This window comes from Pavona decussata, unplaced genomic scaffold (assembly GCF_977016875.1).
Source record: "Pavona decussata unplaced genomic scaffold, jaPavDecu1.1 SCAFFOLD_381, whole genome shotgun sequence".
NCBI classification, from domain to species: domain Eukaryota; kingdom Metazoa; phylum Cnidaria; class Anthozoa; order Scleractinia; family Agariciidae; genus Pavona; species Pavona decussata.
Window position 1 is genome coordinate 2,092,594 of NW_028145755.1, and position 127,295 is coordinate 2,219,888.

A 127,295-nucleotide genomic window follows, 5' to 3' on the forward strand; every position below is an offset into this window, starting at 1 on the left:
CCAGTGTTTTTTATGTCGTTCCACGAATAGTGCTCAAGGTTCCATCGGCCACCTTTTCAAAGATTCGGCTATAATATCACCCACTTTGCCACGTTTTGGTGCCGTGTTATTTAGGTCGATTTCGTACCTTTGCTGACCGCTAGTTGTTTACCGCCTTGATTTTACTGTTGCTATTTGTTTCGATCATCAGCGTAGGCTATTTCCACGACCATTTTGTAAGTAGGATTATTTGCCGATTAATCCTGATGTAGCTTAAAAAGGTTGTTAAAACGTTTTTCCAAGCAGTATAAAACAACTCGCACTACTTTTTTTTTGAAGATTGATCCTAAAGTAATCCTGGTCAGACAGGTACAACCCAAACGCAGATGGAAGCGCAAGCGATTTCCGCACGTAACGCAACAGAGGTCCTGTCTTTTACGCATGACTGACGGCTAGAATGGAAACGCGGCAACAAAGCTCATCCGAGCGTAGGAAGCGTTTTCCAGTATGGGGAAGAAGTTATAATTCGTTGTTTCTCGCTTACGTTCGCAAGTTCACATGCAATGCAAATGCAAAAGTCTTCTTTTTCTTATGGTGTTTTCATGTATTTGCGCATTTACGTTGCAAGTGTAAGCCTTTTGTAAGGTTTCATTTGAGAGCCGCGTGACCAAAAATGAAAATCAGTTACTTCACTTACCAGTCATAACAGACATAAAAAAAAACCACAATGAACCAATCAGAATTCAGAACAAACACACGTTAACGTACTTAAAGTGCGGTAAAATTCGTGCGAGTACTTCACGATTGGTTTTGCTTCTCACCGACTGAGGAAGTGGCGCGAGTTTTGTTAACCAATCACAGAGCTTGAAACTTTACCAAAAACTTGAAGCTTTTCGGAAGAGAAGCTAGGCCTTTGTTTACCACTGCACTAGAGCGTTTTTCATTCGAGTGCCGAAAAACCAAAACCAACGTAAAACACTCTGGCCAATCACAACAGACGAAAAGAGCGCAATAAACCAATCAGAACTCGAAGGAAATACACGCAACCAACGCGAAGCGTGGGAAAACGCGTGCGAGCAAGTCACGATTGGATTTAGTTTTGGCTTCTCATTAGTTGAGAAAGTGAGTTTAATTAACCAACCACAGAGTGATTTTCGACATTCAAGCGCGGGACAAGCTGGAAATAGAAGCTGGTAAGTTGTATACTCACAAGTCGAAAACAAATCTCTTTACTTCACATTTATCGTTACTACTCAAGTAATTTAAAATTTTATATATGACATAAGTGAATTTAAAAAGCAGTCTATCAGCAGTTAATGTTCAAAATAACTGCACATGAGATATGATACAAAGACCGACAATTACTTTACACTAGAGCAAAGCTCAACCAGTCGTTACCCTAGAAGACAGAACGCATTTGCGTGCTTCGCTTTTACTCAGCTATACCCTTGACATTACTGGTTAACCAAAGGTACAGGTCGTACAAGAATTTGAATGGATGTGAAATTCGCTGGGATAAATAATTTCCAACCAAAACTGCAGTTACACGCATCGTATATATTGAAAACTTTAACCTGTTGTCTTCTCTTTCTAACGCCGGGTGGTGTGAAGATTCTTAAAGTCGTTTTGGACGATAGTCATCTTACCAATAGACGTGAGAAAATGTGGAAAAAAGTCCTCAGCAAGGACACGTTCTTTGGTACTATTCGGGAAGAGAAATACACAGAATAGACGGTATTCATGTTCTTTTAGGACTAATTCTGTTTTCGAAATAAATAGAAGAGTATTCGTTTCAGTCTGCCCTTGATTGCACAATGTACAGAACACCGTTAACTCAGAAAAAGAGGAATTACGTTCTTACGAGAAGGTTTTCGATTTAATGGGAACAGGTGGAATTGTGTTCATTGATATTCTGTGTATTCTGTTGGTCCTAAATCGGAATAAGGATACACGTAGCTGGAAATGTCCCAAATAAATGCGCACCAAGTTAAGTGAGCTGGAAGGAAATGTCTGAGTGTTAAGGTGGTACACAATAGGTCAATTTCGAGTTGCTGTGAACCTCATTATGAAAACCAGGCTACAATCTTGGACAGAATGAAAAAAGGAATTAACCCCCCCTCCCCCCAAAACGCACCATTTTTCCATCAATGAATTGGGGGGTGGGTGGGGTGGTCTTCTTAATTTTTCATTTGATTTGTCCAAGATTGTAGGTGCAAAGCTTTCATTAATTAGTTTTGTTTGCATATGAATTAAAACCAATTTTCATGATAAAAACTTTGCACTCAACCTCGCTTTCATAATGAGGTTGAAAGCAAGGAAAATCGTCCTAATGGCTTACAAAAGTTACAGGGAAGTGACAGAAAGGCCGTAAAACTTCATTCAGATTACTACAGATTTAGTGGAGATTATTTGAGATCAAATCCTCTCTACAACATCATATAGCATGCGCTCTTCACCAGAACTGCCAACTAAGCAAGAGCACACAGTCCGGTGTTTTGTCAAATAAAAAAGTCATATAAATACTTGATGCATGCACTAAAAAGTTTGTTTGTCAGCTTGAAAACTGACACTTTCAAATTTGAACAGTGGGTTGCGTCTTGGATAACCTTGGTAACTTACTACAAGTTTGACAAACGTAAAATAAACTTTTGAACAACTAACTGTCCAAATAACACTGTTTCCTAAAGTTATTAAGCAGAAAAGCTAACGCGGAAAGATTTCGACGTTTCGATGACATCCTGTCATCATTATCAAGAAAATGAAGAAAATTTACATAAGTAAGTAGACAAAACTAAACTGAAAACAATAGTCTACTTACTTATGTAAATTGTCTTCGTTTTCTTGATAATGATGACAGGATGTCATCGAAACGTCGAAATCTCTCCGCGTTAGTTTTTCTGCTTAATTTAATAACAAAGGTCAATCTTATACGTATCCTAAAGTTATGGATTGAAAATTTGTCGAATCCTAACATTGAAGAGCACAGATTAAAAAGTGGTTTGGAGGCTGTACATGAAATCCTTCAATAAAAAATATCAGTGTTGACAAAGGCATTCTAATAGCAGTGTCTATTGCACAGGGTGGTTCTAATGTTTGCCTGTGGAGGAAATCCTTATGTATGACTTCTGATTTTACTGAATAAATTTTTTTTTTTAGAAAATCTGTGTAATTCTATTATGGGTTAAAGATCTTCAGTGGTAACCATAGAAACATGGACAATAACCTTTATAGTTTCATCCATTTGTTGGGGAACAAATAACTTTTCTGGTCAAAATGGTATCTACATGTAAGAAGTTGGCTGAAAACAGGTTTTACAGGTTATGTCTCCCATGTGTGTGTTAGGTCTGGGCCTGTTTAGTCTGGATTATGAATTCTCAAACTCATAAATAATTAATGATGAGAAAATAAAGGAAATCACTACTGTGAAGGAGGTTTGGAAAAGTGATCTAATTATCATAAAACCTGGTGAATTTTTGCTTTGATTGTCTCCAAGAATTATTAATGCTTTGAGAGGCTGTATCAAACACTCAGAAGGGTGTTCCATCCAATTTTGAAACATATCGAAGTAGTCTCGGTGTTTGGATATTGGATGAAACACTGTTCCTCATGTTTGATGTATTATATACAGAGTATTTAAATTATTAGAATGCTTGAAAAAAACAAAACAAAAAACAACAACTAGTAAAAACGTGTATCAAAAATAAAATAAACAGTGTTTGTAAATTTAGAGAGAGAGAGAGCATTCACTTGTTCATTAAATTTCCTACGCAATCATTGGAAAGGTGACTGACTGGAAAGGCCCTAACACCTAACAGAAAAACAATCAAGGCTATTGCCTAAGAAAAATTTCAAGGAGCCCACCTAAAGGCCAAAAGCTGAGAGGTTAGGAGCCCAACATGTGAAGTGTTAGGTGCTGCTGTAAAAAATTTAGGCACCCAGAACATTTTGTTGGGCGCCCCAGGTTATCGGGCTCCTTTTAGGCAGCAGTCTTGACAGTGCATAAACACATGGACAATCCATGATCCAGAATGATTTCCCAAAAGGCACACATCCTAGGTGACATTGTGCTTGCCTGCCGAGACAAACTGTAAGAGTACTTCCCATAAGGGTGAGTTGTAATGAAGTGGTGTTGTACTCTTAGATTCCAATGAAAATCTCTGACTTCTTAGGAAAAAAGTCAACATGCCAGGGGGAGATTAAAAACATCAAAGGTTCCGGACATCTACAACGCACAGCTGTGGAAGACATGAAAACAAAGGTCAAACATTATTGAAGTTTGTATTGAAATTTTTTAAAAATAAAATATGTTCATTTGTTAATTTGGAATTTTTGTGGCCTAAAACACTACTCTGTAAAAAAAATATGATGCAGGTAGCAGTACCTCTTACAGTGGAACCCCTGATTTTACAATCGTCAATCTAACAATATTCTAGCCTGCGTGCAGACGCCTCATATGATCAACATTCTGTGTCCCAGCAAAAGTTATTTATAAATCGGGAGTTCGTTTACAACAATATCCTGATTTAATGATATGATTTTGCTGTCCCCTTGCCATATCGTAAAATTGAGGTTCCACTGTAATTCCAATTTGATCCAGAATCCTAGGGATTTTGTTTTGAATAACTTTAAGTTGTAATAAACACTCATCGTAGAAATATGACTGGGACCCGTTGCCTACTAGAGGGATCCTTGGGTCAGATCCATGAAGCACTCCTAAGTGAAGATGAATTTTAAGTATTGTTTCTTAAGGACGGTGCCTACCAATACCAAAGTATTTTTGTCCGGTTTATGACTATGCGTGAAAAGCAGATCTTAGCAAGGGCTATTGGAATCCAAAAAGAAAATTGGGGGTAACCATGCATTTTTCAGAATGAGATAACTAAGCAATCATATCTCTAAAAAGCGCCAAAATATAAAGCAATGTATGGGATTTTTTCCTAAATTGATGCTTAATTATCTCTGAAAAATGCATGGTTACACCCATTTGCTAAGTTCTGCTTTCTCCGTATAGTTTATGACACCTTCTGAATGAACACCGGACAGTTACTTTTAGTCTTAATTTAATTTATTCTATTTCATACCTTTACTTTATGTATAAATTATCTTTTCTGTTGCATTCTTTACTTGATAATGGTGCCAGGATGACACCAAAACGCAGGGCTGCAAATAACGGCCGGTCAACGGACAATGTCCGGTCAAAATTGGGTATTGACCGGACAAATCCTTGGATTGCCGGACATCTTGTCCGGTCCTTTATCGACTCATTCAGAGAAATTTTAATTTTTAACAATTTGATAATCATGAGGGACAACATTCATGTTTCCGAAAGAAAGCAAAAAAGAATATAAAACTAGACAAAATGAGTGGTCGAGAAATTCCCGGTAGTCGCAAACTTCCACGATGTTATCAAGTCCTGTCGCGACCGAAAATCATTGTGTCTTCCGTTATTTTATTTACTTTTTAAAAGTGTTCCCAATTAGTAGAGGGTTTTACCATTGGCTAGATACCATGATTGACTCTTACATAAAGCGATTGATTGTTTGATTGATTGAATGATTGGAAAGCACCCTCACGAAGAATATAAATCTCGCTGCACCGAGAATACTTCACGTAGCATTTGTTGAAAAGTGCGAAAAGCGAACAACCCATATGTCACTTCCGGCACACCCTGCAAAACATGCTTGGTTACTAAGCTTTCTAGTGATTTCATCACTCGATGCAACTCAAAAAAAGTGGAAGAATAAGGTTATCTTTAAGGGATTCTAAACGGAAGAAAGTCAGCGAGCGCAACAATTGTACTGGGAAAAAGACGCTATGCATTTAATACAATTACATACAGTGCTGCCGAATTTCGAAACCCTAAGATAATACGAATTAAAGTTGAGTGTTTCTTGTTTATGTTTACATTTCAGTCAGCAGCTTCTTTTTTCAAATTTATTAAGAGATCGATTGAACCCTTCAGCTTTCATGTATTCTGCACATTTTACTTAAAGTTTAGCTGTAGAAATTATGTGGCGATTGCCAAAGTGTAATATTAATTATAAGTGATTTTGCCAGATGTAAAGTAAAACGGACAATTGTGGTTGTATCTTGCGTAACCGTTCCACGTATTGAATGAGAGGCTGCTACTGCAATAACGGAGAGTAGTAAAACTATTAACTTGTAATTATTATTGCCAAACCGACTTGGATTCAGTTATTTTTTAGTTATAAAAGGATTACTGTGCAATCTGGGTTCACTATCGCAAGAGTTAAGACTGTTAAAATTTGACCGGCCAAAAACGGGTAGTGTCTGAGCAAAAACATGTTTGACCGGACAACGTGACCGGCGCCTGCCCGTTAGTTATTTGCAGCCCTGAAACGTTGTTCCGTTTTTTCGCTCATTTTTATAGTTAACAGTTTTAAACCGCGCAAAAATATTCACCACCCATAGGAAACCCGAGTATCTCAAGATGCGCACCATAGGTACACAATCGCTGGCTGTCAGAACCATTTGAGATAGCTGCAGATGGTGTTTTAAAGCAATTAAACTGTACTTGCACAGCAAGGTAAACAGGGATACATCACTTACTGAATTGTCTGAAAAACAAGCAGCTACTTTATCGCCTCTAGGACTCCACTGTACTTCAAATATTCCACCATTGCCATGAAAACTATGAACTAAGCCACCAGTCTACAAGAGAAGACATGGTTGATTGAAACCCAGATAAACATTTTAAAATTATTTTCAAAGCTCATCTACAACTTTTACTATATGCATACTACACTGTCAAATAAAGAAACAAGAGAATATCTGACTTTGAGAAATGAATAAACAAACAAAAAGATGACACTAGAAAGATTCTAGCACTAAGCTAGTCAAACAAGGATGTATGTCATAATTATTCACTCAACTGACACACAGTTTATACGACAAAGCTCACCAATAGTTTTAAGCCCAATAAGCACATCATCTAACTGGTGTGCTTGAGGACAAGGATTCCCCCTAATGCACAGGACTTACCTGGTGTTACAAGTTATTAGAACAAACAGGATTAATTATCTGACTTACCTGTGTTGACCAGATGTTCAATGCTCTATCAAAGGAACCAGAGGCTAGATATCGCCCATCAGGACTGAATGCTATTGAATAAACTGGCTCTTGGTGCTTGGAAAGCGACATAACACAGTTACCTCGCTCAGTCTCCCACAGTTTCACTGTGGTATCATATGAAGCACTGACAACAAAAGAACATAATCATGTGTAAGGACTACTGTCTACACTCTTGCAGTAGAATGGGGTCAAGTTGGTACAAGGGGATAGTGGACTAGCCTCTGATGCAGAGGTTCTTTGGGTTTGTCATGCATTCCTTCCCCACATGAGCGAGGAATGCGTGACAACTTTACAACATACCTAGCTAACAGAAGAGGAGCATTGGGACAAGCTGTCGCAGGTCCTGTAGGACTCCAAGCTATTGTATAAATTTCTTTCTTGTGACCTTGAAGATCAAACACCCATGTGTCTTGTTTTGTACTCCAAATCTGGGAGAAAAGCAAAGAACCAAAGAATTTTAGTAAACTATTAAATGTCCTCTTATCAGTCTTCCTTTACCATCTCTTCTGATTTAAATTAAGGCAGCTCAAACAAGCAAGCAACCACAGTAGATTCCTTCATGCTCTTGAGCTGCTAGATTAGTACTTAACTGGAGGCAAAATTCTCCTACCTGGATCTCTATCAGTAAGAGAAGGTTAAAAAGTAACTTGAGGGAAGATGAACCTACTGAGACAGATACATGGAATTTGATTTTTTTTAAAGAATTGTCTTTAACTATAAAAAACTGCGATAAAATATTTCTTAAAATCATTTTAACATTAAAAAATTGCAGAAAAACGACGACGTCTCGACGTTAGCTAAACGTCAAGTATTTGTAGACTGCAACTTACAACATATTTTGAATTGATAATGACGTTTAGCTAATGTCGAAATGTTGTCGTTTTTCAGCAATATTTTAATCTTAAAATGATTTTAAGAAATATTTTATCGCATTTTTTTGTAGTTAAATGCTTTTCTAAATCACTTCTTGTTCGTAAAGAATTGTCTGTTATCCTCTCCTTGGAGCCAAAAGAGTCACATCTCTTCATTTTAGGTGATTTATTTCCTTTCCAAGTATGCCACTGGTGGGGCTGGAAAAATGCAGGGTCCGAAATTGCGCTTTCCTGGTCGCCAATGCAACTAAAAATTTTGCACTGGCGACCAGAATTTCACAACTTGTCGCCAGCGGGCGATTAACTATTTCATGCCACGATCATTATACAAACAATAACTTTGATTTTCAGCCAAATCGATAAAAATAAAATTCAAAGCCGCCCGCCATTTTCTCACTTACTTTTTACCTTTCCACTGCTTTTGAAGGATAAAACCGATTTTCCTTTTATTATAAATCTATCACAACGCTTCACAGCTCGAGCAGTGCGAAGCTTTGCCGCCATGTTTTTTGAACAAGAAATGCTGCACGGTTGTGGCCTGGTGCGAACAACATGGCGATCCGTCAATCGTCTTGACAGAACGCGAAAGGAAAGATCGTTTACGGTTTTGAACATAGAACAAAGAACCAACTGGCAGTTTTTCAATCGGGTACATTTCTTGTCCAAAAGGTAGAGACAAGAGAAGGTATGAAGTTGACTTAAAACATTTAGCAGTCTTATGAAACTGCGTATAATAGCCGGCATTCGATTCGTTCGTGGTGGTTTTTCAGTGGTAGGTGTATAAATCGCCATTGCGACCCTAAACGCGTTCTCTTCGTTCTGATTCTTAAAAGAAAAATTGGCGACCAGAATTTTCCATCTGGCAACCAAAAATTTTGGTTTGTGTTTCGGTGCGAAGGAAAAATTTTATTGACACTTTTTTTCTGCTTTTTGGCGACCACATTTTTCCAAATGGCAACTGAAAAAAACGTTTCAGTCGCCACTTGGCGCCTGCCTAAAAAAGTTAATTTCGGACCCTGAAATGTCCCACATCTGCTTGGGGTTCCTCCTGCAGGTTCAACTGAGGTTAGGTGCATAATGTTTTAAAACCCCTTGACAAGGCATATGGCTCACAAGCTTGTAAGTTGCCTGTCCTAGCCAGGGTTCCAGTCATTTTCAACAGCTGACAATGGCGTGGCTACAGGAGCATTCATGCACACTTCACTCACACTAATTACCTTAGCTGATAGGTCATCTGAACAAGATGCTAATAATGAACCTGATGGATCCCATTTGATTGCGTTTACTTCACTCTGTTGACAGAAAAATAAATATTGATTTATACAATAAACCCTAAATGTCATTAAAATCCTAGTGCATTTATAGATTGAAGTTTCTTGCAGTGATTTTACCAACTAGAGCAGCTAAAGAAGGATTGAATAATATTGCAGATATTATTCAAGGAGATATGGGCCCCCGAGTTATTTCAATCTCAAAGAAGACCTTCTTCTAAAGATTCAACCAAAGACAGGCCTGTTGAGGACCCAAATTTCAATTTCTGGCTAAAAATGCTTCACAAAACAATGTTTAATTTTCAAAGGAACTATATTCTTCACAATCTGAGTAACAAAATAAAAATAAAAACAGGAAAACCAAATCCTGAGATTCAAAGGATATAAACACAAAGTGAACAGTAACATTACAATAACTAATAAACTTACAGTGTGTCCATGAAAAGATTTGATAGGCTTGTCAACTCCTATTCTGCAGATGTGTATTATTTTATCTGTTGAACACGATGCAAAGCTACTGTTGTTTTGCCAGTCCACATCCAGCGTCGGAGCTACAAAAAATGATAAATAAGAGTTTTTGCCATGTTAATAACTTATCATTTACAAAGATGGAAGTAAATAAGATTCTTTATAAGAATCACTAAGGCACCATCTGTACATAATAATATCTCTTTTTGATTGTCTGTACTTGAAAACAGAGAGTTTTTGTATGGTTAATCTTCCTTTCCATGTATGTATATGAATGAAAATGATTGAAAATAGTTTGAAAATGCATATTTTCAAAAATGCTGTCCCAAGTGAAAACAGAGATCAAATGTTTACATGTGGACACTGAGACAAACTAACAGAGGTTTTCACGAGGAGAGGACACTAGAAATATTTTCAATATTATTGTTTTTAGTTGCTTCTACCATGATATCAAAACATGTATCTGTGGATGCATTTAAAAATGTTTGGTTTCAAATAAAAAATAACAAACAATGGATCTGTGTGGACAGGTCTATAAATATAAAACAGATTTTTGTTACCTTGGTGGAAAGCAAACTGTTGTTTAACTTCCCAGTTATTTGAATCCCAAACAATAGTACTCTGCAAAGAAATAACGGCATATTATAGTGGAGATGCTTCTTATCCATCTGGCAAAACTGTGATAAAAAGCTACCTAGAATGTATGACTTCCTCAATTTGAGTAAAGCAAAAAATAAGTAATTAGCATTTTTGCTCTTCAGGATTAGGTGGTCTATACTGCTGGAGATTAACCCATGTTCCGCAGCATGAAGTCATTAGGACTTTTACACAGTTCGTGTATGGGATGGTAGTCCATCAAAGGATACCCAGCATGAAGTGACTAGGAATATTACTACTCCCCCCTGGATGGATACCAGTCGATCGCAGGGTTACCCCCAGCAGTATGTCGCTTGGACCCATTTATACACCTGGGTGGAGAGAGGCAATGTGGAACAAAGTTTCTAGCAACATAACAGGAAAGAATAATTTAAAAACTGTAACCACGAGAGATGGACACAGCTGAATACAAAAGGAGCAACTCATCCCCCTAACTTGATGGTATGGGTGGATTCAAATTCCTGGGTGAGAGTGCAACTATTACAGTAGACGAGTGTCACACAATAGTACATACCTTGTCTACACCAGCGCTAAGTAAATAATTTCCTTTTTTGTTCCATTTGATGGAGAATATGGGTCCTTTATGATCACTTAGTGTTTTAACCAGCTCTCCTACAATGGACACAACAGAGTGTCATGACTAATCAGCTACTGACAATCGAGAACAAAATTCATGATAATTATAGCAACATACTGTACATACATTGAATATACAGTCATGTAGCTTTGAACTTGCATCAACTGTTACTCCATGATCACTTGCAAGTCACTTTAAATTTTTATACTGAAGCTTAAAATCACACTGTGAATGTTCATTCTTAACATTAGAATCTTAAACAATAATTGTATGAACAACTCTTCTCTCAAATTTTTAATCACTTGTTGTCACATGACTAAATACACATAAGTCACAAAACAACACAGAAGACAGTATTTGCTGAACAAGACTGTGAGAAACAGTCAAAAACTTCAATGCTTCAACATTAGTAGACCTTGAGAGAAGAGTTATTCACACAAGCTTAAAATCAGTTTTACCTTCTGGACTCCATATCCTTGCTTGTCCATCATAAGATCCAGTTGCTAGAAGTGTTCCCTCATTCTAGAAAGGAAGGATAATTAAAAAAAAATTGTAAGTTTTCTAATAATTATTACCATAACCTCCAAGCTTGGGGAGAATGGTAGCTGACTTGAAAGGCCAACAAGTATCTGTCAGTTCGGAACAGTCAAGTGAGGGAGGGCGGCACTTACATTCCACTCTAGTGATGTGATGTCCTTGGGTGCACTTTTATGGTTTTCTAAATCTTTGAACTGATGCCGTAACACAAGAGGTGTCCCAACCCCTGATTCATTCACTGGCCACAATCTTGCGGTACCATCCCCAGACCTTGAATTACAAAAAGTTTATTAGAAACATGAAAATATCTCTCAGGGTGGTCATAGAAAAAAAGTCTTAAGATTTACACAACTTACCCAGATGCTAACACATCTTGTGACGGATTCCATGAACAAACAAATACCTGATTAAAAAAAATTGAGATGACAGCATTCACATTTAAAGTGAGAACTTAGTTTTTGTTTAAAAGTTTTCAAAAAGTTAACTTTTATTTTTTTTGCCTGAGATTGATTATCATAATTGAGAACGAAGACAACTAAAAACCAAACTAGTTTCAAAAATTAACAACCAAAAACAAACTTAAACCACAATGTTTATACCTCCGATTCATGGCCTGTTAACATAGTAACCCTGTGGTTTCCAACATCATTAACTGAGCCATCAATATCCATGATTTCGCCGTGTCCCTTATAGTTATCATGGCCGTAATGGCTATCGTCCAGATGTGATTCATGCTTCAGCCCAATATCTGGCTTAAGGCTCCTGTTACTTTGTAACAGCGTATGTCTTGTTGCTACAATGTCTGGAAGAACAGCATCTATGAGAGCAAGCTCACTATTGTCATCAAGTATAGTTCCATCCTGCAAAGATAAAAAACAATATGAAAAATCAACGACACTGAGTCATAGCTCAAGGCAAGATCACTGATTGCTTACTTCATCCACGTTAAAATCTCTACCATGAAACTAAGCCTCGTTAGCGTCACGTCCAGTGTAAACCAAAACCTGCTGTGATTTTTATGATTGTATGTTCATGTTCAGACCCTACCTCCCCCCAAAAGGCTTTTTTTGTCCCCCTATTGGCAGCAAAACAGCATTTTGTAGAAGCTATTTTAGTAGAAGATGAGTCTTACTTCATTCAGTGTCACCTCAGCCTCAACATACTGAACGCCTTTCTGAATGATTGATACCAATGCTCCAGGCGGCACCACAGATCCATTGATATTGGATTGATCTATGTGACTTTCCACTCCAAAAGTAAATGCAGAATGTTGAAATCCTAAATGGTAAAATATTACATAGTAAAACAATGATGAGAAATATTAACAATAAATTTTTCATTTATGTTCCCCATTTTGTTACAATGTACCTCATCGTTGTCAATTTCTGAGTTTCATTGATGAAAAAATTAATGAAAATCTAAGTATGCAATTTTTTGCAAAATTAGAAGTTACTTAATCTGAAATGATGAAAAGAGAACAGTCTCATTAATTTAGCAATTAATCAGTAAGAGTGAACCCCACAGAGGGTACTCTCCTACATAAGCTACATACAAATGTAGGTATCTGAAGAAACAAATGGTATAGTTTTTTAACCGTTTTGGTCTGAAATAGGGAATGGATTTTAATGATTTTGGTTTGAAAGTCTGAAAATGGAGATGGATTTTACAGAAACAGGTATGGATTCTAAACACCAGTTCTGAAAATGGGCATGAATTTGAGAAGCCAGGTCTGAAAAAGAGAACAAAAAATTACATAATTTCATCTGAAAAAGGATCAGGGTTTGGGGAACCGAATGGCACACTCCCACCAAAAATTCCAAGCAGTAACCCCCTCCCCCTGGGAGTGAAGCATAACTGGCAACTTATTTCCATGCCACTGAATTAGATTTTTCGTTTTTGTATGATTTGGTCTATGAAAGGTTCAAATAAATGTCAATGAAGCGTCCAGGTATGATAAATAAAATAACTCTAACCTTGATTATAATTTATGCGCATGACAAAACATAACTCATTAATATATTATTACAAGACTAACCCTTCGATATTTATATCTTAATATTTCTTGAAGGCAAGCAGATTTAAAAAAAAAATCTTAATAAATGAAGATCCATATATCAGAGCCTATAATTCATAATTATTGTAACATGGCAACAAAACAACTGGACAAAAAAGGAAAAACAAAACAAAACAAAAATGTGTCTTTGCCAGTCTTAACACATTGATTGGTAATAAGCTTAAGCTTAATTAACTTCAGCAGGTTTTTAAAGACTCGAAATATTGTGTAGAATTTATAAGAGAGTTTAGACCATGTAATAAAATTATATATTAAAAAGTATTTTAAAATTTGCGATATAATCCTGCATAATCAGAATAAATTAAATTAAGATTTTCGGCATAAATTTCGGTCACTATGAAGAAACATTCAGAGGTCAAACGACAAAAAGCAGTAATGTACCTCAAATAATTTTTTTACTAAATGTTATGATCCGGTTCAGTGATTGATTTATATTACGATCTGTAAACTTACCTGATTCCTGTAGGTATCTGTACACTAGAAAGTTGACCTCATCGCTGCTCATAGACATGATAAATAACACATAATCTAAACAGAGGTCGTTATGTTTTACGTAGTCAATTCAGACATTGATGCCCAAAAGACACGCGGGAGATTCAATAAAACTGCGGTCAGACAATCCACAAATGCAAAAAGTGAACAATCACTTGATCCTTGAACCATCCAAAGTTATAATGAGACTTCAAAAATCAATATTTAAGTCGTTGCAGCTGTTCTACGCTTTAAAATTGACTGAATATACAGTTTGTTTGTAGCCCCCACTACTATCTAGTCCGCCATGTTTGTTGAGCGCGAAATGTCACGTGACCAATGGCAGCCATTATTTGAATATTGCGTGACGTCACGACGTAAAAAGTTATCTCTCACATTTCTATCATTTTTTTTCGCTTATTTTGATTCATAAACGATTTAGAGTTTAAAAAATGAAAGATTGCACATCTAAACGTAATTTTCTCATCCGAAAAGTACTCAAAACAAATTTTTTTGCGGAGGTTATCCTTTGGTCAAAAGTTCGAGAGAGGTATGGGAACGAATTGTGGCCCACAGCCTCGCTTCGATGACTATTTTCGTCCTCTTTGCCATCCGTGGCCATATTGGTAGGAAGAAGTTATTATCGATGTAGCGATCCACTTTAGAATGGCCTTGGTGAAAGCCATCAGTTAATTGTTCCACTCTATAGTAAAAAAGCAATACCTCCCCTATCCTTTCCTCGAGTTATTTCTTAACTATTGGAAGTTTCTTAGAACACAATGTCGATTTACTTCACCGTCCTAGACACTGCAGTAGTGCAAAACAGTAGTCATTTTTCTAGAGTTTTAAACTTGAATTTTAACTGTTTCAACAGAACGATTATCGTATCATGAGTGAATCCTTAGAAATTTACGTGGAATAAAGGTTTGAGCAATTTTCGCCAAAGCTTATATATTGAAATATGTCATTTTGTTGTACATGATTCAGACAAATTGAGGAAACGTGATTATTCTTGCTACAAAAACTTTTATAAGCTTGGGCAAGTTATATTATGTGGCTGATGTCTTTCATTTGTTATTGAATGATCTAGACTTACTAGTAAGTTCAGTTTAATGGTTAGTTTTGCCAGAAAAAAATCAATTGCAGTAAAAGATGCAAGGTTTTTTTTTGTTAGGGAAGTTTCTGTGTCAAGAGGAAATTGACTGTGGTATTTGGTTACTACAGTGAATCTGTAAATGAAGAAAGCTTTATTTCTTTTCAGTAAATATGGGTCGTGTTATCAGAGGCCAGCGTAAAGGCGCTGGGAGCATCTTCAAGTCACATACTAAGCACAGGAAAGGAGCAGCAAAGCTTCGACCACTGGACTATTCAGAACGTAATGGTTACTTGAAGGGTGTAGTCAAGGAGATCATTCATGATCCTGGACGTGGTGCTCCCTTGGCTATCGTTAGTTTCAGAGATCCTTACCGATACAAGCTCAGGAAGGAGATATTTATTGCCACGGAAGGCATGTACACAGGACAGTTTGTTTACTGTGGAAAGAAAGGTGAGTTCTTATTGGTTTGTTTTTTCAGACAGGACTGAGCAATATACATGCATGGTAAAATATTTGGCTGATGTGCGGAGAAAAGAAAAGTCAGATATTTTTCTGTTTGGTGTGGCTTCACTTGGGAATTAGTTTTTTGTTTGACGGAAAGTTTGGTCTTAGTATGGAAAAAATTCTGGTCTCCTGGCAGGTTCAGTATTCTCAATAAATGTTTGAGGCAGGGAGACAATTTTACACAGATCTTGGACTCAAATCCTCGCAGGATCAGAGATCTCCCCCTTGTCTTGTTCTTAATTGTTACTTATTTTTATTTCAGCTACTCTTCAAATTGGCAACTGCTTGCCCATTGGTGCTATGCCAGAAGGTACCATTGTCTGCAATGTTGAAGAGAAATCAGGCGATAGGGGCAAGCTTGCTCGTACGTCGGGTAATTACGCCACAGTTGTATCACATAACACTGAAACGAAGAGAACACGCGTAAAGCTTCCCTCTGGGATCAAGAAAGTATATCCATCTGCTAACCGTGCTATGGTCGGCATTGTTGCTGGTGGCGGTCGTATTGACAAGCCCATGCTCAAGGCTGGACGTGCCTACCATAAGTACAAGGCCAAGAGGAACTGCTGGCCACGTGTCCGTGGTGTGGCTATGAATGTGAGTAGTTTGTTTGAAAAATTTTCATTGTTTAGGGTTATACTAGCTGCATTGTAACTTTAGGCTAGCTGCCACTGTTTTTAAGACTTACAGATTTTTCCAGATGACATCAAAGCATCAGATTTTCTTGCCTTTTTTACAAGCGAAAACATTATTTTGTTTTGAACAGTTCTTTCATCTCAGATATTGTGCCAGTTACAGTTAGGGGAAAATAAATTATATTCTAGAACAGGCTTCAGTGTTACATATATCTTTCAAAGTCAGGGAGTCTGTGAAGAAGGGGTCAGTATGTGTAGGTCTCTCCAAATTTCCTTAAGTTTACTGTTCAGTTTGTTGAATAAAAGAGCCAAAATTCTCAGATTTTTTATCTGAGACCTCTCCTTTATGTGGAACTCAAGGCTCTTTGCCAGAAATTGAAAATTGTGCATTCAAGAGGCATGCCTTCTATAAAATTTTTAAAGGAAGAGATGAAATACCACAAATCTAACTGGGTATCCTGGGGTCATGGCTAAAACCTTGTCAAAGATGTGGGATTAGAAAATAAGTGTTTTGTTCCAGACATAACACCTAAAAGAGTTTTTAATTTATGGATGAAAATATAAATGCAATAGCCTACATCCACTGTCACATCAATTGAAACATTTTTGTTTTGCTTCTAGCCCGTTGAACATCCCCACGGTGGTGGTAACCATCAACATATTGGTACTCCTTCAACTGTTCGCCGAGACACGTCTGCTGGACGAAAGGTTGGTCTGATTGCTGCTCGTCGTACTGGCCGAATCAGAGGAGGAAAGAAAAACATCAAGGGAGACAAAGAAACCGATTAAATTGTACTGCTCTCAGTTGCCTAATAAAATTAGCTTTAAATCTGATTGTGTTGTATTTTTGAAAGTTCTTTGCTATTTGTCTGTTGTGAGAGGTGCGGTGGCTGCTAATGGTTAGCATGTTGGACTCCAGAGAGAGATGTCAGGGTTCACACTCTTGCTGGGGTCATTGTGTTGAAACTTCACTCTCACATTCGCTCTCTCCACGCAGAAGTATAAATATTGGTAGTGGCAATTTTGTCAGGGAAACCTGACAAAATTTTTAGGAGAAACCTGTGATGGACTAGCATCCCATCCAGGGAGGAGTAGCAATACTCAACCTAATCATTGCATGCTTTTAAGTATAGAATGCCAAAAGTTTCTAAGAACGTCTTAAAGTTTTCCTTTTTTCCTAGATCAATAACTGAGTGGAACTCACTGCCCACTGACTTAGTAAATTGCAAGTCATTATATGATTTTAAGTTAAATTTAGGAAAGTAAGTGAAGTAAATCATTGCATGCTGCGTATCCTGTGATGGACTAACATAGCCATCCAGGGCCAGATTCACAAAGTCCTATTAAGTTAAAATGCATCCTAAGTTTTGTCCCTTCAAAATAGTTTATTGTCATTGCAACAATAGACTTGTAAATTTCAGAAACAATAGTTAGCTAGAATACATCTTAACTTAGGACGGCTTTGTGAATCTGGCCCGGGTGTGGGGGGGGGGGGGGGGAGTTGCTTTACTCCTCAATGCCTCATAAGGATTGCAAATGTGTTACCTTTTTTATGAAGTGCAGAAGTTACTCGTGTGTGGACTGTGCTTTTGTTGCCATGGCCTTTCCTGGTGTTGGCACTTTTTTTGCCGGAATACAAGCACAGCAGATAACAGCATACCATTTTATGGGTGAATTCTGGTTGGCTGGGGTAATGCTATTACAGCCACAATTAATGTTTTACCTGCGTGTATGCCTGAATTTTGAAGTGCATGTATAACTTAAGAAGAAGGGGAGGGCTTGTTTAAAAATCTGACCTCCAGATGAAGGTTTATCAGCAAACATGCTAATCAGGCTAAAGATGGGATGCAAATTTTTTGCAAACAACTTGTATCCTACACAAACATCCCTTGGAAGTCATTGGAGCCTCGTTTGCGCGTAAAACTTCTTAGGAGCCAAAACGAGGTTTCTCAGGTAGGAAGGCCCAGGTCCCAGTTAAAACCTCTCGGTCAACATGGCGGTCCAGACAACTTTGTGGCACCTTCAAGTTCTTTATTAAAATTTCGCGTGGAAAATCCAAGTACTCAAGTTACAGAAGGAATAAGAGAGGAGATCTACGAGTGGAATGTCCGGTGGTAAAAGGTTGCCCTGTCAGAAAGAAGCTTGTGCTATTCAAAAGTGTCTTCAAGGTAGGTTCATGGGCTGTTTTCAAGACCTCGAAATGTACCATAAGACTAATATTAGTTCACTGTTCACAAATTAAAAGTGGATTCTCCTTTTTTGCTAGAATATAACTACCAAGAAGACAGATGCCGACAAGTGATTGAGTCCATGAAGAAATGCTGCAGCAGGGATTCAGCAATAAACACTGAACTATGCTTAGGTTTTAAACAAGAACTTGAGGATCAGAAAAAGTTGAACAGCAAAAGTTAATAATTTCTCAGGTGCTGTGACAAAAACACTGTGTTTTACAGATCTTCAATAATAAGGTGATGCGGCACGGTAGCACTGCAGGGGATGACCCTGTAAGGGTGTCTGTTGAATATTTGCAAATGTTGACCCCATACAAAAATTATTTGTGTACAGATACAACATAAAATATAATGTAGTAGAAGCAAACTTTGCCTCAAAGAAACAAACCTGTTCTGAATGTTTTTAAAAAAAGTACCCATTTCAAGTGAGAAAGAGACTAAGGCCCTGTGCAGATAAGGCACGTGTGCCAGGGCCCTGTGCCCAGACACTGAAAAGGATGTTGTTCTGCTCCTTGGTGCCCAACTAAGGAGAAATCATTCTCATTTGTCAATTTAGACACTGAAGACATTTTTGTTTAAAAAAGCATATGACATCTGATTATTCCCTACTTTGTTTATTTTATTTCTTACTTTATTGCTTGATTGATTATTTGTAAATTTTATATTTTATTGATTTTGACTAAATTTTTCGTTTTTATATTGTAAGCGCTTTTGAATATCATATAAAAAGCACTATATAAATTGATAATTATAATTATTATTTAGTGCCCGCCATTTTCTTTACTGTATCTTAGGGAGGCATCAGTAAAAGTGTGGAACTGACAAAATCCTGTTCAGACCAGTGTCCATGCCCAGGAACAGTACCCGTGCCTGGGTGTGGTGCCCAGATTTTTGTTTGGGCTATTGACAAAAAGCTATGTTCAGAGAAGTGCCTGTGCCCAAGAACCAGGCATGGACATGAAGTCTGAACAGAGCTTTAAGCTTGGTTTTGTCTCTGGTATTTTCAGTTTTCTTAGACTGCAATCCATATCTTGATTGATTGATAGTCAAGCAAAGCTCAGAAAAACAAGCTTCAAATGTCTTTGCTCCTTTGCTTGCTGGTGTAAATGCCTAGCTGTTAGGCATTTACACCAGCGCATGGTCGAGCATAAATACCAATCTTCTTCCATTGGCAAGCATCTTCTTAACAAACACCGTAATGTCCCTAAAGACCATGACAGATGTTTTTCTGTCCTTAAGAAGTGCATGAATAAGTTCGATTGCTTAGTTTATGAAATGTTGCTAATTAGAGAGTTAACACCATCTCTCAATGTCCATTCAGACTTAATTCAAGCTAAACTATTTGCGTGACATTATATATTCAGACATTATGTTAATTGTTTGGTGAACTATTTCTGACATTGCCTTTATTTATTTCTATCACTTCGAACTTGATAATGGCGTCATAACGACTCCGAAACGTTGTTTGGTTTTATCGTTTCTTTTCACTTGTTTATGTATAGCTAAACCTTTACTTCTAGCAACAAAGTTGACAATTCCATCTGACAATGGCTATACCAAAAATGGACTATTTGAAAGTCTACAGGGCTGGCATATATGTTTTATCTTGGGGTTGCTTTGGACTCAACCAGTGTGAAACAGGCAAATAAAGGGAAGGAAATTGAATTTGCTAAAGGTGAGAGGACAAAATTAATATTTGCACACTTGTATGCCAAAAGGCAAGCTTTATTTTTTCATTGACAACTTAAAACAATTAAATTTACCAAAAAAAAAAAAAATGTCTTCAGACCAGATAATGCATTGTTGGGAAGCTTTAGTCAAACTAATATGAAAACGAAATACTTGTAGCTATTTCACATTGTAGTTCTTACTGAAAAACTGCACGGCATAACACAATCCTTGCATTATCTAGTTGCAGCTTTTTAAGACTCCACAAATTAAGAGAGCTTTACATTTAATCTCCCATATGAAAAAGATGGCGGTTCTACCTTGCGAACTTGACACAGCCAATAGGCACATAGAAAGGCATATTTTTGAAAAATTCATCCCTGTACTAACTATATTGTGCATGCTTGGTTACAAGTTTTTAGAACTTTTGGAGCATGCATTTTTATGAGCGCTTTTGGGGTTATCACACACTAAGAATAATTGTGGGTAAATGTACCGGACACCATCTTTTTTGGTTTCCACAGATCCTAAAAGTTAGAACCACCTTGTACACTTTAGAATTTCATTGACTACAATTAGTTTAAAAAAAAGCTATTGTTGTACAACTTGGTCTAGATATGTTATTGTATACTTGGGGACAAGTGTCTCATGGACCAAGTTGTACAACAATAGCTTTTTTTTAAACTAATTGTAGTCAATGAAATTCTAAAGTGTACAAGGTGGTTCTAACTTTTAGGATCTGTGGAAACCTTAAAGTGCGTCCATTCAAATGAATTTACTGAGCAGTACTTTTGTGTGGTGCTGTTTTATGCAGCAGAAGGTGGTGAATAAAATCCTAAAGTGTAACCAGTGCCATTCACATGAGCGCAATTGTGCAGTACATTTATTCAGTTAGACTGTTAGTTTGCAGATTTCATTTTCAATTGGAAATTCTACAACAGAAATCAGATTATCTGTTGGTGCTCTAAGCAGAAGGCTCAGTTTATTTTATTTCTCTCATAATGCCAGGCCAAGCAGAAATCCACCAGCAAATCCAGAGGCAGCAGCCACATTACGTCGGGCATACTTATAACCCTGACAAGAAAGAAAAGAAGATTGGAGAATTATGATTAGTACAACAGAAAAGCATGGTCTATGATGGCCTCAAAAAAAAAAAAAAAAAAAAAAAAAAAAAAAAATCCACACCACTGCTGCCTAATACCATGGTTACTGACCAGACTTGGTAAACATAATTTCCCCCATATAATTTTCCCTTGGTAAAATAGCTTGGGTTTTAATTTAATTTGTTAAATAAGGTAACATATAACTGGGGCTCTCTCCTCCGCAGAGAATCCTGCATTAAAAAAGGAGTGAAGAGGAAATAGGAAGAAAACTGGAAATGGTGTCCCCCACGCTCCTCGTTGTTTCACTTTCTCCAGTCTTTTATTTGTCTCCACTTGAACGAGCGCAGAAGAGGCTTCTGCGGAGGAGATAGTACCCAGGGTATTCTAGGGGGTACATTTTCTGGCTGAGTTCTTTCCACAGGAGAAACTATAGACAATCAGGTGATGTTTGTGATTACTGCTGGTAAAATACTTGTTAAATGTTGTACTCCTTACCCTGTTTGCCAGTGCGATAGCTCCTTTTTCAACATCATCATTTTTCTTGATCTTCTTCACTTGCTTTTCAACTTTTTTTGTGATCTTATCCATGTCTTTTTCCATTCTCTTCCAGTTGATATTTATGTAGCCTGCTCGATGAGCTATCTGAGTGAGACAAAGAAATTCAAACTATTAATTGCCTGCAAATTTACTAAAAAAATGTTTTCTTGCTCAACTACAAAGTATCATTTTCCACGATATTATTGTGTTATGAGGTGAGGTCTTAAGTCAACATTTGGAAATTTCATTTAATAGTAAATAAAACAAATTATGAACCTGCAGGACAAGTATTCCTCCTCCAATGGCTGAGAGTGTGAGCTTGCCAACTCTTTTAAATAAATACCCAGCAAACCTGAAAATGGGAGAGAGGATAATGCTGATATTAATTTGTAGACATGCAATTTAACAGTTTTACTTTGATTTTTATAAAAGAGGATGGTAGTAGCTATTTCCCATTTGCTGACTCAATACTGCCCTGGCATTCATATAACCAATCCCTGCTCTTTTAAAGCTCTCCATGGCAGCTTTCTAGTCTTGAGCGCTAATCACATCAGGTCTGATCCACCTAGAGCTGTGTCAAAAAAGACAAGTACCTTATGGCAGTTTTATTTTGATATACACTAAACAGTGTCCTATTAATCTCAACTGAGAGTAAACTGTAAAATTTGCAGGGTGACCTAAGGCAGATCTAGAGAATGGAATATTATTTTCTGGTTTATGTATGAATCATTCAGAAAAAGAAACCCTTTGTTAGCTAGAGTGGAATAGGAACAATGATATCTAGATCTCCCTCACCACTTCTCCTTGCCCTCCCCCACCCACCCACCAACCCACCCAAAGGATAACCCTGTGATCTGATTAGAGATGGCCTAGTTTCCTGGAGATGCTGTTTCCAGGAGATGTGAAGGAGTGGGTGTCTCTGGTGGTATACTGAGAGCCTAAGGAACAGGCTATTCCAGGAGCAAAAACAATTTTAATTTCAGTGGGTTCAAAGGTCAGATTGGAAAGTTATGATTGTCTGCAGGTTACCATCACGATTTATAAAAAAGCATTAACATGTAATCATTGTTTGGAATTTGAACTTTTCATTTGATTGCTTATTTCATAACGTAAATCATGGGAAAATACCATCCTGCCTGTACACCCCTGTATTCACATACCAGCCTGACATTCCTCCAATAGTGATCTGTTGCACAGCTGGCCTCTCAGCTAAGTCCATGGTGATGAGCTGCTCAACTAGATGTCTTGAGCCTGGGGTCTCGATTATTTCATAACCATCAGTCTCGTCTTCTTCACCGCCTGAAGAAAGGTAAGTATATACTCAGATCAAATATATTGAGGCCATACACGACATGTACAGGCAAGGCGATAAAGTATAAGCTTAGCACCTAACGTAGGCGATATTTTCAAAAATGTTATGAGATACTGAATGGTTAACATTATTGACAATTTCATGTCAAAGAGAAATACAGTTTTAAATTTCCTAGAATCATGATTTTCTAAGGAAGATTTTAATGCTTACCCGTCAAAAATAATCAAACAGGAATTAAGAAATCTTACAAAGCACCGGTCACGCAATATAGCAATGCTGCAAGGTAAATCTTTAAACAACAATAATCTGGCAATAAACAGTAATAAAAATTCTTACGAACCACTAACTTTTAATATGAACGAGTTTAAACTTAAGAGATAATACTTACTATGTGACATTGTGACGATAAATCCGATGAAACATTCGCCCACGGCTCTCTAATGTAGGAATTTTTGGCTCATTAGTTCATGAAGTTCCACTGCACAGCGGAATATGTGACCCAATGATACAGGTGCACTCGTATGATGACCAAAAGAGAGCCTATTGTTGCTTCGAATCTTTAGCCGTTCTGCTTTTCTAACCTTAAATTTCTTCAAAGAAGACGCAAAAGAAAAAAACCCTAAAATATATACTCGAAATATAAACATTTGTGACTTGATTTTAAAGACATTTTTGGAATGCTCCTTCAGCCCTACATACGGTGCTCCCATTTAGGTCCATAATTTCAAATCTCCTTACATGAAGTCCTTACGGCCATATTGTGTGGAAGGTCTCCATGGTTTTGAACATTTTTTGGTGTTTATTTATCATTCTTCGAAGGAAATTGATAAAATCTATTCTAATTCTCATTTAATTCGACGCTTTCTGGAATAATGGTGTATTAACTTGTTGTTGAAGGCTAAATTGACCTTCAGCGTTCATTTTTGGTGTTGAAAAAAGCAAGAAAACTTGAAGCACATTTGTTCGTTTGATCGCCCTTCTTCTTGGCCGACATGAGCGAACAGTTGAAGTATATCGTCGATGAACTGAATAAGGAGCCTTTCAAGAGGAATTATAATCTGATAAGGTATGCATTATGCTTTTTGTTATGTTGAAGGTTATTGTATACTATAGCTATATAGCTAGAAAATGGCACCTTGCAACTAGCTTTAAGCTTACAGTACATGTAAGCTTAAGCCTTACATATCCACTAATGCTAATTGATCCAGGAATCCCAATGGTAATTGCTTTGAGCATGCCTCCTTTTATCACCCTGTAGTCAGTGCATTGATATAAGCTTAATTTTTTTTTTCAGTTTTGATTCCCTTCAACCTTTACAACTTCTGCAAGTGCTCAATGATGTTTTTGCAGAGATCAACCCTCAGGTAACGTCAAACATATACTTTTGTTTACTTTTTTCTGCAAAAACATTTACAAGATGAGTATGGAACACTTTTATGATTCTCAATGTAAATGCCACATTATGATAATTATCATTAAATTATTTATCAACAGCACAAAATTGACCTTCGAGATGAGGACCCTGAACAGATGGCAAAAAGAATGTTCACGTTCTTGAGAATCCTCAAATTCAAGCCCAAAACTAACGCAGGAAGTCTGTAAGTTGTATATATGCTATTTATATCAATCCAAAGAAAACACCTTTGATTTCAAGTGAGGAATGGGTGACACTTGGCAAAATTTAGTACTTTGTGACCCTTAACCCTTCAACCCCTATCATCAAAGAAATTCTCCTATCTTGTTCCCATACTTTTCTTGTAAAAGTACTGGGGAGAAGTTATTAAAATAATGAATAAAATTAATTTACCTCGGGTGATCATATCCTTATATCCCATTACTTCAGGGATTAAACAAGCATTGAGGAGAAATTTGATGCTGGTCGCCGTTAGGGCTCAAAGGGTTAATTTCACAATTTTGTAGAATTTTTGAAAATCAGCAAAGGCTTTTAAGACAGTGTTAGACGTAGGTGGGGCAGTTAGATTTTGGAAAATTGTTAAAAAACAAAACAAAAACAAAACAAAACAGAGAAGCCATCTGGAGCTGCCAATTTGCCACTAGATTTGACTTTAATTATTATTTTAATCTATTTCTTTTGTCAACCCAATTAGGAACTCTTTTCGTAATGGGCTAATTCAAGGCGACAAGTTGGTTGTTTATCCTATTCTGCAATGGCTGTTTGAAAACCTGTCAGAACTAAAGAAGAGAGCTTACCTGGCAAGATATCTGGTGAAGCTTGAGGTCCCTCCAGATCAGCTGGTTGACCAGGAACTGTATGAACTTAATGAGAATGTAAGTTTCTAATCACTTCCACAAACAGACTCAGTAGATAGGGTTAATCCATAAATTCCATTTAATTTACTTTAATTTATTTGTTGCAGAGCCTTATCTAAATCTGTGTTATTATGTAAAGTTAAGTTTTTCCATTTTCCAGCATCTTTGTAATTTATTGTAATTTTTTCCATTATGTTCTCGTGCTCGTCTTGTCCCACCTCGACTAGCTTTGTGGCTATTAAAGGGACAAGCCCCTTATATCATCTGAATTTGTAAATAAATTGTTGTTGTTGTTGTTCTCTGAATGAGAATGATCTGATGATAATGATGATGATGATAATGTCGATTATAATGATGATGACGATGTTAGTGTTGGTAAATGTAACAGTGATTGTGCAGTGGTGGTGGTAGTGATGATGATGATGATGATGATGATGTGTTTTTTGCCTCAGTATTTAGAAATGATGGAGCAGTTTAAAGAGTTGCACAAAACAGTGGAACAGCTCAGGACTTCTGGATTATCAACAGGAGAAATGAAAAAGGTCAGTCTTGAAAACATTACAACCTTTAAAAATACTTTTAAGCTTTAAGGCAGTGATCAACTTAGTAAATGAGTTAGCACTCCTAAGACTGTGTAAAGATGATACATAGTGTATTTTCACAAAGCTCTGCAATGTCAATGAATTAACCTGAACAAATTATGTTGAATTTTGTTTTTAGGACATAGTGAACATGGAAGATGAAAAGGAACAGCTTCACAAAAGACTTGATAGAATGCAAAAGAAGGTATGATCATTACTCAGTAAAATGAGCCTTCCTTAATCTTCACTTGTTAATTAACAGGGTGATAAATTCAATTTCAGGTTGAGAATGTCAGGAACTATGAGAAGATGTTACAAGCGGCTCGGAACTTACGAGTGGAAAGAGAAAAGGAACACACTCTTGCTCAGCAGAAACTGGAACAGAAGAACCAGGTGATTAATCTTGCTGAAGACTGTAAACTCCTGAATATAAACCCCTCTGAAAATACCCTCTCCGGCCCCTGAAATGTGGTCTCCTAACTTCTGCCATAAGCATCCTTTGATAATAAGCTCCTCCTTCATGTAATGTATCAGTCAATTCCAAGCGCGATCATCCCCCCCCCGGGCAACCCCCGGGCATTTGACCCCTGTTCGGCTCCACATAGTGGGGCATTTGACGCGAATAGAAACCCGACCCATCGGGCATTTGACCCGTCGAAAAAATGCTGGTCAGCGGTCGCATAAATTGTCGGAATGCTTACTATTTACTCGTATATTTTGCGTCAAACAGTTTTAATGTAGTAAGCCATTTAATACTACCATAGAGAAGCGTTCCAACAAATATATCTGAGATTGTTTTTGGCATGGCGGGGTTACATATTGCTCTTCGCTTCTCATTTTCAGTGGTATGTCCAAGTTCCCTCAAGCTTCGTTCTCCCTTTGCTCGGCGTTCGAAGCTCGACTTGTTGGCATGTCTAGGTTTCATAACATATTGTTTTTTATCATTGTTCTTGTTATCACACGTATTAGCAAACTTCATGTACATTAAATAAAAAAGAAAAGCGAGTATCGGTACATATATCGTTGAACTCTCTGTTAGTTGAGTTTCATATGTGATGTTATGCATTATCTTTAATAATAAATTGTTTTAAATTTATTAATGTATGAATTTCGTTGATTTTCATATAAACAGAGCTAGCGAATACAAAAAAAAAAAAAAAAAAAAAACCAACACGATGACTTTTCAGCCCCAACCAGTGGGGCATTTGACCTAGAAATCGGCCCATATAGAGGGGAATTTGATCAGGCATTTTTAAAAAAGTCAAATGCCCGGGGGTTTGCCCGGGGGGGAGATGATCGCTTTTGGAATTGACCCAGACATAAGCCCAAGTAGGCCTACGTTTGGGTTAGCCTTGAAAGACCTTGTTTTTGATGCCATTTTTCCCATTTTGAAACAAAAACTTCCCTCCAAATAATAAATCTCTCGTGGATTTTAACCTTGACAGGAAAAGTCATTTCATATAATGTGAGTGCAGGGGCTATATTTGGAATTTTACAGTATCTTTCATTTGAATCATCACAGTATACGTATGACTTTAAACCTCATTGATTGGCTTAACCATCTTTGTTTGATGGCAGTTTGTGCACTCAGACCAGCGTTATCAACGCATGCAGCAACAGTTAAAGGATATGAGGACCCAAGGTGTTGGCACAACTGGTGCAGGTAAACAGTAAAAGTTATCACACTTTTCTATTAAGAATTCCATTTTATTATCTGGTGGGTAACCTTGTTTTGTTCTTATTCTTACCTACAGACCTTATAAAGAGGCTAGAGGAAGAAAATAAAGTCAATATGTATCTCTGCCAGGAAAAGCTTCCAAAGGTAACTTCCAGGTTCAGGTTAACACATTTGTTACACTTAATTGTAACGTATATTAATTTTTGCTGTTTGAATTTAAAGGAGTTGGAAGGGAAGAAGAAGTATGCACATGATCTACAGAAGGTTGCTGATGAGCCAGCAATGGGGCAGACAGATATTGACGAGCTCAACAGACGAGTAAGATGCAGATAGATTTTCTTTTAGTGAAATGACTCCTTAACCCTGCTAGACCTAAGGTCAATCATTTTTACCCTCTTTTTTGTAAGAATGTCAAATTTTGTGGCCGAGGCTGAACTGAAACTGGATGTTCTTATTTTTGTCATGCTTTGAGCCTGAAATGTTCCCAGCATGTTCTTAAGTTACATGGTATAGAATTTCCAAAAACTGATATGAACGTGACCAGGAAACCTTAAAAAGACCATTGTGCGCTGTATCATACGTCTCAAATTCGGTTGACATACTTACATGTTGTTACTACATATTCTTAGCTCAAAAAAAAAAAAAAAAACGGGTGCAGAACAGAATAAAAATACTTTTAATTATGTCTTAGTCTCAATGCGAGTACATTCGTGGCATGTTCTTCAAATCTTGGTCAATTGCAATCTCAACATTCTTATAAAAAGGAGTGTATTTATCTGAGCATATTAGAGAGAGATGAAAACAGGACACACTTTTACCAGAGCTGCAAATTATGCTCAGTAGTACAGTATTGTCTATCGCTCACTGTCTCATTTCTTTTGCACAATCAAACATTTAAGCCATGAAAACAAAGTCCAACGTCATCATTTTAATAAATTTTCAGATCAAGCAGCTCTCGGCGGAGATCAACTCATTGATTGAGAAGAGAATGGTCAGAAATGACCCAATTGATGACAAGCTTTCACTCTTCAGACAGCAAGTATGTTTGTTCTTCTTCATTACGCTAAAGCTAACCTAGGTTATTTGTATGATTTTTCAAGTTATGTTTTGAGTGAAACAATATACCTTAGCTGTCATATTGACACTCCCTATAGCCAATCATTTGCTCTCATTACTTTTCTGCTACCAAGCTTTCATCACATATCCCACTTATAAATTTTGGAAGTAATAATTACTTCCAATTATCGATTGCTTCTTTTGGTGGAAATTTTGTTACATGCCTGGTTAACAAATTAATTTTCCCTTAATCCAGAAGTTGTCTAGATAATGAAACAGTAATATTTATAATTCCAGTCCACCTCACCAAACATGACTTCTTAGTTTGGTCTCACTGAACATGGTGCCATATACCTCATTACCCATTAATTCACATGAGACTTTATTTTATGGAATGATTGTAAATGTACCTCAGTTTGACCCTATAAAAGATACAAAGTTTCAATTTTATCTCACTTACATTTTCTTTCTCAAGGCCTCCATCATTGGACGTAAGAAAGAAGCCGCTGCAGAGAAACTTCAGGAGGCCATGGATGAGGTAGGGTGATGATGATGATGATGGTGATAACAAATACTTTATTTATACAGTACTACCAAGATAGATCAGCTGAATTAAAAGAAGAATGGCTGGTATGAACCTATATGCAGATAGATCATTAAACATAAAAGGCTTGTCTTACTTTATTGTGTTTAACTTTCAGGTTGCCAATGCAGAGAGTGATCTGCAGAAAAAGAAGGAGTTGTTAAAGGAAAGTGAAGGATCAGAAGTGTTGAAAGGAGATGAGGTATAACTGCAGTTGTTTTATTGTGTTCGATGAGAAAGAACACACTCCTCATACAGATTGGAGTAGACATTGTGTGGGACAACTTTTGAATGAATGAATCTTGGGACACAAATCTAGCATCCCCTCGCAGATTTTGCAGGGGCAGTTGACATCATCACCAACTTGGCAAAGAAGAGAGAGCCTGGTGACATTGAACGCCACCCTGATCTTTGATTATTACTCCTATATAGTGTATGTAGAGTCTTCGACTAGATAAATGCTTGCTATTTTAGAAGGCCCTAATTCACTCTCTCAACTTGATCTTAATATTATTCTTATTCCTTAATCACATGTTTTCAATGTATTTTGTTCTGTTCACCTATTGCAATTATTGTCTGCGTTAAGGTAATGAATCAATTGTCTTGTCTTGTTTTCAGTTCAAGAGATACGTGAACAAGCTGAGGGGCAAAAGCACTGTGTACAAAAAGAAACGACAAGAGGTATGAAGACTAACAGCTTTGAACAATTATATCATTAGACAAACAGTTACTTTTTCTTATCGTCAAATTTGTGCCTTTTTTTATTTCCAGTTGGCAGAGCTTCGTGCAGAGTATGGTGTACTTGCCAGAACAGAAGAAATCTTGAAGGGAAAGGATGAGTCATTTCAGGAACAACTGGTCAGTGATTAAACACCTAGGTTAACCTAAATTATTTTAAAATTTAAAAACTTTTTCGTTTATTGACTGTTGTGGATCTGATTATTGTCTTATACTTTGTTTGTTCTCTGCAGTCTAACTTGGAGGCCAAAAAGGGCGTGTCAGGTTACCATGAGACACAAGAAGAACTAGAGAAAGTGTCTGCAAAGAAGAGTGAACTAGATGAACAGAAGGGAAAAACACTGGAGGACATATCTGAACTGGTAGGGAGGGGAGGGACATAGCCATATGAGCAATACTAAATATTTGAGGGGAGGGGAGCTGGGAAAATGGGGCAAAAAGGGGTCAAGAACTGGAAGAAAATAAGAGAGTAGTAGATGTGACGTGCTACACATCAGAGGTTGGAAGGTTGGGATACCAGGGGCCAGACTGTTTAGAGTACCATGAGACACAAGAGAACGTGAAAAGGGGTGACAAAGGATCGAGAAATGGTGGGAAAAATCTTAATGACATCTCTGAACTAGTGGAGATGGTAGACAGCATGTACAATGGGACACCTTATTAGATGGCAAGAGAGTGGGGGAGATGTGAGAGGAACTGGAGAAATTTTGATAATTGAGAACTGGAAAAGAATGAACTCTGAATATCAAGGAAAAATCCCTGAGCTGGTGTCAGGAATGCATCTAGAGTGGAGGCAGGGTGGACAATTCCGTGGAGTAGACAACCTAATTTAAGTCACTCTGTAAGGGATTGGTTGGATATTGCCATCCAGGGGCCCGTTTCTCGAAAGTCCCGGTAACTTATCGGGCCCGTTAAGTATATTTTTAAATGTTTTTTCGCCGATTACACAACGATTACAGACATGGTACTTCGCCAATGTTTTCATAGAATAATAAGATTTTAAAATTTAGTATTCAAAGCTAACAAAAACTGACTTCTGTTAAGAAACATTTGTCACCAAAATTACTTATCGTGCCCGGTAAGTTACCGGGACTTTCGAGAAACGGGCCCCAGGGCCCAGTTGCTCGAAACTTGGTTAGCTCTAACCCGGGTTAAACACCTTGACAACCTATAGCTTTTAATACCTCTTAACAAGAGACTATGAGGTAAGAGAGCGAATCCCCCATACATGCCCCTCTTCCTATGAAAATTTTTTTCAATCTATTTTTGTTTGTGTTGCTATTTTAATGTCAACATCTTATTGGTCAGTTACGGTGACGTCATTTAATTTTAAACTCAATGGCGGATTATAATTTCCCAAAATAGCATGGCGCAAACTAAAAAAAGATTGAAAATAATTATCATGGGGCACAGGGATTCGCTCTCTTACCTCATAGTCTCTTGCTCTTAACCAATGGTTAGCGCTAACCATGCTCCGAGCAACTCAGCCCAGTTTATGCATGTCATTATGGTTTGCACGTTTTATGAGTTGGACAAGTGAAAATACAACATATAATGCGAGATTGATTAACTGACTGAAATCGAGCATTGCATAATTTTGCGAGTTTCTTAAACATTACACTTTACAAAGTGGGGTTAATCTTATTATTATTTTCCTCAGGTTCGGCAACTGAATGGCACAATTGCAGATAAAAAGAGCGCACTGGCACCAGTCATCAAAGAACTCAGACCCATGAGACAAAGATGCCAGGTAAAGGGACGACCCTCAAATTCCTTTTGAATATTTTAAAATATATAATTAACCAATGGGAATAACAGGATACTGTGGTGTTGAACCACCAATTTGACGTGATTAACGCATTGTTAAATTTGTAGTGAAATAGCATCCAATCCAAAAGGAGCAATAATCCTTCTTTACGCTGTGGAAGCCATACTTGATGCATAAAGCTTCGCGTCACTTGCTGTCCTTTTATTTGTTATGAAGGACTTACAAAACACGTACTTAATAATCTAATCTATCCACAGGAAATGACAGGAGAATACGAAGAAAAGAAAGCAGCTTACGAGAATTTAGCGGCAGGACTGGAAAGCAACATGTCTAAACTCGAACAGGTATGAGCGTTGATGAGCTCAAATTGATTTGCTCGTCGTCATCATCATAATCTTCTCACTGTATTGAGCGCGGAGCACTAATTGGGGATACTCGCCAGATACAATTGGAATTTGGAAATGTTGGTTTTTGAGGAGAGGGGGAAAACGGAGTACCCGGAAAAAAACCTCTCGGAGCAAAGGACGAGAACCAACAACAAACTCAACCAACATATGACGCCTAGTCTGGGATCGAACCTTGGCCACATTGGTGGGATGCGAGTGCTTTTACCACTGTGCCATCCCTGTTGCCCTAAATCACCATTTTGTAATGCGTCTTTATGAAGAGACTCTTTGTGTTTGTAGGAAGTCCGCGGACTTCGTGAGGAGCTGACACACGAGGAAGGGCGTTACCACTACTTGCACTGCATGCTGAAGGTAAACAAGCTAGAGATTGTCTGGCTGTGTTTTTTGGTTACCGGTATATCCCTCTCTTGTCTTCAGTGGTATACCGATTCGAGACCATGTCGCATCAATAGAACGGAGAAATCTATTGTGTAATTTATACATAGTGGTAAGGTTGATAGCCGGATCAGAAGTGCTTACTGATTCTCAGAATTATCGCTCATGAAAGTCGTTGTAGATCGTCAGAATCCTTCAAGTAACCTAAGAGTTCGACCAGTCAATGTGTGCACTGTACGCAAACTGACACGCCTCACCATGTCCTCATTTACCCGAAGTGACTGAAAGTGGCGTGGTGTTGGCACTTCACAAAAGGTTTTCTTCGTGAACTCAGATAATTCCTTTTTTACCTTGTGTTTTGGTTAAATGCATTTTTATAAGAAATTTTAATTAATGTATTGCTCTGTAAAATGTAGGTACTTGAGGTGCAACAGAAGAGAATCGATGATGAACTGAAGGCGTACCGCTCCGCGGATACCGCTGATCGTAAAAAGTCCTTCAGGTATGCCGTTATTTTGCCCCTGGTGACGAAACTCTTTTGACAGAAGAAACTTTTTTTCCCGAGCCTTGCGAAGACTTGCATGCATGCAAATCACATACTCTTTGTTCGTTTTTGTTTCCAGGGAACAGTTTACTAAAAAGATTCAAGAACAGGAAAACTTGGGAAAGGTAAAGCCGTTTAACACCAATTTGCTCCTGCGCGCGCAGACGTCTCGTGTTTCCTTTGAGCGAAACAGGAAAAAGGAAATGTGTACACGCAGGCTCCATAAACTAGAATTGATCTTCGGGTATTGGTACTTGTCGATCGGGATATCTCGGAAATGTCGAGAAGTCTTCGGGTGTTCTTCGCCAAAATCCGTTTCTTTATTACACTAATCATGGTTTTGTTCTCTTCTCTTTCAGAGTTTGCGCGATAAACAGAAGTCTGTGCGAGAAAGCCAGGCACCGAACATGAAGCAGATGAAGATGTGGAGCGTAAGTATAGTTTTCTTGTTGAGCACTTGCCAAAGGAGGGGTGAAAGCCTTAACTCCAGGTATGAAGCGTATGTCGAGTGCTCGAAATGACGAGGTAAACAGAGACGGCTGGGAGGAAGATATGTCTGGCCACTGGGAGATATGCATGTGGTGCGGATACCGCGGAACTTCGTATAACGTGGGACTTGGAGGAAAGAAACGGGGGATGCGCGGTTTCAGAATTTTAAAACTTTTTGTCTCAAGGGCTTATTTTCTTTGACGCAAAAGAAGGTGGATTTGGAGAGTACGGGAACACTGCCAAGATCAATATCCCATATCTACAGGGGTTGAAGACGAGTCGGGAACTTAGGAGACGAATTGTATTGTTATTTAGTCAGCAAAAGTGATAGAAGGGAACGAATCTCAATATTGAATCGCAACCATTTGCAGATAACTCCCTCTCCCGTCCGGAAGCCAGAGTTTCTCTTATAGCGGAGCCGGGTTGTGGAATAACCTATCCAACGATCTTCGATCAGGAAAAAAAAAATCCCTACTGATGATTTTAAACTTCACCTGCGTCAGCACAGTTTTGAATGAGTTTAATGTATTTTACACGGCATCCTTGGAAAGCCGAGCAGCTTTTAGTATTTTAGTTAGTTGTATTTTAAGTCCGTTTACTTAGTTTAGTTTGCTGTAGTTAGTTTACGTTTTTATTATTTTAAGGACATTAATGTATGCTGAAGGATTTACCGTGCCTAAATAAAGTTATCTATATAGACCTTAAAATCGTTGCGATGCAAAGCTCCCCCCCCCCCCCCCCAACCAGAATATACACCTGCGAGGCCTTAAACCGGGGGATCTCAGATCTGTCTTCTCGGACTATGTATTAATGCAAAATACTTCTAAGTTGGCAATGGGTGACTCGACAGCGAGAATTTTGTGAAACTATAGGATTTTTTTCGATCGTAGGGTTATGTCAAATCTTCCTTAAAACACGTTTTGTTCATTGCAGGATCTTGCAAAATTGTTGGAGTGCAAGCGAAACTGTATGTCGAAGCAACAGGAAACACAAAATGGAGCGGTACACCAGGGGCAAGATGGAGAAAACTTCTTAGTCCTATGAGAAACAAACAAGCTGACTTCTGAGTGCTTACTAACAAAATTGAACTTATTCAGTTGTTTATTGCTCGCATCGATAATCAAATTGTAAATGTTTTGATGTTTATTTATCTTGTCATGTATGTGGGCCACGATGCTGAATAAAACACAGGTATTTGAAGTGTAATTCGTAGTAGACCTACACTTTTCAAAAACTCTTTTATCGCTGGACCCTTATAACCTGTAGCTGTATTGTTTTTTAGGGCTGGAAACATTGTTCTGTTGTTCGTTCTTGACGTTACAAACGATGCAGGTCGCCCCGTAATTTGTCAATTTTCTTAAATCGTAATTCTCACTTGTCTGTTGTTTACCTCCTCACAGAAATATGGCTGTTGTAGGAGACAAAATATAAATGGTCTTCAATAGCCTGTGTAGCTGGCGGTATTGTAGGCGCGCGTGAAATAAAGTTTTGGCGGCGAAACCGCGATGAGAATGGGGAGGGGGACTCTCGCTGCTTCGCCGCTCGCTTCTAGCGGCTCCGCCGCCAAAACTTTATTTCGCGCGCGCCTGCAATACCGCTGGCTACGCAGGCTAGGTCTTCAATTCCTCTTGCTATATACATAAAGCACGCAGCTGGAGAAAACAGGACACTGCAAAATCTCTACTGTGTGGGTTATAAGACAAAAGTATCAAACAATTTAATGACAAAATATTTTATTCTCTTTGTTAATTTTCTCTCATTTACGTATTTCGGGAAAAAAAACTCTTAGTAATCAAGTTGCTTTAGACGTCTAGATCACGACGTTACGATATCTTATGACGACTTATGACGATTGACCAGCACTCGGAAATTCCTTGGAAGCGTTCCTCTAAGTAACATGTCCCTCTTCGTAACATCTTCGGCAGGGTCCGTAGACCTTCGGCAGCTTCTCTCGGCGGATCGTGAACTCGCAAAGTGAGTGGTCAGTTTTCGGTTAACCACAGTTAGCTCACATCCCGTTATCTCTCTTGAACAAACACAGTTTCTTGAGGGAAAAGTCCCGCAGACTTAAGGGTCGTGCCGAAATCCAACGAGGTCAGTTTTCTTCGGGGAAAGTTGGTTAGGAGTTCAAAGCGTTCATTCGGATAACCTTCCTTCTGTACCATCATAACAAGATCCTGAAAAACGAAAATATAAAGCGAGAATTAGAAGAGTGCTTCGGTAGAGCGATGACCGTGACGGAGGTGCAATTATAGTTAGAGGTAACGACGAAAATGTACTGGCCGAATCTAGCGGTATTGTAAATACGTCTGTAATCAAAGACAGTTTGATGCAGAGCCGTGAAAACGAGCAGACAAGCCTCGATGGAAAGAGGAGAAAAAATAATTGAGTTTGTGAGGTTACACAGCTCAAACTTCACCTTCAGGCCAACAATGCCGCCGGCAAAGAAAAGCCTCACTCGCAGACGCTCTCAGCTCGTCACGCAATCTTTCCTCCCCAACGTGACGAGCCAAAAGATAGCAACGAAAGGTAAAGAAAGAGATTCAACTGAAAAGGCGCATGCTCCAACGCCGTGAAAGTACTTGAGATTTTCATTTTACCATCATCAGAGGCCGAAGGGCAATAGAGTTAAACGTAAAACAAGAGCAAGTGTTTGAACTTCAACTCTCGGAGAATCGCCTTCTTCGACTTACGCCTTCCTTTAGGCCCAGCCGTTGACCATATATCCCTAAAGAGTGTTTATTGTGAGCGGCTCACCTTTAACGTCGCTTCAGCACTCAGAGACATATGAGTTCGAGATCCATTGGGAAAACGCACCATGATTTTACACATCGGTCCTGAAAGGGAATGTAGTGCACATGCTTCAGCATCGAAACAATAGTACTCTGCCTGCACACCAAAGCGTATTTCCGTAGGTTTTTATTTTTTGCGTTTTCGCTTTTGCCGTGCATTTTTCTCACTCATTCCAATTTTTCGGTGAAAAAAGCGCACACCTGCGGCCGCACGGTCCAAGGTCTGAATTATCGTGTTGATTCCTTAGACAACAAGCTTCTTTCTCTGCACTTAGTTGACTAAAATATGGGTCTAAAATTATGGGGGAGGGGGTATAAACCTAGTGATAGACTTGCATCTTTTCCAGGGGGGGAGGGGGAGTAATAACACTCCTACTCATGCTATCGTTGCTGAGAAGGCCACAATGAAACTCATGCGTTGCACTGATCCTATTCATCCATGCAAAAAGATTGATTTCTCGTACTACCCTGTAACAGGGATTCAAACCGTGAAGGGCGTAAGAAATGCAAAGCATTAAAATAAAGACAAATAATTAATCGTAATCGGAAGGTCTTAGGTTCGACTCCTAATAGGAGCACTCGGATTTTTTTCCGAGTATGCCTAGCTCATTTACTGATTAATACATCATTCTCACTAAAGATAAATTGTTGCCAGCACTCGGCTTTCTCTCTCTCAAGGAACCGATAGCCCTCTATCCCTTTTCCCCTAACAATATATATATTTTTGCCCGTCATCTCAATCTTGTCCCCCGAGTTATCACTCACCCGCTTGCTCGTGCGTTCTATCGTTTGATGAATCGACTTTATTCTCCGCTTCGGAATAATCGCTTTCACTGACCTCTACCTTGCTTTTTTCCGTTTTACTTGTCTTTGTCACAGATCCTTTACCGCTTTTTTTCGTCGTAGAACCATTACTGTTCAAATGTTCACTTTGTGGTGCCTTGCTTTCTTTTTTACAAATTTCTTGAGTCCTATCCGCAGATTGATCACAGTCTATTTCTGGTTTTCCTTGAGCCGTAACACTTTGTTCGCTTGCACTCTTTTCCGGTGATGAACGCTCCACATCAGAATCCGATTCGCTAAATTCCAGGTCCGCAAAATCTTCGTCTTCATCATCGCTGCTTGACTCAGTTTGTTTTGTAGAAGTTGTGCAAGCTAATGAAGCTGCGATTGCCGCACGAAGCTGAGAATCTTCTGATGCATCCACAATAGATTCCTGATAAAACAGAACGTAAAGTTTGGTTCTGGAATAAGTAGGACGTCTAAACAACCAACAACACAACAGCCAACAATTTTTTTTGCACACAATTGCAATTACCAGCATTTCAATTAGCCCCCCTCGCAGACGCTCTTTTGGCTTGTCACGCAATCTTTCCTCCCAACGAGACGTAGAGAAAAGATTGCGTGATGAGTTAAAAGAACGTCTGCGAGAGAGGTTACATTTCAGTGTGTTATGAAGTTGCTTATGGGTGACCTGTTACTCAATTCAATTGGAATAAGGAATTAGAAACATGCAAATTTTTTCCATTCTACAGAAAAAATTTGCTGTTTCTAAAGTTGAGGCAGCGCGAGTTGTCAGAACCTTGAGACGAACAAAATGGAAAAATTGCTGTGTTTGGTGAGTATGGAGAAATGAAAAACACAGCTTTAAACCAATCAGAACACTCGAGCAATCTGAACATTATCCTTTAAAGCGCCTTTGAACATGTGCATGGAATTTACGCTATACAGCTATTTCAATTAACGTTGTCGGATCAAAGCTAAAAGCTTAAAGACAAGACTGAAAGTTTACGTGGGATTTTTATGAATAAATTTATCAAAATTAGTCATGTCTGGAGAAAACAATAGGTTGTAATTAGCAGTACAATGACCTGCACGTGCAGGGATGATTTTGATGAAATTATTCATAAAAAATAATCCCACAAAACATTGCGGTCTTGTCTTTTAGCTTTATTTTTATCCGACAACGTTAATTGAAATAGCTGTATACTGGTGAGTTGCTGTAAGGAATAACCTTCACCTACTGAACAAAAACTATGGCGTCCACCACAGAGAAAATTCATAACGCTAATACCGGAAGTTATTTTCAGCGCATTAAAGTTTTGGAAATGGACTTCAAATCCTGCGATCCACAAAGTTTTAGTGTCTACAACCTCCTGAAATATTTTAAATAACCAAGAGTCTCTTGATCATGCACAAAAGTGAATGAATCAATATGAAACGGTGCACTGAGGAAAGAACTGAGAATGTGCCACTTACTGGACCGTTTTGAAAGAAATCTGAAGTGTTTGACCTAGCGGCTTCTTCACAAACTTAAACATTTCTGTCTGTCCAAGTGTAACAATCTTGCACATTTTGCTAACGCACTTAATTTGGACAGTCATAACATTAACTTGGGGTGCTTACCATTTACATGGAAAACCCGGAAATTCCAGTTGGAAAATGAAATGGTACGCATCATTCCATTTGAAGTACTACTGAAATTATGGGCTTCTGGTCAAAGTGATGCATTTTTATTACTCCTTTGGTGCTTTGGGGATTTACAGCTCATGTTCATACATTTTGCATGTTATCCATCTTCTGTTAAGACAAGCTAAATCATTTCGCATTTATGCCGAAAATTTCCATCCAGGTGGTTTGCGTGAATGGTAAACACCCTTGGTGACATCCTTTAAAGGTATCACATGTTATGGGTTTAAGTCACAATGTTGAAGTATCAAGTTAGAAAATAATAAATTATTAGCCACCAATGTTGGAAAAATTCTCGTGTAACTCACACTCCGCCTTTTCTTGGCTGGTGGTGTTTCTCCTTCCAGTGACGGATGTTCCAAAACAAATGCTGTGGCTGTTGGAAAGAGAAAAAAGCAATAAAAGTTGCAAATTAATTGCAGAAAATTTCTTGACATAAAAAGCATACTAACAGTGTAATATTTACAAAAAATAAAAAAAAGACATACCATTTTCACAGAATGATTGAGCATCCATAAAACCCCATTCAACCATTTTCTCTCCTGAAAACACAAGCAAGTCGTATTAAGCAATATTGATAAGAACAAGTTGTCAAAACGTTAGTGAGTCACCACTTTCCTGATGATCGTAGAAGAGACTGTTACAAGTAGTTAATGTAAATGATCTAATAAAATAAAAGCGCATTCTCTAATAAATATCCTTTATCTAATGTATGCCTTCCCCCTCCATAGTAGGTACAGTACTTTGTGATAAATGCACCCCTCTAATAAATGCCACTTTCAAAAATAAGAGAAAAAAAGTTAACTCTAGTAACCTTGTGGACAATGAGGCCATTTGGATCCCTCACGAATTATGTATTGACAAGGCCAATAAAATGAAATTAGTCACTTTTACATAATTTAGACATTTTGATAGAAAAAATGAAGCTCTTAAGATATTGTGCAGTTCCAGAAGAAATCCATACCACCCCATTGAAGGTCATTGGAAATTCCTAGGGAAGGGGGGGGGGGGGGGGTCTTAAAAGTCAAAATTTTAGAAACAAAGTATGAAGCTGAACTGGAATTTCCTAGGGGGAAGGGGGAGGCAAACAAAAAACCTTCTGTAGGGGGAGTATAGATATTTTCTGGAACTGTACATTCTATAGCTGTAACAAATAGTCAAATTGAAAATTTCTCTGTGCTTCTCTGAAAACTCCAGGGATAAACATTTTCCTCAAATAAATACCCCCTTAGAAATGAAAAATTTAATGCATCATTGGATGTTTTCTAGATTATTTGCCATACCTGTTCTGGGATCAAGTATAGCCAAATATGGATAAGATGCCACATGATAAAACTGGATAAATCTTTCTCCTTCGTTGCTGTCTCTGTATACCTGCCACAAACCAAACATCATCATCATCATCATCATCGTCAACATTGCCATCGTCATCATCATCATCATTATCATCATTACTATCAACAACATCAACATCATCATCATCATCATCTACTTCTATCCAACTGGGGAACGAGGTTTTACAAATCACGTAGTGTTCCATCCTAATTTTTCTACTAATTAAAATTACAGCCAAGAGAAGAGAGCCAAAAAGCACTGTCTGGTAAATCAATGGTTTTAGGAACAGATTACAATTCACTCCTTGGCAGCCTCCCAGCTTCTGACCAGGAACTCCCCTCACCCCTGAAGAATGCCTTGCTAAATACAAAGTAAGATACTCTCCTCACCTGCCAAAGAACAAAGTGTTCCTTGATAATATTACGTACAGCTTCGTTACTCCACACATCCCTGTTTAACTGTTGGCATGGAAACTCTCTCACATCTTGAACATTTACTAAAAGCCATTTGCTGTGTTCCTGTCCATCAATCTTAGCCTAGTACACGAAAAGTCAAACACAGTTTCTAACACAATGGAAGTAGACAAAATACATAATTATGCTTTAACCATTCAAATTCCATGAGTGATCCAAAGCTTAAAACAGTCAGCTAGTGAATAACATTTGTGTTGATTTACCAACAAATTCTCAGAACATAATACAAAAATGTTTGGAAATCATACGTCTAGTATTAAGAATTGCCATTTCGATATTGGGACTGTAAGGGTTGACAGACAAGGGAAATTATTTTTCACATTCTTTCTTTTTTGGTTACACATTCTACTACCTCTAACTAACTAAAAGATTATTTCCAAAGGGAAAAGGTTGATTACTAACGGTGTCAAATGTTCCTTTATGCAGCAGATCAATCGGAGGTCGGAATAAGTCATGTAAAGTCTTTTTCTTTCCTCTTGGAAGAGACTGATTGTCCCCAGTTTCTTGCTGTCCTGAATAATAAAACAAAGGTTTCACAGAGACAATCAACAAAGGAATGGTCATATATATATCTCCTTGTGGCATTACTTAAAATAGATAACAATTTTGAAAAGAATTTGACCCAGTTTAGTCAGACTAAACTCCAGCTTTTATACATTGAGCTGACAGTAAATTAGCCAAATCACCAGATACTTTTCTTGACATTTTACATACTAGCTTCTTTGTGTTTAGTTTGGAATTTCTGTATTTATTTATTTTATGACTAGTCTTAGTAAAAGAGTAAAGATTAAAGATGTATCTGAGCAGGCAGGCAGGCAGGCAGTCAGCCAGCCAACCAGTCAGTCAGTCAGTCAGTCAGTCAGTCAGTCAGTCAGTCAGTCAGTCAGTCAGTCAGTCAGCCAAACAGTCAGCCAGCCAGTTAACCAGTCAGCCAGCCAGCCAACCAGTCAGTCAGTCAGCCAAACAGTCAGCCAGCCAGCCAGCCAACCAGTCAGTCAGTCAGTCCGTCAGTCAGCCAGCCAGCCAGCCAGTCAGTCAGTCAGACTGTCTGTCTGTCCATCCATCTGTCAGTGAGTGAGTGAGTGAGTGAGTGAGTCAGTCAGTCAGTCACTTCTCAATCAGCCAATATATCAACCATTCTTTCATTTGGGACTCCAGCTGGTAGCTTACATATTTAAATCTGCCAGGGCTTCATTCTATTGGGTGCTAAAAGTGATAAAAATGGCATATTAACCTAAGGAAACTGGGTCACATGTCCCAGGGCGTTGAGGTCCTGGGACCCAATCTACTTACTTGCTTCCGCTTGGAAATCTCTGAAGGCATCAAAAACTGATTTTGCTTGCCGTCGTCTTGTTGGATATGCTAAAAAATTAATATTTGTCAACACATTAACTAATATTTTAACTTGACAAAAAGTACAAGGTACAACATAATTTTTTGAATATTTTTCAAAATTTGTTAAGTTAAAAGCAACTATGCTAGACCTGAAAATAGCTATGTATTTCTTACAACTCATTACCATATTTCTGTAATTCGGAGATTTATGATAACTTACCTTGGTAAGGTTCCACTAAAATTCCCCGTGTCTGAGGAATAGGTGCTCTCACATCATCATCAGTACTTTATAAGAAAAAAAAATAAGGAAATTACCAAAAATAAAATTTCTTATTTTTTTAAAATTAAAAGTACAGATATATGCAGTTTTGGCTGGATTTTATTGGGATTAAAATCAGAACGTCTGGAGAGCTCTTTTAAATATTTCATACACGATGCTTGATACTCATTTGGTACTAAAAAATAGAGCAATCGAAATAAAATTTTAATTTCAGTTTCTTTAATTTATAAGAATTAATGAACTGAAAGAAGAAGATTCAATGAACTGAAAGAGACATGGCCGTGTTATGAAGTGAGCTTATACAAGGTCAATCGATTTCACTTTCTCTCAAGTTATAGTCAACTCTTCTTGACTGTGAGCATTTCTAGTTAGATATAAACACATAAGAAACTTAAACAAGCCTAGTAAGATGATACAAATATTTATTTCAAAATACAACTTACCCACTAGCACAGCCAGGTGCACTCGATCCGTGTGCAGAGATGTTAGAACTCGTTGCGTGTGTTTGTGGATCTTCGCAAGAATCTAAGTGCATTTCCACTGCCATTTCCAAGTTTCCATTACAAGCTTCGAGCAACGACTTTGCGATCGCTTTTGTAGCGCCTGTGACACTCACAAATTGATCGACAAGACTTGGAGATACTTTCGTCCTCGTCGCCATTTTGAAAACCTTCAGACAGATGAGCGCGGGAAATATCTTCAGCTAGGGTGGGGACAAGTAAAAAATCGTCTCAATGCCTCTTGTTTAGTAATCTTTTTCGAAAGTAGCCAAAAAGATTCCACAACAGTAATTTGGAAGTTTTAGATACTCTCTTAGCTGTCATAAATCCTTCTAATATAATTTTAGAATTTTTACGTCACAAAATAATTGATTTAAGTCGATTTTACCCCCACCCTGACAGGAGTCTTGGGGCTCGCAAACCGAGGGGATCTGGAGAGAGGGGGTTCGCGTCTTTACTCGTTGGTGTTTTCGGATTCTTCGCAAATTGCACATTCTTTCTGGAAGAAAACATCACCTCTGGAGACCCTATATTTCTACAAATCTGTGTCCATTGCTTTGGCTGGACTGCTTGTAAAAGGGAGATGTGAACGGTTTGACCTTGTTTTTACCTTGACAGAAATATTTGTTGTCATAATATAATTTTCATGCTTAGGCTCGCGGGGAATTTGAAAATGTCAATTTCTCTGCTCTTGTTTGTCGATTTCACGTTGTTTTGGATAAACGATCGCTTATTTTATTGCTCACTGCGTTAATGAACCTCAGCCTGGAGAGGAATATTTGAAATTGCCGTGAAACATGAGCGAAGGTAAGTTCATTTCGCCAAATATTGTACACGTATAAAGTTATGAACACTTCAGTGACGATGTAATGTATCAGTCAATTCCAAGCGCGATCATCCCCCCCCCGGGCAACCCCCGGGCATTTGACCCCTGTTCGGCTCCACATAGTGGGGCATTTGACGCGAATAGAAACCCGACCCATCGGGCATTTGACCCGTCGAAAAAATGCTGGTCAGCGGTCGCATAAATTGTCGGAATGCTTACTATTTACTCGTATATTTTGCGTCAAACAGTTTTAATGTAGTAAGCCATTTAATACTACCATAGAGAAGCGTTCCAACAAATATATCTGAGATTGTTTTTGGCATGGCGGGGTTACATATTGCTCTTCGCTTCTCATTTTCAGTGGTATGTCCAAGTTCCCTCAAGCTTCGTTCTCCCTTTGCTCGGCGTTCGAAGCTCGACTTGTTGGCATGTCTAGGTTTCATAACATATTGTTTTTTATCATTGTTCTTGTTATCACACGTATTAGCAAACTTCATGTACATTAAATAAAAAAGAAAAGCGAGTATCGGTACATATATCGTTGAACTCTCTGTTAGTTGAGTTTCATATGTGATGTTATGCATTATCTTTAATAATAAATTGTTTTAAATTTATTAATGTATGAATTTCGTTGATTTTCATATAAACAGAGCTAGCGAATACAAAAAAAAAAAAAAAAAAAAAACCAACACGATGACTTTTCAGCCCCAACCAGTGGGGCATTTGACCTAGAAATCGGCCCATATAGAGGGGAATTTGATCAGGCATTTTTAAAAAAGTCAAATGCCCGGGGGTTTGCCCGGGGGGGAGATGATCGCTTTTGGAATTGACCCAGACATAAACTTTCTCTAGATCTAACGTAAACGTTTAACTTAGCGAATCTCTTAAATAGCTTGAAAAGGATTTATTAAGTTTATTATCAAATTGAGCTTTTTAGATGATAGCTGGTATAAATATTAATTTAACTGTATCGTGTCAAAGTCGCTGGACCTCAGTGTTTATATTATTAATTCCTGTGATTTAACAGTACTGTGGCTTTAATATTCCTTCATGCATGAATGCGTGCCACAATCGCACAAGTATTAAAGCGTTTATCACTGCTTCATCAACTTTTCAATAAGCGTATAGTAGGTGTTTGTCTTTCTGTACTTATCGAAGCTCAAAACTAGCAGATGTAATGGGAAAGAAATCAGTTGTCACTGCAACAGTATTGCAGTTCAAAATGCTTATGTTCAGCTTTCGTCTGGTATTGATAACCTGTTAACTGAGTAAGATAAGCTGAAGGTTAATATATGAACGTCAACAAATAGAAACTGGAGAGACGTAAGCACTGGGCAGGGAATAGAGCAATCAGTGGACGTCCCCTAAGGTCTCGGGGTTATAGCTAATTTATATGTTAATGAGCTCGTTAACATGCATGGATTAGACAAACTGGTGATAATTAATTTTAATTATCTCCTGTGCATTAACACTTTTTATTGTTAGGCATGAACTTCTCCTTTGGAAGACGCCAAGAGAAGGTGGACTGGCGTATGCTTGGTGAGAAGTGAATTATATAAATACCAAGCTTTACTGTAGGCATCTGATAAGTTTCTAACAGTCATCATTGTCTAGCTGAATATTAACCTGGCTGATACAGCTGTACATGCAACTCTTCATGGCATTGAAGGTTTTTCAATTTCATAACAGAATAATTAATTTTATGCACCATGGTCGAGAAAGGTAAATAATTGTTGTCTTCAGATTATATCTAGCACAAAATAATTTTTTTATAGTAAATAAAAAAGAAAATATGACCTCAATTCCATCATACTTACTGGTGATTTTAAAGTACACGTACTTTAAGTGATTGTTGTTTTGGTAATATCGGGACTTTTTCAGCAGAAGTGCTTGTCTTACACTGTAGAGATCACCAAGTGATTTAATACTAGCAATCTATTTGTTTTTCAACAATGTGATTTTCAAAATTCACTTTGAGCGAGATTGTTATTTGTAGAGTTATATGCAATACTTTTTATTCTGTAAATTACATAATTAGCAATATCATGTATTTTTTTTTATAGCAAAGTAACAGGTATTTTTTTCATTTTAATTGGACAGTAGTTCCAGTCTGATGTTTGTGATTTTTTCCAGCTTCTGTGGATGTTGATAAAATCCTTCGAGAAATGGATGTGAAGACATTACAAGATAACATCATGCATATCACATTCTGTAACATTGAGGCTGAGCTGGTGGGTGCATTCATAGCAGAATAATAAAACTTAATGTGTTATTATTATCCAGATACAGGGCTGCTGCTAACTTTTGAAGTTGGTGGGGAAAATATAAAAATATCAGGGGTGCCAGTGGTTTGTTTTTCTGCCAAAATAGCAATGGTGCCCACTCATAACAGCTGGGGAAAATCCCCAGCCCCAGGCCCTTATTGATAGCTGAGATAGGTAATAAAATACCCACAACACAAATGGGTAGCAGAAATGGTGCAGTGGTGAGAGCACTCGTCTCCCACCAGCGTGGCTCATGTTCAATTCCCACTGTTGACACCATATGTGGGTTGGGTTTGTTGTTGGTTTTGGGCCTTGCAGCCATGTCTTTGCTCCAGGTGCGGTTTTCTCCCCCTACAAAAACCAACATCCCTAAATTCCAATTTGACCTGGAAACTAGTGGGTGAAAGAGCCACTCCACTGAAGCCATTTATTCAGTGAAAGAGGTTTTGTCTACAGTATTGTATTGACAATATTTCAAGGACTCTGACAAATGAGCCTTTGCGCAGACTTCTTCTATTTCTTTTGAGCCACTTCGGATTTGAGCATCTCTTCTTTCTGCTCAAATGAAATGGAGAATTCTGTGCACAAGCTTTGACAAATGGGTGCATTTAAAAGAGGGTGGTTGTTTTATGGGTCCGGAGTCCTCTTAATAGAGCTTTTAACCAGTAGGGTTTAACATGGGTTTGAGTAAGACTGTGTGTTGCAGAAACACCAAAGAACATTCATGTAGAATGATGTATTATTTAATAATTGACACAGGCATACTCATAGTATGCATGTGTCATTTACTGAATAATACATCATTCTCATTTATTCACCAGGTTTAAAATATTCCATCACATTTATTCCATTGCGCATATGCCACACATGACATTCCAATCCTAGCAGTATGCAGGATGTTTGTCCCATGAACCTAGTTTAATGGCCTTAGCTCCCACGAGTCTCCTGTAGCTCAGTGGTAGAGCATCCGAACTAGTAATTGGAAGGTTTCAGGTTCGACTCCTGATAGGAGCACTCAGATTTTTTTTCCGAGTATGCCTCTGTCGTGTACTGAATAATAAATCATTCTTATTAAAATATTCCATCGCATTTATTCCATTGCAATGTTCATGTAGTTCTCTTTTTTTTTTATTTATTGACAGGGAATGCAGGGTGTTGGATATGACCCAAATTATATCAAGATGTTTAAACTGGCACAGCTTATTATTGAATACCTTCTGGTAAGTCAATACTGAATGTACAAAAAAACATTGATTGTAGCTCATGGAATTTGGCAATATAGACCTTTATCACAGTTATTTAAAATTTTTTTGTAGGCCAGGATATGAAAAACCATTTGCACTGTTAGAAAGAGCACCTTAGAATGAATAAAAAGGCAAAATTTGAGAGTCTTGTCTTTTAAAATAACAAGATCGTCAACGACTGCAGTGGATGACCACCTAAGGAATGCAAGGCACGTGCTCGATCTTTCTTCCTCTTCAATTGTTGTAAGGGAGAATGACACCTTCAAAAGAAGAATTAGAGACTGAGGCTATTGAAATTCACTGCCAGGCTCCGGCATTGAATCGCGACACTGGATATGAGCTCCTGGCGATCTACTGGGACGTTTTTTCACGTGATATTTTTAATTATCAACTTAATCATGTGACAAAACATCCCATGCCACTTGACAAAGATTCTGAGAGAGAATCAAAAGCTTGTATTTCAGCATAAGTTTTCGACCTGAAAACAAAACATTTTTGTTTGATTTAATATGACAGGATCAAGGAACAATTTTTTCTCTAACAACAAAGAAGTAGTTCTGTAAATTCAGGATTACTTTTACAGACGTTTGGATGAATGTGGAGAATTGATTCGAGAGTTTTGCTAAGCTGCAAAAATTCCTCAAAGTGAACTGTTCATTGTACTTGTTTGCTAAGTCATGAATAAGGTTTCCAAATTTTGAAGTTTTGATGATAATATTATGATGATGAATCATATGTGTACAAAAGGATCCATCATTTCAACAAAAATTGTACAGAACGTATTTATTTATTTACCTAACATTGCTATTGTTACCCTGTCTAGCATTCTCAACAATTCCTGTCGGCAAGCCTTGATGCAGAAAACAAGACACTGCAGGAGTCACTGGAGGTAAAAATAGAAATTAAAATGTTGTCATGTTACCTTTCATCAATCTTATCACTGTTTTGATGTTTTACAATGCAGGCTGCTCAAACAGCACGGAAAGAACTTGAGGAGAGAAAGGAAGCTTACAAAAAACTAAAGAAACAATGCCAAAAACAAAAGCAATGGATTGCCGAGTACCAGCTGCTGATGAGGGCTGGAGCCAGTGGACAACACAAGGTACTTCAGCCCAACCCAAAATTCACTCTCTCACTCCCTTTTTTACCTCTCTTCCTCCTAGGACCTTTCTCTCTCCCTTCCTTCTTTCCTTCCTGCCTCCCCCCTCCCTCCCTTCTTTACCATCTCCCTCCCTGCCACCATACGTTCCCACCTTCCTCAGCAGCTTACTTTAATATCTTCCATCCTACTTCCTTCCTACTTTCTTCATTCCTTGGGGCTATCTTTCTTCCTTCCTTCCTGCCTACCTGCCTTCCTTGCTTCCATCCTCCCACCCTCTTGCTTTCCATTTGTTCTTTTCGTGTTTCGTCTATTCCTCTTTGCCTTTCTTTTATCCTCCCTCCCTCCCTCCCTCCCTCCCTCCCTCCCTCCCTCCCTCCCTTCCTTCCTTCCTTCCTTCCTTCCTTCCTTCCTTCCTTCCTTCCTTCCTTCCTTCCTTCCTTCCTTCCTTCCTTCCTTCCTTCCTTCCTTCCTTCCTTCCTTCCTTCCTTCCTTCGTTCTTTCGTTCATTCCTTCCTTCCTCCTGTTCTTCTCTCCTCTCATTCTTGTTTTGATGTTCATGTTGTAGTGTCCTTGCTGTGCCAAATCATTTGTCAGCCATGAGTATGTCATATCACATGTGACAAGGAAGCACCATGAATATGCAAGTCAGATGAATGGAATGCTAACCTCTGCACTGCCTATCAAATCAGTGGGTGCTGTAACCATGGAAACAAAACCTGGCATGACCGAGAAAGAGAAGAGTGATCTAGAGCAAGAGTTAGAAAAGATAAAGGAAAGACTGCAAAAAACAGAGAGACAACTTCATGAGGAAAAGAAGTTGACAGAATCACAGGTATAAATTGAACATCAGTGACTTATTCCTAGTAGCTTTCCCTTGTCACATAATTTCTTGATCAGACTTCCTAGGGTCCAGCTTTGTGGTCCCTTTCTATACTTTTCTGTGACAAAGTTTTTGGTTAATCATGACTGATCATTGTTATAAGATCAAGTGATGTTTTCTTATAACAGAGAAATCGGTTGACAGCAGAACATCAAAGTATCGATGAACTAAGAGCAATGTTTGAACAATGGAAAGAAGAGGAAAAGGCGGAACAACAGGTCAGTGACTACAAATCATTAACTAAAAAGTTTTCATTGGAATGGTTTATTTATTTCCTAAGGCTGGTGGTCAAGTAGTTTTATTGAGATTTTTTTATCTGTTTTTTAATTTGCCATTGATTGCTCTTTTTCATCCAAACCAAAAATATGGCATGATTAGAGGATAGGAACACAATAATTATTAATGGCCACTCAAACTACAAAGAGCTGTCTTCTTTGTGACGGCCTGTTATCCTAGTGTGATGCTGAGCCCATGGATGGGAAATTGACTGGAAATATGGACCAATGAACATTTGAACACCTCTTTTGTCCCTTCAGTGGGGTGTAGTCCAACCACTCATTGTCCCAACACCGTGAGGCTTTTGCCAGTAAAAAATTCTTATTCTTAAAGAGATTGGCCTAAGGGTATTGGACAATAAAATTAAAACAAAAATTATTTGCTTTTTTAATAAAATTTTTGCAGCAAGAAATGGCTGAATTCAAGAGAAGCTACCAGCAGGACATTAGGAGAATGCAGGCGGAGAGGGATGAATATTCTCAGGTGAGCTCCTTTCCTTTGGAGGAATACCACATAAAAGTGACTGGGAGTCTTAACATTTTATGAATTATCATTTTTGTAAACTTTTTACAACAGCACCATGCTTCATATGCTATATGTAGCTTACATGTTAATAAGCAATCTAATAATAATAATAATAATAATAATAATACAGGCGGACCTCTATTAAGCAGCCACCCTGGGGACTTTGAAAACTGGCCACTTAATAGAGGTTGGCCATTGAATAGAGGTATCGAATACAGCACTTTACTGTCAAAATAATAATTCAGGACTTTGGAAAGTGGCCACTTAATGGAGGGTGACCGCTTAATAGGTGGCCGCTTAATAGAGGTCCGACTGTAATAATAATAAGAGATGTCAGGAAGGCACTTAAAGAGCTAGTGGGAGATAAAAGTGACACAATAGCTCTGCAGATACAGAAATCAGTTATCACAAGCCCATTCAACATTGCCAGGCGCTTTAAGCTTTTGAAATAATGGACATTAGGCGTTTTCTTATACTTTTATTTTTAATAATTATTTTTTAAGTGTTTTCATCGCGATGAACAGAACTTTTAGTATTTAGATTGAGGATTTTATGGATGGTAAATAGTTTTAGAATTTGATTACTAGGATTTTTATGATTAGAAGTTCGGAGTTTAATTGTATGGACTTTGGTCGTTACATTGATTGGCTACGGCTGGCCGCCCAATCATTGTTTAGGTAATCTGGGCATCCAGAAGTTTTTACTGCCATTTTATAATAATAAAGTAATCCCCCTGATGCATAAACATGACCAAAACTTTAACAAAATATCTTCATGAACTGGTTTAGCATCTGAAGAGGTTTTTTTGCATAAATATTTAGGAAACAGTAACCTTCACCTCAATATTATTAACAACTGCTTACTTCATTTATAAAGCAGTTTCAGTGATCTGCTTAGGCTGTCACGAATTAGTGGAAGAGAACAACCTCATAGATATAAAAGTGTTCAAAATTTACATCTGAAACAATGCAGGTGTGATATTTCACATATACAAGTCAATGACACTAAAATTCTCAATTTTTGTTTTTGCAGAAAGTCAGTGCCTTGCAGGATCAACTGAGTAAGTCGAGTGATAATTTATGGTTCTTTTGTCAAGACGACATGGAAATAAGTTAAGGGGAAAATAATCATTAGATAATGCTTTTATTTGTCTTTCCAGGACAAAGGATATCAATGGTGGGATCAATAAGGGTAAGTTTCATCATCATCATCATCATCATGATTATTTAATTATACATGTAATGGCTAAGAGCTACGTGGGATAGCTTGTTCAGAATGCATACTTATTTAAATAATATTAATTACATAATTAATACTGTCAAAAAAATAGACATTTCGTTTAATAAAATTGTTTCTCTTGGTGCCAGAAGCTTCAATTGAGTACTTGCAGGCCTTGTAACAGGATGAGGTTCTTTCTTGTAAGCAACCTACACCAATTAAAAGTGTCACTTTATGCAGAGATACCTCTCACCTCCCCCTTCAGTACTCCTCAGTTCATTCAACTTACACAGTTTATTCTAAGAAGTTGATGTCATTTTGTTGTCAATAAAAAAGGGATCTGTTTTTCTGTGAGATCCCAAAAACGTAAGATTATGATCACTGCCACTAGTGGTGAACTGGCTTTTGACACCAACAACCACAAGAACCCTTGTATAGCGTTGTGAAACGCAATCCTCATATATAGTAAGATGCTAACTCTGGAATCCAGAACCAAGAAAATCCTCCTTCTTTGGGCCTGTCACGCATTCCCTCTCTTCCGATCCCCCCCCCCACCATTTGTGGAGGAGGAATGTGTGACGAGCCCAAAGAGGGTCTGCAAAGGAGGTTACAGACTGTTGTGATGCCAGCGTGCTCACCAATGTGCCATCACCCTTTTGATGTAAAAGTAGCAGCAATTTAGATCAGCGCTGCATCTTCGATTCTCTTAGCTTAGAGTTACAGGAGATGTTCAACGCCATCGACATATATATGTGAACATTATCTTGATTTGCTTTCACCATTACAACTAATGGCGTCATATGCTTTTCTTCAGGATGAGGATGAAACTGATTCTCCCGCCAACAGAAACCAGATGTCAGAACAGTTAATCACACAGTTTGAGAACAGAGTGAGTACTTTGAAAATTCCCCTGGCTTTGCACCCAGACCAAAGAAAGGGAAAGGGCCGCAGGGAGATGATATAACCTCCCCCCACTCCTGTCTCAAGGTCTTTCTAAATCAGCTCAGCAATCTCTTTTAATCATCGTTCATGTATTTCTTCATTTACCATGGCAACCTACCCCTCATGATCAGCACCATATTTCTTCTCTTCGTAAATTCTCTTCCAGGCCTATGAAGTGTAAATTTTTGAAAACTTTTTGTTACTATCCAGGTTATTCAGATGCAAACAGAAACTCAACAGAACCTGCAGAAGGAGATGCAAAAGATGCAACAAAAATTCAAAGCTCGGGAAGATAAGGCAAAGAAAGATCACAGAGAGGAGATGGGAAGGGTATGTATTAGACATAACACGCGAGTCGCGCGTGCTTTGAAGAAGGGCTAACGCTTGAAATGTCACCTCTCTAATCTCTTTACGGTGGACAATTTACCTTTAGCTTTCAACTCTGTTTACAAACCAAACATTCGTTTCCACTCCCCACCGACTCAGCACCACAGTTTGTTTACAAACTAACCCCCTTACTCAGGATAGGCTGCCACATTGCTTAGTACAGCGGGAGAGGTTCGTCATGTATTCTAATGTGTCCAGAATGTCAGTTTTAACTAGAAAATTGCCAGTACAGATTAATACATATTAACATAACCTTATTATCGTGTCAAAGATCATAGCCGTGAGCTTGACCCTTTACTAACTGGGAACACTTAGTTAAGGAAAACATAGACTCATGATAGAGAGGACTCTGTTTAAATCATTTCTGAGACCGAAGCACAGTCCATCGTCTGACAAGAAGAAAGCCGAACAGCAGCTGGTAATCGAGCTTAGAAGCAAGCATGCTTATTACTAATTAATAAACTACTAATAATTAAATACATTTATGAAGCGCTAAAATTATAGATATTCTAAAGCGCTATAAATATTTAATAGTTATATAAATTGAAATAAAATGAATCGATAAGAATGATAAAAGCGATGATGAATTAGCTAGTACCTAACTAAGAAAAAAAATGAAAAAACCCTTACAATCAGGTCCTTTTTTAAGAAATTGGATAAGGGTAATTATTAAAAACTGCATCATTGTATAATGCAATTCGAGGGATTTGATTGGCTTAGCGGCCATGGTATATGAGCAATTATACCATGGCCGAGAAATGGCGACCATTAAATTGCCTTCTGGTCGTTCTTGCACAGCGAAATCAGTAAGATCTAGCAATATTTCTCGGTTGTTTTTAATAAAACAATTATTCCACTTGCGCTTGTTGGATATGAGATGATTATAGCCAACTCGGCGCTACGCGCCTCGTTGGCTATCTATCATCTCATATCCAACGCGCGCTCGTGGAATAATTGTTAATTATTTCTAAAGAAACTGTGGTACCACTTCAGTGAGGAAATGAGAGCAAAAGTTTGGTTTTATCAGTTGAATTGATTTGGTAAATTGGCCACCTGACAAAGGGCCAGCGCTAAAAACGACAGCTTTTGGATCTCTTTACATTGTCCAATATAATACGAACTCAGTTGATTAAAAAACAAACATTCATTTCTTTGAGGGACATATTGGTCATGTATTGGTAGTTACATCCCTGAGGGTGGAGATGCACAAAAAGATCACGTGGTCTTAACCCACTAACCCCACCTACCCCTTCCACCCCCTAAGACTTGCTACTGATAAGTCCATGTCTCTTTTGTAGTTTCAGGAAATGTTAAATCAGTATGAAGACAACCTACAAAATGAAAGAACAGAGAAGGCACGTCTATCTGAAGACTACGAAAATAGAGTACACATGCTAACCTCGGTAAGAGAGCTAATAAAGGTGACATACCTGTGTGTTACTTACGTTGGAATATTACTCTCAATTTTCGACATTTCTCGCCATTTCATTCGTGTTTTTCACAGCAAGTTCAAGACCTCAGTAAAGCGCTGGAATCACAAAAAGTGCAGCAAGCTCAAGACCTCAACAAATTGTTGGAATCACAAAAGGTGATAATGTCTCTTTTTGTTTTATGGCTTTTCAAAGTGACACCAAAAATAAATGACGCTGCCTCTCAAAGTTCCCTTGTCCTGTTTTCGACAAATAGTTTATACTTTTTATTTCATCAGGTGGAAACAGAACGGGTGCAATATTCTATCAAGACTCAACCACCTCCAGTCCTAGGTACGTTATAGAGCGTTTTCATTCACATGACTACCGGCCATATTGGTTTACTGAAACAAAAGAAAGTATTTGCATAAAAATAGAGTTCAATTCCCAGAGGTTTAGTTTGGGACACCAACATGGCCGCCATTTCTTTGTTTTGGGACACCAACATGGCCGCCGTGACGTCATGTGAAAACACTCTATAGGGACTTTAGGCAAAACACCACGACGACGGCGACGAGAGCGTCAAACAAGAGTTTTAATGAGGAAAACGATCGCTCTGTACGTGCTTTATTAATTTAAGTACATTTCTTTGATGTCCTTAGCAAAACGAAGTGACATGAATATATTCCAAGTTTAAGGTCCTGTTCACACGTATACGTTTTGGTTTGAAAATGCAAAAGTTTTTTTTTTTTTTACGCTTTTGCCTGCTGTCCACACGTGTTCGAAAGGGAGCTTTATCAATGACGACGGTGACAGTAACAAGAACGTCAAAAAAGCAATAGGCTTAATAACCAAACAGCTCTGCATGTGCATTACACTTTTTGTTACATTTCTTTGCCATCACTGCACGACTAGGACGTTAAATTTCCTGATGGGGCATTTTATGGAGGACGTAAACACACAAGGACTTAACTTGGTTGCAGTCTCCAAGAATTCAACTCCAGGAAACTTCACCTACATTTGACATTTAAAGCGAGTTAAAATAATCGTGGCGACGTTAGAAAAAACGGAAATTTATTTTAATAGTGACGTTTTCGCTGCCTTCGCCGCCGTCGTTGCTAAAGTTCCCTCATGTGTTAATTCTTAGGTTGTCTTTGTCATCTTTATTTGCCATAAAACACATTAATCAAAGAATTTGGGACAGAAAGGAGGATTTATTTTCTCTTACTTAACCATCTATTATATTAATCATTGCCAGGCAAAATATTTAGATTGCAGAAGCAAACTTATTCACCAGTCGTTGAGGCTATTTATCTCTGAAGTTTATTATATTTATCAAATAGAATTTAAGATCAACAAACTCACCAAACATGAATCCAGTTTTAACCTCAAATGGAACAAGTATATCACCAGTTTAAGTACTTCATAGCAGCGCCCATGTCTTTATTTTTCCCATTTATTTACTTTTGTTATAAATTCTGTTGTTATTATTTTATTTCGCTGCCATCATGTAACCTTTTTATAATGTAAGTAGGTGTAGCGTGTTTTAGGGTGTATGATATTTCTGTTAACTACATTTTGGATGTGCCACAATTAAAAAAAATTAAACCAAAGACAACAGTAGCAGTAAGGATATGGCGAGGAGACCTCAGGAAACCATCGGGCTTGTCACAAACTGTTATCATGGTTTAAGGAAAGTGGCCAATTTTACCACTCCTAACAAACAGACAAATACTGCGCTAAACATGGCTTCCTCTCAGGTGTGGCCAGGATAGGAGTGTTTGCGGAATTAACATTTTTGTTCTGTTAATGTCTCCGCAGCATCCGTGCCTCCTGTTCCAGCTCCCAGGCAAACCAGCCCCGCCCAAGGTTGGTATACAACTGATACTTGATGTTGGTTAATTTGAAAGTAAGAAAGCTTTCATGTTATCTTCGGCAAATGTTGGTTCATTTTTGGAAGTTTGCAAGATCTTAGGGTATCTTTAGATGTGTTTGGAGAGGGTTCAGAAATCTCTAGAGTTGTCCTGAAGATCTTTTACCTGCCTTTGGTAACATTCAGAGGATTTCTTAACTCTTCAAAGATGTTAGGATTTGACTGGCCGGTTTATAGCTGCTTTTGGAAAGATTCAGAAGATCTTGGAAATTAAGGTCTCAAAACTGCTTACATGGTATTTCACAAAAGCAAATATTTTTGAGCGTAAGGCAGGCTCTCTGCACTAAAATGAGAAGTACAGACGCAATGTAACAATTTTCTTTACCACATTTTTATTATTCTTTTCCAGCAGAACCAGTTGAAAGAGAAAGAGCGAAATCCCCGGAAAAGAGCGTGACAACAGGTACATAGTCGTTGACTTATGTTGCGTTATATATGTTATATACACCTGTAAACTGAGGCGTTTTGTGAGCAATTCCAACACAAGAATGAACAAAAGCCGGACTTGTCGTGGAAAGAGTGCGCATGCGTGAACCAGTGTCATTTTGGCGGGAAACGAGATAGCCGTCGTCATTTTACTATGAGTTTTTGTGAGAACGACGTAGTGGCGAAAACAAGTCCTCAAAACGTAGGTGATGTCGTCCTTTTAGAATAGTACTTCGCTAAAAACTTGAAGTCAAATCTTGTATTTGTAGTCGTACTCGTACAAGTATCTAAAGGGCTCTAGTATCAAAACTTGTACGTGAAAAAAATAACAAGACGTCATGTTTGCTAATGCCCCTTCCTCTAGAGTAATAAATTAGCTGAAAGCTGTTGGTATTCAGAAAATATTATCTCCTCGGTAATCGTGGGCAAACTTTGGGAACTCTAGGAAATTGTTGGAAAATCTGTTGGATATGTTTGTGTTACCTCAGACTGCTTCAGGTAATCTTCGGAAAATCAAGGAATGTCAATCATTTCTCTGCTGAGCCATGCATTATTCTCTTTTTATTTTCTTCCTTGCAGGAGACGCCATTACCTTATACGTATCTTCTAACCAAGCAAAGTCGGGACAATACCGACTCTGGCGCCAGTCATCAGACGGCTCAAACGAATGGTCCAACTTATTCTCTTTTTCCGCCTTCATAAAACCCTCAGGGAACTTCACCTACCCGCTATACGTATTTGCCGCAGGGGGATCCCCGTATTGGCGGCAGTACATCTCCGCAAGTCCCTCCCCTCCCAGTGTGGAGTATCGCCTGGATTACATGTTCTACTGCTCGCAGACATCTTTGCCAGGGACCCTGCAATACCACGTGCTTGAAGCAGGCAGTGTTCCTGTTATAAGATCGTACGTCTCCAAATCTAAGAATGTCCCGGGATGGAAATACAAAGAAGTGTCTTTCTTTGCCCGTAAGCCAGCCACTGGCGGTGATAAAACGCGTTAGTATGCTTCTTTTTTTGGATCCGTTGAGATGAAAATGATCACAGTTTTTCATGGCGCTTTGCGTGAGTGAAACGCTTAATAAGGCTTTTACCGAACAGTAAAATACGCTTAATGGAACGTGACGCATTAGGGGTGGTAGGTCAGGCAATGTTGTGTCGACCCCATGCTCTCTATTCAGTATGGTTAGGGTAAAAGCCTTCCATGGCTAGGAAATTGTACCAATATGTTGCACAATTGTCTAGAAATGAATCTTACCTTTGCTGGGATTGGTTCTTGTTCTGTAAAGCCCTATTCATGGCTAGTAGTTCGCCACGTTGTGTCTATTTAGTTTATAGTACAATTTTACCTATTGGTCGAACTTTGCTATAAAAGCGTCAGAACACTATCCCACGTAGTGTGAGATAATCAAAACAGCGCAATTCAATAAAAAAAATCGTCCCTTTGTAGGGACCTTTCAAGGTATAGTTATTCGAGCATGATGTACTTGTTGAAGTTGTAGTCCAACCTCTATCCCAATTATGTTTCTTTTGTTTACAGTGACAAGTGTTTCCGCATCATTTGAATCGACTCTGACGGAGGACAAATCTCAAGGTTTGTTTGTTTTCCTTAGTTTTCTTTTCACAGTTCCGCTTCTAAGTCAAAGAACCTTCAAGTGTGGCTCGAATTCTCCAGTGTTTCAAAGGAATACTAATATGTTTTACAATTCGTTTTTTTTAGACTTTGAGGAAAGTGAGTCTGAGTCTGAAGAAGAAGCACCACCTCCTACAATACCAAAAGTGTAAGCAATTGTACTCTTTGTAGATTAATAATCTAAGATACAATTCAAACCGCCATGCTCTAAGTGATGATTAGAACAAGAAGAAAATACTAGTGAGCAACAGCTTTCGTTTGATTAGAAACACTTCAGGAGTTTTTCCACAAACTCAAAAGTTAGAACCACTTTGTACAGCATAATAAACAGCACCACAGGAAAGAATTGCTCAGTAGCTTTCATTTGAATGGTCACACTTTAGGATTTCATCCACAGACTCAAAAGTTAGAACCACTTTGTACAGCATAATAAACAGTACCACAGGAAAGTACTGCTCGGTAGCTTTCATTTGAATGGTTACACTTTAGGATTTCATCCACAGACTCGAACGTTAGAACCACTTTGTACAGCATAATAAACAACACCACAGGAAAGTACTGCTCTGTAGCTTTCATTTGAATGGTCATACTTTAGGATTTCATCCACAGACTCAAAAGTAGAACTACCTTGTACAGCATAATAAACAACACCACAGGAAAGTACTGCTCGGTAGCTTTCATTTGAATGGTCACACTTTAGGATTTCATCAACAGACTCAAAAGTCAGAACCACTTTGTACAGTGTCATAAACAGTACCACAAGAATGTTTGCTCAGTAGCTTTCATTTGACTGGCCAGACTTCAGGATTTCATCCACAGACTCAAAAGTTTGAACCACTTTGTACAGCATAATAAACAACACCACAGGAATGTTCTGCACAGTGGCTTTCATTTGAGTGGCCAGACTTCAGGTGTCATTAAAACATCTTTTATTTCAGTGAGGTACAGGACGTTGATGCTAAGGAAAGTACGGGGGAAGTTGATGGTAACGAAAGCACAGCAAGCCGTGAAATGGACATCAAGGAGCTAACTTCGTGAGTTACTTCTCGGTTTCTTTTTTTTCTTATGTTGTAAAGTTCATTCCCAAGAGAATGTAAGAAAAACAACAACAACAACGCTTGCTGTGCGTTAGCAAAGTTTTTTCAAAATGCATATCCAATTACAAAACAGTGTTTTTTTCTCAGCCAATCAGATGCAAAACTTCAATCGCACGTGATTTGGCATTTACTCGTGTTTTAGAGATCATAGCCCACGGCATCCATTTTAAACTTTCTCCATTTAATTCTAATTGGCTAGCGGTTGCTTTGGTAAATTTGCAATTATTTTGAATGAAAAACCTATTCCTAATAGTTTTTTTTATTCTTTTCATAGGGGTCTTTCCAGTTCAGAATGGGTGAGTTGCAATAATTTTCTTTCTTTGGATTTTCTTTGTTCATCTGGAATGAGTCTGTTTTTCACCACTGATTTAGGTTCTATCTCAACCTTTAGCGGTTTAAACCTTAACCCTACCTAGACCGGGAAGTGAGGGGGGTGGGGGGGGGGGGGGGAAAGGGAGAGCAGCGACTTCGAACCTGAATAACTTTTTTCAATATTCGAGCAAACGGCATGAAACTTGAGGACTTTTTCGGAAATTCATCTGGGAAAGATTTGATGTGGTTGGTTAGTGTTAATTGATTTTTAAGTTACAATGGCAACCAATTTTTGACCAGCAGTGTTTTCAGAAAATGGAAAATCCCCTTTGAAAATGAAGAAAAGTTACTTTTCTTTCTGTAAGTTTTGTGTTTAGCTCATAGTAGTGTTTCATTATTGGTTTTGATTACTTTTCGTTCAATTTCGGCGCTTTCCTAAAGGTTTTGGGAAAATGCAGAAATTCACGACGGCGTGTCCAAGATGGCTGCTGTTTGGCAATCGTGACGCAATTTCCACGTCATATGGGGTGGAATCCCCCCGTCCCTGGCCCCAAAAGCCAAAAAAAAAAGCTCAGTCATAGGGTTAAGTGATTAGAATCTTATTTCTTCCTGTAACTTCAACACAATCAAACATGAACAACAGGAGAATTAAAAATGTCGCTTAAAATTATCTTGATGATTATAAACTGCTAATCTCCTAACCACGACTATAAGCAATGTACAGAGACTGATGAAGAGAATTTATACGGTGATAATTTTTTTTTCTTGCAGGGTACAACTACTCTTCAAGTTGGCGAGTTTCATCCATTTCCCCACAATGAGTTGATTACTTGTAAGTGTACTTTCATCTCGTTTACCTCTTTAAGATTGTACACTACAAAGCAGTCTTTGTTTTACCCATAAGCAGTGTAACTGGGAAGCGCACAAAACGCTGATAATCGTTTATTAGTGCCCATCTGGGTATGCATCCTCGCTGCAGTTGTCTTGTTGTGTGGCCGCTTTCAGATGCCAAATTGACTGTCAAACCGATAAGGAATTGTTTTTGTTTTCTGGGAAAATTGGCCTATGACGAGAGCATCCTGACTAAATATGATTATGATTATTCTTCTGCACGCGAAATAAGCAACTGAGGAAGAGAGAAACCGCGAAACGATCATCTATTGATGTCATAGCTCAACCTCGTTCCCAGGGTCTCTCCTGAGAACGAGGTTGGACATATCCTTACTATCTCCAGTCTTCTGCCTTGCGTGGTATTATACTCCAACAGGAAGTAAAATTTCATGTAATTGTTTATACGTCTCAAACGAGAGAAAGAAAAATAAAGAGGGACGTTTGTTGCCATTTTCATACAAGAACGTCATCAAGATTTGATCAATTTAAATAAAAATTCTGTCATATACATATTTAAATGAAGTCATTCTAATGCTGAAAAACATTACGGATTTACAACGCGACTAGAATTCAAATATAACACATTCGTTGTAAACGTTATCGAATATATATGTTGTGGATTATTATTGTTATTTTTTTTGTTTAAAATTTTTCAAATCAGTTTAATTTTTATTTTCCTTTGTGCAGTATTCATTTCCATAATCCGAGACAAAGGGAAATGAAAACCAAACTGGTTTGAAAAATTTTAAACCAAAAGATATTTTGAACCACGACATATACAACCATGCGCCACGCATACTGTTGTCACACAGTTGTTTTGTTTGTTGTTGGTATTTAAATACTTTGTTGTTTCCAAGAAATAAAATTCTTATCCTAACATGTTGGCTGTTTGTAGCTCGTTTTAACCACAGATTTGATGAAGTACAGGCATGCCGACAGGAAATTGTTCAAATTCTGGATCAGAAACTCGCTAAACAAGGGCTGTCAGCTGTAAGTTAAGATACAAATCATTAGAGAATTCATTGATATTCATTGCTATCATGTTTTTATTTTCCGATAAAGCTGTTTGCCTGATAGTTTGATCTGTTCGTCTTTAATAGGAAAATACACGACTGTCTTCACAGAAGATGGAAGCAAAAATGGCTGCGCTTAAAACGGAAAGGCAAGCACGGAGCAAGGTGAGAAGAACATGAAAGTTGGTGGTAATTTGTGTCCTTTAATGTTATGTGGCCGAATCGTCAGTTATTAGTTTCTTGTTATGAAAAGAAAGATTTATCAGTGGCCAAATGAACTTTTCTCCTTCCAGAAAATCAAGAACTACACTGAAGTCAGGCAACAGTAAGTGAACCGTTTGTATTTTTTACGCTTTCGGTCACATTTCTGACGTCAATTCATCTGCCTGAGTGGACAGGGATCTTTTTCATGATTTCAACTTATTTTTGCCAAAAACTTCAAACAGCTAAGTCGTCATGAACACCTCTGAAAACTACAGTAACCATCTTCAGAATAGTCCCTGCCGGCTTGCATAAGCCGATTTAGCAACAGAACGGGAACGTCATTTAAGGACGCGAGAGTGCGTGAAATAGTCTGGACGTGAGTCTTTTTCAACTTATGGGTATTTTCGATGTGCGCGCCGTTGTCAATTGACGTTCCCATTCTGTTGCTTATTCAGCCTATTGCGTAAGCTTTGACAGGTTTGTAATGATCTTGTTTTTCTTTTCCTTTAGATGCGTTGAAGAGTTACAAGAAATCGTGAACAGGACTTACCGCAGTGGCGCTTCAACTGGAAAACCCGGTTTATCAGGTGTGGGTCAATTCCCGTTTAGCAGGTTTAGGTGTATCGTACCAAAAAAGTACATTTACCCATAATTCTTAGCGTACGAAAACGCTCATAAAAACGCACAGAAAAGTTCGAAAAATTTCAAACGTAGCATACACAATGCTGTTGCAAAAAATATTGTCGTAAAATGTACAGCCACCATCTTTTTCCGTAAGGTGGATTCTGCTTAAGCGGAGATCCTTGCTTTCAGCTTTATTCATTCTCCTTGTTTAAAGTAAGTTTGGTTTCCTTTTGAGATTTTGTAAAGGCCTCAAAATTATTGCTTCTAGAAACTGAGGGAACAGATGTATTTATTAGTTTTAGAAAAATTACGTTGCATTTCTTTCAGTGCCCAGTGGTTCTCGTCCCACAAGCGCCAGCTCTCCCGCGGGCTCTCGTCCCGCGGGCGCTAGTTCTCCCGTCAATAAACCTCCTACCTTCAAGACCGCAGCAACCGCTGTTCGTACTTCCGGTGCACTGCAGCAAGGCTGGAAGTCACCTGCTCCAAGGGGGAACCTAGGCTCTACTGGGTACGTTTCGATTTTAGAATCTCGATTTTTTTTATGACCAATAGACCTATTTGGCTAACCCAATGTTGTACCCAATTCAGATCCCCCGGGAAGATTCTTTGTTTATTGCATTTGCATGATATTGTAGCATTCACATTTAAATGATATGGAAATACTTAGAACAAAACATTTTATGCCCAAAGGATTTGAATTGGGTACAACATTGCGTTAGCCGAATAGGTCTATTTAGAAACTATGTACGCTTCAGTCAGCCAGCGAGTCTACACTCTGTCATATTCAGTTACAATTCTACTGTTTTATCTGTGTTAGTTCAACCACTGGTGAGATGACTGTCAGCGTGACAACTGTCACGGACCGTTCCTTCAGTGGTACATCCGTGACAGAAAGGACCCTGAGCGAGTCTGAGGAAGAAAGCGTGACTGAAGAAGGGTCACAGGAGGAAGACGAAGAAGGATCCAACTGGGATTCAGAAGGGTGAGGCGTACATGAAGGATATATATGCTACTATAGTCCTGCTGTGCGGGCGGAACGCTTTCGTAAGAGTAAGGCGAAATAAGGCGAGTCCAAACGAATATTAAGGGCGGAATACACGTAAATTTGAATGAAATTTGAAGAGGTTTTAAGAAGGGATAGAGGAAAGAAAATGATTTTTGGAACACTAACAGACAGTTGATATCCACGCAAGAGCACCCCAGGTTGCTTGTGGACTAACTTGGTATCCGTCTATTAATTATTAACTACAAATTCCAATTTTAAAACTTCACTAAATTTTCAATATTTCTCTTAATTTTACCAATCTTTCTAGAAAAACTACTCCTCCCAAATATCCCAAAATTTACAAAATACCCCACGATACAGATTCACAATATGATGATAGGGTTTTTGGATTGCTTGAAACGCGAACGAGATTTTTCCTTTAAGTTCTGTCAAGTGGCAGAAAAATGGCGTTCAGGTGTAACTCCCCCTTAAAAAGGCGAGGATGAGCTTAAAATGTGAACATGGGGATTATGGGTAGAACGTCTAGTTGACGTCACGCCAGCTCTCTGTTGGGTGAGCGAAAGTCGGAAACTCTACCGGAGAATTTGCCAAAGCTTACGTTTTTCTAATGGAAAGATTTTATTGATTTTTGTTTGGTGAATTATTTACAGGGAAGATCCCAAACCTGCCCCTCAACCGACTCATAAAGTGGCAGTTCATATTCCGTCGCAGCAAAATTTTGACTGCGACTCAGAGATTGAAGAGGTGAGACAGGTTAACACGGTTGACGTTTCAGGTTTGGCAAAACCAAAACAAAGTAATTACTCTGGCCAATCATAACAGGTGTAAACAATACAATGAACCAATCAGAATTCCACGCAAATACATGCAACCGGCGTCAAGCGCGGGAAAACGCGTGCGAGCAAGGCACTATTGGTTTTGGATTTGCTTGTTATTGGTTAAGAAAGCGGCTCGAGCTTTGCTAGCCAATTACAGAGCAAAGTAAAGCAAGAGCAAACCAAACGTGGAATAATTTTCAACACTCAATTAAAAACCGCTCGATCAGAGTAAACCACAACCAATTGCAACATGTTTTACGTGTGTTTTTCCCGCGCTTGGCATCGGTTGCGTGTTTTCAGGCGTTTGGCACTGTTAACAGTCTTTTAAGTTCTGATTGGCTCCTACATTTCTGGTTTTATCAGTTCGTTATGATTTTCCATATTTAAACCTACTGGAAAACTACTGATCTCTGATATACCTGTTTAGACATTTACTTGCGCAGATTTGTATTAGATAACTTTGTGCTACTCATGTATGTTATTTTGCCTTACAGCTTGCCGCAGTTAAAACTATTCCCAAAGCCGCTCCACGAGGCGAAAAGGTGAGTCAAAATATGAATCTCCTTTCTACTAATGCGTTACTTCCTTTTATTATATGGCTGGCTCCGCGAGCGGGCAAGATGAGTCAAATCCTGCGCTGTGATTGGCTACCCGAGCGGGCAAGATGGGGCTATCTTGCCCGCTCGGGATCACCCGTTGCCCGTCCGCTTGGCATCGAAAGTTTAATCCCAACAGCAATGCAATCTTTTCTTCGATTTTCTCGTTGTTTTGGGGGAAAACGCTCACTTAAAAGTTCGGTAAACTCTCAACATTTACCTAAAGGGAAGGAAAGAGAATGGAATCGTCCTGGTGTAGTGAAAATTTTGTTTCAGCAACAATGAATGTGAGTTGTATCGGTGAGTTGCTCTGCGTGTAGTATTTTAGATAGAGTTGATTTTGTAAAACTTATTGTCTCAAGTCGAGTGCAAAATTAATAAGTTCTCTGGGTTTGCAATGACTGTATTTACATCATAGCGTAGCCAGTGGAAGTTGCGTTAAGTGTTTAGAGCAGTTCAGAAAAGTATTTTTTTCAAGTTAGCCGAAGAAGCTCACGTTTTTAATTTAGCCGTGTCTTGTTTGTTGTAAACAATAAAATCTTACCAAAGTTTCGCCCAGTTCTCTGATTTACCCACTCTTTTTTTCGGGTTATGGTTGCATATAATCTCAAAATCTATTGTTTCATTCAAGAATTAATGATTGGAAGCCGAAAACTGTGTAAAAATGTATATTATTTACACCACCGCGCGATCGGCTGAAAATGGCGAGTGCCGGATTCTATTCAAATCTTCCCTCTCTTGCGAAAATCTAACTTTCTCGTTCTCAATAATTGTATACTCCCTTTAAGCCATTTTAAAGTTAGAGCCCTAAGATAATTTAGATTCCTTGTTTCCCACGATTACATGCTAATCCAAAAATGCACTGAAAATAAATCTTGCACCGGCCGGCTACGAAGAATTTCTTTCCGAGTAGAGCAGTTTCATGTCCTGTTTTGTTTTGTTGTAGTTTTAACTTGAAGGTAAAGCCATACAATAAATCCTTTATTGACCAAGCTTGTTCGGTCAAGATGGCTGGATATTGGCCTCGTTCTTTTTTTGCGTTTTCATGGACCTCGACTTCGTCTCGGTCCATAAAAACGCAAAAAAAGAACTTGGCCAATATCCAGCCATCTTGACCTCACGCTTGATCAATAACGCATATTTAGTGATAATTCGGATAGTTTCTGCGATAGAAAAATACGTTGGTTGATGATTTTCAGTGTTCTTAGCACCCTTCGTGTTAGGAGAATCTGTAGATGACGAATCCTGGTCAAACTTCTTCGTCGGCAGTATAGGGCGGTTTTCTAATTATGACTGTCTTGAAATCAAGAGCAAAGTAACCGTATTTGACCAATCACAGCCATTGCCAGTAGCACAATGAGCCAATTAGAACTCAATAGAAAAAACATGTAACCGGCGTCAAGCGCGGGAAAGTGCGAATGTGCCAGGTGATGATTGGTTTGGTCTTATTCCTGATTGGCCAAGAATACAGCATGTTTGCTGTGATTGGTCGGACTAAGCCCCGTGAGTACTTGGAACCAAATCCAGAGCTCTGCAAACGTGAAAAAAATATCATACTTGTGTATGACTCACTTTTGTTTGCCAGGTACGTGAATTAGCTGAATCGCTGGAAAGGAGCTTGAGTTTTGGATCTTCAGTCAAGAAACCCGCTGGCGGAGTCTCCCTTCACTTTCAAGGGAATGATGATGAGAGCTCTCAGCCTCAGAGAAATACTACACAACAGCCTTCAAAACAACAAGTAAGGAGCATGCGCTGTTATCTCCCTTACACAGTCTCTTTTGCCAAGTGTTTACGTCATTTTCTATTCTCTCTCGTAGAATGACGATGACTTGGATAGCGACTTTTCCCTTTCTTCGATCGACGAGAAGACACCGGGGCGAAGGTACGAATTGTGAATTTCTAGCTATTAAATTTGCAGGGTGAAAATTGTGGCAAACAACGATGTCCTCTCTTCATCCTTTATAGAAAGGGGGCCCTCATAAATGAGCTGTATAGTTTTATGCGGTATTTTCGGTCTGAAGGCACAGTTTTCGATTTGGAATAGAGTACAGCAATTTGTCATTTAGACCCGGAAATGGTGAACCATTCACGGCGCCTTTCAATAACATGCGGACTCTAGCATCCAAGATTCAACCAACCTTTGGGCTTTTTTTACTGCCGTCAATCTTTAAAGTGGACCTATAAAAACAAAATTCTTTTATTCCACGGGGTCAAAAGGTCATTTTCGTGCGGTGTGATTGGCGGATTTTGATGCACTTTGTGGGTTTCTGTATTTGCGGTCAGCCGGTTGTCGCCGTAATTATGATTGACAGCAGTAAACCACGCAAATCGTAAGTCGGGTTGAAGTTCAGAGGCCGTATGTTATTGAAAGGCATACTAAGGAGTTCAGTCTGAAATAAAATATAAAGATCGTATACTTTAGTCTGGAATAGGGCTAGCGTCTCGAACTTTGGGTTGTGCTTGTACGCCCGACCCAAAATTCAAGCAGTACACTTCCCCCCAACCTGCTACCCACTCACCACTGTTTTAAACATCAGCAGTCCCATGTAAGTGGAACTCGATTTGTACAGGAGAGTAAACGACGGTTTATAATGGTCCATAAATCTGTTTAAACACCTTATTATGATGAACTTCATATTGCTGAAGTTAATTTTTTCGCACTGTTTTATCAGGCCCCCTGCTCAGGGACGAACAATACAGCAGTCATCAGGTGAGAACTCTTCCTTGTTTTACCCTTAGCCTGCAGAACAGGCGTTATTTTATTCCTTTTTTGCATTTTTCAGGTGAGTGGAGGGAAGCATGGGGAAGGAAACATGACTCGCGCTTGTCTCCGCTCCCCTGAAAAGCACACACACACACACAAAAAAAAAAGAAATAAAAAAAACGTCTGTTCTGGCGGGTAGGTTTACCTTTCCCTCTATTCGAAACACCACTATTACCAAGCCCAGTATCTGGAAGATTTATCTGATATGGTTGCCTTGGTACCTAGACTCTCTTCTTAATTTGCTCGAATCTAGGACATACCTTCATTTCATTTGTAGGTATGACGCAGTCGTCTGGCCGACAGAGTCCTAGGCTCGAGTTTAAAAGACCTCAGCCCCAGGCCACACGTGTGGAAGCATTCACGGCCGATGATTTCTCCGACCTTGACGATGACTGAAAGTTCGGAAATCGTCGCTTTTCCATTTCCGACGTCAATGTTTGTGTATAGCTAATGTGGTCTAATAGTTCTAAGCCATTTCTTGTCCGAATTAACAGTTTATTTTCCGCCAAATTGACTTTATACTTACAGAGAATTTAGTAGCTGCTTGGTCTTTTCAACTTGCTACAATTGCTAAGGTCAAATTTTTCTATAGAAAGAAAACTACAGTAGTTGTATTGTAAGTTTTGTATATTTTATATGCGAATAATATACTCTTGAAGTGTTCACCAAAACGTACTGCAAACGTATAGTTCATGATGGCCAGTGGTTTGGCTCAATACAAAAAATTTTTCCTATAACTGAATTGTTCCCCTAAATTATAACTTGGAATTGAGAATGTTGTCTAATCGAAACGTTTGTACGCTTTTCTATTACATACAAGATGTGCAGAGAGTTGTATTTATATTATATAAGACAAGTTGTTGCGTGAGTTTATTTTTCCATTTGTCACGGTGTATGAAGGTGAAAGGTAATCTCGTAGCCAGATCTCCCGCGGCTCCCATTTTCACATTTGGAAACCTGCAGAGTAAGATATGGGTACGAGATTTGGTCAAAGAAAATAAAAATGAAGGCACCAACGAATATTGTCTTTATTATTATTATTATTATTATTATTATTATTATTATTATTATTATTATTATTATTATTATTGTTATTATTATCATCATCATCATCATCATCATCATTATTATTTTATTATTATTATTGTTATTTATTATTATTATTATTATTATTATTATTATTATTATTATTATTATTATTATTATTATTATTATTATTATTATAAAATACCTTGCAACCTTACGGATTTTTACAGCTATAAAAACACGCCCAATACCTCCAAAGGGCATGGAAAATCTGGAAAGTTGTAAACCATAACAAACAAGTGAAAAATGCCGACTTCAAAATTTGGTCATTTTTGACCAAAAACCTTGGACGTACCCCTTGGGAAAAAGTCGATGTTTGGACGAAATACAAATATTCTTTTAAAAGTTTCCAATCTAATCAGTGTGTTCGAAAACGTCCCCTGAGACACTTTTTAGGCCTCCCAAGGGACCAGGGACAAAGACGTAGCCCACAAAGATGAAGTCAGGGTGAAACTTAAGCAGAAAATTCTTTGCACTTAAAAATGATTCTTAAGGGAGTTTTACAACACGCCGAGATCCCTGGGGACATCAACAAGTGAAACATGGCGACTTCAAAATTTCGTTATTTTTTAACAAAAAACCCTGGACGTACCCCTTGGGAAAAAGTCGATTTTTGAACACAAAATACAAATATTCTTTTAAAAGCTTGCAATCGAATCAGACTGAGTATAACCGAAAACGTCCCAAAGACACCTTTTAGGCCTCCCAAGGGACCAGGGACAAAGAAATAGCCCACAAAAAAAGAAGTCAGGGTGAGAGTTTAACAGAAAATTCTTTGTCAGGGCGTTATTTGCACTTAAAAATGTTTCCCAAGGGAATTTTACAACACGCAGAGATCCCTAGGGCCACAAACAAGTGAAGCATACCGCCTTTAAAGTTTGGTAATTTTTGCCCAAAAACCCTGGACTTACCCCTTGCAAAAAAGTCGATTTTTGGACGACATACAGGTATTGTTTTAAAAACTTCCAATCGAATAGGTGTCTCCGGAAACGTCACCTGAGATACTTTTTAGGCCTCCCAAGGAACCAGAGACTAAGAAATAGCCCACAAAAAAAGAAGTCAGGGTGAGAGTTAAACAGAAAATTCTTTGTCAGGGCGTTATTTGCACTTAAGGCCTGGCTAAACTAGGAAACATTGTTGCGGAAACACTGTTGCGGAGGAAAATGTTTCCCAGTTTAGCCGTCCGGGAAACATAGGTTGCGGAAACAAATTTTGCTGCTCGGAAACAAGAAAATGTTTTTGCCTTAGGTCAAAAACATTTTTGCTACCTGGACACAAATTTTGCTTCCGAAACAAATGTTTCCCAGTTTAGCCACCGTGAAAGCAATGTTGACTAGTTTTCAGTGCTGCTCATTAAAATGTTTCCTAGCGACAAAGGCAGTTTATTATTATGCGCATGCGTGACCCTCTGTTTTCCGAAACAGTGTTTCCTCGTTTAGCCACCGGGGCAGCAAAACATTTTGTTTGCTTCCCGCTAATTTAGCCACCACGAAAACATAACAAGAAACAATGTTTCCTAGTTTAGCTGGGCCTTTAGAAATGATTCCCAAGGGAGTTTTACGACACTCCGAGATCCCCAGTGACAAGTGCAAAATGCCGATTTCAATATTTGGTTATTTTTTACCGAAAACCCTAGACTTACCCCTTGGAAAAAAGTCGCTTTTTGGACGAGATACTAATATTACTTTTAGCAGCTTCCAATCGGATCAGTGTGTCCGTAAACGTCCCCTGAGACACTTTTTAGGCCTCTCAAGGGACCAGGGACAAAGAAATAGCCCACAAAAGATGAAATCAGGGTGAACTCTGTCAGGGCGTTATTTGCACTTAGAATGATTCCCAAAGGAGTTTGACGACACGCCGAGATCTCTAGGGACATAAAGGAGTGAAAAATGCCGACTAGAAAATTTGGTCATTTTTGACCCAAAACCGTGGGCTTACCCCTTGGCAAGGAAGTCGATTTTTGGACGAAAAACAAATATTCCAAGGGACCAGAGACAAAGAAATAGCCCAGAAAAGATGGAGTCACGATAAGGTCGAAAAAGAAAATTCTTTCAATTCTTTGCTAGGGCGTTATTTGCACTTGAAAATGATTCCTAAGGGAGTTTTACGACACTCCGAGATCCCTAGGGACATAAAGGAGTGAACAGTGCCGACTTGAAAATTTGGTCATTTTTGACCCCTTGGCAAAAAGTCGATTTTTGGACGAAAAACAAATATTCTTTTAAAAGCTTCCAATCGAATCAGTAGATACGAAAACGTTCCCTGAGACACGTTTTAGGTCTCCCAAGGGACCAGGGTTAAAGAAAATGCCCAGAAAAGATGGAGTCAGGATAACGTCAAAAAAGAAAATTCTTTCAATTCTTTGCTAGGGCGTTATTTGCACTTCAAAATGATTCCTAAGGGAGTGTTACGACACGCTGAGATCCCTAGGCACATAAATTAGTAAAATATGCCGACTTGAAAATTTGGTCATTTTTGACCCAAAACCGTGAACGGTTTGGCAAAAGGTCGATTTTTGGACAAAAAAAACAAATATTCTTTTAAAAGCTTCCAATCGAATCAGTAGATCCGAAAACGTCCCCTGAGGCACGTTTTAGGTATCCCAAGGAACCATGGACAAAGAAATAGCCCAGAAAAGATAGAGTCAGGATAAGGGCAAAAAAGCAAATTCTTTCAATTCTTTGCTGTGGCGTTATTTGCACTTCAAAATGATTCCTTAGGGAGTTTTACGACACGCCGAGATCCCTAGGAACATAAAGGAGTGAACAATGCCGACTCGAAAATTTGGTCATTTTTGACCCAAAACCGTGGGCTTACCCCTTGGCAAAAAGTCGATTTTTGGACGAAAAACAAATAATTTCTAAAAGCTTCTAATCGAATCAGTAGATCTAAAACCGTCCCATGAGACACGTTTTAGGTCTCCCAGGGGACCAGAGACAAAGAAAATAGCCCAGAAACGATGGAGTCAGGATAGGGGCAAAAAAACAAATTCTTTCAATTTTTTGCCAGGGCGTTAGTTGCACTTCAAAATGATTTCTAAGGGACTTTTACGACACTCCGAGATCCCTAGGGACATAAAGGAGTGAACAATGCCGACTTGAAAATTTGGTCATTTTTGACCCAAAACCGTGGGCTTACCCCTTGGCAAGAAAGTCGATTTTTGGACGAAATGCAAATATTCCTCAAAAGGCTTCTAATTTAAACATTGTTTCCGGAAACGTTTTCTGAGACACTTATAGGCTCCCCTAGTGACCAGGCAAAACGAAATATCCAACAAAAGATGAAGTCAGGGTGAGAGTTAAACAGAAAATTCTTTGTTAGGGCGTTATTTGCATATAAAAATGATTTAAAAGGGAGTTTTACGACACACCGATATTCCTGGGAACATAAACAAGTGAAAAATGCGGTCTTCAAACTTTGGTCATTTTTCACCGAAAACCATTACCCCTTGGAACAATGTCGTTTTTTGGACGAAATAGAAATATTCTTTTCAAAATCTTCCAATCGAATCAGTGTGTCCGTAAACGGCTCCTGAGACACTTTTAAGGCCTCTCATGGAACCTGTGACAAAGAAATAGCCCACAAAAGATGAAGTCAGGGTGAGAGTTAAAGAGAAAATTCTTTGTCAGGGCGTTCTTTGCGTTAAAAATTATTCCCAAGACAGTTTTATGACCCGCCGCAATCCCTAGGGACATAAACAAGTTAAATGCCGACTTAAAAATTTGGTCGTTTTTGAACAGAAACCCTGGACTTACCCCTTGGAAAAAATGCCGATTTTTGGACGAGATGCAAATATTCTTTTAAAATCGAATCGGTGTGTCCAAAAACGTCGCGTGAGCCAGTTTTTAGGCCTCTCATGGGAACTGGAACAAAGAAATAGCCCAAAAAAGATGACGTTAAGTTGCGAGTTGCACAGAAAATTCTTTGTCAGGGCGTTATTTGCACTTAAAAATGATTCCCAAGGGAGTTTTACGACACGCCGAAATCCCTAGGGACATAAACAAGGGACACCTACTGACTTCAAAATTTGGTCATTTTCCACCAAAAACCCTGGACTTACCCTTTGGAAAAAATGCCGATTTTCGGACGAAAAACAAATATTCAAACTTTTTCTGACAGCCGAATTCCTCCCCTTAATTAAAAATTCGAATTGAAAATGTTTTCTAATCGAAACGTTTGTACGCTTTTCTATTACATACAAGATGTACAGAGAGTTGTATTTATATAAGACAAGTTGTTGCGTGAGTTTATTTTTCCACTTGTCACGGTGTATGAAGGTCAAAGCTAATCCTTTGCCCAGATCTCCCACGGCTCACATTTTCGCATATCCAAACCTACAAAGTGAGATCTGGGTACGAGATTAGGTGAAAGGAAATAAAAATGAAGAGACCAACGAATATTGTCTGTTTTTTATTCTAAAATACCTTGCAACCTGACGGATTTTTACAGCTATAAATACACGCCCAATACCTCCAAAGGGCATGGAAAATCTGGAAAGTTGTAAACCATAAAAATTTACACTATGTTATTAAGTCTTGAGTTCACCGACGCCTACCGGCTTGTAACCATCTTGATGCCAGTTAAACAACCAAAAAATTACAGTCATATAGAAATTATTAGAAACACAACTTCAGGCAAATCCGTTCTGTACAACTACAAATGATAAAACCTTACGCATTGTTAACTGTTTAAATTTTAGTCCTAACAGAAATGGTTAGGTTTACACGAATGAAAGAGAATTTTTTTTGTTATACTACTCAAATCATCTAACATTTAATTTCACGGCTCACTGGAAATCTTACCAAAAAGTAGTTAGAATTCTGCTTCCAGACAAATGAGTGGCATAACGGAATAACTACCGTAATCATTAAAATTACAAAATAATTACTGTAATTATTACAATTCAAGTGGTGAAAAAAACCTTTTCCTGTTTTTGCGACTGTTTCCTCAATTCACCATAAAATATATTTAATTCAGAGTTAAAGATATGTTGGTATAGAGACTCAGTTGAAGTGGAATTTAAATTGAAATCCTTCACCAAATGGAAATCCTCCCTGCTGCCAGGGATTACCGCCACCTTGTTGAGCTTCCGGGTCTAGTGGGTCTTCACCTTGATCAAATTTCGCGCGTTTCTCTGTTGGAAAAAAATTAATGGGTAAGTAAGTACACCAACAACAACTTTGCTCACCAAAACAATATACATTAATCGCAAAAAATTTGAGGACCCACAGAAAATTAGAGTGTGTAGTGTTAGAATTAGACTAAGAGAAGGCCAAACCATACTGGTCACCAAAAACTCCAAAGTTCTCCAAAATTATAGTGCATATTATTAGGGCTAGAATTAGGCTAACCTTACCTAAAAAAAAAACTGGCCACAAAATAGTCCTCGGAAATTTTTCTCATCCAATTATTTCCAAATTGGACAAGCATGTAGTCCTATTACCTATTAATTATATTGTGTATTATTTAAGGGTAAAATATCATGCTGATAATATCTACGGTATCCAAATTAACAAATAATACAATGGTTGCTTGAATGGGATTTCTGACTAGCAATATAATTAGAGTGTATAGTATTAGGGAGAAAATTGGGCCAAAATAACGCCAAAGCCAAACTGGCCACAAAATAGTCCAGAATTATGGAAAATTAGAGTGTATAGTATTAGGCTGAAAATTGGGCCAAAATAACGCCAAAACCAAACTGGCCACAAATAGTCCAGAATTATGGAAAATGAGAGTGTATAGTATTAGGCTGAAAATTGGGCCAAAATAACGCCCAAACCAAACTGGCCACAAAATAGTCCAGAATTATGGAAAATGAGAGTGTATAGTATTAGGGTGAAAATTAGGCCAAAATAACGCTCAAACCAAACTGGCCACAAAATAGTCCAGGATTATGGAAAATGAGAGTGTATAGTATTAGGGTGAAAATTGGGCCAAAATAACGCCAAAACCAAACTGGCCACAAATAGTCCAGAATTATGGAAAATGAGAGTGTATAGTATTAGGGTGAAAATTGGGCCAAAATAACCCCCAAACCAAACTGGCCACAAAATAGTCCAGAATTATGGAAAATGAGAGTGTATAGTATTAGGGTGAAAATTGGGCCAAAATAACGCTCAAACCAAACTGGCCACAAAATAGTCCAGAATTATGGAAAATGAGAGTGTATAGTATTAGGCTGAAAATTGGGCCAAAATAACGCCAAAACCAAACTGGCCACAAATAGTCCAGAATTATGGAAAATGAGAGTGTATAGTATTAGGGTGAAAATTGGGCCAAAATAACGCTCAAACCAAACTGGCCACAAAATAGTCCAGAATTATGGAAAATGAGAGTGTATAGTATTAGGGTGAAAATTGGGCCAAAATAACGCCAAAACCAAACTGGCCACAAAATAGTCAAGAATTATCGAAAATTAGAGTGTATAGTATTAAGGTGAAAATTACGCCAAAATAACGCCAAAACCAAACTGGCCACAAAATAGTCCAGAATTATCGAAAATTAGAGTGTATAGTATTAGGGTGAAAATTACATCAAAATAACGCCAAAGCCAAACTGGCCACAAAATAGTCCAGAATTGTTAGAAATTAGAGTGTATAGTATTAGGCTGAAAATTGGGCCAAAATAACGCCCAAACCAAACTGGCCACAAAATAGTCCAGAATTATGGAAAATTAGAGTGTATAGTATTAGGCTGAAAATTGGGCCAAAATAACGCTCAAACCAAACTGGCCACAAAATAGTCCAGAATTATGGAAAATGAGAGTGTATAGTATTAGGGTGAAAATTGGGCCAAAATAATGCCAAAACCAAACTGGCCACAAAATAGTCAAGAATTATCGAAAATTAGAGTGTATAGTATTAAGGTGAAAATTACGCCAAAATAACACCAAAACCAAACTGGCCACAAAATAGTCCAGAATTATCGAAAATTAGAGTGTATAGTATTAGGGTGAAAATTACATCAAAATAACGCCAAAGCCAAACTGGCCACAAAATAGTCCAGAATTGTTAGAAATTAGAGTGTATCGTATTAGGCTGAAAATTGGGCCAAAATAACGCCCAAACCAAACTGGCCACAAAATAGTCCAGAATTATGGAAAATTAGAGTGTATAGTGTTAGGGTGAAAATTGGGCCAAAATAACGCCCAAACCAAACTGGCCACAAAATAGTCCAGAATTATGGAAAATTAGAGTGTATAGTATTAGAGTAAACTAAGGCCAAAAGAATCCTGGCTAGGAAACCCTTCAAAATTATTTTGTATAGTATTAGGGTGAAAACGAGGCTTAAGTAAGTCCAAAATATACCTGGCCACCAAATCCATGAAAAATAGTTGTGTATGTGGTATTAGGCTGGAGAAACCAATTAGATGTAGCAATGGCATGCTCATCCAATCAGGAGCCAGTATTTTTGCCACTGAACCAATCCGGGATGAGTAACATTTCCCTCAGCGAAATGATAATTAAATAAAATTTCCCTCCGTCTCGACGAATCACTTTTGTGTTATAAGAGGAATAATTAGTTTGGAGAAAAGACAAAGCATAACAATTTCCTTACCGGGGTCGGTAAGCACTTCTTTTGCTGCAGCAATGTCAATGAACATTTTTTCTGCCTTTTTCTTGTCCTCTCCTTTATACTGATCAGGGTGCCACTGCACCGCTAACTTACGGTATGATTTCAATATCTCTTTCTTTGTTGCTGTTCTGAAAAGCGAAAGAAAAATAATGCACTGAAGTCAGTATAGCAAATTGATACTTAAGCACTTACATAGCAAGTAAGGAAGGAAGGAAGGAGGGAGGAAGGGAATGAAGGAAGGAATGAAGGGAGGGAGGACGAAATGAGGAAGGGGCAAAGGAAGGAGGAAGGAAGGAAAAAAGGGGGGAGGGAGGAACAAAGGAAGGAAGGAAGAAGGGAAGGAGGGAGGGAGGAACAAAGGGAGGAAAGAAGGAAGGAAGGAAGGAAGGAAGGAAGGAAGGAAGGAAGGAAGGAAGGAAAGAGGGAGGAATGGAATAGGAAAAAAGGAAGAGAGGGGAGGGAGGGTGGAAGGAATGAGGAAGGGAAAGGAAGCAGGAAGGAAGGAACAAAGGCGGGAGGGAGGGAGGAATGGAAGGAGGAAGGAAAGAAGAAAGGGGGGAGGGAGGGAGGAATGGAAGGAGGAAGGAAGGAAGGAGGGAGGGAGGAACAAAGAAAGGAAGGAAGGAGGGAAGGAGGAAGGGAGGAACAAAGGGAGGAAGGAAGGAAGAAAAGAGGGAGGAAGGAAGGAAGGAAGAAAGGGGGAGGGAGGGAGGAAGGAAAGAAGGAAGGAAGGAAGGAAGGAGGGAGGGAGGGAGGGAGGAACAAAGGGAGGAAGGGAGGGAGGAAGGAAGGAAGGAGGGAGGGAGGGAAGGAGGAAGGGAGGAAGGAAGGAAGGAAGGAAGGAAGGAAGGGAGGAGGGAGGGAGGAACAAAGTGAGGAAGGAAGGAAAGAGGGAGGGAGAAAGGAAGGAAAGAAGGAAGGAAAGAAAGCAAGAAAAAAAAGAGAACTGATGTGAGTTAGTTAGCTAAAAGGCAGTTGGTTTTGGTTACGTTAGATTGCTGTGGGAGGAAACGTTACCTTTTCAATCCTAATATTTTATAATAATCACGTTTCTTTGACTGCTTTTGTAGTCTCTGTGCTCTCTCAAGTCCTTCCTGGACCTATAGTGGATTAAAACAAATCCTCCTTAATTCTTCACCAGTGTGCGTGCGCTTACAGCAAACGGCAACTGCGAGATTCGCGTTTGTTTTCTTGAAAAAATGAGTACATACATGAGAATAGTGCAAAACAATTCTGGCCTTTCATGTTAACGCAAAGCTACTTAATTCTACTGAGAAACTGAAAACAGCAAGCGGCAAATAAAAAATAAACATAGCCACGTGGTCATTTCTGTCGTTTGTCGTTTGCCTTAAACGCAATTCTAAATCTCTCTGTTGTTACGACAGGTACTTAAGATCTTGATCAACTTACCTTGTGTAAGTTTTCATTAATACTTTTAGCTTTCTGGTAATCATTTACAGCTGTGGAGAAAAAAATGGTTGAACAATACGTTTGAATGCTAATTTACGAGTTTGTGTTCTTTTTCGACGAGTAGCCACAACTGAAGTCAAAATTGTTAAATCAGAGTGTGCAAGGTTTTTGGACTCGTACCATGAGGCCATAAAAATTATCTCTTGCAAAGTTGCAACTAAAACAGTTTAAAGGGTACTGTAACCAATTCGCATCGCGGTGAACAGGGCCCAAACGCCTAAATATGTTAATATAAGAGGAATCGTTCCCAAAGTCATCTGTGTGTGTGACAAATAGACGGACCTGCGATGATTGTGATTTGAGTGATGTCAGCGGTTTTCTAAAGCCTTTGTTTTCGCTGCCAACCTATTACGAAAGAGCTCCGTTTTCAAATGTCTCCACTCTGGGGGTAGGGGACGTTTTCGAACATTTTCAAGCATAGAATAATTAAGCTACAACCGGGGGGGGGGGGGGGGTGGGGGGACTCTCGTACTCTCACTTAGGGTGTTCTGGGCAAAATGCAATCATATTTTGCCGTGAAAGTCTCGTTTAGGGTTGCACACGAAGAAATATAAAAATAAATATATGTCTGTGTTTTATAATCTCTTTTAGGGGTCCAAAAAGCTTTGGGCACGCCTAGATTGGTCTCCTTTAGAGGTTTAACTCAACATTTCTGACGAGCATCCCCACCCCTTTCATATGAGAGTCCCCCCCCCCCCCAGGAGATACAAGGCCACAATGTGTCAAAATGAAGCAACTTTAGTGAGGACGCAGCCTTAAACTATGTTAGCAAAGCTGAAACTGCATTCTAGTAGCAATAGCAACAACGAATAAGTAGTAATCCTGTCAAAAAATGTGTATGACAAAGCAAGATGAAAAACAATGAAAAGTAACTATAATTATAAATAGATAAGGGGTTAGTTTCTAAAGAACCTGCGGTGCTGCATTGGTGAGGAGTAGAAAGGAATATTTAGTTTTATCAACTGAATTGATGAGGTAATTTGGTCACCGTGAAGAGATTCAAGTGCTCATGTTTCGAGCGTTGGTGCTTCTTCAGAGTGAATTATCTCACCTTCATCGTACATTTCATTGAGTATGTGAGCTTCAGCTCTATCGCAAAGTGCATCAACGTCGTTTTCGTCAAGTTTCAATGCTTCATTGCACTGCGCAATAGCATCATTGGGATTTTGAAGCTGAAAATAAAGCGAGAAAATTACAAGGGGAATAAACAAGCAGATTGGCTGTATCTCCTTTTTGTTCATCCTCCATGGTTGGAGTTCATTTCCGTTCATGTCAGAAACTCTCGAATTATTGTTCCAAAGGGGAGGTTCAATCAATAAAATAAAGTAAGTAACATAAGAGCGGCTGCACTCGTGTAAGGTCTCTTTTGCATGTTGCTTTTGAAAAGTTCTATATTCTTGTGCATACTAGAAAATTTCGTGGAAGATTTGTGCACCCTTCACACACGAAGAAATGAAAATTGTTCACAAACTTGTCGCGCAAAAGCTAAATTGAATTGAAGTTCGGTAGTAGCTTAGAGGTTGTGGAAACCTGATAACAAAATTGTTTACCTTTAGGTGACAGTGACACAGCTGTCGTCTCATTTTATTCACAAGTGAAGGTACATTGGACTCTGTTTTCAGCGCTTGTTTTAGCTTGGATAACGCCTCGTCGTATCTGTAATGAAAACCGGCGTACGGGATTGGTGTCTACAGGGTTGGGGGTGTAGGCATTTTAGAAAAGTGGATTATTTCACGACTGAGGTAGGATAACCAAGTAATAGACTACGAGCAGTCCCGCGGAGGGAAGCAAATTCTTCTTCGCTTTCCTCTGTGAGTCTGCGTCTCCTGACATGAGGCAAATTCGAGCACACTGGTATGGTTCGCTCGCTTTGCTATCCCTATGAAAAATAAAGGGCTGCTTGTAGTCTAAACAAGTATCTGTATGGGTAGCATGCTTGAAAATCTGGGGGTCCTTAATTCAAGTCCTGCTTTAAGCACTAGTTAGATTTGTTTCCCAGTAAACCCAATGACATTTTTTTTAACAGATGACTTGAATGTTTTCCCTGCGAGCAGAAGTTCCTTGGTCGCCCTGTGTGACGGCAGGCGAATAAGTAACTTATTCACCCACCAGTGCACAGGGTACCAAGGAACGTCTCGCGTCTGCTTGTAAGAACTGAATACTCTCCATTTCTTGAACCCTGTGCTTTCAATTTTATTTTAATTGTTTACAGCAATTTTTCTCATCACTTACTGCCCCTGGTTGATCAAGTCTTGAGCTGACGTCATCTGCTTATTCAGTTTCTTCATTTTCTGCAAAAAATATTATTCAAGCATTTACTCAAGCAAGAATTGTTTCAATTAATTAAAGTGTTTTCTTGGTTCTGAATCATATTTTTCCCTCTAGTAGAAATTTGCAATAAATTAAAAACATCACGTAATAACTCAAAACATGTTTTCACGATGGTGATGTAAAACTTAGAGAGACAACTTAGAAATTAATTTTTTGTTTCATCATATGTATTGGCAAAAGGTTCTAACATAATGAAAACCATAGGCATTAAAAAGAGGATTTCTAACCAAAACAGAAAATGATAATATTGTTTTACACAAAATGTCATTTTGAGCTCATTTCTACCTTGTAGAAAGGAAAACACTCTTTGTGGTCTGGATCAAGCTTTAGACACTCTCTAATTTCCCTGAAATGTAACCACATAAACTTGTTTTCTAAAGCAGGCTTTATTTAAGGGCTGTTAAGGTATTTAGCTAGCAGGCAAAAAACGGTATGGACCATGGACCCATTAAAAAGACGTACGGTATCCAGAATGTTTTGTCAAGAAATACCTGCACTGTTTCAAGTCCATAGGCAAAACAGCATGGGTAGTCTTTAGAAATATAATTATGGGTACTGTACGACTTTTAATGGGGCCCCAACCATTTTTGGCTGTCAAGTAAAAGGCCTTTTAGTAGTCTGTTCACAGGAGATTTTTTTTATATTAGATGATGGACCAACAATTTTGCCCAACAGGAACCAGCATGGAGCATCATGACCATTTTGGAGGACAAAAAAACATATCTTGTATACATTTTTTTCTCCTTAACACTCATTAAACTGGATTTCATAAATTTGTATACACTTGTTGATCCTAAAAGACGACAGAAACTCTGTTTAACTGGATAGCATTTTAGAGCTGTATTTTGTAACAGGGTAAGCATACAGTATTTATGACAAATATATGTATCTACATAAAATGTTGACAAAGCTGAGTTAAGATTGTCAAGTTCAATTTACCTCAGTGTATGGTAAAGACGTATCCTTATATGTCTGCTACATCACCATCATCATCACCATCATATCTTTATTTACCCTCGGATTTTATAAGAGTAGCGTATGTAGCTAATATCTACGAGCATTTACCCACCCAACCATGAGAATATACACAAAAAGACCAGACCACAACACCGGGAACTACGTTCCCTGCTCTTTGCGAACAGTAGTGGGTTCTTTAACGTCCCACAGAGTTATTTACAAACAAGGGTTGTGAGACGAGGCCTACGGTTTATCGTGCTTATCCAAGAAGACTAGAAAGTCAAAACATTTGCAGATGTCATTACAAAGGTAGCACTTTCTCCTCAGTTATTTAAAGACCCTGAATGTTGGTCCGGCCAGGGTTTGAACCCACGACCTCCCGCACAGTAGTCCAGTACTCTACCATTACTGAGCTAACTGGTCGGGGGCCACAACATGCTGTTGCACTTTGATAAGAATGTTACCATTTCCTTTAGTTAATCATATACCATGTATTTACTGTCTGGCTTTAGTATGGGTAGTAATAACAAAGTTCCTTGGAGAGATGCTGATGTGTCTAGAGGCATCTAGCCACCTTTGCACAAGCTCCCTAGACACACCAGACAATCATATACTCACAAATATAGCAATACAAAAGTTAACTAGCATACCTTAAGGCATCTTCTAATTCTCCCATATCATAATGAAGTTCACTAAGTTGAAGATAGGCTCCTGTATTGTCAGTTATTAATTTAGTAGTAGGCCTAAAATAAACCATGAAAAAGAAAAACTATCATTAGTGACTAATGCATGTAACTGACCTTGGATAGCAAAGCTCAGATGTCCGACAGGGATGGGAAAAGGGGGCAGAGAAGTGGCTACCTGGAAGACAGCGAGAGAACTAAGGCTGGATAATTTAACACTTCTCCAACAACAAAATCTTATTTAAAAAGGAAGAGTGGATATGAAGAGGTAGGAAGTAGCAAGCTCAAATCCCTCAAGTGCCTTAAAGCAAGCATTTTATTTCAAGCTGAGACCTGGGTATTGGCACCCATTCACACTGAACATGGTACAGCTGTACCTCCATTTGGCGAGATTTAAAGCCAGTCTAAACAAGAACCCACCTACCACAAATTTAATGAAAACCCTGCTTAAACCTCCTCTCAAATTGCAAACATTAAGATAGCAAAAAGCTAAAATAAATTAAATAAACTAATCTAATATTAAAAGAGCCTACATTGTATTTACTTCCTACTGAGAACTTGGCCAGATGCAGTGGTAAGTAAATGCAAATTGAAAAATTGTATCCAGATGTGCTTTACAAGTTAGTACAAATGATAAAAGCACAAACGTCAACAAGTTCTTCTCAGTATTGTTTTCTTTGGCACATATGTATTGAAACAAGCCCTTTGTAAATTCCATCTAACCTGATTCTCCTTGCAACCCTGTTTGGCCACCCATCACAAGTCTCTGTATACAAGCTGGCATTTCAAAACTTGCGATGGATTACAACTCAATTTGGCCCAGGGCTTAACACTTACTTGATGTCTGAAATGGCACTGATGTAGTCTCCCATCTGTTTATGACAATCAGCTCTCATTATCCTTAAATCAGGATCCCATGGAGCAATCTGAAGACAAAACAAGTTTAAGGTGTAACAAAATGCATACGGTTTTCCTTTACCAAAAATAATGTTACTAATATTATAGATTAATTAAATGCAAAATATTACCTCTATTGCTCTTCCTAAGAATTCTATTGCACCAGGGAAATCTCCCATGTTTATTGCATTCCTAGCATCTAACACATCCTTTTTGATTGGCTCGATTATGCTTAACTGAAAAAAAAGCAACAAATAAGTACAGTACATTGATAACTAAAAGTGGGCACATACATGTAAATTTGGACTTTCCAATTTGAATGATTTAAAAGAAAAACAAGCACTGGGGATTACTTTTATTATTATAGGGAGTTCAAGTTTGACATTGTTTAAGCCTCAACCACATGCTTCAGGCAAAACAAATTAATTTAACCAATATCTGTTTAACATATAATTTTATTGTAAATAGATGTTTATGTACATATACATATATTTGAACGTTGACTTTAATGTAAAAAGCAATGTAAATTACTTAATATTCTTTCAGCTTTAGGCCGGGTTAACTGTAATTTATTTGTCTCTATATATGACCCCACAAGCTTTGTACCTTTAAAATGGTCATCCATCCATGAGAAATAAATAAATGGGAATTTCAGTAGCATATCCACACAGTGGCTCTTCACCCATTGTTTCCAGGTTGAATTGGAATTTGGAAATATTGGTTTTTGTGGAGGGAGGAAAATAGGGGAACCCAGAGAAAAACCCTTGGAGCAGGAATAAGAACCAACAAAAACTGGACTCAACCCACATAAATGACATCAACTCCCTTAAATGAACCTGGGGCATGCTGGTGGGAGGCGAGTGCTCTGACACCCTCATTCCATCCCTATGCCCATATTTAAATTTGGTACATACATGTAAATAAATTATAAACAAAATAAAACATGAACAATTTCTATTTTTTTCCATTCACCAAAAAAAATTATTATGCCTACCTGCTGGAGTGCTTCTGGATTATCAGGACTTTTCCGTAACTGTCGAATGAACAAAACCAAGTTTACTTGATCATTTTGATACAGATCTAGTTTTAATTTAATTTTAAAAATCTTTACATATCCACTGGGTGAAGCCCTCCTTAAATCAACAGCTTAAACACATTAATTTAAAACTCTCTGACTATATATACCTCTTACATAGTCACACATTCTTTTAATGTTCTTGTTACTATTTTCATATGCATTTCTAATAAGTGGTGTATATTAACTATTTCAAATTCAATTAGTGTGCTTTCCATTTCAGAACTGGCTGGCCAGATCAATCATTTCACAAACTGAATGCACCACATTTGAAAGACAGTTTATACACTACTTTTTGGAATTCCTCCAAAAAGCACACATTACTCTCAGTTAGGTGCCAGTTATGAAGAGTTTGAAGAATCAGTCCTTCAAATTAGTATACTCCATTTACGGACAAACTCAAGGCTGTGCTGTAAGGAAAATTGAAGGGAGCCCAGTCCTCCGAAACTGTAAAATCTTGGGTGCCCAGCATATGATTTGTCTGAAAAAAATTAGATTTTCTAATCGCCCAAGGGCAGAAGTTAGGCTCCAGGGGCCACTGGGCTCTGCTATAGCACAGCCCTGAAGCTTGTCTTAGGCCGGTCAGTTCTAACAGAATGGAAAGCGCCCTAATATTTTGTAACTGATGACAGCTGTTGTAACAGACGAAACATATCTTCAATTAAAAATGAGATATTAAGGGATGAATGTTCTACATATCATATGGACAGTGGCAGAAAAGTACTGTTATTCTGCCATTCTTGGTATGTACCTGTAAAGCCTAGAGAAGGCATGTTTTGAAACTATCATGATTGTAAAGCTTCTCTATATACACAAAAAAAACATACCACTGCTTCATAATCAATATGTGCTTCGTCAAGCCTTCCTTGTTTTAATAAAACATTTCCTCGTTGTAACCGTGCCTGAGAACAGGAACGAGAAAAAACAGAATTATACTCAAGCATGGTATAGTTATAATTTACAATAATTTGTACATCTAATTTACTTAAATTGTATAACTTATTGCTGAGATTGTGTATCACTTATGTTTGCAGACTAGTGAGTGTGTTTGAGATCCTCTGGAAAGGAACTCTTCATGTAACCTCCCTGCCCCCTCCCCCACTCCCCGCCCCTTCAGAAGTTTAAAACTTTGAAATACCCCTACCCCTTGGAATTTCGGGTGACCCTTCGTGAGGAGGGGAGGGGGGGATATGGATATTTTCTAGAACAATACCATGCTTGCCATAAGTACTACAGTGGTTTTAATAATGATACATTTAGCTCCCATACAATGTGCATTGCTGAAGCACAATTTTTCAGGCAAATTATGCCCAATTCAGTTTCCCACTAGTTTTTTTTTTCAGTTTAAAGTAAATCCTATAAGCAAGTTTTTTTTTAAACCCTTTTTTAACCCTAACAGTGATCAGCATCAAATTTCTCTGTGTAATATATCAATGCTTATTCAACCCCTGAAGTCATGAGAATTAAGGATATGATCACACAAGCTGAATTTTCTTGATATTTTAATAACTTCTCCACAGTACTTTTATAAGAAAAGTATGCGGACAAGATAGAAGAATTTGTTCTTTCATATGAGGGGTTAAAGGGTTAAATGGTCTAAAGAACCAAGGCTTGATCTAATACCCAAGCAATAAAAAGCAAACTTGATTTAATTATTTTAAAGACAGTATCTCGACTGTGGGAGAGTCTTACCTGGAAAAAGTCTGGTCTAAGCTCCAAAACTCTATCTAAATCAGGTAAAGCTGCTTTTGAACGGCCCATGGCAAGAAATACTGTTGCTCTCTTAAAATATGTTAAAAAATTATCAGGATCACCATCTGAAAAGAAAAAGAAAAGGAAAATTTATGAGCTTCATAGATGGGTACTTAAAATCACTACAGAAAAAAATCCTTTAAAGTAAAACAGTGCCCACAAACAACATAAAAAGTCTGTTTTGCAAAAAGATTTCATCAAGTTATTATCAATGCAAAACTGTAAGTTAACTTGTCAAACTACCATAAATATTATTTTTAATGTTTTGTGCTAAACTTCATACTGTAATCTACACTTAGGACAAAGTTAAAATGATTTATGAAAAACAAAAAGGATCAGTGGAAATGTCATCAGTAGTCAATGTTTGCCACTCAAGTAGGAGATTTGAATAAACAAATTCTGGCAGCTTTCTATTGGTCGAATTCTCAGTCAATCGCATTTTTTCCGCAACAGTCTGTCACTGGTAACGTGCTGCTTAATTCGTTTTCAAATTTCTGGCTCTACAACAATAAAATGAAATTTATCAAACTGTATTTTTAAGATTATGCTTTAAGTTGGCACGGGTACCCTTTAAGAATAATAAAACCGATTGCGTATAAAAACTTGAGGTGATTCATTTTGTGATCTAATCGACTTAACACAATTTGAATTGCTATGCCATATTAAATCGCCGAGTGGAGAAAAATCGTTGTTTTAAGGCTGCTGATATTAAATACAGTCTAAGCTTCGGTACCTATGAGAAACTGCAATATCCTGCCAAGATGTCACGTTCCGTTAGTGATACAAACAATCTTCCATTCTAAATAAAGACGATCGAGTATGAACTTAACACCGACCAGAACAGCGATTGCAACAGAAACTACGCTTATGTTTTAAATGAGATAACAACATCTAAAGCTGACAATTCTCTAAACAAAAAATTATAATTATAGCTGACAAAACGATAACATTTCAGTATGGCTATAGACCAATTGCAAACTGATTGTGGACTTTAAAATACTATAGTACCGGTTCGACATCAAACTGCTTTGACATGAGACACAATTCTAACTCCAAACATTTCGACTTACCTACGGCCGCGTGATAATGAACTAAAGCATCGCTTAGCTGTCCAGAAGCCAGCAATTTTTTTCCTTGTTCTAAATGACTTTCAACCTCTACTGCAGACAATTTGCTGCAAACTCCTGCAAGAATTTTATCGGCACGTCATCATAATTCTCATACCATTATTGGCGAAATGATCGTCCATAATTCGACCAAATATCGAGCAAGGCACAATAACAGAACTCACCGATTATCTCCAGCTCCAGACCGAAGAAAATCAAATGCAAAGAGGAGAAAAGTTGGCTTAAAGTACACATTTTCAGCCTAACACCAGCGATGTTTTGCCTTAATTTTCTGTTTCTCTCTGTTCTAAGGAAGTGAACCGCAGCTCAATTCAGTGTTGGCGCACATCGTCGTGGTCGCACATGATTGGCTTATTACTTGTCCCCAGACTTCTAAGGAGGAAATTTTATCATTTTCCCCAACGGTGGGGAGGGAAGAGTGGCATCCTCAAATCAGCCACGATCCCTTTTTCTTGTCTTTTTTAAGAGAAAACACTAACGGTAAATCCTTGAATAGGCGCCCACAGGTGGTGAAAAGAAAGTTGTTTATTGTATTGTAACAACATAGTCAAGATCACACAACTCTGATGACCTCTGATTCTAGGCAGGTTGACGGTACAAGACACCCATTGGGGGGGGGGGGGGGGGCGAGGGGAGGTACTCCCTGTAAATATATGGTTTTTTGAGCCGGTTTTGGTCTGAAATATAGCATTTAACCATTATGGTCTGAAAGTCTGAAAAGGGGTATGGATTTTACAGAATTGGGTATGCATTCTAGAAACCAGGCTTGAAAAAGGTACCAGAGAATGGCATAACTTTGGTCCAAAATAGGGCCAGAGTTTGGAGGACTGAGCTGCACACCCACACCAAAAATTCCAAGTAGCCCCTCCCTTCCCCTGGATAAACACAATAAACACTATAATCGCCTGTTGCTGTCTTTGCTCATTCAATTAAAAAAAATAAATAATAATAGAGAAGTGGAAGAGGGTGGGTGAGCTTACTTGAGAGGAGTTGCTTTACTTCAATTTTAAGGGATGCTTATTCACACGGATAGGGGGTGGGGGGGTGTACATTTCATGGGTGCAATTATTCAAGGATTTACAGTGTTTACTGGCCTGGTTTCAGATAAAAACAATCTTTAGTGACTTGGTAACTTAAAGTTATTAACTCCCTTCTTTTAAGCAGAAAATGTTTCTGCAGTAAGAATAAAATGTTTTTTATCCATCTGCTCAAACAACTAACACGATAATAACATTTGTTAGCTCGCCTGGCAATTAGATCTGCCAAGAACACTGGGGACAGAGCTTTTTCGGTAGCTGACCCATTTTCATTTTTATGGAACTCTCTTCCAGAAAGCCTAATTATAAGGGTTGTAAGTAGTGTAAATATTTTTAAGAAACAACTGAAAATGTATCTTTTTAAACAAGCCTACTATTAATTACACAATTATTGCGTAAGCATTTTTAGACAAAGTACCATATAGATTTTTTATCTCTTTTTATTAATTTATTGTTAAATATAATTTTGTTCCATTTTGTAGTTTTAACTATCATATTCCCTGCAGTTTTCTTTCAGATATTTTTTAACTTATTTTATAAAATAACTAACATACTACGCGCGTTCTGATTGGTCAATAGAGTTGCCAAACCTATGTACTATTGTACCGGTAAACTCCCGCTGCTCTCCCGCTGGAGATTTCTCGATAATGGCCAACGAGCGCGACGAAAACTTTCTGAACTTCGACATATTGTCAGGCTTTGATGTGCTTTTGCCGCACAATAAAAATTCGAAGCCAAATTCTAAAAAGGAGAGCTTAAATACTGAGGCAGAAGAAGAAAGGTCGAGCAAAAAGAGAAGATTTGCCGATGTGGAAAACGAAGAACTTGACTCGATCGTCGAAAATGCACAAGCCAAAAAAACCAAGCAGGCAACACAGTGGGCAGTTTCCGTATTCACAGGTTGGTTTTAATTACATGAATAATCTTTTAGCCTGGCTTTTCACTGAAACTGTTATTTTATAAAATAAACGGCTCAAACAGTATTGATAAACAGTACAAAATTTGTAATTTATTGAAGGTTATGCCCAAATCAAGTTGTTTACAAATAACTTGAAGCGTTTAAAACAATATAAAACCGACTTCAACCCGAGTACAAGGTATTTGATATTAACTGCTCAAATCACAATTCCTCTTTCTCTGTTCACCTAGAGTGGAGTAAACAAAAGGTTATTGGCGTAAGTCTGGCTGAAATGGCGGTCGAAGAGCTGGACAGGAATCTGAGGCAATTCTACGCCGAAGCAAGAAATAAAGAAGGCGAAAATTACAGCCGTGCGACTCTTCTGTCAATAAGAAATGGCATTGAGAGATATCTAAACACACCACCACACAGTTTAGGAATAAGGTTCACTCACGACCCACGTTTTGTCCTCTCAAACCAAACGCTTGACGCCAAAATTAAACAGCTTAAGCAAGAAGGCATGCAAAACACCATGCACAAACCAGCAATAGAAAAAGAAGACCTGGCCAAGCTCAAAACAAGTGAAGTTTTTTCACACACCAAGCCGCTGTCCGCTTTTCATCAGTAACTGCTATCTGCTGATAAAAAGCATTCTTTCGCCAAGGCATTAACCTTTTTTAGCCACATTTTTGTGAGAGTTAGACAGTAATTTAACTTAAAAAACACTTTCATTCATTCGCTCAACCTTCGGCGATTCAACAGGTTTATGCTCAAAATAGATCCCGATTTGTGATTGGTTCTCCCGCCTTACTGATGAATTTGAAGAGAATAAACAACTTGATCAAGTTGCAAAATAAAAAGCGCCGATTTCTAAGTGTTTTTGTCTAAGTAGTTATTTCATAAAAGCAATAGACCGCACTTTCCAGAAGTTTACCAGCGTAATAAAACCACTTGGGATGTTGGGAGTACACTCGAAAAGCTTGTAAATCACTCGCCTGCGGCTCGTGATTTACAAGCTTTCTCGTGTTCTCCCAACATCCCGCGTGGTTTTATTACGCTGGTAAACTTCTGGAAAGTGCGGTCTATTGCTTAAGTAAAGTTAGATCATATACGTATAATGAATTTTGCACTATATAAGTATTAAATTTATTATCACTTATTACTATAATCACCCACTGCTATCTCTACTCATTCAATAGAGAGGTGGGGTGGGGGGAGGGGCCAGCTTACTTGAGGGGAGTTTCTTTATTTTAAATTTAAGGGGCGCTTATTCGTGCAGGGGGAGGGCGGGGGAAGAGGTGCATCTTTGATGGGGGCAATGACTACTATTCAACGATTTGGAGTATTTACTGGCCTGGTTTCATATGAAAAACTAATGATCTTAAGGGTCCTTATGTGACTAAACTTAAAGTTATTCACTCCCCTCTTTTAAACAGAAAATTGTCTCTGCAGTCAGCTAAATGTTTTTAATTCAAATTCCACTCAAAGTGATTGAAAAGAATAGACATTGATTGCTGAAAATGCAGTACACATGACAAGCCAAAATGCAAAGCAGCAGAGACCAAACACAATTTCTATTACACATTAGCAAAAAAAAAATATCGTCACTGTTCGTTTTTACTTTATCTTACAAAATTTTAAAGGCACTTCTTCACACTTCTAAACTTTAATTTACACATTTACTTGGAATTGAATTGTTTAGGTTTTGGCAAAGAACCAAATAATAAAATATTAAACTTCTGCAAGAAGTCTGTCTCTTCACTTTCCTCAGGCAGATTTCAGCTTGTAAAAGATGAACAAAGGAAAGGAGAGGAACATTTACGACATGAAGTGCACTCTGCTTAAGATTACATACAAGCATGCTTCACTCTCAGTTCACCTTCCACTTCCACTTCATGTGTCTTACACATGCAGACGGTATGGATACTCAACACTTAGTGTTCCATACTAATTTATGCTAATTTATCCATGCATATGAGAAAAATCCATTATCAAGCCAAAAGTCACACTCCTCTCTGTGATATCCATCAGGGCCAAGAACTATCACACCACTGTCTGTAAAAAGAGCAGTATTTTGTGGATATTTATTCCAAGCTCCAAAACTTTTATCGTGAATGAATTTACCAAATTCTCTTCTAAGATCCCCCATGAATCGCAGGTCTTTATTTGATGGAGAATATTCAAAACCTTCTGGGAAACCAAAAAATGCAATCAGGTCCCACATATGGAATGCAAATGTGGCTGGATAACCAAATATATGTATGTCTAATGGTTCTGAAGGCGTGTTAGTCACCACATAGCGGTAAACTGGACTCTTAAAGCCTTTGGATGCGTTTAGAGCAAGTGCATTGTTAGGACAAATCATTCGTATATCAGATGCCATTGAAGTGTATTGAAACTGAAGAGAAGGCGATGAGCCATCAGGCAGAGTTTTATTATACATAACTAATACCTTGGTGACGTTATCACCAATAAAAGGAAACAGCTTTTCCTTGACATAAGCACTGTAAGCTGTCCAGGTGGATTTCTCAAAGTTTTTAATTGGACGAAAATTTATCTCCTGTGCTGTTGTTCCAACAATGACAGGTACGTCATTTGCTTGCCCTGTTGTCATTGCAAGAAGTGGAGGCTTTGGTACCACAAGTTTGTCTACTACAGCAATTGCCCCATCAAACAGGTTTTTGGTTGGCAGATCATTCTGGTCCTCCATGCGCCAGTAAGGATACACGTCCCATGGGATTGCATCCTCAATAGCCTTGGGAATGAGTGAATACAGACATTCTCGCTCTGCAGAGGTAACGTTTCGGGAGCAATTGGAATTTTTCACAAAAATTTCATTATCATGGGCCGCGTCCCCTGACGTTTTGTTAAAAATAGGTGAGCCACTCATTAGAATTGCTCGGTGGAAAAGTTCTCCGGCGCCTGGTGAAGCAAGCAGTGCAAGCTCAGATGTCGCACCTGAGCTTTGACCAATCAGCGTCACTGATCCCGGATCCCCTCCAAATTTTTCAATGTTTGCTTGTACCCACCTCAATGCCAATACCTGGTCCATAAATCCATAGTTTCCTGAGGTTTTTGATGGAGAGGCATCTGCTAAGGACTGAAGTGCGAGGAAACCAAACGCGTTGAGCCTATAGTTAAAAGAAACTCCGACAATGTTCATCTCAGAAACCAGCTGAGCAGATGGATGAAGCCCTTTCCAATTCCCTGACCCATACAACAAGTATCCACCGTGAATATAAACTAGCACAGGAAGAAGACCTGCACTTGGACGCTTCCTTGGTGTCCAAACATTAATAAACAGGCAGTCCTCACTGCCGATCACTCTTGTGGGGTCTGTGCTGTTTAGAATATCTTGTTGGATACACATGCTACCAAATTCAGCCGCATTAAAAGTTCCCTTCCAACAGCTGTTTAGATAACAAGGATCTGGGGCTTTCCAACGTCGACTGCCAACCGGCGGAATTGCAAACGGGATGCCTTTGAATACAACAGAATCACGCTCGTATTTTCCTCGTATAACACCACCCTGCACTTCGAATTCAATCTCTTGAGTCTCCTCGGTGATTATTTCTTCGTATTCCTTGACTTTTCGAGAGAAATAGTAGTACAGAAGTCCTACTAAGATAGCCACAAAAACAATGGCGGCAACAGCCAGTGTTATACGTCGTTTTCTTCGCTCGCTGGACAAACGCAAGCGTGAATTAAATGAATTATAGTGAACGCCTTCCTGCACGTCCACGTTCGAAAATGAATCATTTCGCAGTGGGATGAAAGGCCTTGTTTCTTGCGATCTTGACATTTCACAACCCTAGCGATCGCACTCGATGAGCAAAGCAAGTTCACTCTTGTTGTGAACGTGACACGTGACTAGATTGTCACGGGAAAAATGTGTCACAAAACGCAAACATCCGAGTGTTCGCTGTTTTTGGCCCGGGAGGGGGGGGGGGGGGTACTCCCCGGAATTCTTGGTGGGGGTGTGCCGCCCGGGTCTTCAAATCCCGACCCTATTTCAGACCTAAACATACCATTTTCCACACCCGTTTACAGACCTGACCTCTAAAATTCATACCCGTTTTCAGACCTGATAATTATACATCAGTGCCGAACGGAGGTTGACGCAAGGAGTAAAAGTAAGCTGGAATGACATAGTTTATCTATTTCTTTTTCTCGCTATCAGTTAGTCGTTCCAGTTACGTACTGAGAAGAAAAATATGTTTGTAAGCTTTCGTAAATGTTCCCCGCCTCAAAAACCCGACCCAATTTCAGACCGTAATTGTCAAAATCTATACCCTATTTCAGACCAAAACGGCTCAAAAACCATACCCTTTGGGGCGGCACATACCTACATACCTTATATAGGGGAGTACCCCCCCCCCCCCCGGGGGGGGTTTGGCTGCTAGTTTAGTGTTTCAAGCTGTTTTAGATTATTTATTTTCATTCTCAGCGTTCTCCTCATAAATGCCATCTTGAGTCGTTGTATTTCGCGCATTCTGTTTGGGTATATCGCCGTTGGGTTACGTTCCTCAGCAGTGAATCACAAGGTGAAGAGAGACACGTGGAGCAAAGTTTCTTATGTGAAGAACACGAGACAGAGGCTACGCCTCGTCAAACCACCGACCTTCAAATTTCTGTTGACTAATGCCGTTTCTCCGCCACGTGCCTTTCCCGCATCTCTGATCTTCCACGCCTCTCCCGCACCTCGTCCCGCTCGCGCTTCTAGCGCATCTCTCCCGCATCTCATGTTTTTGTTTGTTTCACCTTCTTTCTTTATGCTGGCGTAGACGAGAAAATTATGAATTTTCTTTAAAAAAAAAAACGTAAATAAATAGATGGATAAAAACTTGACTTGAGAGCCGAAATACTCTCGTGTAAAAAAAAAAAAGAAAAGAAAAGAAAAGTAGCTTAGTAACAAGCAACCAAGTATAAAGTATGTTTTGAACCTTCTGCCTCATTTAGGTCGGTGTCCGTAATATGAAGTGACTTCTGAGTATCTTCTAAGTAATATCTTCATTTGCAAAGTACCAATGAAAGATGACCATTGCTACCTGTAGCTGGAGAGGTCCGAAAAGAATGGATTAGTTCTGCATGATTTAAGTAATGAAGAACAGAAAATTTAAATGTTGAACACTTGGGAAATTTACATGATTTTGAATAAATAACAATAACAATTAGCAATTAGCCAATAAAAAGCATTTCTTTAAAAAATGCACCTCCCACCCTACCGGGCTGTCTGTAACTGACGGTCGACATCTTGAAAAGGCTCAAAGATGAGTCCTTACGGAAATGGCTCGAGAGACATGAACATGACAAACCCTCTCCTGTCGTTGAGCGATGGCGAATCGGACGAGGAGGACACCATGTTAACGAGAAAAATGCCTGTCAGAAAGAAGAAAACAATTGTTATACTGATAGTCGTTTCGCTTGTGATTCTCGCCGTTATTGGATGTGTTATATTCTACTTCCACTCCAAAAAGTCAGCAATTACAATGACTGTGGCTCAACAAGTTGAGTTCGAAATTCAAGGAGGTGCCGTTCGCGGAAAACTTGAGGGTGATGCTGTTGTGTTTAAGGGTATTCCGTACGCACAACCACCAGTTGCTGAGCGACGATGGAAAACGTCGATTCCTTGCGATGTAAACAAATGCTGGAATGGCACACTGGCCGCAAACAAATTTAGAAGTATGTGCGTTCAACAAGATGTGACAAACGCAAAAAACCCGAGCAATGTCATCGGTAGTGAAGATTGCTTGTTTGTTAATGTTTGGACGCCAAGACAAAGATCAAGAGATAAACTTCTCCCAGTGCTTGTGTATATTCACGGTGGTTATCTGTTGTATCTATCAGGAAACTGGAAGGGGGTTCATCCCTCGACTGAAATGGTTTCTGAGATGAAAATTGTCGGAGTTTCTTTTAACTACAGGCTCAACGCGTTTGGTTTTCTCGCACTTCAGTCCTTAGCAGATGCCTCTCCATCAAAAACCTCGGGAAACTATGGATTTATGGACCAGATATTGGCATTGAGGTGGGTGCAAGCAAACATTGCAAAATTTGGAGGGGATCCGGGATCAGTGACGCTGATTGGTCAAAGCTCAGGTGCGACATCTGAGCTTGCACTGCTCGCTTCACCAAGTGCTGCTGGACTTTTCCATCGAGCGATTCTAATGAGTGGCTCTCCAGTTTTTAACAAGACATCTGAAGATGCAGCTATTGACAACCAGGTCTTCGTTAAGAGCTCTAAATGCGAGAGACACAGTTTAACAGCTGAGCGGGAATGCTTGTATAAACTAACTTCCAAACAAATAGAGGACGCCATCCCGTGGGACGTGTATCCTTACTGGCGAATGGACGATCTGATGGATTTTCCCACAAAAAACCGGTTTGACGGGGCGGTGGCAGTAGTGGACAAGAATGTTGTGTCAGACCCTCCTCTTGTTGCCGTGGGAACTGGAAAAGCAAATGATGTACCCCTTATAATTGGAACAACAGCACAAGAAATTGACGTTCAACCATCAAAGAACTTTGCGAATGCAACCTTTGGAGATTATCGTAATTATGTTGAGGTGAAGCTACGTCCTTTCCTTGGAAATGATGTCAATAAAGCCTTGAGCATGTACAATGACAGCTTAGCTAATGGAAAATCGCTGCAGTTCGTTTACTCGTCCATGGTGTCAGACCTACGTGTGACTTGTCCAACTAACGTACTAGCACTGAATGCATCAAAAGGTTTCAAGAATCCTGTCTTTAGATATGTTATAACTAACAGTCCATCAACGCCCATCAATTTGTTTGGAAATCCAGCCACACTTGCCTGCCACATGTGGGATCAGGTCGCTTTTTTCGGTTTCCCTTCTGAACTGAACTACACTCCTTCTGAGAAGGACAAGAGATTTATGAACGATCTGAGAAGGGAACTCGGCGAATTTATCTACAAAGGAAACGTTGAAGACGAATCGTGGAAGGAATACCCCGAGAGTACCGCCCTTTTTACAGATAACGGAGTAAGAGTACCTAAAGAGGGATACCACAAACGAGAGTGTGACTTTTGGATTGATAAAGGATTTTTCTCCTATGGATGGATAAATTAAATAAATTGGGTCAGGTTTTTGTTAAGTCATTTCAAATGGGACTTGGTGGCGATATGACATATTTTATACAACTCAACGTATTTCCTAGGTTCTCATTTCAAATTTCGTTTTTTTAACTTTTCAACATCAGTTAAACTGCCTTGAACAAGTTAACTTGGGTGATTAGTTATGTATGCACTTGGCAAATCTTAAGGTTAAAGTGAAGTAAAAGTAAAGTAATTAATGTCTTAAACAAGGGAAGCCGGATATCAAGGGTCACAGGCTCATGATAAAGTGCTTCAAATCGATATCAAAGTTGTGGGTTTATTTAAAGCATCATAGAAAAAAAATGTAACAACGTATACTTGTTTGCTTTGCATTTTGATTTCGAGTATAACGATTGCCATTAAATTTTAGCGTATATAAGAGCTTCATTGGCTGTTTGGACGACAAAATTAAAATTAAAAGGCGGACGGGAAGTTGCTGATTGTTATCCGAAAGGAGAGTTTTGTGTCCTCGAATAATTGAATCAAAGTGAACTGTGAATTGGACAGATGAATGAAATGATATTTCGGATTATGTCTAAAGTTATTTACTTCTTTGATTCTCATACCTAGAGTATGAGCAGCAGTAGCAAAGAAATATCACTGTGGCCGTCCTAATCACCAGTTCAATAGATCTACGTCATCACATTTGTTTGTTCAACCTTTGGACAGTGTTGCTGGGCGAGTCCAAGGCTTGTATTCGCGGTACGTCCCAGGATCGACTCACGGAGGGGGCATATTCTGTGTTCATGTTTTCGTTCTCAGCGTTTCTTTCTTTCTTTCTTTTTTTTTTTCTTTTACTGTTCGCATTTAATTACTGTACTGAAAACAACATTAACTATAACGTAGCGTTCTCCATTTCAGTCAGTTAAAAAGTGGGCACTTCGGTTTACTGATCGTTCGAGAGCCCCCACAAGCTATTGCTTTGAAGCCCATCGTGTCTAAATAAAAGGTAGAGGTATTGTTCACTACTGCATAGATTAAAAAAAAAAATAGAAAAAATAACTGAACCGGGTCTTTCACGAGGAAGAGAAAGGAATTAGTTTCTCAAATATATATTTGCAGTTTATACACCATTTACTTGTACGCATATATATATTTTAGAAGAACAATTATAGAAACAACCTGTTTGATGTACAACAAAAACCACATCATTTTATAGTTTAACATTTGATTCCTTATTTGGTCTCAAGTTATGTTTTATTTTTATTCACAATTCGTCTTCTTATCAGATGGATATTTTTAGTTTTATTGATGGTCATGTTAGAATTTGACATACATTGTATTTTTAGCTCTCACATTTCTATGTACACTTCCTATTACATTGTATTAGTTTTGTAAGAATTTTTTAGATAGAGGGCCACATGTTTATTAGCACAGTTACCTCTACTATTCCGTGCTACCCTCTCTAAATAAAGTGTATTATTCCGTGGATGTGGAAATTGAAAAAAAAGTATAGATAAAAATAAACGTTATAATTTGTGGTTAAATGTCTTCTTGCAGAATGATGTAGTTATGTAATCATGGTAATCTCTTATTGTTTCTTTTTTCTACACTGAGTTAAATTGTTTAATTTCAATACTGAAACACTGACGATATTATAAAGCGATGGTAAAATACTTTAAGGATCCAGACATCAAATTCTATTAAAAATCCTCAGACAATATTAATTATCTTTGCAACAGCAAAACAACGAAGACAAAACTCGCATGGAGCTCTTCCTAAAGGCTTTGTTGCTAAAGAAGTACACCACTGGATTAACAGCAGAATTGGTCAAGCCAACCGTTACAGCCCAGACGTAGAATGAATTTATGTTCTGTTCTGAGTCACTAACAAGGACATACCCGTATGGAACCCAGCTGACCGTAAATAGGGCAATCACCACTGCTATTGTCCTTGCTGCACGCTTTTCCAATTCCCGCCTTTTCTTGGCAGCCGGCGTCTCAGATTCGCGCTTTTTCTTGGCAACACGCGTCGTGGATTCCCGCCCTTTCCCCGTAGCGCACGTCTCGGATTTGCGCCTTGTATTGGGCGAATGAACTCTTTCGTTCACTGTTTTCTTGCCTGGTTCCAACTCTCGAACTGTTAGCGTTGTTGCCTGGTGCACTTTGAAGTGCGCCCTCGTTCGCAGAAAGAGTATTCCATAACTTGTCAATATAACACCGTAACAGCTTGCCAGTCCTATAAGGATTAATATGACTGTCAACCTTGTCCCCTTTCCTACTATTAAACCAGGGAAGGCAAGAAGACAGGGTACTCCCCATATCATTGCCAATAAAGTCAAAAACTTCCGACGCGTGAGATGTTGGAATTGTCTTTGTTTTAGAGGCCACACTATTGCTAAACAACGCTCTACACTCATAAACGCGAGGTTCATCAGCGAGGCACCACAAGTTATGTACGCCGCCAAACGGAAAGCATCTCGTAGAGTGTGCTGACAAACGCCTTTCATTCGGGTAAACGTGAGAATCGCCTCCATGGGCTGCACAACAAGATTCACAAGTAGATCTGCTAGAGATAAGCTGCAAATGAAGTAGCACCATGCCTTGTGAAGGCGACGACTGGAATACACCGTGAAACACGCCAACATGTTTCCCAGACTTCCAAGAAAAGCGGAAAGAATATTAACAGAAAATGCTGTAATGCCTTCCAGCTTTTGGATTGCGCAACTTGAATTGAACATCGTTGTGAAAATTCTGGAGATTCTTAATAAAGCTAAATATCTCTAAATTAGTTCGCAAGCTTCGAATTCAAGATTGATTTCAGGGTCATTCGCTTTAAAACAACGTGATTTCGTGAAGAGGAATAGATAAAATAAAAAGCATAATTTAAATGAATTCTAAAAGGAAACCGCCTCAGGTTTTTGTCAAAACCGTGAACAAATATACTTCACATGACGCTAAAGCAATAACATCCCCTTTATTGCAGGAAACGACTATTTATTTATGAAAATCGTTTCTAGACAATTTTATTTGTTGGCTGAAATCTTATCCAAGTCTGTTTGTTGCGGAGGTTAATTAGCATATTTTACCTTCACAGACATAACCACGAACAAAAAAAGACGACAAATCAAACTTTTGTGGAACTGGAAAAACCTGATATTTATTCCCTGGCTTAATTGTAGAAGAAATCTACTTCACGTGAGAAGATTTCTTACCTGTAAAATAAGTAAACGAGGAAATGAATTTTTCTTTGTCAATATTCATTTATTCAGGTTCCATCGCCCTTGCTAAAGAAACAGACCAGCAGTATTTGTTTTTGTTCAATTCCATTTTGAACGTTTACTCAGTGGTGTTTCGTTTCTGTTTATTTCCTCGTGAATCAGATCCATTTGAGTTGATTTAATACACTTTCCCCCCAGTAAGTCACGTAATAGTTTTTCTATTCAAACCATTTTTTTTCCCAGAAAGAAGACGAACCTCAAATATAAACTCAGACCATATTCGTGTTTCTTGAAAGTCAGTTTGTAAACCGGATTTAAGTAAAATATTAATATAAATGACAAAAATGAGTACGTTTTCAATTGTCAGGATTACGAATTAAAGATAATTCAATCTCGTACCCAGAGTCCTCAGGCTCTTTGGCCAGCGGTTAGTCGCCAGGAGAGATTCTGGGGACTTCGAATTTATTACCGCAGGATTTCTGCGGTAAAACAATGGAAACCGTTACGGGACAGCCAATCAAAAAATTTAAATTTTTTTCGATGTCCTCAGAGTCTCTCCCATTCTCGTCCCCAGAGCCCCAACGTTTTTTTTTTTGTTTTAAAATTGTTGAACGAGTGGCTCTGGGTCCATCCAAAAATATCTTTGTTTTCATTGGCTGTCGAAAACCTGATGCGCTATAAGGTGAAAAATGCTAAGCTTCTGCGCATTTGTCTTTACTTCCTAATACTGAGGAAATACTGAGCAGTACTGAGCAATAACAATACTGAGCAAGCGCAATGGTAATTTATCACACTGAGCGTGCGCTACCAGATGTCGTGAAATTCACGACGTCCGGTAACGGCTGTTACCAGGGCCTACGATCCAACCGCTGACCAAAAGATCGTAGGCTCTGGGAACTAGGATGAGTCTCTCCTGGCCGTTCCACAGGTATATTTTAAATACACAATAATAAGGGATACATGAGGTACATACCCTCCTGGCGCCCTCCCGTTGACCAAAAAGCCTGAGGACTCTCGGGACGAAATTGAAGATAACTGAGCACGCTTCAACACGTTACGTCATGTGCGGACCAGAGGAAGCAAGGAAACAAAATCGTGACTGTCATGAAGGAGACCCCTTATGCCTATGTGGTTGACTTGAAGGGAAAGGTTTTAGAATTTGTGGAAAGTTGTTTCAGGTAACAACTATTTTTTCTCAGTACTTTTTAGACTGGGTGGGGATGTAAATTATAAAGTATTCGGATACTAACTTCTGGTATGTCCTCTTTGTTTCCAGTACTGGACTACTGACGTGGCATGGTGGTCTCATTCCAGAAGATAAAATCTTTGTGAAGCTGGGAGGTGACCATGGTCAGGGATCGATGAAACTAGCATTTCAACTGGCTAATGTCCCACATCCCAACTCTACTAAAAACACCGTGGTCTTTTCACTCTATGAGGGTAAGGACACTAGAAACAACCTGAGGATTGTGACTCAGTGTTACAGGGAACAGCTGGAATCTCTTATACAGACAAAATGGCAGTGAGCAAACTTTAGAACACAGTGGTTTAACATGCAAATTTAAGTCAGAATTCATTACAGTTTGTCCGTCAATCTTGGTTCACTATTGAATGCAAAATAATGAGTTGGGAATTTTTGCTTTCAGTTGCAGTGCTCGCAATAAATTGTGACTAAACAAGATTTTTAACACTCATAAATGCAACCATACATGTACCCCCTTATTACTGTACTTTTAAGACTTAAAACAAGTTAACTATTTGCTTTCCCCATAGTGATAAGAGCGTTCACTTTTTTCTGTTTGGAGACTATGAGTTCGTCTGCAAAGTGATGGGGATTTCAGGAGCAAGTGGTATAATGTCAACAAAATTTCATTAAATGTAATAGCACAAATTAACTAAAAACAAACATACAGTGTATGTATACTAACGATATTATAAATTATATTGTTGAAAATAGGTCGGTGCCCATGTATATGGTGCACAGTCCTTGCAACTGAGATGCAACTGACTGAAGACAAGCGAAGTGCAGTTATGACAAGAACACTGCAACACCTGAAAGACCAACTCAAAGAGTTTAAGAATAAGGGCAATGGTGACTTGAAAAATGGTAAATAGTTTTTCAATGTTATCCATGAGCCCTTAATCAGCATACCTATAGATCAGGTCAGAAACTTCACCCGTCATTAACAACTTCGCTTATGTTCATGTTGACTATATATAGAAATAAAATAAGTAATTATTGTTCTCAAAATATTCACAATAATTTTATGTAGATATGTGTCCCTGAGCTTAACGTCAGTCTTGGGGTTTTCTTAGAGTTTTACGAGCTTTTTCTGGAGGAATGTACCAAACTTGAAGTACAAATGGCTGCGAAGGAAGCTGACACTGAAGAAATTCCAGGGCACATACAACAAGTTTATTTGGTAGATGCCCAAGCTGCGCAGGACTATGCTACATACATTGTGACTCTGGGAGAAAATGAGTTACAGGAGACTAATCTCAATCCTCTTGTGACTCAATTACTGGCCCATGCCCAGGATCTGAGGATGAAAGCAAAGGAGAAGGTAACAATGACTACTATGCCATGGTGAAAAAAAAAAACCAGTTAGCAATGGTTCGTTTTAAATTATTAGCTCCCCACCACTCAATTATATTAATTGATTGTTTCTCAACAGGAAACACTTGCGGCTAGCCTCAGAAAAGAATAAAAACTTCCAAAAGGTGATGGTTGCATCAGTGAAGCTTTGGAAAGCACTCGATCTCCAGGCAATGAACGTTCAGCGGCAGGCCTATCATAGCAACAGCTTTATAGGAAATCACATCAACATTTTTTTTTACCCTAAGATTATACCACAAGATCTCTTTGTATTGGAATTTGTATTTTTGTGTTATCACAGCAATATTAATTTGAACAAAATCTTTCCTGCCTTTACTGTAGCTTTAAAACTTAAATTCTTTTCTTTATCAGGACACCAACATATCCAAAATATGAAAAGTTGTTGTTGAGGTAATTGAGAGACACTGCATCTCACTACTGGAAACAGCCAAGGTCATCCGGGACAGGTACTAGTCACTTTTAGAGTTGTTGTCCACTTGTCATTTCAAATACAACAGCAGCCACCCAATGGCAGATGACGCGATATATGTCCTTGTTTAGTGAATATTTCTTGTAATACTAGTGGACTGCTTACTATGACTGACTTCTTCATCGTTAAATTATAGTGCTATACTGCAGTATCAGTCATTCACAAGACAACAATATAATTATTACCTTTTATTTTAATCTTAGATCAAGACATTCAAAAGCTGATGGTGTACTTTGGACGTTGCTTTCCAACATCGACCTTTCCACCAAAGATGCACATGCTAGAGGAGCACGTAGTCAAGTGGAAGTTCCCTTTAGGATTCTTTGGTGAACGAAGAGGAGAATCCATCCATCATGATTTTGTGAGCTTGGCTGAAGCCAGCCACAGATCGGTTGAAGGAGACCCTTGAAGAGCACTTTGTAGTCACAAGCCTTTCAAACAGAAAAGTTGTGCCAACAAAGCCATCAAGAAACATAAAGAGGAAACGCCAAAATCAGGAAGAAACTATCTAAATCAAATGAATAGTTATTTTACTCTGTTTACAAAGAAATATTAGCACTATAATGATAACTCCCTACTTGTACCTCAAAATTTTTTACAAGCCTTTTGTTAGTTTATAACGAGCCAGAGGTTCTTAGCAACAAAAAAAAGAAAGACTTCCAATGAAAGAGAATTCCAATTCCATTCCGATGAAATAGAATCCATTCTGGCGATCACTTCCGTTTCGCTTGGGGCGTCAATCTTTACGCGAAAGTGTTGTAATCCTTATGTCTGAAAGTTCTTTTTTTTTTGCGAGATTTTAATTAAATTTCTATCTATAACTCATGACGTGTGTGCAAAGAGCAAAGACACATTACATGTTTTGCTACAGTTTACTCCGGGAAAGCGATGAACTCTAAACAGGGACAGCCAACAGTTTGTTTTAGTGGAATCTTTTCGCAGAGATTCAGATCAAATTGCGATGGAAACCTCTACGTTTCTTTGGCGGAATCGTGATTATTTTTCGTCACACAGGAAAAGAAGGAGGCAAACATGTCGTTACACTGCGAAGTAAGACCATGCAGTTCGGCCAGTTTTTCGAGATCCAACATCGATCAGCTTGCAGAACCTTCAGTTAAGGAACACAAGCAGTCACTTACGAGCCTGGTTAGATGGCTCATTCCTATGCCAGTGTGTCGCTTCAACTTGTCAGCCTGGTTTAATTTTTACTGGTATAGCGCGCGGTTAAATCTATCTTTTCCGATTTATAAATTCTGTTGCATTCCGACAGATTTCATTTTCAGTGAGGCGATTTTTTTTGCCGTTTGCTTTTAATGGGATTGCCCGACTTATAAAATCTATTGCACTGCGATAGATAGGCTCGATTTCCGCCGCTCCCTCGGGTTCGGCTTTCCTCCCCGAAAAGAGACGCTGTCTTTTCGGGGGGGTGAGCGCGGGCTCATTTTCCCGAACAGCGGCTGGTAATCGAGCCTATGCGATAGACTGTTGGCCTATTTTTTATCATTCGGGTCGATTTTCGTCCACTCAACAACAACAAGACTTTATTACCCGCATTAAAAAGTTATTAATAGATTTAGTTGATTATGACATGTTGAAGGCTTACCAGCTCCCTGAAATAACTAAGAAGCTAAAAATGTCAGGGAGCACTCACTCGCTTTCTTATTAAATCATATCAAGCCAAATCGGTCCAATAAAATTATTTGTAAATCAATTCAGGCTTAAATCGGCTCAATAAATCGGTACGCGTACCTTAACCTTACACAAAGAAAATACACTCTTCAAATACTTTAGACTGTCTGGGCGTTATTTTATACACACCGGTAAAGGAAAAGAGAACTGTCTCAATTTCCGAAAACGGGATTGCAAAGTGGGAAAGTCATAAGCTGTTAGAATGTGAGTCAGTTTTTTATGGCTCAAACTACAGCTATGTAACGAATTAATTTAAAATTACGATCTTTGTTTAAAGAGAGTTTTGAATTACTACCACAAACAGACTCAGCAGATGGGGTAAACGGATGTTTATTCAAATGTGATACTACTGAAGAGACAACACCCTAAACCCGGGTGAGGTGGGTGGGTTGCTCTTGCTTTCACAAAGGATAACACAGGAATGAATGATCTTTGACACGCACGACATCTAAAGGTCTTATCTGAATTCACGCATTACAGAGATATCCATTACGGAAACTAATGTAGTAATTAACCCTTTTAACATATCTACAATAAAAACACTCAATTACTACCACAAACAGACTCAGCAGATGGGGTAAACGGATGTTTATTCAAATGTGATACTACTAAAGAGACAACACCCTAAACCCCCAAACCCAAAGGGGAAAGAGAATAAGGAAAGAAACGAAGAAAAAAAAAATAAATAATAATAATAAAATAAACGGATGGAGGTAAGGGAAAAAATTGAGAAACGAAAATTACGATGTGGGAGAGAGTCTGGTTGTGATAGAATGGAGGATTTTAAACTTATTTGCGTTGGAAAGAGTGAGATAAACTAAATACGCGTCACTCTTCCAGTCGCCCTGTGATTTAATAAAAGCTGCAGGCGCTCGATTACAAAAAGCAAATGTAGCGCCCCCGCGACGAAAACTGTGCGAGGAATACTGTGCGGGATTAAACCCAATAGCTGAGAGCGACTTCTTAATAAAAGCGTTATACTGGTGAGCCAATATAGGCCTGTAAGATCCCCGAGATTGACAAACGAAAAAAGGTGAAGAAGGCGACAACGGGACGCTCGCTAAATATTGCCTAAGTGCGGTGACAGGGCAAAGGGGCGAGCCAGGAATAAGTGGCAAGGGGATTTCTAAAACGCGTTCCCGAAACTGAAGTGTCTTAGTGCGCGTGATACGCAATAAAGCCCCTTGGGGGATGAAAGTCACGCTAGATACCTTTAAAAAACGGGCCTGGGGATCGCCAATGTCGGACAACTTATACGGTACTAAATTAGAGATACGTAAAAAGGAAAAGAAAGCGACCAAAAATAAAGCACGCATGCAGACGTGCAAATGATTACCTAAATCAAAAAGACGAAACAATTGTAAGAGGATCTCAACAGTGATCGGTGCTTTTGGGGCGACACGATCACCCAGTATCCGACGCACCGCTCGTTTGGCGAGGTAAACGTCATAATCATGAAGAAATGCAAAACTAGCACCGCACGAGCGGTTAATATGTGAAATAATACTCAAATAATTAACGACCGAACGATATGACTTAAAAGAACGTGACAAAAACACTAAATAGAGCAAATAGACGTATTTTGAAACTGGAAAAGGCGAAAAATGAAAATAAGAGCAAAACAATAAATATGTTCTCAGATAGCATCTCCTCGAGCGCTTTGTGGAATCGCAAAAAGCGTGGACTTGGACAGTTCCTAAGTACTGCTGCAAAGCGTCGGAGTGATCTGCGAAATGAAATTGTAACAAAAGAAAAGAAAAAAAATCAAAAATGAATTCGTGGAAAGAAATAGGACATAGCTACTTAATAGACGGTAAAAGCGAACATAGAATCACTAGGGAACACTTGGGTAAGGTTTAAGGTAGCTACAGCATGCTGCACGTAGTCTGAGTATGAGGAATCCAAATGAAAACGACTCAACGCGTCTGCTAAGACATTGGACTTTCCGCTAATATGACGCGCAGATAAACGGATGTTGTTAAGGGAGAGCAACAACCAAAGTTCACGGAGACAGCGTTGCATGAAAATGTTCGAGGAACGTTGATTGTTCAGTGCGTACACGCTGACCTGATTGTCGGTGAGAATCACAACATGTGAACCACACAAGCGATCCTGCCAAAGTTTGAGGCAAACGAGGATGGTAAGCAATTCGAGCTGGTTAATGTTCAAATGTTGACTAACAATGAAAGGAGGAAACGTGGCATGGAAGAATTCCCCAAAACACACCGCACCACAAGCGTCAAGACAAGCATCACACGCGAACAATTCTGGATATCACTGAGACACCATTGTAGTGTTGAAGAAAACATTTCCACCAGATAAGATCCTCACGCATAACATCGCTGACAGGAAATAACTGATGTCGGGGACTGGCAAAACACGCACGTAAGGCGTTGATTAAACGACAACTGAAGGCACGACCCGGACGAACGCAAGCCGTAACGAACGCCAGTTTACCCAGAAGTTGTTGCAATTCGCGCTTAGAGAAATGGGTCTTATCCAACCATGAAGAAAGAAGGTTTTGGAGTTCGTGCAAGCGGAACTCGGGAACTGTCAATGTCATTGTTAGCGTGTTCACAGATATTCCTAAACAGGTCATTGTGTGCGTGGGGGGAGTATCTTTAGCAGGCGATGATTGCAATCCGAGCTCGGAAAATAAATGAGTCATGCGATCAAACGATTGAGTGGCAAGTTCGGCGGTTTCGGCGCCGTAGAAATCATCAATGTAAACGTCTACGAGAATGCCTTCTTGGTTAAGAACATGCGCGACGGCTTTCGTTGTTCGTTGGCAGGCTAAAGTAGCTGAGCGTAGGCCGAAAGGCATGACAGTGTGAAAATAAAACTGACCATCCACTGTGAAACCGAGAAGATGATAATCGTGCGGGTCCACAGGAATTTGTCGGTAGGCTCGTTTAAGGTCCTTTTTAAAAACAAGGCAACCAGGACCCTTGAGATTAATAAACTCGGTAAGTCTGTCTATCCCGGGCAAACGCAATTTGAAAGGTTCATTGAGGTATTCGTCGGGCATAATGCCGTCATTAACTGACTGTCCGGGTGGAAAACTGAGATCATGGACCACGCGTGGGATGCTGGAGTCGCGTTTTGGAAAACATTGTAAAGGAGATACAACACAATCGACACTAAAAGGGTTGAATTTGAACGGGCCAATTATAGCATGATATTGAAGTTCTTGTTGAACATAATTGCGAAGCAGCTGCAGATTGCGATGCGCGGACGGGTGATTGTAAATTGTTGAGCGCGGAAGCTGACTCGAAGTGTAATTGATGGGCCAACCAAATTGCAAAAACTGTGTCACAACAGCATCGGGAGAATTGCTCAGATAATAGTGCCAACGTTCAATGTGAAAGGCTGTTGTTAATGCTTGATACTGTTCTTGAAAATTGTAACGCAAAGTTGATCTCACTAAGTCAGCGAGACCAACTTGCGAGATATATCAGTCTCGACTGGAATCCACAGAGCTAATTGTCGTGACTGTGGGGATGGGAAATTTGCGTTTTGCACAATGCAGCATAGGATGTTCCTGTGTTATCCTTTGTGAAAGCAAGAGCAATATCTTTCGTCCGCTCACATCCAATTTCCTCAGCCTTTTTGTCAATTCGGTCATGGCCAGTCATTTAGATAAAGATGACTACATCTATGATGTTGACAATTTGACGGAACTCATGGCCTCCATGGGCACCGAACTCCCTGAATCAACCGGTGCCCGTCCTAAGAAAGCAAAATCCAAGAAAACCTCCACCAGATCAGCGGGCAAATCAGAGGCACGAAGCTCCAAGAAAGATCCTCCACCAGCCTCCTCCCCAGAAACTCTATTGGAAATCGAGAAACTCAAGAACGACAACCTAAAGCTTGAGCTAGAAATAACGAGGGCCCAACTGGAGATGGCTAAACTAAAAGATGCGACTCCTGAGTCTCCACAGACGCCTAAGGTTGTCGAACAGCCCCTTCCCTGCAGGCTGCACTGACATCTACGCCAGCCACTTCCACCGCTCCGTTCCGAGTGATCCCCACGCTGGAGCAACTGCGGGAAAAGATGAAACCCGGATCTACCCTACCCAATAACTACGTCTTCTCATCAAAAGGTACTATACTTTATGATTCATTAGAGCTCCCGGATTTCGTTAATGGGTTTTTAGAATTCCAAAAGCAACAATCTGATCTAAGTAAACCAGCCTTGATGACACATCTTCAACTTCTAATGGAGCGTGCATCTACTTACACTTGGTCGAGTGTGCGTAGCTTTCATTTAGCGATCGCTACCGCAATAGAACAGAATAGGCTCTCCTGGTCGAACTCTGACGCTATTCGTGAAAAATCGCAAACATTCTTCACTCACCAGGATCTGCGCACCGCTTCGCAGGCACGCCCGTCGGGCACTCCGCGACAGCAGAGTCAAGCGGGTCCCCAAACACCGTTTCAGCGATCCTTGAACCGCTCTGACCGCGCACAGAAGGAAAGCTATTGCCGGGACTGGAACTATACTGCGAAATGTAGTTGTTCCGCTACGGCTACAACATATGCCACCAACCATTTCAATTTCCGAAAACGGGATTGCAAAGTGGGAAAGTCATAAGCTGTTAGAATGTGAGTCAGTTTTTTATGGCTCAAACTACAGCTATGTAACGAATTAATTTAAAATTACGATCTTTGTTTAAAGAGAGTTTTGTTTAATCTTCCCTGGAACAATTTTTTCATTAGTTTAATCTCTGACGTCGGCCAGGATAAACCATAAAAGATATATAACACCTGCCTAGGTTTATAATGTTCGCCTAAAAAAATTATATTGTTTTTGTTAAATATCCCAGAGCACTCAAGCATACAGTTATGCTAGGACATCAACCTGGATGAACCAGAAAAGATACATAACATCTGCCTAGGTTTATAATCTTTGCCTAAAAAAAGTATATCGCTTGTGTCATATATCCCAGAGCACTTAAGCATATAGTGATGCTAGGACTTCAACCTGGATGAACCAGAAAGAATATATAACATCCGCCTATAGGTTTATCATGTTTGCCTAAAAAAATTATATTGTTTGTGTTATATATCCCAGAGCACTCAAGCATACAGTGATGCTAGGACTTCAACCTGAATAAACCACAAAGGATATATAACATCCGCCTAGGTTTATAATGTTTGCCTTTAAAAAATTATATTGCTTGTGTTATATATCCCATGCAGAGCACTCAAGCATACAGCGATGCTAGGGGATTCACCTTGGCTGAACCATAAAGGTTATATGACATCCGTATATGTGCGCCTAAACATCGAATCATTTATGTTGTATATCTCTGAAGCACTTGAGCATAGAGCAATGTTAGGACTTCATCTTAGATAACCCAGAAGTGATAATAAAAAGCTTTTAGATTATTTAAGAGGCCATTTTAAAGAAACACTGTATACCCTTATTGGCTGACCCAGCTTGAGGTCCAATGAAAACTGTATCCAGAAGTGCTTCTGGGATATACAACAAAAACAATATATTATTAACCCTGAAAGGCAGATGTTCTATATCCTTTCTGGTCCATACAGGGTGAAGCATCATTGTGAACAGTAGAAATAAATTAAATTTGTTCAGAGGTAAACAATAAAACTAAAACAAATATTACGTTCATGACATTGTACATGTCTGACCCAGAAGAAATCACTCTACAAAAAATATCAGGATGAAACTAAAATGTCCGCCTGGTTTTACATGCATCCCAAAGATAAGCTTAATGAGCCACAATTCAAAGGAAAAATTGCGCCTGACCTTTTCTAAATTCAGTAAAACCATGTCCTACAATTTGAGAAAAATAATATTCGGGACTAGATTTTAGTGCTTCGTCTTCAGTCATAACGTCTTTCCATGGATCCTTCGACGGACGCTTAAAGTTAATACCTGAACAATTTTCCGTCCAGAGCAAGTAACTCGTTCATGATATCTTTGAAGCAAAACGGTGAGTTGATCTTGATTTGGCCACAGACCCTGCTTTAATAGTGATCTTCGCTGGTCTTGACCGAGTTTAAAATCGACTGATCAGATTCAATACTAATCGTTATGTTGATTACTTTGGAAATGGGGCGACGGACGACCGACATAACTCTGAATAAAGATGTATATGACAGCCTTTTCTTTGTATAACATTCGATCTAAAAGCCCGCCATTTTTATCCGCGAACATTTGCCGCTTACGGATTACCTGGCCTTACCTTGACATGAAATTTGCTCGGTGAAACTTGTGTTACATTGGCACGCTCGAAGAACAACACACTCTCTCAAAGGGCTCACTTGAACACCATTAAATTCCAAGAAAGTCAAAAGTTGCCATATAGCTCGTCCATGAGAAAGGGGAAGAACTTTTCTCGCTCTTGCCACCGTGCTCTTGGTAAGATTTATTTCAATAAAAGACTCTATCCCGCTATGTTCAGCCTGGTTCACACTTGCGACATAACGACGTAACGACATAATGACATAACGACATAATCGCTTATGTCGGTAATGTGGACACTGACATTAAGACATAAGGTTAGGTGAAAAGAATACTTTAAAAATAGCGGAACCACCCTGGTTGCCTTTGAGATGATTTAATTTGTTTCTTCGACGAAGGCGTCGTCGACGACAACAAAGGGAAAAAATTGCTAGAAGAAAAGAGTGGGTGACGTCTTTTACCATACAATATTGGATAAGTTCGAACCGCTTCAGCAAGTTTTTCTTCATCTATACGAGCTGCACCAGGGTTGCTCTGTCATATCTTCCAACTCCACAATAGCCGCCATATTGAAAATAGTGCTGGTGGCGAGCTGGATTCGACAATTTTTGCCGCTCTCTGATTGGTGGTTTGTTGTGTCGTTATGTCGAAGTTGTTCACACTTGTTTGACAGCAACATAACGACATAACGACATGGACATAACGGCATAAAGAAAAGATCAGGTTTTCCTTATGTCGTTATGTCGACCTCGTTATGTAGCCAATATGTCATTGTTTGCATGTTCACACTGCTAACATAACGACATAACGTCCTTCTTATGTCATTATGTTTATGTCGTTAACTGTGAATCAGGCTTTCGTAACCGCAAGTTCCAACAGTGCAACCGCAAATCGAATGCGATGACAGCTCCTTAGCAGATTTGTGACGTCACCCCTTAGCAACCAGAATTGGTGAATTTTTTCACATCCTGTTAACTCTGACTCGTGATATTTTTTTTTTTTGCAAAACAATGGAGTATTGAAATAGTAAATAATTTATGATAAATGTACCCAACTCGGACGTTTCGTACCCAGCCAATTTAGTCGTTTCATACCTGTTGGATTCAAACGCGCACGTTATTTGACTATTCATTCATTCATTCATTCATTCATTCATTCATTCATTCATTCATTCATTCATTCATTCATTCATTCATTCATTTTTGATGTTTTTGTCATTAACCAGAAATACAACAACAGTATACAGAAATATATTAAAGATAATATACAATATTCCTACTAACCTACTAAATTATTTACAAGATCAAATGTGGTAAAGGTAAGGAAGCCTATTGAGAAGCCGGAGGCTTATAAACTATAGGCTTCCTGGAACTATAGGATAAACCATACAAGTTAAGGGTACTGAATGGAAATTCCAATTAATTTTTTTAAAGAAAAAAAAAAAGAAAGAAGAAGAAAAGGTGTGTAGCTCAACAAAGAGTCAATTTAACTAAGAAAGAAGGAATTTTTTAAGTCTTTTGCCAAACAAACTGATACTTTCATTGTTTTGAATTTCACGACTTAGCGAGCTGAAAAAAGTAAGGACCTTGAAACCGAATTGAGAATTTTCGAAGATTAGTTCGACAATAAGGAAAAGAGAAAAGGCTGGAATTTCTTGTATTATAAGAATGTATCTGGCTTGCAAGAGTAAACATATCACGAAAATAATTTGAAAGTAAGCTTCTTTTAAAAAGATACATAAATTTACCCATTTGGTATAAATAAATGTCAGAGAATTTTAAAATCTCCTGTTCTTTAAAAAGAACACCGGTATGAGCATCAAAAGAAACTTTAGATACTATTCTGATTATCTTCTTTTGCAGAACAATAATCCGATTTAAATTATACTGAGTTATTTGTGTGTTTTACACGCGCGTGACAGTTCAAAGTCTAGTTCGTAAACAAACTCTGTCTCGAAATAGGTTGTTCTTCTGAATCCGGCTTCCGAGATGGAATCGCTTCGATCCTTTTTGTCGTTTAGTGGGGGAGAGCTAAGTAAAGACATAAAGTCGACGGGGAAGCGAAGCTTAGAAGAAACAACGGGGCGGGCAACGGAGGAGAAAAGTGAAGTGTCTTAAGCGGCGAGCGATCGCACGCAAGACGACGGAGCTGGTAAGTGGGCCTCAATTCAATTCAATTCAATTCAATTTATTTGCCATTAACAAAAAAAAAAAAAAAACAACATAAATACATTATAGACGACGACACACAATATTCTTACTATTACAATATTCATACTTGACTATTTACAATATTAAATGTGTTAAAGGCTAGGAAGCCTATATAGAAGCCGGGGGCTTATTAACTATAGGCTTCCTAGAACTATTGCTTACTGTATAAACTTAGGATATATTTAGTACTGGCTAATTTTAATACTGAAGTGAGAGCCATTGCCATTATCATTTCATCCATAAGCTACATGAGAACAACATCAGGTCGTGTTTTGTTTATGTCTTTGTTGATTTTTCGAATTAGCAAATTATGCAAATATGCATGATCAGGTACGAAACGTGTTAAGATTTTTTTATTTTAAACTTGTGCATAGAAGTTTAGAATTTATTACTGCCACTTCCAGCGGATTAGTAGAGTTAGTTTTCACGTACGTGATCGATAGAGACACAAGCGGTAATGAACTTGAACCAACATGACGACTCAAGCGGCCGTTTAGCCAAAGTTTGAAAATCCCGCCAGTTTTGGCGAACAACACAGACTCGTTTTGGTTATCGGCATGTTCAGATGGAGGGATACAGATGTCCAGTTCGTCGCATGCTTCAGTTTATAATGGTTTCGATCTTCGTACTGTGTATTTGGTAGAAGGATTTTGAATTTCGAGGTAAGCTTCGTATAATCTTTCGATTGCGGCAACGAAACTTGATTATTTCCGTTATTATCGTTAATCTCACTAATTTCTGGTGTTTTGCAAGATATATAGTCAGCGTTTAGCTTATTTTTATTGATAAATCGCCGATTCCCTCTTCGATTTTACAAACGATAGTTCTTCTCTCTTTTTTCCTCGACCGTTACCGACGTCATCCACCATTATACTGATCCGTTTGGAAGCCAACAAAGCGCTTCAAAGGGGGCGTGTCCTTCCCTTTTATAGGATCGCTCCGTGTTTAAAGTTGTTACGCAGGCGGGTGCATAAAAATCCAGATCTTATCTCAAAGTACTCCTTATTCACGGACAACCATATGAAGAATGGCCACGCCCGCAAGGTGCCTGACGGTCAGCTAGATCACCCTGTTGGAGCGGTATGGTTCCTACCGCACCACCCAGTGTTCAATCCAAACAAGCCGGACAAAGTTCGCGTGGTCTTCGACTGCGCCGCTCAGTACCGGGGAACATCTCTAAACGACCAGCTTCTCCAGGGTCCAGACTTGACGAACAACTTTGTTGACGTTTTGACGCGCTTTCGCCAGGAACCCGTTGCGCTCATGGCCGACGGAGAATCAATCTTCTACCAAGTCCATGTCAGCTCCAATGATTGTGATGCTCTTCGCTTGCTGTGGTGGCCGGAGAACGATCAAACCCGCGAACCAGAAGAATATCAGATGATGGTGCATCTCTTCGGCGCCACATCATCGCCACATTGTGCCAACTTCGGTTTGCGAAGAACAGCAGAAGATAATCGGCATGCATTCAGCCAGGAAGCAATTGACACCGTCAGGAAAAGCTTCTTTGTGGGCGATTGCCTTAAATCGGTTCCAACCGAACCAAAGGCCATCGTGCTGGTGGACGAGCTTCGTCAACTACTAGCCAAAGGGGGATTTCGTCTGACAAATTGGATCTCCAACTCACGAAACGTCCTCGACACAGTCCCGGCGTCAGAAAGAGCAGGATCTGTGCAAGATCTTCTCCTCGACCGGTTGCCTATGGAGCGAGTACTAGGAGTTCGTTGGGACGTAGAATCCGACACCTTTGGCTTCAAGATTATTATCAAGGACAAACCTCCGACCAGACGAGGCATTCTGTCAGTTGTCAGCTCTGTCTAGACCCTTTGGGGTTTGCAGCTCCATTCATTCTGCTAGCGAAGTCGTTACTGCAAGACCTATGCCTTAGGACCTTAGGCTGGGACGACACCATATCGGATGAAGAACTCATTCGTTGGCGAAATTGGCTTGAAGATCTTCCTAAGCTCGAAACCCTTACGGTAGAGTGATGCTTTAAACCAAGCAACTTTGGAGAAATTCCATCCAGTCAACTCGCAGATGCCTCGCAACACGCGTATGGCGCCGTCACCTATCTCCGTCTCACAAACACTGAGGGCGGTGTCCACTGTTCCTTCATTATCGGCAAGTCTCGGCTGTCACCCCTGAAGCAGTTGACGATTCCCCGATTAGAACTATCAGCCGCCGTAGTCGCCACTCGGTTGGACAAAATGATCCAAAAGGAAATCAGGATACCAATTGACGAGTCCATCCGGACTGATTGCACATGCGTTCTGGGATATATCCGCAACGAAGATAAGCGGTTCCATTCCTTTGTCGCCAATTGTGTCGCCGCAATACAAGAAGTCACTTCACCCCTTCAGTGGCGACATGTTGGAACGAAGGAAAACCCAGCAGACAATACATCACGAGGTCCCATGGCAGAGAATCTGCTAAAGAACAAGCGCTGGCTGAGGGGGTCAAAGTTCCTTTGGACCTCGGAGGAGACCTGGCCTAATCAGCAACCTACTGCCTCACCCATCGCAGTCAACGACCTGGAAGTCAAGAAGGAATGTCAAGTGTTCTTCACAAATGCAGCAGATTCGGCAAGAACAGTCGATAACATCTTCGAGCGCTTCTCTCTATGGTATCGACTAAAGAAGTTCAAGGCGTGGATGCTGAAGTTAGATGTCCATTTTATAGAAATTGAGCGTAAGATTGCCGATAGAATCGCTTTTTTGGTTTCGCGAAGCAGGTTTTTCGGGTGGTCGTTTTTACCTTCGAGGCGGCTAATTTCAGCCGTCAGATGGGCGAAATCGAAAATTTCGAAAAAATCCAAAAATCGGCCGTATTTCGAAAAATAAACCCAGCAGGTTTGTAAACTAATTAATATCTATCTACAGACTGAAAATAAAGTTAGATTAGGTTTTCGACTGTGGCCGCGAATTTTCGATTTTGCTTGATTTTTCTATGCATTTGCTCTTAAAATAGCAACGCACAAGCTCGCTTTTGATTGGTTTGAAAAAACAAAGACTTCTGAGCGGGGAACGCGGCAAAACGTGGCTGGGAACGCGTAAACAAAGGCGTTGTTCCAGGTTGCTATGGAGTGAAAAGAACACTGACCAGCAACTTTTGCGGGCGCAAAGAAAAACTAAATTTCCGCACGGAAAGCAATTCGCACTATTTATAATCCATGCTCGTACCCTGAGTCCTCACAAACCAGCTGACGGTCGACATCTTGAAAAAGCTTAAAGATGAGTCCTTACGGAAATGGAGAACCGGACGAAGAGGACACCACATTATCGAAAAAAACGCCTGTCAGAAAGAAGAAAACAATTGTTGTATTGGTAGTCGTTTCGATTGTGATTCTCGCCGTTATTATTGGAAGTGTTACATTCTACTTCCACTCCAAAAAGTCAGTAACTACAACGACTGAAATCGAAATTCAAGGAGGTGCCGTTCGAGGAAAAGTTGAGGGTGATGCTGTTGTGTTTAAGGGTATTCCGTACGCCCAACCACCAGTTGCTGAGCGACGATGGAAAGCGTCGGTTCCCTGCGATGTAAACCAATGCTGGAATGGCATACTGGCCGCTAACGAATTTAGAAGTATGTGCGTTCAACAAGATGTGACAAACGCAAAAAACCCGACCAAGGTCATCGGTAGTGAAGACTGCTTGTTTGTTAATGTTTGGACGCCCAGAGAAAGATCAAGAGATAAACTTCTCCCAGTGCTTGTGTATATTCACGGTGGTTATCTGTTGTATCTATCAGGAAACTGGAAGGGGGTTCATCCCTCGACTGAAATGGTTTCTGAGATGAAAATTGTCGGAGTTTCTTTTAACTACAGGCTCAACGCGTTTGGTTTTCTCGCACTTCAGTCCTTAGCAGATGCCTCTCCATCAAAAACCTCGGGAAACTATGGATTTATGGACCAGATATTGGCATTGAGGTGGGTGCAAGCAAACATTGCAAAATTTGGAGGGGATCCGGGATCAGTGACGCTGATTGGTCAAAGCTCAGGTGCGACATCTGAGCTTGCACTGCTCGCTTCACCAGGTGCAGCTGGACTTTTCCATCGAGCGATTCTAATGAGTGGCTCTCCAATTTTTAACAAGACATCTGAAGAAGCAGCTATTGACAACCAAGTCTTCGTTAAGAGCTCTAAATGCGAGAGACACAACTTAACAGCTGAGCGAGAATGCTTGTATAAACTAACTCCCAAACAAATCGAGGACGCCATCCCATGGGACGTGTATCCTTACTGGCGAATGGACGATCTGATGGATTTTCCCACAAAAAACCGGTTTGACGGGGCGGTGGCAGTAGTGGACAAGAATGTTGTGTCAGACCCTCCTCTTGTTGCCATGGCAAAAGGAAAAGCAAATGATGTACCCCTTATGATTGGAACAACAGCACAAGAAATTGACGTTCTACCATCAAAGAACTTTGCTTATGCAACCTTTGGAGATTATCGTAATTATGTTGAGGTGAAGCTACGTCCTTTCCTTGGAAATGATGTCAATGAAGCCCTGAGCATGTACAATGACAGCTTAGCTAATGGAAAATCGCTGCAGTTTGTTTACTCGTCCATGGTATCAGACCTACGTGTGACTTGTCCAACTAACGTACTAGCACTGAATGCATCAAAAGGTTTCAAGAATCCTGTCTTTAGATATGTTATAACTAACAGTCCTTCATCGCCCATCAATTTGTTTGGATATCCAGCCACACTCGCCTTCCACATGTGGGATCTGATCGCTTTTTTTGGTTTCCCTTCTGAACTGAATTACACTCCTTCTGAGAAGGACAAGAGATTTATGAACGATCTGAGAAGGGAACTCGGCGAATTTATGTACAACGGAACCATTGAAGACGAATCGTGGAAAGACTACCCCGAGAGTACCGCCCTTTTTACTGATAACGGAGTAAGATTACGTAAAGAGGGATACCACAAGCGAGAGTGTGACTTTTGGATTGGTAAAGGATTTTTCTCCTATGGATGGATAAATTAAATAAATTGTGTCAGTTTTTTAACTTGTCGACATCAGTAGACATTGACATTGACATTTTTTATTTGTACTCTCCGCTCTTTTACATATAAGCGCAAAATATATATTAATATAGAATACCACAGAAAATTACGCAGCTCTAAGATACAATTCAAAGAATACTATTCAAATTCAATTCAAATAGGGGGAGGAGAGTAGAGGGGCACCTCTAGTAGAACTAATACTGTGCCCTTCTAAAGGAAGTAAATTGTTAAGAGAAGTAACTAAGTAGAATAGAAAAAAATAAGAGAGATATAGTGAAAGGAAAACAAATAACGAAGAGAAAAGAAAATAATTAGATTAAAGTATCATTAATAATGAGCAAGGAATGAAATCATCAATATTGAGCAAGGTAGTATTAATAGAGTGCTTTCCTAAACATTGTTTTAGTAGGTTTGTCCTTAACTGTTTGAGGAATGTTGTTCCAATTTTCCGATTACGGGTGGACAAAATCTCCTTAGATTTGTTCTGAAAGAAGTTATGAAAAGTTGATTGGCAGATGCACTGTGCGTACTATAATTAATTAATATTATAATTATGTTCAGATACTAGTAAAGCAGGTAAAGTAGCAAATTTGTTGTTATTAAAATAATCATAAAAAAGCAAACACGTGTTTAGTTTAACAATATCAGGAACTTTTAGTAAACCTTAAGATACCTAGTGAGGGGTAATGGGTTTCATCAATGGAACATCATTTATTATGCCAACTGCCTTGTTTTGTAGTTTTACAATTTGTAAGAGAGGAGCGCTGTAATTGTTATCCCAGAGTGTACACTACATAAAGTAATATAAGGATAAATAAGAGAAAATGATATTTAGATTCTTACTGATTTTGCGACAAATAAAATCGATATGATCATACCAAGTAAGGTGACTATCGATATAAACGCCCGAGGTATTTGATGCAAAAAGATTGCTGTAAACAAACATGTGCTATATTTAAAGGCGGATATAAATTATACTTTTCCTTTTGACGAGGCATGAAAATAAGATATTTAGTCTTAGTCAGATTTAAAGTTAATTTATTATTACATAACCATTTATAGGCAGCTGGCAAATGACAGTTTATCTCATTTAGTAAAACACCAAGATCACTTCCAGAGGGGGGCATCGGGATTTTCGGTTTTGGCTATTTTTTAGGTCGGTTTTTTGGTTTTGGTGTGTGTTGTGGTTTGCTGTTTTTCCTTTTCGAAGCATTTGGTGTTCGGTTTTCAGCCAAAATGCAAGCGGTTTCTCGGATCTGTCATCCGTTGTGGTTTTCGGTTTTTCTATTTGGTTTCCGGTTTCTCTTTGGTAATTATGCGCCTCAACCGCGTGCGTGGCAAAGACTCCGTTGCCCAGGGAGTTCTCAGATAGCCTCTAGACGCAGATGTTAGCTTGCGTGCAAGATTTCCTATTTCCTATTTCCTATTTCCTATATCCTGTTTCCTGTTTCCTATTTCCTTTTTCCTATATCCTGTTTCCTATTTCCTATTTCCTATTTCCTATTTCCTATTTCCTATTTCCTATTTCCTTTGTTGCCCTCTGAAAAGTGCAACAAATGAAATAGGAGACGTCTGCACGTCAGCCAAGACGTTATTGGTTGTTTTTGAGAGGAATGGGTGACCAACCTCATTTTCGCGCATCTTGAATTTTCAATGGACGTTCTCAGAGCCGTTAGATACCGCTAAATTTCACAAAAGTCCTCTATTGCGACTCAAAGGAGGATTTTTGTCAATTTTCCTAATTTAAACAGAGATTAGAAGAATTGCCGGATTCACGCGCATAGCGTCCACAAATACCGTGATCGGGAAATCAATATAGTTTAGTCCGTATGCTTCAAGTGTCAACGTACCAGATCGATTAGGTTGATTAGGGGTTTGGAAAGTGAGGTGTGTCAATTTTTTGTTTTGATGGTTTTGTGTTCGGTTTTCGGTTTTGAACGAAATATATTTCGGTTTTTTGGTTTTGGGTAATTTTTTGTTAATAGACCCTCAATGCCCCCTTCCCTACAGAAGCTTTCAACGATGTGTCATGTGCCATGATATAGTCTAGTTGAAAAATATGTAGAGTACTAGGGGAAATCATTGATAAATATAAGAAATAAAAGAGTTCCTAATATTGATCCTTGAGGTACACCGGTAGAAATTAGATGTAGTTCAGAAGCAACACCATTTACATGTACTTGTTGTTTCTTATTGCAGAGGTAGGATCGAAACCAGTTGTTTTCTTTTTGTAGTATTCCATAATACCTAAGTTTATTTAACATCAGTTAAACTGCCTTGAACAAGTTAACTAGGGTAATAAGTTATGAATGCACCTGGCAAACGTAAAGTAATTAATTTAATGTCTTTAAAAAGGGGAGTGATATCAAGGGTCACAGGCTCATGATAAAGTGCTTAATCGATATCAAATTTGTGGGTTTATTTAAAACATTTATGCGTATGGAAAAAAATGTGACAACGTATTTGTTTGCTTTGCATTTTGATTTCGAGTATAACAACTCCCATTAAATTCCAGCGTACACAAGAGCTTCATTGGCTGTTTGGACGACAAATTTAAAAAGGCTGATTGCTATCCCAAAGGAGCGTTTTGTGTCCTCGAATAATTGAATCAAAGCGAACCGTGGGAATTGGACAGATGAATGAAATGATTTTTCGGATTATGTCTAAAGTTATTTACTTCTTTGATTCTCATACCTACAGTATGAGAAGCAGTTGTTCGCTGAGGCGGGTGAATAGGTGTCAGCAAATCCACCGATCCGTGCTAATTTTTAGCAAAATCCGCCAATCCGCAGATATTTTAACAAGAAAAAGGGGGTGAATAGGTTCGCAGATTAACGGATTTAGCTCGAAAAACCGCTCGGATTTCGGATTTTGAGGATATATTTTACGGATTGGCGGATTTTGAACGTTAAACAGATCACGGATTTCTTGAATATCTCAGCGTGGATTGTGGATTTTGTTTGTTTAGAAGTGGAGTTCATGGAACTTACCTTGCCAGACTGATTCAATTTATTCTTCTGGACCCTACTGTGTGACTTTAAATTTAGAACAACAGGATCAGGGGCCAACCATTTTACTTTTGGTGGTGGTGGGGGGGGGGGGGGGGGGGGGTGCATTGTTTTGACAAAGGCCTTTATAGTTTTGCTTTAACAAGCATGTCTTTAAGCGATTTCCTTTTTCTATAAGAGATCAAGGGAGGTTCCTTGTATATCTCTCTTAGTAGCGGCTGGTTTTGTATTAAATGCCATTTGTCCATTTGAATATTTTTAAAACATGGCAGTGATGGTTGAAATTGTGTCACGAAGGGTAGAATTTTATTGTGGGTTTTTTGTTTTTGTGAAAGAGCGTCAGCGGCTTTCTTTCTGCGAAGTTACCTTCGGACAGGATTTTGTCCACCAGGCTATTGGGATAACCTCTGGATACTTTACTTTAGAAAAGTTTACTTTACAAAAGGACATTACTTTAGAAAAGGGAAATCGCTTAAAGACATGCTTGTTAGTAAGAGATAAATACCGACAACGGAGGTATTAATCCATATACATCCTGAGGGCCGTAGGCCCGAGGGATGTATATGGATTAATACCGACGTTCGAGGTATTTATCTGACTTATTTCATGAAATTATTCCTTTGTTCAAGGGGACAAAGCCGGCTAATTAGTACCGTCACACTTAGGTGAGAAACGGAGAACAATAGAAGCAACCTGATGTGTGCGTTTCTCGCAGTACTGCTAATGTAAATGAGGGATTTATCTGCATAAATCCCTCGTTTCAGTTAGTTTAATATTCATGAAGGATGTAAGTTAAATAAAGGATGTTGAATAACAAAAGAAAATGTGTGATTCATGAAATAAAAGCTATAAAGGCCTTTATCAACACAATGGGCACACAGAGGGAGTCGCGCAGGTCTGTCAACTCCATTTTAACATGCTAATAATGTTTACTTCATTCCTTGATTTAGAGTGTACTTAAAACATTGTCTTCAGATCACAACACCAGCCGTGATATTGAATTTGACAAAAAATGACCAACTGATTGGTAACCACAGGTGCTATAAAATTAAAGAAAAAGTAACCTGAGGGGGAAACATTATTATGTTATGAATACCTCTTTTATATAAATACCCAAGTTCAGATGCTAAAGTCTTTTAACAGTTTGCTGATGCAAAAGTTCAATGTGTCAGCCCAGGGAACATCTTGCCAGAATTTTTTTTCCACCTCACTGTACGTGCGTGAATTTTTTTTGGGACGATGGTCTTGTGCAGGAATTTTTTTTCTTACGCATATGCACTTGCAGGATATATTTTTTTTAAAATCAACACCCGCCCCCCCTCCCTTACCACTACCACCAAAAGTAAAATGGTTGGCCCCTTTATCCTGTTGTTCTAAGGAACTGGTCAAAAAGTACAGGGAAGGATGGGCCGGAGCATTTTGAAATGTGGTGGATAAAAAGCACATGGCCCACCCACTCCTTTTGGCACAAAACTTACTGACCCACCCCTAAATGAAAGTTGGAAATTACATGACCATGGATCTTTTTCAGTTGCAAATGCAATCCAAGGAAATCATAAATCTCCTGCTCGCTTCGTGAGGAATTAGTACCGACGTTTTTAGCAAAGTACGCTTAGCGATACATCGCTATCACTGTCACTGCAACTGCTGGAAGCCAGTTTTGGTAGAGAGATATTGTCATCATCCGAGGTATCACTCCCAACTTCCTGCAGAACACAGTCTTCGCTTGCTCCTGAGCTGCTGGCACTCGATTTAGAGCCACTTGTATCTTTGCCAGTGGATACACTGTCTATGGCTCCTGACAACTGAATGTTAGCTGACACTAAGTCAAGCTTGTTTCTCTTTTTTTTCGTTAACTTCTTTTCGATTGTTGGATTGTGACATTCGATATATAGATTAAGGACAGAAACTCTTTGCTTTCTCAGCAAATCCTTAATAAGAGAGGAGTTTCCCCACTCATCATCCTCATAGGTCAAGTTACTCTCTCTTTCTGCTTTCTCCCTTTTGTTTCATCATGTTAAGGTACGCAAGGTGATGGATGTTTGTCACTACGAGGTCTTGATCCACTGCATACTTCTCAGAGAAATTTTGAATGTTGCTTTCGTTTTCTAGTAAAATTTCACCTGTAGGTTGGCAGATAAATGTGTGGCTATTCCTCTTAAAAAGTAGGATGATCCCCCTTCATGGGTAGCTGAAAATTGCACGACCCTTACCAAGGGCTCAAAACTGACGACCCACCCCCTCTCTGCTCCGGCCCACCCCGCCCTATACTTTTTGACTAGTCCCTACATTTAAAGTCACACAGAAGGGTCCAGAAGAATACATTGAATCAGACTGGCAAGTTAAGTTCCACGATCCGCACGTCAAAACAAACAAAATCCACAATCCACGCTGAGATATTCAAGAAATCCGCGACCCGTTAACGTTCAAAATCCGCCAATGCGTAAAATATATCCTCAAAATCCGAATTCCGAGCGGTTTTTCGAGCCAAATCCGTTAATCCGCGAACCTATTTACCCCCCTCTTCGCTAATGTAGCCAAGAAACATCGCTGTGGCCGTCCTAATCAGCAGTCCAGTAGATCCACGTCATCACTTTCTTTCTTCCACCTTTGGACAGTGTCGCTGGGTTGGTGTCGTGGCGAGTCCAAGGCTTGTATTCACGGTACCTCCCAGGATCGACTCCCGGAGGGGGCATATTCTGTGTTCGTGTTTTCGCTCTCAGCGTTTCTTTCTTTCTTTCTTTTTTTTTTTTTTTCTTTTTTCTTTTACTGTTTGCATTTACTGTACTGAAAACAACATTAACCATAACGTAGCGTTCTCTATTATAGTCAGTTAAAAAGTCGGCACTTCGGTTTACTGATCGTTCGAGAACTCCCACAAGCTATTGCTTTGACTAAGCCCATCTTGTCTAAATAAAAGGTATGGTATTATTCACTACTGCACAGATTAAAAAAAAATAAATTAAATAAACTAAATAACTAAACCGGGTCTTTCACGAGGAAGAGAAAGGAATTAGTTTCTCAAATATATATTTGCAGTTTATACACTATTTACTTGTACGCATAAATATTTTTTAGAAGAACAATTATAGAAACAACCTTTTTGATGTACAACAGGTAACTACATCATTTTATAGTTTAACATTTGATTCATTATTTGCTCTCAAGTTATGTTTTATTTTTATTCACAATTCGTCTTATTGTCAGATGGATACTTTTAGTTTATTGATAGCCATGTAAGTAAGTATCGATAAGTAAGTAAGTGAACTTTATTTAAGACAGGATGGCCCGATCATCTACGGGGCTGTTATCCTGAGGGGCCCTGTATACACCTAAAATTATTATAGCAAAGTAATGAATTTCAATGAACGCTTGTTGGTTTTTGAGGGGGGTAAATTTTTTAAAAGAGCTCTTTTTTGGGGGGTAATTTTTTACCTTGTACGAAAAGTGAGGGGGGTAAAATTTTAAGACATACAAAAGGTACCAACTAAATGTATTTAGCAATTATTCTTCTCATCAGTCACAGGGTTGGTAAAATCGACTAGAAGCTTCTCCACATCGCTACTATTCTTTAGAGCGACAAAGATCTGATCTTGCACGTAATAGGTTGAGTAATGACATAGACAGGCAAACCGTGTATTCCATCAAGCAGTTTATCTCTGATGGCTTGTTTATCTAGGCAAAAAAATTGACTAGAAGACGAATAGAGATGACAGGCTTCTTCAAAATCTGCATATCCACATCCGTACATCAAATGCTCCTGTACTGCTCTCAAACCCCGTGCTGCTTTGACCTTCTGTGTACCTTCTTTTGACGACTGAAGAATAGACTCCAGCAATAACAAAACATCGTTATTATCAAGACATTGAAGAGATGATCTAAGGTACGTGAATTTCCTTACTTACCTTAAGTAAGTTCAATGTACTTGGGAGTTAATTAATTACCTTAATCACCTAACGCCTATACTTACTTTCGCCTAACTTCTGATTGTTTCTCTTGCCAGTTCAAATTCAGAGAGCTAGCGATTTCCTCATGTAACCAAGCGTTGTGCCCAGGAACTTCTCAACAATTCAACCACCAGGCCAACTATGAGGGAGGGGGGAGGGGGGGTAAAATTTTCAAACTGTCATTGCAGTGGGGGGTAAAACTTTTGTTTGAAAGAATTTTTTTTTTGGGGGGAAGGGTAAAATTTTCATACACTCGATTTTTTAGAAAAACCACCGCCCCCCCCCCCACCCCCCCTAGGACGTAATAAACGATCGGTCCCTTATTGTTTCTTTTTTCTACACTGAGTTTCGTTTAATTTCAGTACTGAAACACTGATGATATTATAAAGCGATGGTAAAATACTTTAAGGATCCAGACATCAAATTGTATTTTAAAAACTCCTCAGACAATATTAGTTATCTTTGCAACAGCAAAACAACGAAGACAAAACTCGCATGGAGCTCTTCCTAAAGGCTTTGTTGCTAAAGAAGTACACCACTGGATTAACAGCAGAATTGGTCAAGCCAACCGTTACAGCCCAGACGTAGAATGAATTTATGTTCTGTTCTGGGTCGCTAACAAGGACATACCCGTATGGAACCCAGCTGACCGTAAATAGGGCAATCACCACTGCTATTGTCCTTGCTACACGCTTTTCTGATTCCCGCCTTTTCTTGGCAGCCGGCGTCTCAGATTCGCGCTTTTTCTTGGCAACACGCGTCGTGGATTCCCGCCCTTTATCCGTAGCACACGTCTCGGATTTGCGCCTTGTATTGGGCGAATGAACTCTTTCGTTCCGCACTGTTTTCTTGCCTGGTTCAAACTCTCGAACTGTTAGCGTTGTTGCCTGGTGCACTTTGAAGTGCGCCCTTGTTCGTAGAAAGAGTATTCCATAACTTGTCAATATAACACCGTAACAGCTTGCCAGTCCTATAAGGATTAATATGGATGTCAACCTTGTCCCCTTTCCTACTATTAAACCAGGGAAGGCAAGAAGACAGGGTACTCCCCATATCATTGCCAATAAAGTCAAAAACTTCCGACGAGTGAGATGTTGAAATTGTCTTTGTTTTAGAGGCCATGCTATTGCTAAACAACGCTCTACACTCATAAACGCGAGGTTCATCAGCGAGGCACCACAAGTTATGTACGCCGCCAAACGGAAAGCATCTCGTAGAGTGTGCTGGCAAACGCCTTTCATTCGGGTAAACGTGAGAATCGCCTCCATCGGCTGCACAACAAGATTCACAAGTAGATCTGCTAGAGATAGGCTGCAAATGAAGTAGCACCATGCCTTTTGAAGGCGACGACTGGAATACACCGTGAAACACACCATAATGTTTCCCAGACTTCCAAGAAAAGCGGAAAGAATATTGACAGAAAATGCTGTAATGCCTTCCAGCTTATGGATTGCGCAACTAGAATTGAACATCGTTGAAAAAATTATGGAGATTCTTAATGAGGCTAAATATCTCTATATTAGTTCGAAAGCTTTGAATTCAAGATTGATTTTAGGGTCATTCGCTTTAAAACAACGTGAATTCGTCAAGAGGAATGGATAAAATAAAAGGCATATTAAATTTAAATGAATTCTAAAAGGAAACCGCCTCAGGTTTTTGTCAAAACCGTAAACAAATATACTTCACATGACGCTAAAGCAATAACATCCCCTTTATTGCAGGATACGACTATTTATTTATGAAAATCGTTTCTAGACAATTTTATTTGTTGATTGAAATCTTATCCAAGTCTGTTTGTGGAGTTTAATTAGCATATTTTGCCTTCACAGACATAACCACAAACAAAGAATAGACGACAAATCAAACTTTTGTGGAACTGGAAAAACCTGATATTTATTCCCTGGCTTAATTGTAGAAGAAATCTACTTCACGTGAGAAGATTTCTTACCTGTAAAATAAGTAAACGAGGAAATGAATTTTTCTTTGTCAATATTCATTTATTCAGGTTCCATCGCCCTTGCTAAAGAAACAGACCAGCAGTATTTGCTTTTGTTCAATTCCATTTTGAGCGTTTACTCAGTGGTGTTTTGTTTCTGTCTATTTCGTCGTCAATCAGATCCATTTTAGTTGATTTAATACACTTTCCTCCCTGTAAGTCACGTAATAGTTTTTCTATTCAAACTACTATTTTTTTCAGAGAGGAGGCGAACCTCAAATATAAAATCATATTCGTGTTTATTGTAAGTCAGTTTGTAAACTGGATTTAAGTAAAACATGACAAAAATGAGTACGTTTTCAACTATCAGGATTACGAAAGATATAATTAAGCACGCTTCAGCACATGACTTCATGAAACGTCTCCTCATTGTCCGGGATTTTGTATTAGATTTGGACAACTTTAGCAAGCCTTTACAAGACAGGTCATAGAAAACGCAGACATACAGAAGTCGTATTGTTTTAATAGACAGGAGTTACAGGAGACTGTTTGACATTGAAAAACCGCGATGAATAGTTCGTATTTACAAAATATTTCGTAATTTTTAAGGAATGAGCGATTGTTGACTATCGGCCAAAGGTCAGTGGCGTTTAAACCAATCAGATTTATCTTTCACCAGATGCTACCAAGGTAAATGTCTTCTGTAAGGCAGTGTATGAAATTAAAACTAGTAATAATCAAAGATAAGGGATGCGTTCGATTATCTCGATCCCACGCTCTCCCTCCTTTGCCAAGTTGGTGATGATGTCATCCGCCCCTCAAAATCTGCGGGGGATGCCAGATATGCGTCCCATAATCCATTAATTCATTGGTTGATCGATCGACTGTCCCATACTAATATCGACTCTAGTCTGTATTAGGAGTACGTTCTTTCTGCGTCAAACGCAATGAATATAAGTCTATTCAAAGCTCGGTAACCGCCGGCAAGGTCAAAATATTTCACTTTTCTTTTCTTTCTTTTTTCTTTTTGTGTAAATATTATTTATTGCACCACTCAACGTCAAACATTTTTACGCTTGTAAGTAGTGTAAGGGCACCAGGAGGTTGTTTATACAATGTTTTCCCAGCAAATTCCCAGGAATATAGGACTCGAGGAGGCAGTTTGTTATTCAGTATAAATATATACAATGCAGAAACATATTTATAAGAGTAAAGTGCAGTGAGGCTAACAGAGGCGAGTTTCATAATGTGGTTATATTTATATCAGACATCTATTCGCTATCCACTTAGGCATGAACAGTAAATTGCGAGATAACTTAACATACAGTTCATACATAAAATGTATTTTTTTAAAGGGAAGGGTAAAACAAGTGTTTCGTGGCCTTACAGTTAACAAATGAAAACCGTAAATACTAACATCCAGTAAGCAATTATTCCAGTTTATTTTTGTCTTTAAAGCTTTGGTTGCCACTGCCCTCGTGTTCTAAGCCCCAATTATATTCAGCCTATGTTTGGTTTCATCGACATTCGTTTCAGCTCCCACCGACCTAGCACCACAGTTTCATTAAAAACCAAACCCCTCATTCTTAAGCCAGCCTTACCCACCCCCGTTACATTTGCTAATTAGCACAACGAAACTACTCGTGTGACTTCAACTGAACTCATCGATTAGTTTTATCTCTAATGACTGAAAAAATAGTGATATGCTCCTGGTTTGCCCAAGAAATACATAAACAATTGCCTCTAGCTAGGTAACAAAAGTGTTCTGTCCACACTATTATGAGCGCCAATGTTGGTGGAAATCAGGGTTCTGTGCCCGGTAACTGAAAAGGACCTGACGTTGTTCAGACTCCTCGGTCACCAAGGAGCAATCGTGCTCTCGTTCGTCAA

The 127,295-nt window shown here is 38.9% G+C and overlaps 13 protein-coding genes and 1 pseudogene across 18 annotated transcripts; 8 read left to right on the forward strand and 6 right to left on the reverse strand.

Moving 5' to 3' along the window:
* Positions 1–1,194: 1,194 nt before the first annotated feature.
* LOC146452065 (F-box-like/WD repeat-containing protein TBL1X) lies at positions 1,195–14,332 on the reverse strand. Its single transcript, XM_085098212.1, has 14 exons — positions 13,981–14,332; positions 12,586–12,731; positions 12,053–12,313; positions 11,810–11,856; positions 11,588–11,723; positions 11,375–11,438; positions 10,854–10,951; positions 10,243–10,303; positions 9,644–9,765; positions 9,161–9,235; positions 7,372–7,499; positions 7,030–7,195; positions 6,550–6,651; positions 1,195–4,214 (listed from the first exon to the last, which is right to left on the reverse strand). Exons 1-14 carry the CDS (start codon positions 14,036–14,038, stop codon positions 4,185–4,187), a joined length of 1,494 nt encoding a protein of 497 aa, XP_084954338.1. The 5' UTR covers positions 14,039–14,332; the 3' UTR covers positions 1,195–4,184.
* A 176-nt stretch (positions 14,333–14,508) lies between these two features.
* On the forward strand, positions 14,509–17,067 carry LOC146452066 (large ribosomal subunit protein uL2-like). Its single transcript, XM_085098213.1, has 4 exons — positions 14,509–14,624; positions 15,260–15,544; positions 15,861–16,195; positions 16,855–17,067. The coding sequence occupies exons 1-4, from the start codon at positions 14,585–14,587 to the stop codon at positions 17,020–17,022; spliced, it is 828 nt and encodes a 275-aa protein (XP_084954339.1). The 5' UTR covers positions 14,509–14,584; the 3' UTR covers positions 17,023–17,067.
* Positions 17,068–18,217: 1,150 nt separating this feature from the next.
* Positions 18,218–19,291, forward strand: LOC146452067 (cx9C motif-containing protein 4-like). The gene is made up of 2 exons (XM_085098348.1): positions 18,218–18,401; positions 18,500–19,291. The coding sequence occupies exons 1-2, from the start codon at positions 18,338–18,340 to the stop codon at positions 18,643–18,645; spliced, it is 210 nt and encodes a 69-aa protein (XP_084954474.1). The 5' UTR covers positions 18,218–18,337; the 3' UTR covers positions 18,646–19,291.
* Positions 19,292–20,997: 1,706 nt separating this feature from the next.
* On the reverse strand, positions 20,998–23,611 carry LOC146452068 (FUN14 domain-containing protein 1-like). Its single transcript, XM_085098300.1, has 5 exons — positions 23,473–23,611; positions 22,933–23,071; positions 22,049–22,124; positions 21,731–21,877; positions 20,998–21,206 (listed from the first exon to the last, which is right to left on the reverse strand). Exons 1-5 carry the CDS (start codon positions 23,480–23,482, stop codon positions 21,129–21,131), a joined length of 450 nt encoding a protein of 149 aa, XP_084954426.1. The 5' UTR covers positions 23,483–23,611; the 3' UTR covers positions 20,998–21,128.
* A 228-nt stretch (positions 23,612–23,839) lies between these two features.
* LOC146452069 (intraflagellar transport protein 81 homolog) lies at positions 23,840–34,780 on the forward strand. Its single transcript, XM_085098299.1, has 23 exons — positions 23,840–24,150; positions 24,379–24,448; positions 24,579–24,682; positions 25,193–25,373; positions 25,808–25,897; positions 26,076–26,141; positions 26,219–26,329; positions 27,515–27,599; positions 27,691–27,758; positions 27,837–27,932; positions 28,558–28,653; positions 29,146–29,208; positions 29,372–29,455; positions 29,872–29,934; positions 30,025–30,111; positions 30,225–30,353; positions 31,652–31,741; positions 32,017–32,103; positions 32,446–32,517; positions 32,958–33,043; positions 33,165–33,210; positions 33,445–33,516; positions 34,508–34,780. The coding sequence occupies exons 1-23, from the start codon at positions 24,077–24,079 to the stop codon at positions 34,616–34,618; spliced, it is 2,031 nt and encodes a 676-aa protein (XP_084954425.1). The 5' UTR covers positions 23,840–24,076; the 3' UTR covers positions 34,619–34,780.
* Positions 34,781–35,263: 483 nt separating this feature from the next.
* LOC146452070 (UBX domain-containing protein 7-like) lies at positions 35,264–43,082 on the reverse strand. The gene is made up of 11 exons (XM_085098197.1): positions 42,702–43,082; positions 42,199–42,263; positions 41,937–42,005; positions 41,046–41,155; positions 40,560–40,706; positions 40,119–40,209; positions 39,324–39,377; positions 39,144–39,211; positions 37,132–37,582; positions 36,332–36,411; positions 35,264–35,751 (listed from the first exon to the last, which is right to left on the reverse strand). The coding sequence occupies exons 1-11, from the start codon at positions 42,917–42,919 to the stop codon at positions 35,593–35,595; spliced, it is 1,512 nt and encodes a 503-aa protein (XP_084954323.1). The 5' UTR covers positions 42,920–43,082; the 3' UTR covers positions 35,264–35,592.
* A 117-nt stretch (positions 43,083–43,199) lies between these two features.
* On the forward strand, positions 43,200–68,165 carry LOC146452071 (uncharacterized). 5 transcript variants are annotated; one of them, XR_014859831.1, is made up of 37 exons: positions 43,200–43,565; positions 45,070–45,123; positions 45,718–45,815; positions 46,991–47,068; positions 47,916–47,981; positions 48,057–48,194; positions 48,760–49,026; positions 49,203–49,292; positions 49,756–49,833; positions 50,908–50,935; positions 51,035–51,066; positions 51,908–51,982; positions 52,246–52,365; positions 53,721–53,825; positions 53,927–54,010; positions 54,131–54,185; positions 55,653–55,700; positions 56,114–56,167; positions 56,770–57,186; positions 57,728–57,781; positions 57,908–57,968; positions 58,759–58,854; positions 59,192–59,213; positions 60,001–60,061; positions 61,016–61,110; positions 61,221–61,298; positions 61,427–61,458; positions 61,848–61,924; positions 62,289–62,469; positions 62,779–62,943; positions 63,618–63,711; positions 64,280–64,327; positions 65,967–66,119; positions 66,199–66,272; positions 67,054–67,091; positions 67,423–67,720; positions 67,755–68,165. XR_014859831.1 is itself a non-coding variant. In XM_085098193.1 (36 exons), the coding sequence occupies exons 1-36, from the start codon at positions 43,556–43,558 to the stop codon at positions 67,539–67,541; spliced, it is 3,345 nt and encodes a 1,114-aa protein (XP_084954319.1). In that variant the 5' UTR covers positions 43,200–43,555; the 3' UTR covers positions 67,542–68,165. The 5 variants fall into 5 exon arrangements, 4 of the variants coding, with proteins under 4 accessions (XP_084954319.1, XP_084954321.1, XP_084954320.1 ...); XM_085098193.1 differs by having other exon boundaries at positions 67,423–68,165; XM_085098195.1 differs by having other exon boundaries at positions 66,199–66,263; positions 67,423–68,165.
* A 4,463-nt stretch (positions 68,166–72,628) lies between these two features.
* Positions 72,629–86,397, reverse strand: LOC146452072 (dnaJ homolog subfamily C member 3-like). The gene is made up of 16 exons (XM_085098311.1): positions 86,266–86,397; positions 86,045–86,158; positions 84,915–85,039; positions 84,050–84,124; positions 83,142–83,180; positions 82,279–82,383; positions 82,088–82,176; positions 81,218–81,310; positions 79,896–79,956; positions 79,512–79,570; positions 78,830–78,935; positions 78,331–78,451; positions 77,220–77,269; positions 76,827–76,909; positions 75,792–75,937; positions 72,629–73,365 (listed from the first exon to the last, which is right to left on the reverse strand). Exons 1-16 carry the CDS (start codon positions 86,333–86,335, stop codon positions 73,235–73,237), a joined length of 1,467 nt encoding a protein of 488 aa, XP_084954437.1. The 5' UTR covers positions 86,336–86,397; the 3' UTR covers positions 72,629–73,234.
* Positions 86,398–87,785: 1,388 nt separating this feature from the next.
* On the forward strand, positions 87,786–88,664 carry LOC146452073 (uncharacterized). The gene is made up of 2 exons (XM_085098427.1): positions 87,786–88,038; positions 88,288–88,664. Exons 1-2 carry the CDS (start codon positions 87,786–87,788, stop codon positions 88,662–88,664), a joined length of 630 nt encoding a protein of 209 aa, XP_084954553.1.
* A 3,367-nt stretch (positions 88,665–92,031) lies between these two features.
* Positions 92,032–116,958, forward strand: LOC146452074 (uncharacterized). The gene is made up of 2 exons (XM_085098295.1): positions 92,032–95,138; positions 116,509–116,958. Exon 1 carries the CDS (start codon positions 93,307–93,309, stop codon positions 95,122–95,124), a length of 1,818 nt encoding a protein of 605 aa, XP_084954421.1. The 5' UTR covers positions 92,032–93,306; the 3' UTR covers positions 95,125–95,138; positions 116,509–116,958.
* Positions 96,401–97,962, reverse strand: LOC146452075 (alpha-1D adrenergic receptor-like). The gene has a single exon (XM_085098296.1). The coding sequence runs from the start codon at positions 97,828–97,830 to the stop codon at positions 96,814–96,816; it is 1,017 nt and encodes a 338-aa protein (XP_084954422.1). The 5' UTR covers positions 97,831–97,962; the 3' UTR covers positions 96,401–96,813.
* On the forward strand, positions 99,229–100,715 carry LOC146452076 (uncharacterized). 2 transcript variants are annotated; one of them, XM_085098298.1, is made up of 5 exons: positions 99,229–99,488; positions 99,587–99,832; positions 100,084–100,160; positions 100,268–100,473; positions 100,584–100,715. In XM_085098298.1, the coding sequence occupies exons 1-4, from the start codon at positions 99,415–99,417 to the stop codon at positions 100,423–100,425; spliced, it is 555 nt and encodes a 184-aa protein (XP_084954424.1). In that variant the 5' UTR covers positions 99,229–99,414; the 3' UTR covers positions 100,426–100,473; positions 100,584–100,715. The 2 variants fall into 2 exon arrangements, with proteins under 2 accessions (XP_084954424.1, XP_084954423.1); XM_085098297.1 differs by having other exon boundaries at positions 100,268–100,715.
* On the forward strand, positions 106,709–107,679 carry LOC146452077 (uncharacterized; annotated as a pseudogene).
* A 6,848-nt stretch (positions 116,959–123,806) lies between the features above and the next one.
* LOC146452078 (alpha-1D adrenergic receptor-like) lies at positions 123,807–124,941 on the reverse strand. Its single transcript, XM_085098499.1, has one exon. The coding sequence runs from the start codon at positions 124,939–124,941 to the stop codon at positions 123,922–123,924; it is 1,020 nt and encodes a 339-aa protein (XP_084954625.1). The 3' UTR covers positions 123,807–123,921.
* Positions 124,942–127,295: the final 2,354 nt, after the last annotated feature.

Bases quoted from the DNA above. Each gene is read 5' to 3' on its own strand.
- LOC146452065 (XM_085098212.1), bottom strand. From the start codon at position 14,038: ATGTCTATGAGCAGCGATGAGGTCAACTTTCTAGTGTACAGATACCTA. The intron at 10,304-10,853 runs GTATGTACTATT...ATTTCTTTGCAG, and splicing joins TTAGCGCTGGTGTAGACAAG to AGTACTATTGTTTGGGATTC. The intron at 7,196-7,371 runs GTATGTTGTAAA...TTTTGTTGTCAG, and splicing joins GCTCCTCTTCTGTTAGCTAG to TGCTTCATATGATACCACAG.
- LOC146452066 (XM_085098213.1), top strand. From the start codon at position 14,585: ATGACTATTTTCGTCCTCTTTGCCATCCGTGGCCATATTG. The intron at 15,545-15,860 runs GTGAGTTCTTAT...TTTTTATTTCAG, and splicing joins TGTTTACTGTGGAAAGAAAG to CTACTCTTCAAATTGGCAAC. The intron at 16,196-16,854 runs GTGAGTAGTTTG...TTTTGCTTCTAG, and splicing joins TCCGTGGTGTGGCTATGAAT to CCCGTTGAACATCCCCACGG.
- LOC146452067 (XM_085098348.1), top strand. From the start codon at position 18,338: ATGTCCGGTGGTAAAAGGTTGCCCTGTCAGAAAGAAGCTTGTGCTATT. The intron at 18,402-18,499 runs GTAGGTTCATGG...CTTTTTTGCTAG, and splicing joins TATTCAAAAGTGTCTTCAAG to AATATAACTACCAAGAAGAC.
- LOC146452068 (XM_085098300.1), bottom strand. The intron at 22,125-22,932 runs GTATGTGAATAC...TCCCATTTTCAG, and splicing joins ATTGGAGGAATGTCAGGCTG to GTTTGCTGGGTATTTATTTA. The intron at 21,207-21,730 runs GTAAGGAGTACA...CTTTCTTGTCAG, and splicing joins CTATCGCACTGGCAAACAGG to GGTTATAAGTATGCCCGACG.
- LOC146452069 (XM_085098299.1), top strand. From the start codon at position 24,077: ATGAGCGAACAGTTGAAGTATATCGTCGATGAACTGAATAAGGAGCCT. The intron at 25,898-26,075 runs GTCAGTCTTGAA...TTTTGTTTTTAG, and splicing joins CAACAGGAGAAATGAAAAAG to GACATAGTGAACATGGAAGA. The intron at 29,935-30,024 runs GTATGAAGACTA...TTTTATTTCCAG, and splicing joins ACAAAAAGAAACGACAAGAG to TTGGCAGAGCTTCGTGCAGA.
- LOC146452070 (XM_085098197.1), bottom strand. From the start codon at position 42,919: ATGGCGACGAGGACGAAAGTATCTCCAAGTCTTGTCGATCAATTTGTG. The intron at 42,006-42,198 runs GTAAGTTATCAT...TTAATTTTTTAG, and splicing joins TTTAGTGGAACCTTACCAAG to CATATCCAACAAGACGACGG. The intron at 35,752-36,331 runs GTGAGCCGCTCA...TTCGTTTTTCAG, and splicing joins GTGCTGAAGCGACGTTAAAG to GATCTTGTTATGATGGTACA.
- LOC146452071 (XM_085098193.1), top strand. The intron at 45,816-46,990 runs GTGGGTGCATTC...ATTTATTGACAG, and splicing joins GTAACATTGAGGCTGAGCTG to GGAATGCAGGGTGTTGGATA. The intron at 49,027-49,202 runs GTATAAATTGAA...TTCTTATAACAG, and splicing joins AGAAGTTGACAGAATCACAG to AGAAATCGGTTGACAGCAGA.
- LOC146452072 (XM_085098311.1), bottom strand. From the start codon at position 86,335: ATGTGTACTTTAAGCCAACTTTTCTCCTCTTTGCATTTGATTTTCTTC. The intron at 78,936-79,511 runs GTAAGTGATGAG...TTTTCATTACAG, and splicing joins GACTTGATCAACCAGGGGCA to ATACGACGAGGCGTTATCCA. The intron at 76,910-77,219 runs GTAAGTTGATCA...AATCCACTATAG, and splicing joins TTAATGAAAACTTACACAAG to GTCCAGGAAGGACTTGAGAG.
- LOC146452073 (XM_085098427.1), top strand. From the start codon at position 87,786: ATGGCCAACGAGCGCGACGAAAACTTTCTGAACTTCGACATATTGTCA. The intron at 88,039-88,287 runs GTTGGTTTTAAT...CTGTTCACCTAG, and splicing joins GGCAGTTTCCGTATTCACAG to AGTGGAGTAAACAAAAGGTT.
- LOC146452074 (XM_085098295.1), top strand. From the start codon at position 93,307: ATGAGTCCTTACGGAAATGGCTCGAGAGACATGAACATGACAAACCCT.
- LOC146452075 (XM_085098296.1), bottom strand. From the start codon at position 97,830: ATGTTCAATTCAAGTTGCGCAATCCAAAAGCTGGAAGGCATTACAGCA.
- LOC146452076 (XM_085098297.1), top strand. From the start codon at position 99,415: ATGAAGGAGACCCCTTATGCCTATGTGGTTGACTTGAAGGGAAAGGTT. The intron at 99,489-99,586 runs GTAACAACTATT...CTTTGTTTCCAG, and splicing joins TTTGTGGAAAGTTGTTTCAG to TACTGGACTACTGACGTGGC. The intron at 99,833-100,083 runs GTGAGCAAACTT...CTTTCCCCATAG, and splicing joins CTTATACAGACAAAATGGCA to TGATAAGAGCGTTCACTTTT.
- LOC146452078 (XM_085098499.1), bottom strand. From the start codon at position 124,941: ATGTTCAATTCTAGTTGCGCAATCCATAAGCTGGAAGGCATTACAGCA.